The 144,179-nt window shown below is 42.4% G+C and overlaps 2 protein-coding genes across 2 annotated transcripts; both read right to left on the bottom strand.

Moving 5' to 3' along the window:
- Positions 1–522: 522 nt before the first annotated feature.
- atad3 (ATPase family AAA domain containing 3) lies at positions 523–62,289 on the bottom strand. Its single transcript, XM_060852188.1, has 16 exons — positions 62,046–62,289; positions 61,726–61,802; positions 58,446–58,547; positions 57,844–57,903; positions 53,558–53,627; positions 50,365–50,530; positions 47,047–47,116; positions 38,587–38,742; positions 36,636–36,692; positions 36,368–36,493; positions 29,656–29,780; positions 28,965–29,016; positions 24,732–24,802; positions 20,378–20,545; positions 14,669–14,777; positions 523–2,989 (listed from the first exon to the last, which is right to left on the bottom strand). Exons 1-16 carry the CDS (start codon positions 62,260–62,262, stop codon positions 2,813–2,815), a joined length of 1,803 nt encoding a protein of 600 aa, XP_060708171.1. The 5' UTR covers positions 62,263–62,289; the 3' UTR covers positions 523–2,812.
- A 16,582-nt stretch (positions 62,290–78,871) lies between these two features.
- vwa1 (von Willebrand factor A domain containing 1) lies at positions 78,872–123,598 on the bottom strand. The gene is made up of 6 exons (XM_060852248.1): positions 123,309–123,598; positions 107,330–107,893; positions 89,455–89,733; positions 86,157–86,429; positions 82,065–82,340; positions 78,872–79,550 (listed from the first exon to the last, which is right to left on the bottom strand). The coding sequence occupies exons 1-6, from the start codon at positions 123,412–123,414 to the stop codon at positions 79,486–79,488; spliced, it is 1,563 nt and encodes a 520-aa protein (XP_060708231.1). The 5' UTR covers positions 123,415–123,598; the 3' UTR covers positions 78,872–79,485.
- Positions 123,599–144,179: the final 20,581 nt, after the last annotated feature.

Consider the following 144,179-nt stretch of genomic DNA (forward strand, 5'->3'; position numbering starts at 1 on the left):
GGGAAAGGCTACTTCAACATAACCATGTTGTAACTATAACATATTTACGCAGTATAGAAACTGGGGCATAAGGGATTGGATACCCTAGGTTTTCACATTACTGGATGAAATGCCTTCTCCTTGGTACTAAGTGCTAAGGGCTTGGTACCAAGTCAGTACTGAGGGGAAGATGGTGGCCCACTGTATGAAATTAGCCATTAAAATCTGATCTAGGCAGAATTCTTGCTGAGGAAACTAATATAACCCACCAGCAGATGCCCCATCCAACAGAATGAATGTAGAGGGTTGGATACAACATTCAGAAAGATCCCATCCCTAATAACATTATGAATGGAGACAAGAATCTTGTCAGTGAGAACGAACTCATCTTTTCTCACAAAAGTAAACCATTTGCTGTGTGGGTGATTCTAATAGCTTATCTTTTGATTTATTACATAAAGCAGGATTTACATATTTAATCCAATAAAAAAGGATTTATCAAATTAAAATCATTCCATTTTTGGAATATAATTGTATGGTAGGTTTTAAATAATATTGTTCACTTTATAATCAATGTACAAGAGGAAATGCAAGACTGTAAAATCACTAGAATCATTTCAACAAATCAGGTTTTACTTGATGTACATACAACAGACCAGAAACCCTACTTGGCCTCCTTGTCCAAACATAATGTTAAGGTATTCTTGCTACTTTCATTTTGTTACTTCAATGAAGTTCACACACACTCTTCAACAGCAACTCTGCTTCCCCTGCTACTCTGGGGAGAGAGACAGGTGAAGGTAATTTACAAGATGGCTAAAGCGGGATTGGATTTTTCTTGGCAGTAATAGAAACTCAAAGCAGCCAATCCCCATTTGGACCATACATCTGTATAGGGTTGACTTTTGAGGGGAACCATGATCATAAACAATATTGAATATTTAACAAGCCAAATTCCAAAGCAGGCTTTTGGCCTACAGCTCAACATGCACAAATATAATGCAGTAGTCATCACTGAAAGCCAAAAGAGACATAGAGGTTGGAAGTATGGAAACTACTGCCTTTTTCACACTCCTACCCATCTGCTCCAGATAAATCCAACTCTGGCCATGGGCTATAACTATTGGCCCATGAGGACAGAGTTCTCTGATTTGAAATTAATACTCTTCCTTTATGTCAATAGTTTGGCACATACAAGGCATTTTTTTTTTAAAGTGTCTGGGAGGAATGTTTTGATGTTCTCTCCTTTTATGCTTTCCTTACTCTCATGTGGGTAGCACTAGTGTAAAGTTGGAGATCAATTACTGCAATAGCTGACTCAAAATGTTTCATCGTTCCTTGTTGGCAAGACCAAAATTTGTTATCCACCGTTAACAGCTCTTAAAAATGCCTACTTTCCTTTTAGGTTTGGCAAAGTACAAGTTCACTTTGTAAGGGAGGCTAAGACATGGCTTTCCTCATTCGACTTGGGCACCAGTGTTAGTAAACACAAAAGGTTTCTCTGCCTGAAGGGGACTAATAAGGTCTCTGTGCCATATTCAACACCCTGTATGAAATCGGTCAAGTTCAGAGACACATGAAAGAGGGTGGATGAGAATTTTTGGGCAAGGGATAGGTATAGGAATAACTAAGGAGACCTCTTGTTGTTAAGGGCCATGCTATTTCATATAAAAATCATTGAAAATTAGATGTAAGCCAATGCAATCAGTACTGCTTTTGGGTCAGCACAAGGCCACAGAATATTTTAACTTTGAGGCATGATTTTAATTTTTACTTTGAAGGAAAGCAACAGTTCTAGAAATAAATTTCTGCAAAATATATGTTTTTAAAATGATTTATCGTAGAAATTGGATACATTAGTGTTTCATTTATTCAAGTTTTAACATCAAAAATCTCAGATTCTAGCTCTGGTGTTTGTGCAGTCAGCTAAATAAGGCGGCCATCTCTCCACTAATCCCACTTACAGGAATTCCATAATCAGATATTTCGCAGAGTCATTGGTGAGGAGATGAAAAGGACAGCTATAAAGGACTCAGCCATGAGGCTAATTTAATTCTATACAGATGACATTAACATGCTACAACTGTATGGGATTATAACAATGGAGAAAGAGTTTCTAGTTAGTCCTCATTCTTCTTTATTTGAAAAAGTTTAGTGACTCTAATATGGCAGTTTTAATTTCTCACCGTAAAATTCAGCTCAGTGACCCTCTGCGCTGTGATCCAATAATTACTCACATCACAACTGTACCTGGCTGTGAATCTGTAGGAATCGCTATTGAAAGATGAGTGAAAATGTTCATTTTCAAAAGTACATTTGAGGTAGGTGGACAATAAGGGATTCGGTCTCAAACATGATGAATCCAATGAGATTATAAATCATGGCCAGTGCTGAGAGGAATCCAGAACCAAAACACACATCAACGCAAAACTGCTCCTCCACATTGATACTTAACTACACAGAGTTCACCATCACATACTCCTCCCAGGTCAGGCTAAACAATGAATACCCAGTGAATGACAGGACACACAGATGCTACAGCTGGTGTGACAGACAGAGACGCCAATTCACATCTCCTCTCACAAGCTGCTTTCGACCGGTTTCAAAACGTACAGACAATTTGCTGAGGGCAAGCTGGAGGTCCAACAGGGCATCAAATGACTGCTGTCTGGTTGAACTCATGTGCAAAGCTTTTCATTTCATTGGACAGTCATTGATGAATACCCCTTAAGAGTGCAGAGTGCTTATTCAAGCATGTTTTTACGTTGATGTAGTTCAGTTCAGTTCCAGGGTTCTTAGCTCAGCTGCAAGGTACAGTCATTCTGTTTGACACTTAGACCAGTGTGCCCTCTGGAAGGGGTGGCACAAGATGCTCTACATTTTTAGTCTTCTCCCTGCCCTCATTCTTCAGCCATTCCATTTTCTGCTTGTGTTGCCGAATTGCATCAGTCACCCTGGAATCGATCATTATCTCAGTCAGAACACCATCTTCAGAGGCATATGCTGCAGCCTGCACAGCAGAAAGAACACACATACATAGGTTACCAAGAATGTACGTAGTCTTATATTAGACCAGTCATTTAAGATTACTTATAGTGTGGAAACAGGCCCTTCAGCCCAACAAGTCCACACTGGCCCGCCGAAGCGCAATCCAACCAGACCCAATCCCCTACATTTATCCCTTCACCTAACACTACGGGCAATTTAGCATGGCCAATTCACTTAACCTGGACTGTGGGAGGAAACCGGAGCACCCGGAGGAAACCTACGCAGACACTAGGAGAATGTGCAAACTCCACACACAGTCGCTTGAAGTGGGAATTGAACCCGGCGCTGTGAGGCAACAGTGCTAACCACTGTGCCATCATGCCACCCACGTAGACAATAAAAGGTGAAACCCAACTAGTGTCAATTTAGAAAGAAGATTTTTAAAAAGAATTCCTGCTTGATTAGGACTTTCTCCTTAAAGTGCTTATCAAACGTGCTTCAAATGCAAGATTTATAGAAGGGAGCCTACTCTGCAGGCATTTTACAACCAGATTTTAATTCCTTGCTTTTGCTCATTTTGCTGCAGATTTTCTTTAATTAAGTTAATCATCCTCAGAGCAGAATAAAGGGTACAGCACACCAGTGATTACAACCAGGTAAAGCAGTGGAAACCAGTTTCTTGTTTTAATTCTTAGTTCTCCTTTTGGATGGTCACAAATAACATTTACTTTCTTGTTTGCACATGGCTATCACACTTTAACTGAAACTGTTTTCTTGAAAACAAAGGAGCTAATTCTCAAGGTTTTACTGAGTGAAAAAGAGCAATTTTATTACCTACTAACCAAACAAACCAAAATAAAACAAAACATAATTTCAGATAGTAAGTTTAAAATGCATTAAGTCTGGTACAGAAAGGGAGACCACAAGTTACTGTTATAAAGATGAGTCTTCAAGGTATCAGATTCTCAACCTGAGTCCACACTTGGTTAATTGTTGATGTGAATCCTCAACAGAAGCATAATTTGTAGACTGGAATTCTCTGTGAAAGTGCACTTTTCAAGAATTATTTTCCCTTTGTCTACCCCCAAAAATAGCTACCAAAATATAGCTAAGTGTGTGTATTCCTGAGTCTAACTTCATTGTCTTTCCATGTTAGTTAACTGGCATGTAAGTCATTCAATCCCCAATATGTAAAATCGTGACAATCGTGAATTAATACAGATAACAATTCTTGACATTGACTCAAGTGTTTAGTTTTGATATTTTTATATAAAAATGGTAATTCGAATGCAGACAGCTTTGTTTATTGCACATGGGTCTCTCAACACTTGCCTCAATTTGTGACCAGATGATCACTGTAGCCATTTTAGGCCCAATTTTCTTGTTTTTATAAAAACATTTAGTTAACAAAGGGTTGAAGTCTAAAACATGACAATTAGATGATGGATTGATAGGCCATATTTAGTACTCGTACTACACTGTTAGTGAAAGCAATAAGAACTTCAGGCAATTTCTTTCAAACAGACTGAAAACAACCAATGTACAAACTCTGAGGAGAGCTGTTTTACTTTCTTGGAATGAATGCAAGACACTGAATTTGGCTGACACCAGCATTCTGGAATACTTTCTCAAACCAAGCCAGCAGAGTCCATTGAGAGGTGGCATGTTCAACAGTGCGTAAATAGCCCGCAAACAACCTGAAATTGAGACATGGCAACTTCCGGGCAACACAGGCATAGATTAACAGAATCCCTACAGTGGGGAAAGAGGCCATTTGGTCCACAAAGTCTGCATCCACCATGCGAAGAATATCCCACCCAGACCCACTTTATCCCTACAATCCCACATTCACCATGGTTAATCCACCTAACCTGCACATCTTTGGACTGTGGAAGGAAACCCACACAGACATGGAGAACATGAAAACTCCATACAGTATCCCAAGGCTAGAATTGAACCAGAGTCCCTGGAGCTGGGAGGCATCAGTGCTAACCACCGAACTACTGTAATTAGAGAGTCAGAGTCACAGAAACAGACCCTTCGGTCCAACCCGTCCATGCTGACCAGATATCCCACCACAATCTAGTCCCACCTGCCAGCACCCGGCTCATATCCCTCCAAATCCTTCCTATTCACATACCCATCCAGATGCCTTTTAAATATTGCAGATGTGCCAGCCTCCACCACTTCCTCTGGCAGCTCATTCTATACATGTATCACCCTCTGTGTGAAAAAGCTGCCCCTTAGGTCTCTTTTATGTCTTTCCCCTCTCACCCTAAACCTATGTTCTCTAGTTCTGAACTGACCCACCCCAGGGTACAGACTTTGTCTATTTATCCTATCCATGTCCCTCATGATTTTATAAACTTCTATAAAGGTCACCACTCAGCCTCTGATACTCTAAGGAAAACAGCTCCAGCCTGTTCAGCCTCTTCCTATAGCTAAAATCCTCCAACTTTGGCAACATCCTTGTAAATCTTTTCTGCATCCTTTCAAGTTTCACAACATCCTTTCAATAGAAAGGAGACCAGAATTGCACGCAATATTCCAGTGTCCTAACCAACGTCCTGTACTCAATACTCTGACCAACAAAGGAAAGTTTACCAAACCACTTTCAAGGAGCCTATGAACCTGCCCTCCAAGGTCGCTTTGCTCAGCAACACTTCAGAGGACCTTACCATTAAGTGTATAAGTCCTGGGAAGATTTGCTTTTCCAAAATGCAGCACTTCGCATTTATCTGAATTAAACTCTACCTGCCACTTCTCAGCCCATTGGCCCATCTGATTAAGGTCGCGTTGTAATCTGAGGTAACCTTCTTTGCTGTCCACTACACCTCCAATTCTGGTGTCATCTGTAAACTTACTAACTATTCCTCTTACGCTCACATCCAAATCATTGATATAAAATGATAAAAAGTAGTGGACCCAGCACAGATCCTCACGGTACTCCACTGGTCACAGGCTTCCAGTCTGAAAAACAACCCTCCACCACAACCCTCAGTTCTGTATCCAAATGGCTAGTTCTCCCTGTATTCCATGAGATCTAATCTTGCTAATCAGTCTCCCATGGGGAACCCTGTCAAATGCCTTACTGAAGTCCATACAGATCATATCCATCACTCTGCCCTAATCAATCCTCTTTGTTACTTCTTCAAAAAACTCAATCAAGTTTGGGAGACATGATTTCCCACACACAAAGCCATGCTGTACTATCCATAATCAGTCCTTGCCTTTCCAAATGCATGTACATCCTGCCCCTCAGGATTCCCTCTAATAACTTGCCCACCACCAATGTCAGGCTTACTGGTCTACAGTTCCCTTGTCCTTACCATCCTTCTTAAACCGTGTCACCACATTAGCCAACCTCCAGTCTTCCAGCACCTCACCTGTGACTATCGATGATACAAGTATCTCAGCAAGGTACCCAGCAATCACTTCCCTAGCTTCACACAGAGTTCTAGGGTACACCTCATCAGGTCCTGGGGACTTACCCACTTTTGTGTGTTTCAAGACATCCAGCACTTCCTCCTCTGCATTATGGACACTTTTCAAGATGTCACCATCTATTTCCCTACATTCTATCAAAAAATTCGATATTTAGTATTTCTGCATCCAATACTCCTCACCCAGCTTTCACACTGCAATATCTCTACATAATTTCTGGAATAGTAAGGGCGGCATGGTGGCTCAGTGGTTGGCACTGCTGCCTCATAGCACCAGGGATCCAGGTTCGATTCCAGCCCCAGGCTGTGTAGATTTTGCACATTCTCCCTGTGTCTGCGTGGGTTTCCTCCGGGTGCTCCGGTTTCCTCCCATAGTCCGAAGATGTGCAAATCAGGTGAATTGGCCATGCTAAATTGCCAATAGTGTTATGGGTTTGGGTGGGTTATTCTTTGGAGGGTCAGTGTGGATTTGTTGGGCCAAAGGGCCTGTTTCCACACTGTAGGGAATCTAATCTAATCTATATCTTACCTGTCCTTTTCCACAGTAAACACTGATGCAAAGTACTCGTTCTCTTAAGTAATCGAGCAGCAAACACAAGCTCTGGAAAAGAGCTGCTTTGTTGGACTGGTGTTCACAAAGTTTCCTTGAATTCTACTCTTTGCTTTGTCTTCCTGTTTCCACAGGCAGTGATTAATGTTGGGGACCAGTTCCATAACTGCCTCAGACACATTGCCTGAATGACCTGGCCATGTTAAGTGGAATCAGAGAGAGAAAAAAATAAAATCAGGAACTTTGAGTTCACCATACAGTCCATTCACAGCTCCGTGCCACACACTGGGCAGTGTATTCACACTACCAGATGTCATTTGGAACAGTGTTTGGTTACATTGAGCAAAATAAGCAATCGGAAATCAGTTCAATGAAAATCTAGTTCATCCATCATGTTGGAACCTGGGTCTAAATGCTGCAGATTTACGGCTTTAATTACATTCAGACAATGCATCAATATGTGCAATCAAAACTGAATGGAGCCATTTCAGTTAGGAGTAGGTCTCAAATTATTCAGATGGATTTTTACAGTAATTGTAGTCATGAGCACCACAGTCACATCTCAGCCTCTTTAAATTCCCATCAATATAACCCCCTTTTTCTCAGATCACCAGTCCAACCATCTGCATTGTACTCATGTCCAGTATATTAAAAAAAACAGATATAGGGAATAAAATCAGAGTTAGGCAGAATAAGCCACTGTTTCTGTTCCCTCTGTCTCAAAAGGCAACACAAGTGGACTGAATTTAGATAAATAATATCAGGACAATAATGCTGAATAAGAAACTGTTCTGCAAGTCACATTATCCATTATTAAAACTATTCCCATTGTGATTTCTTTTCAAGCAGATCGGTGAACTTAATTCTTGCTCTTGCCCCATCTTGACAGTAAGAACACAGGTGTTGAGATGAACGAGTACTTTGATACTAAGCAATAATTCTAGTGCTGACATCAGAACAAGACTTCACTGTGTTTAGATGCAGATGTGTCATGCATGAGGATCATAGATTTTGGCTTGTGCACTATCCAATAAGCACAGTATTTGAGAATCTGCACAGACTGACATTATTTGGAAAATGCCAACACCTGCTAGTGGGAGTTGGAGCATTGATAATCTACTAAACGTTCCAATACTCTGAAGTGAGTGAATGCTTCTGTGCACAGGTGGCTGGCTCACAGATTATCCTGCTCCCTTTAGCAGTAATGTTCAACCAGTATGCAAAGGAGCCTATTCTTATATGTATTAAAATAAATAATTTTTGGAATAGAGTCAAACATTACCAATTATATAAATTCTGCAATTTAAAAAATATAGTTAATGGGACAAGAGTGCTGCTGGCAATGCCATCTTTACTATCCTTCCTTAATGTCACTTGAGAAGTGCTGGTGATCTGCCTATCACTGCAGTCCATTAGTTACAGATACATCCACAGTGCTAAGCGGAAGGGAGATTTACCCAATGGAGAAGCACTGGCAACTTAGTTCCAAATTAGAAAGATACGTTGCTAAAGAGTGGAATGAGCAGGTCTTGACATTCCCAGGTAGAAGCCATGGAAATGAAAGGTGCAATCAAAAAAGCCTTGATGGTAAGCTGCAGCATTTCGTATTGGAGTTACACTGGGAACCCCCACATTGCTTGTGGAGGCAGTGAATACTTAAAGATAATGGTTTGCTGTGGATGATGTTGAGCTGAGTGTTGTTGCAGTTATATTCATCCAGGGAAATGAGAAGTATTCCACCAAACGCCCAATGCATGCTTTATATATGATGGAAGAGGCTTTGGGCAATCAAAACATAATTTACCAATTGCAGAATTTTAACGGATCTGGTCTTCTAGTTAAATGTGGTTGGTTCAATTGTTTCAGGTAACAGTGACACCCAAGTTGTGGATAGTGGGGGAACATCAGTGATGGCAAATTGACTGAATGCAATGGAAGGTGGTTTAGACACTCTGGGTTGTTCTTACTGATCTATTATTGAGCATTCCTGACAATAATAGCACTTAGTTGTGGTTTTTGGAGGATAAGCTATGGCTATGGGTTCCTATTTTGATACTGTTGAAAACTAATTTCCAATTGTTCTGCAAACAGATATTCTCCCAGAACTAAAATCAAGCAATGTTCTTCATTGCAGAAACAAGCAGCATACTTGGACACACATTCTTAAAACCTGGCCCACTTTGATTTTGTCTCTTTTCTTTAAAATTCAATTTGTTTTTCAAATTAACCTGATCAGAGATGTTGTTGCAGAGTTGGGACTTGAAGCCAGGCTTCCAGCTCCAAGGGTAGGGGCACTACCACTGTCCTACAAGAGGGGCCCTGACTTTCTCTCTTCTAATTAATGAACAATTAAAATCACCCAACAATAATGACTAAAAAGTTATCAATTTTTTGCCAGTTGGAACTAGTGTAACAAGTAAACCAATTTAAATTAGATCCTAACAGAATAGCAAAATCAATTAATAATGCTTCGTGAAAGAAAAATTTGCAATTAATAAAACAAATGTGGAATACATTTCCCGAATGAATCTCTCATGGGTCAAACATTCTTTCAAGTCTCAAGATTACTCAAGAGCAAAGTACTATGGGACCTGTTTTAGGTATCAGATTACTCCAAAATACTGCAGTCAAAGATGCTGCTTATCTGAAGGAGGGAATTAAAAAAAACTAGCATTCATCTTCGTGAGCAGTTATTTGAACCGAGTCAAAAGACAAACAGAAGTACTAAACCTGGCTTTTCAGTTAATTGCACCTTTTCATTGATGAATTAGCTCAGGGATAGTGTACTCACTAGCTTGAGAAGGCTATGTTTTCTGCACCTCCAGATGACACTTCAGTGCAGTGCTGAGCAAATATTGCTATGTTGGAGGTTCTATTTTGCAGATGAGACATGAAATTGAATCCCTGTCTTCCTCCTCAGATGGAGGTGAAACATTCTATTTTATTCTGTTGGGGAATTCTTTAAATTTATTTATTTCTTCTCACAGCCTTTAAATGGGGAATCTCAAACACTTTTCAAGTGTCAAGTGTTTGGGAAGTGCTGAAGATCTGCCAGGGCACTACATAAATGCAAATTATTGCCTTTGTGATGCAAAAACATGAACGTATGTGTATGCACGCTTTTTCAACTATAAAAATACTTCACTGTCAAGCAACTAACCCGACTATGGATCTGACACCATCTGTTCAGATGAGCAGCCAATCTGTCTAATGTCTGCAGCACACTAAAACTGTCGCAGGTTCCCGCTTAATGAGGGAAATGGGTAACATTGCAAAATGCTGAAGTCACTGCACCTCGATCATCACTTTGGAAGGTAGTATCAAGTCAGTCATTTGCTAGTTTTGGCTTTGACGCAGTTCTGTACTCTTACTCCTCCCAAGCAAAACACAGCCACAGCACAATTTACAAGGATACCACATTAACACCGTCAAATACAACTACATCAGTTCAAGTGTTTCCCTCAAATTTTATTTTAAAGCATTTTTCATAATCTTTCCTATGGCTAAATTTACATTAACTAGGTTAGCCACAAGATATGATTGCTCAAGCCTAATTGTAAGCCACTTTGCACACTAGCTTTTTAAAAGATGGAGTTAACTTAACTTCACAGCCTGACTTACCCAATCTGTCTTGAAAGTTGTGTTACTCGCATTCCACAAGTTGTTTCAATTAGATCAACTTCTAATTCAGAGCAAAATCAACTGTAAATGTGACAGTGGCTATGTAAGGTAAACAGCCTAATACATTTGGAAAGCTGCAATTCTTCAAGTGGAAGTAACATGGCTCTCTCAGGATCAAAAGATATTTAATGTCCCCTGCTATTTTCAGATTTGCCAGTAGTTTCCATCAAATGCAGTAAACTTCAGCTATAAACATACAACTGGAACTGGGGTAATAATGTTGCAAAAGTGTTAATAATCCAATTTCTGTGTCAGTAAGGATTCAATTGGATACATTGTCTTGTTGAACTGAGAAGTAGCCAGAAACCTGTACGCACCTATAAGGGTGAAAGATCCACTGTATATTTACACCGGACATTCAATTTAACAGTGAGGAAAACCATTTCTTTTCCCCAAACCCAACATTCCACCCCGCCACCCAAAACACACATGGACAGGACAGAGAGTATACAATGACAGCCAATTTAGTGACAAAGCTGAAATAAAATCCCATCTGTTCAAATCACTCAACACCTAGGAAAAGCGAGTGCCTTTTGGAGATTAGGCATAGGAAGTGCAATTGGAAAAACAGAGCCCGTTTATAGTGCACATAAAGCCATTTAGCAGGCACATGATCAAAGAAAGGAGGCAAGCCTAAAGAATTAGAGCACTAGCCTGACTGGAAGCAGCATTTGCTGCAACCATAAAATATATAATGAAGAAAATAAACTTTCTTTAAAAACTAAAATTCCCAAGCAACATTCGTCTGACATCAATCCCCCACTTTACGAAACACTGTGAGGTAGACCAAAAGGTGTCTGCGGGCTTACTTACACATACAAGACATTACTGGACTCTATAGCAGCCCTGTACACATTGAGAGTGAACATGAGATTACTGGCTCAGGGACGAGTTGGAGATCATGTGTGCGTGCTAGCAGCAGGAAACAGGGCCAGAAATACTAGAATGGTTCAGATCTTCTGCAGCCTTGTCTACTCTCACGGCATCGGTCTAGGACATACAAGGGTGGTGAATAACTGACCACAGCCCCAGCCAAAGCAGTGCTCTAATCTCATCTGCTGCAGGTGGCAGCTTCATTTGAACTGGTAGCTCAGTAACGTCAGGGTGACCAGGTTAGAAAATACCACAGTGCCATGGGCCTTTAAAAATACAAGTCAAGTTAACATGCATTAGACAATGGATAGGAGAGCTAAAATGATCATTTTATCTAAAGGCAACAAAACCAGCCAGCAAACTACAAGGAGGTGGCATGAAAAAGCATCACCACTATTGTGGTTTCCAATAATGCAAGAGTACACCTTGCCTAAGCTTCTCGATGTCCACCTCTCATTGGTGTGGAGTGTGGCGGTGTTTAGGTGGGGGGAGCAGGGCAGCTCAGTAGGCTGGATGGCTAGTTTGTGATATACAGTCAGGCCAACGTGGGTTGAATTCCTGCACCAGCTGAGGTGACCATGAAGGAATTTCCTTCACAGCTTCTTCCCACATTTCAGCTTTGGTGACACTCAGGTTAAAACACCATCAGTCACTCTCTCTAATGAGAGAGCAGCCCTTTGACATGGAAAGACTATGGCGACTTTATCTTTTTACCTTTATCTTCTGAAGGCCAGAGAATACATTAAAGAACAATTACACATTCCAGAAATCAGCCATTCAGATCCCACGATTTTTCAAATTTAGTTACATTAAGTTCTCCAATACTACTTTTTAAACTGACATTTATTTCAGTTCACTATCCTTGAATCTCAAGCATTTCAGGAAGGCTCCATATATCTTTCTCTGTGAAGATACATATAAACTTTTGTAACATTCCTCGATTTCCCTTTATTAGTTCTCCTGTAACCAACCCAATTTGTCTTTGCTGATCTTTTCCTATTCACATACTTCCAGAATTGTTGCAATCCATTTTTGTTTCTCGCTAATCTATTCTCCCTTCATCACTTCTCTCCATCCTCAAAAACGTACACATCTTTTTACAACATTTTAAACTCCCTCCCACGAACTAATACTATTTTTCTCCCCATTAGCCGCAGCGTTTTATTTTTCCCGTGGAGCTTTTTTGCCTTAAAAGGTATGTAGGTGTTTTTGAAAACCAAGCATGAATTTTTTAAAAAATAACTAGCCATTGCCTATCATTAAACATTTTTACATTTTCAAACCACCACAACCAACGTCCTTCTCATAGCTTCATAACTTCTAGTTTTGAGACTTATATTTTTATAAGAATTTTCATATGATAGAGATGCAACTTCAACTAGCTCAGATATGGAACACAGCAACAAGCTGGAATCCGAAAGAGCCATTTTTGGCAGAGAAACAAGCAGCTAAGGATACAGCTTAGGTCAAGAACTCTGTCTCTTGAGATGAAAAAGTGCCCAATGATTGGAATGAAACATCAGAATGCTGAGAACACAGAAAATTGTAATATTCTATCCTGCTGAGGTTTCCAGAAATCAACTAAGCAACCATGGTGTCAGGTTATGCCTCAGGACACCACAAGTGTTTTAAATTGTACATTGTACTGGACACTAGATTCAGCATCAGACAGAAAGAAAGAGAGAGGCAGAGACAAGTGTAAGAGAGGGTGATGCATTTTAGTTGGAAAAATGGGAAGGTGGCCTATTATCTAAATGGGGAGAGGCTTCAGGGCGCTGCTGTACAGAGGGACCTGGGTCCTCATTCATGAGTTACAGAAAACTACCATGCAGCTACAACAGATAATAAAGAAAGCAAATGGAATGTTGGCTTTTATAACTAAAGGAATATATTATAGAAAGGTAAGGAGGTATTGTTGCAACTATACAAGGCATTGATGAGACTGCAACTAGAGTATTGTACGCAGTTTTGTGCCCCTTATTTGAGGAAAGATGTAGTGGCTTTGGAGGCAGTTCAGAGAAGGTTCACTAGATTGATCCCAGAGAAGAGGGGTTTGTCATATGAAGAGGGATTGAACAGGTTAGGCTACCCCAAAGTGCAGTGGATGCTGGGGCAGTGAGTAAATTCAAGAATGAGTTAGACAGATTTTTAATTGATAATGGGTTGAAGGGTTATGGGGAGAAGGCAGGAAAATGGGGATGAGGAGCATATCAGCCATGATCGAATGGCAGAACAGACTTGATGGGATGAATGACCTAATTCTGCTCTGATATCTCATCAGCTTCTGAATAAGTACGTAGGAGAATGTGTGTGAGAAAGAGAAAGCATTCATGAGATTTCATGTTCGTACACTTGACATTGCATCTTTGTAATATTTCTCAGGGTTGGAAAGTAACAAAAACTGCTCTTCCGTTCACTCAAGAAAACCCTGTGTTGGCTCCTTATTGTTTACGGTGAAAACAGTCAACTATACTATAATTAGAGAGGTACAGCCTTACATAAAAGAAGAAATTTTTGTTTTCGATAGGAGAGGTTGAAAGCTGGGGAACTGATCACCACTCTTCAACTAGTTCTAGTAACATTTATAAAAAATTAAATCCTGAAAGGAATCAAATCTTCCAGAGATGCAATTTCACAAAGTCTGATCAGAATTCTGCAACATTTCAAATCAATAAAAATGCAAAGTGAAAGTATACTCAAGCAGTCCACTAAACCACGTACACACAAACATTGAAACTGATCATCATTTAGAGATTGATACCTAAAGTAACTGGTTCCTGAAGACATTAGCTAAACGCAATGGGAATAACAAGCAGCAGCTGGGATACCCAGAAGCTCCAGCTAGTGAGGAAGTCAACAGTCTCAGTGTCAACAAGAGATTTCTCTATTTGTTTGCTCATCCCCAAACATCCACCACTTGAAAAACTGAAAATGTCACCAATTGGATCTGAGGAGTTGGCCAACAAAAGTGAAAGAGATTCACTGAAAATCTGTCCAAACTTTCTAGCCCTGAGGGAAGGAAAACGTTCACGCTATTTACAGAGAATAAACCACTTTTACATCTCTTTCTTGACCTTACTGCAGTTGGTTTGCAGGATTATTTTTGATGAGTTAACCACTCCAATGATATTGAGAATGAAAATAAATGCCTTACCTGCCAGGCTACTCCAAGTTTGGAAATCTCTCTGCCCGACATCCCTTCAGTAACTCTAGCAAGCTCCGAGCATTTCTTGCCATAGTCAAACTGTGCCACTTTCAGGCGCCTGTGAAACAGGACAAGATTATGATCACCAAATGCTGTAATTGACATGTCCATGTCCAATTAGTATCTCTAGGTTAAACTTTGACTTCCTGACGAGAACATTATGGCATTGCAATATTTAACATTACACAGATATTTCCTGGTGAATCCTATAAATTGTACAGGATATAGGTTTGCTCGCTGAGCTGGAAGGTTTGTTTTCAGACGTTTCATCACCTTACTAGGTAACATCATCAGTGAGCCTTCAGAGAAGCACTGGTGGTACAGCCTGCTTTTTATTTGTGTGTTTAGGCTTCTCTGGTTTGGTGATGCCATTTCCAGTTCATTTTCTCAGGGGGTGGCAAATGGGATCCAAGTCAATGTGCTTGTTGATTCTCACACACGTCTGTTTGGCTTGTCCTCGGATGGATGTGTTGCCCCAGTCAAAGTTGTGTCCTTCCTCATCTACTCATCCTAACCTAAACTGATGTTACCTAGTATGGTGACGAAACATCTGAAAACGAATCTTCCAGCTCAGTGAATAAACTTACATCCAGAACCTCAAGCTGAGCTATAAATCTGCTCAAAACTCGATAAACTCTATTGTTCTGGACTAGGGTTCAAGTTAATTAGTTTGAGGCATGTGTGTGTATAGACAGTGTCAATTCAAGGAATATGATTCTATTGATTCTGTGGGGCCTTGCCAGGATAGATGTTGAGAAGATGTTTTCGCTTATGGGGTAATCATTTAAAACGGAGATGTGCAGAATACTGCATGTATTAAAATAGGACAGAGACTGATTTTTGAGATTGAGAAGTCCTTAGCAGCTGGCATGGAACAGGAGTTGAGATTATCGGCTACAATGTTGTTGAATCGTGGGGCAGGTTTGAGCAACTGAGCAGTCTACTCCTGCTTTTACTTCTCACGGTTTGTGCGTCCTGTGATCTTCTAGGCTGGGTTTAAAATTAGATACTGGGACAGAATATCTCAAGCCAAAGGATACAGATTATGTGTCTGATCAAAACCTTTAATCCAGTTATTACACTCTACCTTAAGCAACTCATTTATCTGGTACTTATTATATAACATCAAGCCATCCTAAAATTCTTCAGGACAAGCATAATACTTTAAGAATAGCTGCAATGTGGGTCAACACATCAGGAAACTAGTGCACAAGGTGGTCCTGCAAATAGTAAGGAAATGAATAATCAGTTCATCTGTTTTATTTGTAATGATTAAGGGATGAAGGCTGGTCAGGGCACAAGGAGAAAAGCCATCTTCCTCTTCAAATAAGACAAAGCTGTTTAATCTGTCTACCTGAATGGGTGGACAGTCTCATTTTATCATCCATCTCTCATCATGTTATCTGCTGTCTTACAGTGCCATTTGTATAAGGAAACAAACAGAATGGACTAAATTCACTAATACTACACAGAAAGAGTTGATGTCTGCTAGAGAGTTTATAGAGTTAAACCAATAACTCAACGTCAAGCCTCTGCTGACATTTTTAACCTTCCTGTAAAAGGCATCTGACCCAGTGAGCTAATGTACTCATTTAAATTTACATTAAATTGATAAAATAGAAGACTCTTCATTTTTTTTTGATTGCCGTAGACTAGATCCTCTAAGAAGTGCAATTCTATAAAATTTGACAGGCCACATAAATGAAATTCTTTCCATTTTTAAAAATAATTGATTGCGGACTCTGTAAAATGATCTAGCTAAAATGCTGGGAAAGCACAGCAGACTAGGCAGCATCCAAGGAGCAGGAGAATCAACGTTTCGGGCATAAGCCCTTCATCAGAAATGAGGCTTGTGGGCCGGAGCTGACAGATAAATGGAAGGAGGTAGATGGGAAAGCGATAGGTGGATGAAGTTAAGGGAGAAGGTGATGGGTCGGGGGAGTGATGGACAGGTCCAGAGGATGGTGCTGAGTTGGAGGCTTGGGACTGGGATAATGCGAGTGGAGGAGAAATGAGGAAGTTGTTGAAATCCACATTTATTCTGTGTGATTGCAGGGTCGCTAGGCAGACTATGAGGCGTTCTTCCTCCAGGCGTTGGGTGGTAACAGCTTGGCAGGGGAGGCCCAGGACCTGCATGTCCTTGATGCAGTGGGAGGGGGAGTTGAAAGTGTTCAGCCATGGGGTGGTGGGTTTGGTGAGTGCGAGTGTCCCAGAGATGTTCTCTGAAACAATCTGCAAGACAGCATCCTGTCTCGCCGATGTAGAGGAGACTATACTGGGTGCAACGGATGAAGTAGATGACATTGGTACAGGTACAGGTAAATTTCTGATGGATGTGGAAGGATCCCTTGGGGCCTTGGACAGAGGTGAGGGGAGCGGGGTGGGTGCAGGTTTTGCACTTCCTGCGGCGGCAGGAAAAGGTGCCAGGAGGAATGCTGCCTTTGGAACGCTGATAGGGGTAGGAAGGGAAATATATCTACTACAAGCCCACCATCTCCCACAGCTACCTAGACTACAACTCCTCCCACCCTATCTCCTGTAAGTACGCCATTCTTTATTCCCAATTCCTCTGCTGCACCTGTTCCCAGGATGACCAAATCCACCTCAAAGTCCCAAATGGCCTCTTTCTTCCATGATCGCAACTTTCCTTCCCATGTGGTTGATGATGCCTTCCAGCACATCTCCTCCACTTCACGCACCACCATCCTTGAACCCCAACCTCACCTAACGCAACAAGGACAGAACCCCCCCCCCCCCCCCATTCTCACCTTCCGATGCACCAACCTTCACCACTTCCGAACAGACCTCACCACCAAAGACATATTTCCCTTCCTACCCAATCAGCATTCTGGAGACACCATTCCCTCCTTGACTCCCTCGTCAGGTCCATGTCCCCCAGCAGTATGCACCCCACTTCTGGCATCTTTCCCTGCCGCCGCAGGAAATGCAAAACCTGCGCTCACACCACTCCCCTCACCTCCGTCCAAGGCCCCAAGGGATCCTTCCGCATCCATCAGAAATTTACCAATGTCATCTACTGCATCCATTGCACCCGGTGTGGTCTCCTTCACATCAGGGAGATAGGATGCCTTCTTGCAGATTGTTTCAGAGAACATCTCTGGGACACCCACATCCACCAACCCCACCACCCCATGGCTGAACACTTCAACTCCCCCTCCCACTGCATCAAGGACATGCAGGTCCTGGGCCTCCTCCACCGCCAAGCTGTTACCACCCTACACCTGGAGGAAGAATGCCTCATATTCCACCTAGGGACCCTGCAACCACACAGGACAGACATGGATTTCAACAGCTTCCTCATTTCCCCTCCACTCACATCATCCCAGTCCCAAGCCTCCAAATCGGCACCACCTTCTGGACCTGATCATCACTCCCCCCTCTGACCTATCACCTTCTCCTTCATCTTCATCCACCTATAGCTTTCTCGCGCCCCCACCTCCTCTTCTATTTATCTCTCAGGCCCGGCCTACAAGCCTCATTTCTGATGAAGGCCTTATGCCCAAAACGTCTATTCACCTGCTCCTTGGATGCTGCCTAACCTGCTGTGCTTTCCCAGCAACACACTCTGGACTCTGATCTGTAGCGTTTGCAGTCCTCATTTTCTCCTAGCTAAAATCTGGGTCTGAGGTGAATATCTATTTTATTTGACTGCGCACATAATGGCTTGCTTCCCTCCATATGAAAATCGAAATTTAAAACACAATAACAGCCATTCAGACTCTGACATATTACAAGGAAGTAGGGATTTCACATGTATAGAATGCAAAATCTGTACTGGTCAACTGAGCAGCTGGATATTTGGTAACAGATATTCCAGTAAAAGCAAGATTTCCACTGGATCCTATGCTTCAGGTCAGAGCAGTGGTTTCAAAATCTAGATACAGAGACTCCCATTCTACAGTGCTTTTGGCCGTTTAAGCAAAGTTCATTCCTTCCGTATACCTTTAACAGTAACAGCCCATCTGAAAATGTGTTGCTGGTTAAAACACAGCAGGTTAGGCAGCATCCAAGGAATAGGAAATTCGACGTAGTAACAGCCCATAGCAGGCTTAATAGGAGCTATAGTAAGGAAACTGATTTCAGACAGAGGATCAGCAAATACACTATTACCAGTATCAGTCTAAGCTGCAAATCAGTTTATCTGATTCTACAAGACCAATATTTAGATAAAATGGTTTGTAGATAGAATTACTTATCTTCATAAATATGATTACTGTGGCTTTATAAAAAAGAATGCTTGTCCAATTGGATAAAACCCAAGGCACAATTTTAAAAAGGATGAAATTGGCTGAAATGTCTACTTAGTTCACGAGGACGTTTGCAATAGTTATTGATCACAACCAGCTCTGACCCTACACCTCCATTTAATGTGAAGCTCCCAGTGCCATCCTGATTTATAGAGTATTCTTTATCCAGACAGATTTCAAGGGGTGAATTTTACCAGAAATTGGTTAAGTGTTACTTCTGGTGAGTTTCATGGAGGATTGCTCTCCAAGAGCAAGTTTTCTGCTGATACCTTTCTAAACTCACAGGGACATACCATCACCACAGAAATGGCGATCATTGGATTCAGCATGTAGCCAATCCGCAACTGCCCAGTGTGGATCATGTTAATTGGGCAGAAGGAAAGTAGCTACTGATTGCTGCCCATTGTGTGTAACCAGAGACACTGGTGCCTGACAGAGGGCGGGAGAAACGAGCAGTGAGCTGCAGTCGCCAAGTGACTGCTCTAACTTGAATGGCAAACTATCAACTAGGAAAGATGAAATCATAACGATAATACTAATACATGTAAACAGGCTTATCACCACTCACTAGTGAGAATCTAGTCTCACCGTTCAACATTTGGTTGGAAACTAGGACTTGTTTGCTCCCAACACTAGGGGGGGGGGGGGGGGGGTTCCTCGCTGGCCGTTTCCCAATGTCGGCTCTTGCCCGTGTCATTCAGGACTTAAAGAGTAGTTCAACAGGATCTAAAAACAAAACATGCTTCAGGTAGAAAAGACACAAGCAGAAAACTTGTAACTTCTAGTGCTCTGAAGCTCCTGAATTCAGATCAAGTGGAGTCATGGTCTTTTGGGTAAATCATGAAACTGGAGACCCACCCCTAATATATGCAGGCCATAATAAATTTCACATCAGTTCTAAATTTAAACCTGACTTCTGGGGAGAACAAGAAACAGAAAATTCTAGCTGACCTGCACATCCCAATGCTACTCATTAGCAGCAATGTCAGTTGCCAGCCCAGTCTCAATATAAACACAATGCAGAGAATGCTGGAGAAACTCAGCAAGTCTGGCAGACAGAACAGAGTTAATGCTCAGAGTCTGGTATGACTTTCTCAGAACTGTCTATTCATACCAAATGTGAAAACATTAAGTCTATTTCACTCCAGAAACTCTGCCAGACCTGCTGAGTTGATCCAGCATTTTCTGTTTATTTCAGATTTCTGGCACCCACAGTGTTTTGTCTGCACTGATTAATATACAGGTCGGTTACTTGAAGGGAGCCAGGTAACAATGGGAACAAAAAAGGATAAAAAGGAATTTTTGCAAATGAGACAGTTAAAATTAGCAGAAGATGACAGCAAGATTTCCTAATAATTGCCAAACACTACCAGTAAATAGGAGCACGTACTGTTTTCCCTCTGTGGCCGGTTTCAGGACATATTTGTCAAAATATAGCCTGACCAATCGCTCCCTCTCTTCTAGTCCTGGCAGATCGAAGTTAACAATTTCATCAATACGATCATTGATGGCCCAGTCAAACTGCTCTGGTTGATTGCTAGCCAACACTAGCATAAACCTGTTAGGAAAAACAGATGAGCAGTAATGAGTCAAGTGGCCAGCATATCACCGAAGTGTATAATGAGCTGCACATTGCAATGTGATCTGTTGCAAAACATTAAAAAAAGAGGGTAAATCATTACTCATCTCAATTCATTACGTTCCTCATATTTGTTTCTGTAAAATGATGAGCCCAGAGTAGGGTTGAATGCATCCTTTACCTCAACCATTTCTACACCAAACAAATTTACAACAGATATGTGGATTTGTGCGAGAGATCCTACATGGGGATGGAAACAGCTGGTATGTGCTGCAAATGTTAAGATGCTAAAGGAGGGTGGAATGTAGAAGAGATATAAGGATGGACAGCAGACAGATGAATACCTCTTATCAAAGATGTTTGTTACTGATCATCAGTACGGTCAAACCAGCTTCCAGCAAGGTTTATTCTAAAGTCACTTTGTGTAGGAACATTTAAAAATAATTCAGTGCCTCTGGGAATTCAGAAAAGTGCAATGGTGCATGTGTGAAATTCATATTGTGCCTTCTTTATCTATGAAAATACTCAGGGCATAATTATAGATACTCTTTGACACTTGTGTTGTTTTTAAAGGCAGGACTTTGAGGTATTGGTGGAGCATTGGTCCAATCAAAGCTAATGTAAATTTGAAGGAAGAAATTACATAGCCTATAATGAAACATTAATGTTCTGATTTTAGGCATAAATATTTTCTACTGCAAACTGACAGAATGACAACTTGAAAGAGTGCTCCGGGTGCTCCGGTTTCCTCCCACAGTCCAAAGATGTGTGCGTCAGGTGAATTGGCCATGCTAAATTGCCCGTAGTGTTGGTAAGGGGTAAATGTAGGGGTATGGGTGGGTTGCGCTTCGGCGGGTTGGTGTGGACTTGGGCCGAAGGGCCTGTTTCCACACTGTAAGTAATCTAATCTAATCTAAACCTTGCCAGGATTCCATGTTAAGAAATAAATAATCTAATGAGAAACTTAACAATTGATTGCAATGTGAAGAATATCCATTGAAGGAAAACTTGAGGGCATAAACTTATAATACTTTGTGCTTAATAAAGAAATTTTCAGTTGTTAAATTCACATCAAGAGCTTTTACTGAAATAAGAATGCTCAATATAGATTATATTTGCTAGATGTGCATTGTTAGCAGTTTCTTTTTTCCTGAAAGTAGTGTTCACTGCTGGGGTGATGGTTACACAGACACCAATCACCTTCCAGTATGAATTCAGAAGGGCAATTTCCAACTGCAAGTCTAATCGATGTGACATTTCTCAGGATGAGGAGCATCACAGCAGAACTCAATCTAAATTCAAGCTTCAAGCAATTGTTATTAATTAATGATAGTCATGGGTCTGGATTCACCTGATAGCTGATGATACTGCCTCCATCCCTGCCCTAACAGAGAAGTCAGTGAAAGCAACGCATTGCCAGACACCAACTTGATCTGCTAGACACAGCTGCACACTAGATAAAGTTGCTGACTCACTGCAGGAACAGCTTTGTACATACTTAATAGATCAGATCTCAATCAAGGAGAAAATCTCCTCAGTAGAAAGTCAACACCCTCAGCCAATGATTCAGCAGAACACCTGCAACATGCGTAGGAGTTAAGATTCTGTGACATAGAACAAAATCCACTGTCCTGAAAAGCAAAGTCACTGTTAAGCAATTAATTACACTTGGGAAGAAGCTACTGAAATAGAGTTTAAATAATTAACTTGATAGACTGCAACAGTACAAACAGTTACTAGTTTCTGAGTGATCTCTCAGGCACAGAGCACTGGATAAAAAACCCACTGGTAAATCTGGATTGTGATGTTCCTGTGCTATCTGAAGTTTCAGTATTACCACTTTCTGGACTGATATTAGTAGCGTATATTTTTTCAAAACTCCAGGTACAAATGATGCTGTCAAGGACATATTTATTGCTCTTACTTTCCAACCATTGCACTATAGAAGAACTACCTGCATCTTTTTATGGACCGTATACAACTCCTTGGAGGGTCAGTGCTGACCCTGTCAAAATGTTGCAAGTGATATTGTTATTGCTGTGTTGGCAATGGGTGTACCCCAGTTTCTACTACTTAGAAGTCCACCGACTAACACCACTGTTCCCCCCATTGCTTTATGAATGGTTTTTAAACTGCACCACATTCTCTCACTTCTTTTAGGGCCACAATGTACCATAAGGTTGTGGGAGAAAACTCAGTATTTTGCAACCTATTTTCAACAAGGAAATGAGATACGTACTGTTTAATTATCATTTACAACCACAATTAATATACTGTTGAATGCATCGCCATGGCCTATCCTAGACAAACTGAACACCCATCATGCACTTCTCATTTCAAGATTCCATTTAATCAATTTAACAGTGGACAGCTCCGTTTCACTTCAAGTTGTGAGGTGAATTAAAGAAGGAATACTGTAAAATTTCAGTTTCTAACCCTTGTGTTTAGAACAGTATATAGATGTACACATATGCCTTGTAAACGAAATCCTGATCGTTTTATGTAAGTAGATGAAAAAATTGCAAAATTCTGCATTTTACTAATCTCACTTGCCCCACATCCCCACAGTTGGATTTCAAACTGTCCTTGCAAACCCTAACTTTTAGTTTCCAGTCAACAAACTGAATTTAAACTAAGAAAATTCTGCAAGCAGAAACCCATTTACCTTTCTGTGGATTTTAAAATATAAAACTTGGATGTTTAGTCAATAATTTTGCTTGAAACATAATTGCTGAATACCAACGAAAATAACTGGACCCTGGGGGGAGTTTCTCGAGTGTGACGACTTTAGTAAAATCAAAAGTAGTGGAAAAGTAGAGAACAGGGGTAAAAACACAGAATAAGATCGCACCCTCAGCTTCTTGAATTGGACTTAACTCACTTGAGTCAACCATCATTACCCATCTTTTACTAAATTTAAAAAAAAACTTAGGATGTCAAATTATAGCCAGAAACATTTTGCAACAAATGTAGGGTTTCAGATCCAAATCTGGCAAGGGAAAAATAATCATGCTTTCTTTTGGACAAAAAACTCTGCCATTATCTTCTCACATTTTGATTCAAAATCTTATAATAATCTCAATTCACCCCATGTGCAGAACCACAGGATTGCAGCTATTTTACAGAAATGAAATAAGATGATTCATAAAAGCAGATAAGGAATCGCAATAACTAAGAATTAAGCTTAAAATAGAATATATCTTTCAAAGTGAAATTATGAGCTGCTGCTTATCAATCACCTCATTCCTTTCAGTTGAACTGTAATTGTCTTCTCATTTCGTAGAACAATTTTTCCTTCAACCATTTAAAAAAAACAGGCTGGGAGGCTATCAATAAGCAGGAAGTATGACAGAGGTTAGCTGGAAAGTGCTGATAAGGGTTCCAACTGATAAGTGCATTAGCATTCAGACTTCAGTTAATAATTATGAAAGCACATGGTCAAAGCACAAATTTATTCAGCTCAGCTTTGCAATTATAGACATTGTAAATGACTGCACTAGGATGCCATACCAATAGATTTTTTTTAGAAGTATAGATAAAATTAAAAGTAGAACTGCAATGGTTAATCAACAAAATTTCTAACTAAAGACAGATGATGGACTCCGACTGCTACTGTCTGTATTCTTTACACAAGTAAAAAGTTGCCTTGGTAAAGTTGCACGTGTTAAAAATTATTACAGAGTCTAATTCTTCCGCAAAATTGAGATATAGTTGAACACAAATAAATTATTTTGATTGGGGATTAAGGTAGAAACTTACATCGATTTAGACTCTGACTGGAAATAGTGCTTTTAAAAATGAAAACCATCAGCTTGAGCTTGACTCACCAGTTAGGGGAGGCTGTATCTACATCTATATCCATGCAAAGATGACAAGGTTCAACATTACTTCCAATGCCCACCCAATTTGTATCCTTTGCCCGAGCTATTAGTGCAGCTCACGCTTGGGGGAAGCAAAAAAAAGTGGTCAATTTCAGGTAAAGTCCAATTATTATCAAGACTGGCTTGAAACTCAACTGTAGTCATCAAATGTCACACACAACAACTTATTTCATATTAATCTTTTTATGTTTTTATTCATGAAGGCACCTTGTGGCAAAGGGACCGACTCTGTCCTTTGGCTCCTAAATGACCTACGGTCTTCTGATTTTGAGGCTAATACCTACTTGTTACTCTGCTCCCCTGTCCGGTACAGGAATGCATTCAATGTCGCTCTCAGGTCTTCACTAATTTTTTCCTATAAAAGCACATCAGGGCAGAAAGAAAATATGAAAGAAAATATATTGCATTTCATAAAGCAACAATTAGCAGCTGTTGAAAACTAAATATTTCTCAGTTTGACACCGATAAAGTACAATGAAGCTTGCAGTGCATTCTCTGATCTAGATCACAAGGACATAACATGGCAAAGTTAGTTAGTTTTGGTGTGCAATTACATTAATTCATTTCTAGTGCCTTTGTTATTATTAATCTGTGTAATACTCAATTTCTTCCTCCAAGTGTTGAAATTAATTACGACTGGAAACCAATCAATTCTACAGTAACAAATGCAGGGGCTACATTGCTCTGAGCCCTGTTGAGAGCAGCAGAGGTTTTTTTAAAAAAAAGCAAAACGTTATTTCTTCAAAAACACTTCAAACTAAAGATGTGAAACAGAAAGAGCAGTAGCTCAGACATAAAAAAAACTACCATACTAAGCCAAACATTCCAAAGTCAATCTTAATAGGATCATATTTAGGAATGATATTTTGCCACTGTATTTCCCAATTATTAATGGAGAAGTAAAACCAGCTTGTGCATACTTATACTATAAGAAACAAAAACAGGAAGAGCCTGTTTTGCCATTTGTTAGGATCATGACTAATCAAATATTCCTCACAAGCACTCAGAGTCACACTGAAATAGATCCTTTGGTCCAACTCATACATGCCAACCAGGTGTCCCAAACTAAATTAGTCCCATTTCCCAGCATTTGGTGCATATCCCTTTAAACCTTTTCAGATCCAAGTACCTGTGCAAATATCTTTTAAATGTCATAACGGTACCTGCATCTACTAGTTCCTCTGGCCGTTCATTCCACATACAATTCACAGTGTGTGTGAAAAGGTTGTCCCTTAGGTCCCTTTTAAATCTTTCCCCTCACCTTAAAATTATGCCCTCTACTTTTGAACTCCCCTTCCCGAGGGAACAGAAGCGAGTCAAACAGTCAGGGTAGGCAGGGACAAGGTAGGACTAATAAATTAAACTGCACTAATTTCAATGCAAGGGGCCTAACGGGGAAGGCAGATGAACTCTGGGCATGGTTAGGAACATGGGACTGGGATATCATAGCAATTACAGAAACATGGCTCACGGATGGGCAGGACTGGCAGCTGAATGTTCCAGCATACAAATGCTACAGGAAGGATAGAAAGGGAGGCAAGAGAGGAGGGGAAATGGCATTTATGATAAGGGATAGCATTACAGCTGTGCTGAGGGAGGGTATTCCTGGAAATATATCCAGGGAGGTTATTTGGGTGGAACTGAGAAATAAGAAAGGGATGATCACCTTATTGGGATTGTATTATAAACCCCCTAATAGTCAGACGGAAGTTGAGAAACAAACTTGTAAGGAGATCTCAGCTATCTGTAAGAATAATTGGGTGGTTATGGTAGAGGATTTTAACTTTCTAAACATAGACTGGGATTGCCATAGTGTTAAGGGCTTAGATGGAGAGGAATTTGTTAAGTGTGTACAAGAAAATTTTCTGATTCAGTACCTACTAGAGAAGGTGCAAAACTTGACCTACTCTTGGGAAATAAGGCAAGGTAGGTGACTGAGAACTCAGTGGGGGAGTACTTTAGGGCCAGCGACCATTTTAAAATAGTGATGGGAAAGGATAGACCAGATCTAAAAGCTGAAGTTCTAAGTTGGAGATTGGCCAATTTTGACGGTATTAGGCAAGAACTTTTGAAAGCTGTTTGGGGGCAGATGTTCGCAGGTAAAGGAACAGCTGGAAAATGGGAAGCCTTCAGGAATGAGATAACAATAATCCAGAGAAAGTATATTACTGTTAGGGTGAGAGGAAAGGCTGGTAGATATAGGGAATGCTGGATGACTAAAGAAATTGAGGGTTTGGTTAAGAAAAAGAAGGAAGCATATGTCAAATAAAGATAGGATAGATTGAGTGAACCCTTAGCAGAGTATAAAGACAGTAGGAGTACACTTAAGAAGGAAATCAGGAGGGGAAAAAAGGGACATGAGATAGCTTTGGCAAATACAATTAAGGAGAATCCAAAAGGTTTTTACAAATACCTTAAGGGCAAAAGGGTAACGAGGGAGAGTATAGGGCCCCTCAAAGATAAGCAAGGCAGCCTTTGTGTGGAGCTACAGAAAATGCGGGAGATACTAAATGAGTATTTTTGCATCAGTATTTACTGTAGAAAAGGACATGGAAGATAAAGAGTGTAGGGAAATAGATGGTTACACCTTGCAAAATGTCCATATTACAGAGGTGGTGGTGCTGGATGGCTTGAAACGCATAAAAGGTAGATAAAACCCCAGGACCTGATCACGTGTACCCTGGACCTCTGTGAGAAGCTAGAGAAGTGATTGCTGGGCCTCTTGCTGAGATTTCCGAATCATCGATAGTCACAGATGAGGTGCCGAAAGACTGGAGGTTGGTAACGTGATGCCGCTGTTTAAAAAGGGTGGTAAGGACAAACCAGGGAACTAAAGACCAGTGAGCCTGATGTCGGTGGTGGGCAAATTTTTGGAGGGAATCCTGAGGGACAGGAGTACATGTACAGGAAAAGCAAGGCCTGATAGTTAACATGGCTTTGTGCGTAGGAAATCATGTCTCACAAACTTGATTGAGTACTTTGAAGAAGTAACAAAGAGGATTGTTGAGGGCAGAGCAGCAGATGTGATCTATATGGACTTCAGTAAGGCATACGTCAAGGTTCCCCATGGGAGACTGATTAGCAAGGCTAGATCTCATGGAATACAGGGAGAACTCACCATTTGGATACAGAACTGGCTCGAAGGTAGAAGATAGAGGGTGGTGGTGGAGGGTTGTTTTTCAGACTGGTGGCCTGTGACCAGTGGAGTGCCACAAGGATTGGTGCAGGGTCCTCTACTTTTTGTTATTTACATAAATGATTTGGATGTGAGCAAAAGAGGTACAGTTAATAAGTTTGCAGATGACACTAAAATTGGAGGTGTAGTGGACAGCAAAGAAGGTTACCTCAGATTACAACGCGACCTTGACCAGATGGGCCAATGGGATGAGAAGTGGCAGATGGAGTTTAATTCAGATAAATGTGAGGTGCTGCATTTTGGGAAAGCAAATCTTAACAGGACTTATACACTTACTGGTAAGGTCCTTGGGAGGGCTACTGAACATGGAGATCTTGGAGTGCAAGTTCATAGCTCCTTGAAAAGTGGAGTCGTAGGTAGATAGGATAGTGAAGGCGGCATTTGGTATGCTTTCCTTTATTGGTCAGAGTACTGAGTACAGGAGTTGGGAGGTCATGTTGCGGCTGTACAAGACATTGGTTAGGTCACTGTTGGAATATTGCGTGCAATTCTGGCCTCCTTCCTATAGGAAAAAGGTTGAGAAACCTGAAAAGATTTACAAGCATGCTGCCAGGGTTGGAGGATTTGAGCTATAGGCTGGGGCTGTTTTCCCTGGAACGTCGGAGGTTGAGGGGCGACCTTATAGAGGTTTACAAAATCATGAGGGGCATGGAGAGGGTAAATAGACGAAGTCTTTTCCCTGGGGTCAGGGAGTCCGAAACATAGGTTTAGGGTGAGAGGGGAAACATATAAAAGAGACCTTGGGGGCAACGTTTTCACACAGAGGGTGGTACGTGTATGGAATGAGCTGCCAGAGGAAGTGATGGAGGCTGGTACAATTGCAACATTTAAAAGGCATTGGGATGGGTATATGAATAGGAAGGGTTTGGAGGAATATGGGCCTGGTGCTGGCAGGTGGGACTAGATTGGGTTGGGATATCTGGTCGGCATGGACGGGTTGGACCGAAGGGTCTGCTTCCATGCTGTACATCTCTATGACTCTATGTCAGCCTAATTGGTCTACAGTTACCCACTTGTTGCCTCTCTCCCTTTGTGAATAAGGGTGTCACACTGGCATTTTTCCAATCCTCTGACACTGATCAACCAAGGTCACTCAACCTTACTGAGTCAACCCCACAGCAGAGTGGCACTGGGACAGGACTAAGAACAAATCGAAGAGAAAAAGAAGGTTGGAGTAAAATAAATTATGATGTTCGCCAAAAATATGCATTTGTTTTAAATGCTCACAATTAATTCGGACCATGGACAAGCAATACTTTGTGCCCTAGCAATTGTTTCTGTTTGCAAAGTTTTCAAAAGGACATGTGAGTAATACACTTACTGTTGCTCTCTTTCGAAGGAACGCATCCGCCTCATCCACAAACAGCAAAAGCCTGTGCACAGGAGGCAATTTATGATCATTCCTTTGACTTCAGATAAACACATCGAAATATTTAAACCAAAAGCCCAAAATAATTAATTCTCGTTATCCTGTGGTGCTGACACTAGGACCACTGATCTAGGAATGAGGCACTCCCAGGAAACAAACAGTAAGTGGCACCCACATTTTTAAGCACACTGGTGCAAGTGGATCAAGTGGCAAATTCTGTTTCAGGTGCAAGTCTCTGATGCATGAAAGTTGCAAGAGTGCTCCATTAAATGGGTTTTGGCAGCCTCAGCCAAAATGTTTAAAGACATGGGTACACAACCCCTAACACAGCAATATTATGGGAGGGGTTCACATGGTTAATTGTATTTTAGTTCTAACCTGGAAGCAAACACAAGATGGAACAAACAAAAGTATTGCAAATTCTCAGCAGCAACATCCATCTCCGAGCAAAATTAGATAAAAATTAAGTGGAAAGTAGCAGAGTCCTTAAGGTCACTGCTGTACAAAGCAAGAGCTAAACAGACATGACTGCATGGAGAGGTTTTCAGTCAGTATCCCCCTCCACCAAGAATTAACATGCAATTAACTCATCCCTTTGACATACTAACATTCTTACACTCCCAAATCAAAATGACAAACTCACCCTCTTCTGCTGGTAGCTGCCCAATCAAAAACTTTGTGCATGGCCGTGACACCCTCACGACCCATAGGAGCGACATCACCACCCGTCATAATAGCATAATCCATGCCAGAATGTGCAGCTAGTTTCTGAAGAAGGGGGAGAAAAAATCAAGTCACAAGAAGAATAAATTTGGAAGTAGATACGCGTTCCTGAACCGAGAGTTTCCTATTTTCAAAGTGAATAGAAGAGGCATTGATCTCAGCTGTAGGCTCTGAGTATTCTGATTCTTGCACCTCTTTCCCAAAGTACGTTTAAAGATGTGCACCTGAAATGCTTTATAGGTAATCAAAATTCCTTTGAGTCTTTGCCACTGTTGTAATGCAAGAGATGTGGCTCATCAATCAATGCACAGCAACGTCTCAACAAAAACCATGTCAGTGATTGTTTTTAAAGTGATGTTGAACTGAAGGAGGAATATTGGCTAGGAAATTCAAATAACTCCCTTGCTCCTCTTCTAAAAGTGTCATGTGATCATTTAAAGCCACCAATGGGGGCAGCAGGGTCTTGGTTTAAAATTTGATCCACCAGCCTGAGTGAAGACTGATACAAAGTTAAATTCTACATTGGTTTTGTCCTCACAATTTGCTTATTGGCATATTCAAAATTATTATATTAATATTCATGAATAGTTGCATTAACACTTACATATGGGGTTATATTAACACTGGTGCATATATGACCATTAATATTAGCATACAAGCACACAGGAAGATTCAATTAAACATATTTATTTGTTGATGTAGGAAATAATTATATCATGGTGCACAGATCTAAATCATGCATGTCAGAATTCATACATAAACTCTTATATTTCCTACTCCACGTTAGAACTAAAACCCTCAGAATAAACTTAGCATGCTACAATTTCAACAACCCACCAATGGAAGTGCTGCCACTGACAGAAGGGTATAACTACAGTGTAACAGGTTTGCCCAGTTTCCAAAATAAATGTGGTCATAAGAAATTATAGGCAAAAACAGACAGGTTTGCATGCATAAGAACTTATCAATCAATCAGAGAAATGTGGTTACAACAAGAATGTATACAATTAATAACCGTACATTCAATTGCATTAGGGTTTTGGCTGTGCTTCAGTGACCAGTATTTCTTAGTTCCAGCACAAACTGAATCATTGCAGTGTTATATAAAAAGAAGTATGCTCTCTAAATATAGTCCTACCACACACTATAATTTAAGACTAATTTTCCTTTATGCAATTACAAGTGTTGATGCAAATCTCCACGATTAGAGTGATTAAAGCAGCGAGGCTATTTACAATGGAGAGAAATCCTGTGAAATTGTGGAACTGCTGGAAGAGGTGTCAGTATAGTTATTAAACTCTCAAATGAGATATTCCTGTTGATGCTCACTTTACAGGCAATGCTGTTAAACATCTGCCCTTGGGAAGAAAATGACATCTCAGCACTGCACAAATCTGATAGGAAAGTGCCACACAGACCAGCCATTGCATGTAATCCATTGCACAGAATAAGCAACCGTGTCATGCAACCAGAAATCCTCTGTGCAAGCAGTTATCATTCCAGGGACAATGCAACTTGCTTAAATTAACTAAAATAATTCACTTGCACAGACAAGGATACGCTGTCAGCGGTTTAAGTAACCTTAAACAGCCACAGCACTAATATATTTAGTGACTGTTTCACATACATTACTTGGACAGTGTCACTGAAGCTATTTGGAAAAATCGATTATAGCCTGACCAAGCAGTCTGCTCTCCACATACTTTTTTTAAACCTTAAGATTTATGACTCTCCTCATCTATCAATTGTTTTATCTCCAACCCTCCTATCTTAATTAACACCAATTCACAATTCCCGACAGCAGGCTACATCCAGCCCCATGCAGAAGTGAAGAGTGTACTTGATGAAGTAAACGACACTACAAACAAACAGTCTTGAGACAAATAACCCTAAACCATATTCATTGTAGCCGGTGACTTCAATGAGAATGTGCTAGCGAAATTCCACCAACACATCTCCTGCCCCAGAGGTCTCAACATCGACCATTGTTACACAAACTTTAAAGACTGCAATTTTTGTCAAGATTTGGAGTTCAAGTTGTAGTTTTGCTCAATGAGCTGGAAGGTTTGTTCTCAGACGTTTCGTCACCATTGCTAGCTAACATCAAGAAGCGCTGGTGTTCTGTCCCACTTTCTATATGTGTGTCTTGATTTGTTGTGGTCTTCTGTCCCACTTTCTTTGTGTGTGTCTTGGTTTGTTGTGGTGGGTGATATCACTCCTGGTTTTTCAAGAGGTGCTAAATGGGGTCCAAATCAATGTGTTTGCTGTTGGAATTCCAGTTTGAATGTTAGGCCTCTAGGAATTCCTGTGTGTGTTTCAGTTTAACCTATCCCAGGATGGATATATTGTCCCAGTCGAACTGATGTCTCTCATTGTCTGTAAGGATACTAGTGATAGCTGATCATGTCTTTTGGTGGCTAGTTGAAGTTCTTGTCTCCTGGTGGCTAGTTTCCTGCCAGTCTGTCCCATGTAATGTTTGCTGCAGCTACCCACTTCACCTTCAACGACAAGACCTATAAACAAATCAATGGGATACCCATGGGATCACCAATATCAGGATTCTTGGCAGAAGCAACCATGCAGCCCTCTCCTACCCAAGCTTTGGGTCCACTATGTGGATGACACCTTTGTCATGAAATGGAACAAATTAGAAGAAACCCACAAATACAACGAACATCTTTACTGGTATGAAGTTCATCAAAAAGGAAAAGAACAGACTCCCCTCCCTAGATTTCACAGTAGGATGAAAAGTCAATGGAGATCTGCAGACCAGAGTCTATAGGAAAGTGACACATACAGCCCAGATACTCAACTATAGGAACAATCAGGTGAAAGTGATAACTGCAGATACTGGAGATTAGAGTCGAGATTAGAGTGGTACTGGAAATGCACAGGTCAGGCAGCATCTGAGGAACAGGAAAATCGACATTTCAGGCAGGAGTCCTTCATCAGGAATGATGATGGGCTCCTGCCCGAAATATCGATTTTCCTGTTCCTCGGATGCTGCCTCAGCTACAGGAGCAATCATGTCAACATCCACAAACGGTGCTGCATCTGGACACTATTTAAAAGAGCCAGAACTCACTGCAGCACCCAGGAACTATTGAGATGCCAAAGAAAAGCACCTATACAATGTATTCAAGAACAATGGGTACCTGATAAGCACAGTCCACCTATTCTTACACAACAAACCTAAAAAAGACACAACATGCCCAGAGACTCTAGCCACACCATCATTCATTAAAGACATCTCGATGACGACCAGAACTACTCCAGCCCCTTGGCATCATGGTACCCCACAAACCTACCAACATACTAAAACAGCTCTCAATGAATCTAAGGACCCTGTAGCAACAAGCAGAACGAACGTCATATACAAAATACCCTGCAAAGACTGCAAACTGCACATTTGACAGACAGGCAGGAAACTAGCCATCAGGATAGATGAGCACAAACTAGCCACCAAAAGACACGATCAACTATCACTAGTATCTGTACACAGATGACGGGGGACACCAATTTGACAGAGATAATACACCCATCCTGGGACAGGTTCAATTCTCCCTGTGTCTGTGTGGTTTTCCTCCGGGTGCTCCAGTTTCCTCCCACCAGTCTAAAAATGTGCGGGTTAGGTGAATTGGCCATGCTAAATTGCCCATTGTGTTAGGTGAAGGGGTAAATGTAGGGGAATGGGTCTGGGTGGGTTGCGCTTCGGCGTGGACTTGTTGGGCCGGAGGGCCCGTTTCCACACTGTAAGTAATCTTAAAAAAGATTGAGTGCTCAAAGGCATGGTGTAAAGACAGCAATCACTCCATCAATTTCAGGAAAACAAAGCAGCTGATCACTCACTTCAGGAAGCAGAGTGGCATCAATAGTGGCACTTCAGGCATCAATAGTGCCAAGGTGAAGATGGTTGAGAGCGTCAAGCTTCTGAGAGTGACAATCACCAACAATCTGTCCTGATCCACTCATGGCAAGAAAGCATAGCAATGCCTCTACTTCCTGAGGAGACTAAGGAAAGTCGGCATACCCATGAAGATTCTTACAAATTTGTATAGATGCAGCATAGAAACCATCTATCAGGGCTCGGTACAGCAACTGCTCTGCCCAGGACCAAAAGAGACTACAGAGTTGTGAACATAGCCTAGTCCATCATGCAAGTAAATCTTCCATCCATTGACTCAATCTATGCCTCTCACTGCCTTGGAAAGGCAGCCAACATCAAAGACCTCTCCCACCCCAGTTACAACCTCTCCCAACCTCTTTCCATCAGGCAGAAGATACAAAAGCTTAAACACACATGCCAACAGATTCAACAGCAGCCTCTTACCTGCTGTCAGTAGATTTCTAAATGGACCTCTCAAATTTCAAAAGCAATATTGACCAACATCTTTGTGCAAATTCTCTGCAGCTGTACCATTGCATTCTATTACCCTTATGCACTTTGTATGATACGTTCTGCCTGTTTGCATGCAAAACAAAGCTTTTCACTGTATCTAGGTACATGTGACAATAATAAATTAAATCAACTCCAGTTTTACCCTCTTCCACTCTCTTCTGTCGGGCAGAAGATATAGAAGTTTGTATATACGTACAAACAGATTCAAAAACAGCTTTTTCCTTCCTGTTGTCAGACCTTTGAATGGACCTTTTTAATATTAATGTTGATCTCTCTCAGCAGCCATAATGTTGTACCCTGCACTTTGTTCTGCTATCCTGAGGCACTTGTATAGTATGATCTACTCATAAAGCACATAAGATAACACTTTTCACTGCACCTTGGTAAATCAAATCAAATAATTTTATAAATTCGGAATGTTTCATACCTCAGTAACAGCTGGCGATATACTGATCATTATGCTACTCAATTATGGAATGAATTGCTTCATTTTATTTTTAATCCTTATTAGAGTAATGTACGAGTACAAACTGCCATGGAGCAAGTGTTGACTCACGAAAGCAATTGTTAAAAGTTTACACAATTACAGCAGCATTAATTAAAAGATTATTTCACACTGATTTTGTAAACACAGCATGGATCTGATCATAAAACAACCCTGCCTGACTGTAAATTCATCATCCATTTCACTTACTGCATTTCAGCCCTTTCATCTGCACATTATTCGGTCTTTCTGCAAACTGCACTCTATAACCAGTAGAATTTAAAGACCAATTAGGAAAGATGTCATTTTCTGGAACAAATATTGCTAAATCACTCTCTTATACATTGTAATTCCTCCTCCATCGTCATATGCACAAACTATCACCATCCAACTACAATTCTGCAGGAGCAGCACATCCTAATCCGTGAAGCAGTCTGTTATTATTAATCCCCTGCTGAGCATATCTGGTGACAAACATCACAAATGATCAACACCTCACATATGCCTGCATCCCAGGCCAAGTTGGAGTATTCCACATTGAACCAAAAAAAAAATGTGTTGGTGAATTGATGTCGAGGCAAAGTATTGAAAAATGCAAGTTTAAGGCAAAGTTAGAAAATTTCAGTAATTCGAATAATGGTGGAAATCCTTTCAGACACTGCACTCTTTTGGGTGAAAAGCTACTGCTGATCATTAATTTGTCATTTAGTTGGAATACCACCTGTGAGATATATCTCTGCAGAGACAGAGCAAAACTTTCACATCATCACCCTGGCAACATACCATTAATTTAATCACAAAAGGTGCACTATGACTTTTTTTTTGCAACTGTGATACAAACAATATGAATTGCTTTAGTGAAAGTCATGATAAAACACAAGGAGATTTGCTTCTGGAAACATGTGCCATGGTTAACAAAAGCCAAGAAAGCTAGAAACACTCTAGAAAGTTTGAAGAAATGAGACCAATGCACAGTGAGTTTTTAAAACGGATCATGTTTCATCTTTGTTTGCCTGGCTTGTTCTCATCTCTGCTCCAGCTATGGCACAAGTCAATCTTTATAGTACCCATCATCTAGAGAGAAGATTCTAAACACAGCCGATGCAGGTACACATGAAAGATCTGATGATATTATTTAAAGAGAAAGGCATGAGTGATCTCCTAGTCTCTTTGTAAAAGCTTTTGTTGCAAACCAGCACTGCTAAAAATAAATCACAAATTGAATATCTATATGATGGATCCTCACTGCAGAAATTGGTTACTGCATTACAACATTGACTATACACAGAGTAATTTTTGGATGTAAAATGCTTTGGGACAACCCAAGATAACAGACCACATACACAAGCAAGGTCTGCCTTATTATAACACTGACAGTGAACCAATAAAGCAGTATGTTACCGTAACTGCCTCAAGCTGCATGCCTATGATACTTCAGTATTTTATAGCCTTAAACAGTACATTTAATGTGACTACCAGGGCTACTGGCTCATTGATTATGCATGGCAATTACTGTTGCTCAAAGCAAATTTGCAGAGATTATCAATTACAGCAGAGAAGATAGAGGAAGGGTGATGGTGGAGGGGTGCAAGAAGAATTTTGTTGGGGTGTAATTTATTTACTGTTTATCTGAAATTTTCATAAAGGACTGAACATTATTAATCTATCTGCCCAAGAATCTATCTTTTTGCACTGCAATCTAAAATCACCATTTCCCCAATTTCTCTCTCACGCACTAAACAACAGTACCTTAGCAAAGAGGGTTTTCCCTGTTCCCGGGGGCCCATACATTAGGATATTTCGGTATAGTCCTTTGTTGCTTTTGGTGTTTCGGGTTGCAATGGCAATATCTCGGACACGTTCCTCCAATTTGGGCTGTGGATGGAAATAAGAATAGAGAACAAATGATATATGTAGAGAATCAAATTATAAATCAATTCAGTTCTCCAGACAGAGAACTGAATGTATTAAATATTACATATATTTTTAAAAATCGAAAAGGCATGGAGCAACTCACACTTAACACCACTCCCTCCAGTGCATCTTGTGGCTTGCTCATCAAACGCTTACCAACCTGAGGAAAAACACATCCAGTTTAAATTGCACAACTAATATTATCGTTCATACAGAGCAAATAAGCAAAACCCATTACATCACTTCTTATACCTAAAGGCAAGGAAATACAAAAGCAAAATACCACAGACTAAGCAGAAGATACTGGAAATTTTCAGCATGTCAGGGAGCAGCTGTAAAGACAGAAGCAGCTAACTCTTAAGGTCAATGACCATCAACATTTGAAACATTTCTTCTACTTCCTTCCATAATTACTGCCTGGCCTGAGAAATTCCAGCATGTGTTTTATTTTAGTTGCAGTGCTGGGATATTCTGTTTATTATTTAAACTCAGTGTTAACTCAATGTTAAATTACATTATACACGACAAAATTTGGTTGAAAACCAGACATCTCACACCGATTAAACAAACAGGGATTAAAATACCCTCTTTGCCTGATGAAAGTAATGAAAACAAGAGCTTTTAAAATACACATTGGAACACTTGTCAATGCATCATTTGACATTCTATTGCTATTCTTTCTTCACCCCAGGAGGCATAAAGCTAGAAGTATATTGATGCATAAACTGTGGAACAGTCTGGAGTTGATATAAAAATTGCAAAAATACAAAAATCTAGTTATTAAAAATAAGGTGAGAACAGAAAGTAATTCAAATTTGTCACAACTGACCAAAACAGAGGCAAAAGCATACATGCACACATCTGCACCATCCAACTTCCAGGAGAAGATTGCCCTTTCAAAACTCTGGGAGTACATCAGTCAACTATTACTTCACTAAAAACTTAACTGAACCTGCAGAATTTCACTAATTATTTTTGCCATTTACTAGATTATTTGTTATAGCAGACAAAGTTATTAACAAAAGTCATAAATCTGCTTCATGGCCGATATGACTTCGTGAATGACTGTGCAGAAGGATATGTAGCAAGAATATAAACCCTGAACCATGCAGGATTTCATAATGCCACTGATTCTCATGATTGAGGTACAGCAATAACATTCTTATGGGATCAGTCTAGGCCTGAACTTTGTTCAGTAACAATTACTGAAGCTTACTGGACTTTGCAATAAGCCAAGATTAGAGTGGTGCTGGAATAGCACAGCAGGTCAGGCAGCATCCAAGGAGCAGGAAAATCGATGTTTTGGGCAAAAGCCCTTCATCAGGAATGAGACAGGGAGCCTCCGGGGTGAAGAGATAAATGGGAGGGGTTGGGGCTGGGGAGAAGGTAGCTAAGAGTGCACTAGGTGGATGGAGGTGGGGATAAAGGTGATTGGTCAGAGAGGGAGGTGGAGTGGATAGGAAGGAAGAGTGGTAGGCAGGCTGAGCTGGCAGGTTGGAACTGGGGTAAGGTTGAGAGAATGAGGAAACTGGTGAAGTCCACATTGATCTTCTGGGGTTGAAGTGTTCCGAGGCGGAAGATGAGGTGTTTGTCCTCCAGGCGTCGGGCAGTGAGGGAATGGCGGTGGAGGAGGCCCAGGACCTGCATGTCCTCGGCAGAGTGGGAGGGGGAGTTGAAATGTTTGGCCATGGGGTGGTGGGGTTGATCGGTGCGGGTGTCCCTGAGATGTTCCCTAAAACACTCTGCGAGAAGGCGTCCAGTCACCTCACTGTAAAGGAGACAGTATCGGGATAACGGATACAATAAATTACATTGGTGGATGTGTGGGTGAAACTTTGATGGAAGGCTCCTTTGGGGCCTTGGATGGAGGTGGAGGGGGGAGGTGGAAGAAGGTGTGAGTGCAGATTTCGCAATTCCTGCGGTAACAGGGGAAGGTGCAGGAAGGGATGGTGGGTTGTTAGGGGGCGTGGACCTGACCAGGTAGTCACAGGGGGAATGGTCTTTGCGGAAAGCAGATAGGGTGGGGAGGGAAATATATCAATAAGCCACCTTACTTTGATCGGGTGCTTCAATGCTTCCACTAATGTGATACGGGAGGTGTCGCGAACCAGCGATGGTTTTCCCAGACGGGCCTCAATGTATCTCCCAGCGACTCCTGTAGCATTCTTGGCAGAGTAAACACCAACAGCCAGTAGTGTGAGCCCAGCCACCTGGAAAGATGAAACAATAGTAGGAAAAAAAAAAATTGGACCACATAATGAGTTACAGCCACTTCTTGGAGGAAGGCACAACAACTAAAAAGTTTGAATTTAGAAAGCACCAGTTCTCACTCAGAAACTTTACTCTCCTCTATTGGAAAGAGCAAGGGCTCAAGTCACACAATGCTACGTTAGCAAAATAATAAAAGAAAATGATACTAATCAGAAAACAATGGTGACACAATACCAAACTTGCTCTTCAAAGTCAGAAATTGCTGGAGAAACTCAGTGTCTAGCAGAAAAAGCAGAGTTAAAATTTCCGCTCCAGTAACCGTTCTTCAGAACCAACCTTCTGAATACTGATTCTGACATTGCAGAATCACAGCTCCTTAGATGATTTTGCTCTTCAAAGTCTTGCGAAGAGAATGTGAACAAGGAAAGTCAACTGATATCAGGGAAAGGATAAATTAAAAACTGCAAAAGCATGCACAACATGCATTAGTTTTTTAACCAATGAGAATACAGGGATGATGAAGGGCAGGTATAGCAGAGTTTATTTGGAACTTCGAAGGAACAGGAGAGCTAAAATGGAATGTTATTATTAATGCCCAGAACAACAAAATGATCTTATATTAGGTATTCATGTAATTTTCACCAGCTTTGCACCAACTGGTTTTATACTGTATAATTCTGAAACGTTCACCATTTTAAAAATCTGCACCGTTTCCATTTCAATGAAGTATTAGTAACAACATTACTGCTCCAAGAGCAAATAATTAAGCAAACTCCAACAACAAAACAAAACCTGCCCTTTTACTTAGCCGTAAATATAAAGGTTGGGGGGCTCAGGGACAGGCAGGGTGGCATTGGACCGGATTGGGGGGCGGTGTTGGATGGAGGCAGTGGGCTGTATTGGGGGCAGGGTCTCGCGCACTGCGTGCTGCTGCTGCTAGTCTCCTGAACGGGGAGCCGACTTTAAAAACTCCAAGTCCCAGAAGAAAGGCATTTCATCATTAACCGAATAATCGATTATCTCAACAAAATAGTGCCCACCCATCACATTTGGATAATTGAGGTTCCCCTGTAGTAAAAGAGCATGCTCAACATTCATGGCAATCACTACACTTGTACTGAGAGGTTTATAGCCCAATCGCTCAATTACACCCAGGACGACTATTGGACACAATATAATTTACAGCACAAGCTGTCATAAATAAATATTAACAAATACTATGTAAATGTCAAACTTTCTGCAGATTCATATGTACACATACCAATAATTCAAGATGGAACTTCCATACACCACAAGTCAAAACAAGGTTAATATTTAGCATTCAATAAGAGAAGGCATTCATGTTGAACACAGAATTTTTAGAAAAATTAAAGCCTTAACACACCTTTAAGTCACCAATTATATTGCCAATTTTCAGTAATGCTATCTGTCATCCATGACGGGAAAATTAATCAACACTTTTTTCTATATTTAATGTTGTATCAGCCATTGTTAGAGCTCATTGCAGCCTGGAGGGCAAATTCTGGTCCTAAAGATCCATGGCACAGAAAATCCAGTGTTCAAAAACTAAGATGAACTAAGATGAGCCAATATCCTGTAAATTAAACTCCACCTGCCACTCCTCAGCCCTTAGGCTCATCTAATCGAGGTCCAACTGCAATCTAAAGGTAACCTTCTTTACTGTCCACTACACTGCCAATTCTGGTGCCATCTGCAAACTTACTTTGTTCACACCTAAATCATTTATATAAATGACGAAAAGCAGTGGATCGTGCACTGATCCTTGTGGCATACCACTGGTCACAGGCCTCCAGACTAAAAGGTAACACTTCATCACCACGCCATCTTCTACATTCAAGCCACTTCTGTATCTAAATGGCTAGTTCTCCCTGTATTTCACGTGATCTAACCTTGCTAACTGGTTTACTTTGAGGAACCTTGTTGAACGCCCTATTGAAGTCCGCATAGATCACGCCCACTGCTGCACCCTCATTAATCTTCTTCGTTACTTGTTCAAAAAACTCAATCAAGTAAGCAAGCCATGATTGCCCATGTACAAAACTACATTGACTATCCATAATCAGTTTGTGCCTTTCCAAATACATGTAAATTCTGTCCGTCAGGGTTTCCTTCAACAACTTTCCCATCATCAATGTGAGACTCGCCAGTCTTTAGTTCCCTGGCTTTTCCTTACCACCTTGTAAGCCAACCTCCAGTCTTCCTGCACCTCACCTGTGGGTATTGATGATACAAATACAGAGGAAACTCGATTGTTCGAATACCAATTATCCGAAAATCAGTTTATCTGAAGGAGATCTTGAGGTCCCGATAGAAACATTACATCAAAGGCATGTTTCGAGCAGGGATTGAGTCTTTTGTTTACAGTGATTAAACAGGCACTGTCTCCAAATGACTGACCTCCCACCCTCTCACTCTCCCCACACTTTCCCTGGAGTTCGACAGAGGGGTGTATTCTAACATCTCCCCCCCCCCCCCCCTCAAACCCGCTGCCCAGGAATAGTCTCTCCAACATTGCCCTGTGCAAGGCAAACATGGAACCTGTCAAAAAGTTGCAGTAAAAAGGGTGTGTGACTGTGTGGTGTGTGCGCACGCGCGCTATTTGGAGACTTAACCCACAAAGGCAGCAGCAGTCTTGTTGGTGTGCAATCTGGATGCCCCAGAGATGGGGCTCGCTCGCTTTGTGCTGGGGGGGGGGGGGTGGGGGTGGTGTTGGACTGGGTTGCACGAGATTGGCAGACGGGACTGGACTGAGTTGGGAGCGGGGGCGGTGCTGGACCAGGTTTGAGGAGAGGCAGAGGCGGGGCCACATGCGTTGGGTGCTGCTGCACTCTCCTGAACGGGGAGGAGACTTTAAAACTCCGAGCCCCAGAGGAAAGGCATTCAATCGATTTTCCTAATAATCGACTATCCAAACGATATAGTGCCCGCCTATCATGTTCGGATAATCGAGTTTCCAATGTAGCTCAGTAAGGAATCCAGCAATTACTTCCCTAGCTTCCCACACAGTTCTAGGGTACACTTGATCAAGTCCCGGGGATGTATCCACCTTTGTACGTTTTAAGACATCCAGCACCTGGACATTTTTCAAGATGTCACTTTTTATAACCCCTTGTTCGCTATCTTGCATATCCTTTGCCACATTAAACACTGATGCAAAACACTCCTTTCGTATCACTCCCATTTCCTGCAGTTCCCCACTTGCGCAGCCTTGCTGTTCTTGAAAGGATCCTATCCTCTCTCTAGTTACTCTTTTGTCCTTGGTCTATTTATAGAATTTCTTCTAATTCTCCTTAAGACTGGTTTGCCAAAGCTATCAGATTTGCCCTTTTTGCCCTCCTAATTTCCCTCTTATGTACACTCCTACTGCCTTTATACTCTATTGATTCACTCTACCTCTACTGTTGAGACCTGACATATTCCTTCGTATCCTTGACCAAAACCTCAATTTCTCTAGATGTCCAAGAAACAGACTATCGCTGAACTCTCGTTAGCTCAATTCTGAAGTTTTCCCATTTTCTAGGTGCCCCTTTACTTGCAAACACCCACTCCCGATCAACTGTTGATATCTCTTAGGAGAAAGTGAGGACTGCAGATGCTGGAGATCAGAGCTGAAAAATGTGTTGCTGGAAAGGCGCAGTAGGTCAGGCAGCATCCAAGGAGGAAAATCGACGTTTCGGGCATAAGCCCTTCTTCAGGACTGCCTAAAGCCGTTAAAATGGTCTTTTTGGTCAATCCACCATGAAAAACTTGCTAAGATTTAAATAGGTGTTTGCAGCTGTTAATACTTGGTTGGAAGCCCATCACAGCCATCACTGTTCTGAGCTTGTGATCCCAGGATCTTGTTTGCACCTCTCAGCCAATTTTGAGATGGTTAATAAAAGAAGCAATCTTTCTTTGTCACCTCATCCAAACACTTGGAGTCATAGAGAAATACAACACAGAAACAGACCCTTCGGTCCAACCAGATACGCTGACTAGATATCCTAATCCAATCTAGTCCCAGCAGCTGGCCCATATCCCTCCAAACCCTTCCTATTCATATAACCATCCAGATGCCTTTTCAATGTTGCAATTGTATCAGCCTCCACCACTTCCTCTGGCAGCTCATTCCATACACATACCACCCTCTGCATGAAAAAGTTGCCCCTTAGGTCTCTTTTACATTTTTTTCCCTCTCAGCCTAAACCTATGCCTTCTAGTTCTGGACTCCCCGACCCCAGGGAAAAGACTTTGTCTGTTTATCCTATCCATGCTCCTCATGACTTAATAAAGCTCTATAAGGTCACCCCTCAGCCTCCACCGCTCCAGGGAAAACAACCCCAGCCTGTTCAGCATCTCCCTATAGCTCAAATCCTCCAAACCTGGCAACATCTTTGTAAATCTTTTCTGAACCCAGAAACAAGTTTCACAACATCTTTCTGTTTGGAAGGAGACCAGAATTGCATGCAATATTCCAACAGTGGCCTAACCAATGTCCTCCCAACTCCTGTACTCAATACTCTGACAAATAAAGGAAAGCATACCAAATGCCTTCTTCTACCTACCCTAGGACCTTATCCTATCTACCTGTAACTCCACTTTCAAGGAGCTATGAATCTGCATTCCAAGGTCTCCATTTGCAGTAGCACTCCCTAGGACCTTACCATTAACTGTTTTTGTCCTGCTAAGATTTGCTTTCCCAAAATGCAGCACTTCCCATTTATTTAAATTAAACTCCATCTGCCACTTCTCAGCCCATTGGCCCATCTGATCAAGATCCCGTTGTAATCTGAGATAACCGTCTTCGCTGCCCACTACACCTCCAATTTTGGTGTCATCTGCAAATTTAGTAACTATACCTCTTATGCTCACATCCAAATCATTGATATAAATGATGAAAAGTAGAAGAGCTAGCACCAATCCCTGTGGCACTCCACTGGTCACAGGCCTCCAGTCTGAAAAGCAACCCTCCACCACCACCCTATGTCTTCCACCTTTGAGCCAGTTCTGTATCCAAAAGGCTAGTTCTCCCTGTATTCCATGAGATCTATTCTTGCTAACCAGTCTCCCATGAGGAACCTTGTTGAATACTTTACTGAAGTCTATATAGGTCTCAAGAGAGAAAATGCTGGAAAACCTCAGCAGGTCTGGCAGCATCTGTAAGGAGAGAAAAGAGCTGACGTTTTGAGTCTAACTGACCTTTGTCAAAGCTACAAAAACGGAGAAATATATTTATACTAGGCTGAGAAGGTGAGTAAAAAGTGAGGTCTGCAGATGCTGGAGATCAGAGCTGAAAATGTGTTGCTGGTTAAAGCACAGCAGGTCAGGCAGCTTCCAAGGAACAGGAAATTCGACGTTTCGGGCATAAGCCCTTCATCAGTTTCCTGATGAAGGGCTTATGCCCGAAACGTCGAATTTCCTGTTCCTTGGATGCTGCCTGACCTGCTGTGCTTTAACCAGCAACACATTTTCAGCTGAGAGAAGGTGAGTCATGTCTCCAGAAGCAAAGGTAGCAATAAAAGAGGTGATAATGACAGTGCATAGAGAGATTATAGGGAGATTAGGAGCTGTGAATGACCAAGGCTGAAGCTAGTGCTATGTGATAAAATATGGGGGGGAATGGGTGAAGCAGAGGCAAAAGGGAAAACAGAGGAAATGGGTGGCAAAGGGGCGGGGGGGGGAGAGAGGAAAAAGGTGATGAGAGAGTGGGGAGCGAGAGAAAGAGAGACAATCAAGAACTAAGAGGTACAGAACAGTGAAAAAAAAGATAAATAAAATACATGAAACAGAATGAAAATAGAGGGGTCAAGATGGGATAATTATCTGAAGTTGTTAAATTCAATGTTGAGACCGGCGTCTGTAACGTGCCTAATCGGAAGATGAGATGCTGTTCCTCCAGTTTGCGTTGAGCTTCACTGGAACACTGCAGCAGGCCAAGGACAGACATGTGGGCACGGGAATTGGAACATTGGAATTTGCTTTTATCCACATAGACCTCATCTGCCGTCATCAATCTTCTTTGTTACTTCTTCAAAAAGCTAAATCAAGTTTATGAGACTTGATTTCCCATGCACAAAGCCATGTTGACGATCTCTAAACAGTCCATGCCTTTCCAAATGCATGTACATCATGTCCCCCAGGATTCTCTCCAACAACCTGCTCACCACTGACATCAGGTCTATAGTTTCCTGGCTTGTCCTTACCACCTTTTCTAAACAGTCTTCTGGAACCTCACCTGTGACTATCGATTATACAAATATCTCAGCAAGAGGCCCAGCAATCACTTCTCTAACTTCTCGCAGAGTTCTAGGGTACACCTGATCAGGTCCTGGGGATTTATCCACCTTTTATGTGTTTCAAGACATCCAACACTTCCTCCTTGGTAATGTGGACATTTTGCAAAGTGTCACCCCATCTATTTCCGCACATTCTATATCTTCCATGTCCTTTTCCACAGTAAATACTGATGCAAAATACTTGTTTAATATTCCCCATCTTCTGCGGCTCTACATGTAGGCTGACTTGCTCAGCTTTGAGGATCCCTATTCTCTCCCTAGTCACCCTTTTATCCTTAATGTATTTGTAAAAACCCTTGGGATTCTCCATAGCTCTATTTGCCAAAGATGTCTCACATTCCTTTTTACCCTCCTGATTTCCTTCTTAGGTATACTTTATACTCTAAGGATTCACTCGATCTATCCTGTCTATACCTGACATATGCTTCCTTCTTTTCCTTAACCAAACCCTCAATTTCTTTAGGCATCCAGCATTCCCTACACCTACCAGTCTTTCCTTTCACCTTAACAGGAATATACTGCCTCTGGACTTTCGTCATCTCATTTCTGTAGGCTTCCCATTTTCTAGCCGTCCCTTTACTTGTGAACATCTGCGCCCAATCAGCTTTTGAAAGTTCTTTCCTCATACCGTCAACATTTGCCAGCCTCCAATTTAGAAATTCAACTTTCTGGTCTATGCTTTTCCATCACTACTTCAAAACTAATAGAATTATGGCCGCTCGCCCCAAAGTGCTCCCCCACTGACACCTCAGTCACCTGCTCTACCTTATTTCCCAAGAGTAGGTCAAGTTTTGCACCTTTTCCAGTAGGTGTATTCACATACTGAGTCAGAAAATTGTCTTGTACACACTTAACAAATTCCTCTCCATCTAAACCTTTAACACTATGGCAGTCCCAGTCTATATTTGGAAAGTTAAAATCCCCTACCATAACCACCCTATTTTCTTACAGATAGCTGAGATCTCCTTACAAGTTTGTTTCTCAATTTCACTCTAACTATTAGGGGGTCAATAATACAATCCCAATAAGGTGATCATGCCTTTCTTATTTCTCAGTTCTACCAAATAACTTCCCTGGATATATTTCCAGGAATACCCTCCCTCAGCACAGCTGTAATGCTATCCCTGATCAAAAACGCCACTCCCCCTCCTCTCTTGCCTCCCTTTCTATCCTTCCTGTAGCATTTGTATCCTGGAACATTAAGCTGCCAGTCCTGCCCATCCCTGAGCCATGTTTCTGTAATTGCTATGATATCCCAGTCCCATGTTCCTAACCATGCCCTGAGTTCATCTGCCTTCCCTGTTAGGCCCCTTGCATTGAAATAATTTCTTCAGTCATTCTGAATATTTTGCCTTTCTGACCTTAACAGGAAAATGTACTTTTCTTTAGTTTTAACATATATTCATGTGTTCTAGCACAGAGCATAAACTGATAGAATGTTGCAGATTGTTTGCATCAACTCAATGCATTTTGTTTCCTTTTATAAACTTCACTCAAACATTTCTTTTCAACACTCTTGTAACAATTTCTCCAAAAGCTTAATCCTACGGTGCCAGCTTCAGTCTCAAGACTTATCTCGACACAATATCTGGGTATTTACTACTTAGCTTTGCCTGGATGGTGAAAAGTACATCAAGGATACAAGATGATCCAAAATCTTACTTACACTTAACTGACCCAGCAGTACAACTCATTCTTTGTGAACACACTTCAGCAAGAAGTATGGAAAAGGCACCGGAGAAAGGAATGCTAATGATCTCAAGGCCAAGGACCGCTTCCACCTCCTGGAAACACCTGGCAAAAGTGTAGGTGGAGATGTGGCTCTAGGAAAGACCTCATCAGCCATACAGAACCCATGACCAGTGGCACAGAATCTCCTAAGTGGAGAATCATACTTTGATTCCGGACAACGACAATACATTAAGCATTTGTTTTCATTTATTGGCACCCTAGAGAGTCCACACGTGTCCAGGAAATATTACAACTTCCAACCGCACTCTCACTTACTGTAGCTGTCACTTTGTCCCAGTCGGAAACAAATGCACGGAATCCTTCTCCAAACACTGCACCAGCTGTCCTAAGTGAAAGAACAAAATAGAACAATCACCACATCTCAAAACATCACGAACATCTGCAAAGAAATGGAAACAGTCACAGTCTCTTGGGAAATAAAACAGACTGCAGGAAATAAATTAAAGCTTTTGGGACAGTGATCACATTACATCTCACTGACTTAGAAATAGGCAAGCAAAGATTTTCTCAGTCATGCTGTTTCAAAGTGAACAAATCAAAACTTGTATCAGATTATACATTATGAAACCAGTCCTGTTATACATGCCTTGCTGCTAAAGTCATGACTTACAGTTTCAGTCAAGACATTATTATTTTTATGAATGGAACAAATCTGAGCCTAAATCTCTAAATACCTTACAACCAGTGGAAAAAGTCAATGCATGAAACTTAAAGCAATCTTTGCCTACATTTTTAAGATTAAACAGCTTCTAATTTTATGGGTATAATCACTATGTATCCAAGGTAGATGTACTTTCCGGAATTTCTGGTCTCAATACTGAACATGTGCAACACAGCTACTTATGCCTGCAAATGATTGTTAACAATATAGTACGGGTGAGATAAATAAAGCTGGAAGAAGCACATATCAGGCTGAAACACCAGCACAGACCTGTTGGGCCGAACTGCAAATTTTATGCTGTAAAATTCTATGTATAAAGAATTCAAGCGAAAGCAGCAATAGGTTACAGAGGACTCACCTCTGCAGGTAACAGGACAACAAACTGGGAATGTCATGTTGCTCATATTTATACACTCAGAATGTGAATCCAAATGTTTGAGAGACCAAACTTCACAATGTTGCTTCCACATTCACATTACAGTTTGATGCTATTTAGTGTCTCCAGAGCTACACTTAATGTTTTGGACACAAAACTGAACAGATAAAACAATTAACATAGGGTGTTGAAGGAGGCATTTGGCATGCTTGCTGTCATTGGTCAGTGCATGGAGCTTAGGAGTTGGGATGTCATTTTTCAGCCAAACAGGACATTGGTAAGGCCACTTTTAAAAGACGATATTCAATTCTGATCTCCATGCTATAGGAAAGATGTTGTTAAAAGGGTTCAGAATAGATTTACAAGGATGTTGTCGAGCTTGGACTCTAGGGAGGGGCTGAGTAGACCCGGGCTATTTTTCCACGGTGCATCAGAGGCTGAGGGGTGACCTTATAGAGGTTCATAAAATGATGAGGGGCATAGATTGGATGGATAAACAAGGTCTTTTCCTAGGATGGGGGAGCCCAAAACTAGAAGGGATCGGTTTAAAGTGAGAGGGGTAAGATTTAAAAGGGACCTGAGGACAACTCTTTCATGCAGAGGCTGGTGCATGTATTGAATGAACTGCCAGTGGAAGTGGCAGAGGTGGATGTAACATTTAAAAGCATCTGGATGGATACATGAATAGGAAAAGTTTAGAGGGATATGGGTTCATTGCTGGCACATGGGACTAGGTCAGATTAGGATAGCTGGTCGGCGTGGATGAGTTGGATCAAAGAGTCCATTTCTGTACATCTCTATGACTCTATACAGATGTTGCGCTGACCTGTGAAACCAATCTGATGCCCATCCAACCTACACTATTCCATTTTCATCCAATGACCATTTAAATGCCCATAAGTTGGCGAGTCTACTACTGTAAGAAAGCGAGGACTACAGATACTGGCGATCAGAGCTTAAAAATGTGTTGCTGGAAAAGCACAGCAGGTCAAGCAGCATGAAGAAGGGCTTATGCCCGAAATGTCGATTCTCCTGCTCCTTTGATGCTGCCTGAGTCTACTACTGTTGCTGGCAGGGCATTCCACGCCTCTACTTCTCTGAGTAAAGAAACTACCTCTGATATCTGTCCTATATCTATCACAAATCGAAGGACTGGTTGAATTGAAGGGTCTGTTTCTGAGTTGCACAACTCCTCGAGTCCGTGACAGCTGAAATCCACTTTCCTGCCTGCCAGTCTGTATGTAAAACAACACATTTTGCAATTTCAGTCCAGTAAATTAATACATCACTACGACATGATTCCACAAACCATGAGTAGAAAAGCATCAATCTCCCCACAACTGAAATCGATGCACTTAGCTTACTCTCAGTCAGTTAGGAACCTGCGACGATGAGAAGGAGGTCATTTAGAGAGCAAGTGTGCTCTAACCACTACTACACCAGAGGGTTTAGATACTTACCGAGCAACCCATGAGTCTTCTGTGGCATTGCATACAAAACATAAAGACTGAACGGAATGTTCAAGTGTAAGGAACAAAGGACAAATAACGTAGACACGCAGACATAATTCAGTCTTCAGTAAAATAACCCTCGCGCCTGCTCTATCATTCAATGGATCATAGCTGATTTCCACTATTTTCCTGCACTACCCCATAGCACTTTATCCTTAACATCCAGGCATCTATCAATCGATGTACAGCGAGGCAGGTTTACAAAAGCAGTTTCCATGATAACTGGGGACAGAGATTTGTAATGCCAGTGCACACAACCAATAAGGTTACTTCTGTGTTTTTGTGGCCCAATCTAGAACATTGTTTTAAATCTGCCATCCTTATCTGCAAACTATGAGGAGAAATTACTTCTCTTAAAGGCTTGTGATACTGTGGAATTTACTGCCCAACCAGAGGTGTATGGTGGGACATTGAGTAAATTTAGGGAGGAGATAACACAGGTTTTTCTTTGCTAACGGACTGAAGGTTATGGAGAGTGGTATGAGGTTCAGGCGAGATCAACCACGATCATATCAAAAAGCAGATGCAGGCTCCAGGAGCTGAATGTCTATATATTGATTCCAACCCATTTCTCATTATCCATGCATGAAATAGTTGGTAGTTCTTAACACGGGACCTTACTCAATACACCTCCAGTAACTACAGTGAGGTAAATTCTGGTCTATTATGAGAGGGGGTTATGGTCGTAAAAGTAGCAGCTGTTTTTTCTTAATGAGAGGAGAATCGCAAGATTACAGTCAGATTTTAATGCTCAAACGTTAGGTGGCCAGGAAGTGTTAATTTCTTCAGCAAACAATGAGTCACTCAGATCTAGAATAGGCAGTTCAATGTCAGGCGTTTTAATTACTATCATTAATCATCCATTTGAGGGCATCTCTATTAATCTGCAAAATGTCACTGCACCTCAACAGGCAGTATATACCAAAGGCAGCAGATAAAAGCAGACCCTGATATTGATGGTAAGGAAAGAAATGCAATGATTTGATGAGGGAAAGAGATAACGGATCTGTCTACCTAACACTTACTTAATGGAATCAAGGACAGTCTGACGATGCTCTGCAGCTTTCAACCGGATCTGTTCTCTGATCAGATCAGCATTCTCTCGCTCAACCTTCGCACGGGCTTTAGCTTCAGCCTCAATTCGAAGCATCTCATTCTTGTGTCGGAGCTCCATCTCGTGTTCAACGGTGGCTACAGTGGGGAAAGATAGATCAAAACAATACCATTCACCATGGCTGGGGAACTGAATATTCAAGTTTACAAAGAGAAACTCCTTAATGCTGGACATAATTATTAGTATCATAGGGAAAAAAAACCTTCATTCAGTCCACTGTGTTTCTATTATCCCTAAAGGAACTATTCAGCTGAATTCCACATTCCAGCTCTTTTGTTTAATCTGTAGGCTTGAAGGTTATGGTGATTCATACATGTATTCAGACAGTTTTAAATGTGAAGAGGGTCTTCTCTATCTCTACCACCCTTTCAGATAGTGAAAGCCAGAACTCTATCATTCATTGGATTAAGTAACTTCCATCAACACTCCCCAATCCTTACAGCAAATAGTTTTAAAGCTTTGTTCCCCTGGATATTGAACTCAGCAACAAAAATGGGTCTTGCACATTCATTTGTCCAGGCATTTCGAGTTCTACAGATTTCAATTCAATCACCTCTTAGCCGACAGCTGTCCAAAGGAATCTACCCCAACCTATCTCATCTTTCTTCAATTAAAGATTCTCTACTCCTGGTGGCATTCGCTATGCTGTCGCCAATATGATCACATTCTTTCTGTAAAATGGTAACAGGAATTTTATTCCAGTTATCTGCCTTTCCACTCACTCCCCTGTTTTATAAACCTATCCTGCCTGTTCCTGATTGATGACAATTAACACTAGCCCTCAGAACATTTTCAATAATTTGCACCCACCAACATTAGGGTAGTTGACCTATTACTGCTGTATCCCTTTACAAACAACAGCCCATTGCTAGCTGTCCATTAGCTCCACATTAACAGCCTGAAAAATGATGGCTAGAGCCTTCACTCCACTATCTCGTTTCTCTTAACAGCCTGGGATTCAGCTCATTTGGGCCAACTTGATTCATATTTAAAGATTCTGGATCAGTGATGCTGGAAGAGCACAGCAGTTCAGGCAGCATCCGAGGAGCAGCAAAATCGATGTTTCGGGCAAAAGCCCTTCATCAGGAATAAAGGCAGAGAGCCTGAAGCGTCGAGAGATAAGCTAGAGGAGGGTGGGGATGGGGAGAGAGTAGCATAGAGTACAATAGGTGAGTGGGGGAGGGGACGAAGGTGATAGGTCGGGGGGGGGTGGAGTAGATAGCTGGAAAAGAAGATAGGCAGGTAGAACAAGTCATGGGGACAGTGCTGAGCTGGAAGTTTGGAACTAGGTTGAGGTGGGGGAAGGGAAATGAGGAAACTGTTGAAGTCCACATTGATGCCCTGGGGTTGAAGTGTTCCGAGGCGGAAGATGAGGCGTTCTTCCTCCAGGCGTCTGGTGGTGAGGGAGCAGCGGTGAAGGAGGCCCAGGACGTCCATGTCCTCGGCAGAGTGGGAGGGGGAGTTGAAATGTTGGGCCACAGGGCGGTGTGGCTGATTGGTGCGAATGTCCCAGAGATGTTCCCTAAAGCGTTCTGCTAGGAGGCGTCCAGTCTCCCCAATGTAGAGGAGATCGCATCGGGAGCAACGGATGCAATAAATGATATTAGTGGATGTGCAGGTAAAACTTTGATGGATGTGGAAAGCTCCTTTATGGCCTTGGATGGAGGTGAGAGAGATGGTGTGGGTGCAGGTTTTGCAGTTCCTGCAGTGGCAGGGGAAGGTGCCAGGATGGGAGGGTGGATTGTAGGGGGGCGTGGACCTGACCAGGTAGTCACGGAGGGAACGGTCTTTGCGGAAGGCGGAAAGGGGTGGTGAGGGAAATATATCCCTGGTGGTGGGGTCTTTTTGGAGGTGGCGGAAATGTCGGCAGATGATTTGGTTTATGCGAAGGTTGGTAGGGTGGAAGGCTGGTCGGGTGGAAGGTAAGCACCAGGGGTATTCTGTCCTTGTTACGGTTGGAGGGGTGGGGTCTGAGGGCGGAGGTGCAGGATGTGGACAAGATGCATTGGAGGATATCTTTAACCACGTGGGAAGGGAAATTGCGGTCTCTAAAGGAGGCGGCGATCTGGTGTGTTCTGTGGTCGAACTGGTCTTCCTGGGAGCAGATACAGCGGAGCCGGAGGAATTGGGAATACGGACGGGAAGGCATTTTGCAAGAAGTAGGGTGGGAAGAGGTGGTAATCCAGGTAGCTATGGGAGTCGGTGGGTTTGTAAAAAATGTCAGTGTCAAGTCGGTCGTCATTAATGGAGATGGAGAGGTCCAGGAAGGGGAGGGAGGCGTCAGAGATGGTCCAGGTAAATTTAAAGGTCAGGGTGGAATGTGTTGGTGAAGTTGATGAATTGCTCAACCTCCTCGCGGGAGCACGAGGTGGCGCCAATGCAGTCATCAATGTAGCAGAGGACGAGGTGGGGAGTGGTGCCGGTGTAATTACGGAAGGTCGACTGTTCTATGTAGCCAACAAAGAGACAGGCATAGCTGGGGCCCATACATGTGCCCATGGCTACCCCTTTGGTCTGGGGGAAGTGGGAGGATTCGAAGGAGAAATTGTTAAGGGTGAGGACCAGCTCGGCCAAACATTGGGGAGACTGGATGCCACCTAACAGAGCGTGTTAGGGAACATCTCCAGGACACCCACACTGCCCTGTGGCCCAACATTTCAACTCCCCCTCCCACTCTGCCGAGGACATGGAGGTCCTGGGCCTCCTTCACCACCGCTCCCTCAACACCAGATGCTTGGAGGAAGAACGCCTCATCTTCCGCAGATAGGTGGGAAGGAAGATGGACAGATGGGACAGATCATGAGGACGGTGCTGATCTGGAAGGCTGGAACTGGGATAAGACGGGGGGAGGCGATGAGGAAACTGGTAAAATTCAGCAGCTAGCTGGGAGTAGGTTCCTCTCAGATTGTCTTAACATCAAAAGTGAACAGTGTTCAATTCATTACTCTCCAATCCTGCACAGCTCTCATATTGGATCAGATTAATATTGAATCATTTTTCATTCAATTTAAAAAGGAGCAACCAATTCAAGATTAAAAGTTAATCTGAATTTTAACAAAATTAATCTGGATAAATTGAACAAGAGTATAACTGTAATACCTTACCTCTTCGCATAGATTCCTGTTTCTGAACAGATTCCTCCTGTTTCCTCAAATTCTCCTCATTCAATAATTGCTAATAAAAACACAGAATAATTGGTTTGAAATGACAATGCTTATTGCCTTGTCCATTAATCATTTATCTGGTGAAGCACTGCAACATTTCAGCTCAACAGCCATACTGGCACAGGTATAGTAACTATTCGTGATAGTTAACCCTCCACAGCAGATGGTGGAATTTGAATTCAGTAAAATCAAAATCTGGAATTAAGAGTTTAACGATGACCACAAATCCATTTGACAATTGTTGGAAAATCCCATCTGGTTCACGAATGTCATTTAGGGAAGGAATCTGTCATCCTTGCTTGATCTAGTCTACACGTGATTCCAGACCCACAGCACTGTTAACTGTCCTCTAGACAATCAGGGATAGGCAATAAATGCCGGCCTAGCCAGTGACACCCTCAAGCCTTGAATGAATTTTTAAAAATACCAAATGATCTTCCTCATGCATAACGATATGATATCTTTTTCTAAAAAAAAAGGACTTATTGCTGGGACTGTCAGCATCAACTAACAGTATCAGACGGCCCTGATTTCAGTAGGTTGCCTTCAGAGGGCAATTCAAGTTTTAAACAGTGTCAACTGGATGCTCCAATCTCATGGATCTACCATTATACGATCTGCCATCTCCCTCAAACAAACTTAAACTGCTTATAAATCATGCAGCTATTTGGGACTTCAGTGACTATACGCTATGCAGCTGCCCCACACAAGACTGAGTATGCGTACTTCATGCTGAAGAGATTCATGGTGACAAGCATTAGAGCCTCCTCTGGTGCCAGATGTAGGTATTGTAATACATAACATGCCAGCTGTGATTCATCCACAGCATTACTCATCTTTAGAGTCAGGTTAAGAATTAAGATTCAGACAGACATGCCTTTTCTCAGACAAAATATTAAAATCAAAGCGCTGAGTTCTTATTTGGATGGATGGAAAACATCCCACTGCGCCATTTTGAAAAGCAATATTATCCCCAGAGTTTGAGCCAATATTTATCATTCAACCAACAAATGTAAAACACATCAGATTCATTACAACTTCACTATTTCTGGGATCTTGCTGTGCATGATGTTCTGCACATTTTCTACATTACAACAGTGACTACACCACAAATAGCAGCTAATTTGCTGTAAGTGACACTGTTAAAGCTATTATACAGATAGTGGCTTCTTTTCATATAGAATTTACAGTGAGACCCTACAAGTTGACTTGCTGCTTCAGCATGCTTTTGCTGGCTTAGCAGGTATATTTATTGCCCAGCATACCACTGCATCACACTGAGGTAGCTGTATCCTTAGCTATGCTCAATCACACAAAGACCAAAACTATACCAAGCAATGCAACACTAAATCACAGAAGCTAGGATGATGCCACCCTTGGCCTGTGTTCAGTTACCTGCACTCAGCATCCCATAGGGATACATGATGAGCGAAAGCACACAACAGAAAAAGCCAACCAGGTTTTCCACCCCAATCATTAACCAACACACGTGTATGCTTGAAATGATATCAGCAAAAATAAAGTCCATCAGTTTCTGGATTTCCAGAATGAGGAGAGAACGTGAATTGCATAATGGGACAGCACAGGATGTCATTTGCTCTTTGATAACTGTGATACAATTAGACCAATTCCTGTACTTGTTCCCTGTAGCCTTGCACATTTTCCCTTCAATCATTCATGAAATTCTCCTTTGCATGCTAGTTCCACTGCCACCCTAATAACTTGGTGCGTAATAAATTTGTGCGTTGCATTTGGTTCCTTTGTTAACCATCTTAAACGGATGCATTCTTGTTACTATCCTATTGCAATGTTAAAAGATTAAATTGTACTATCTCTCTGGATATTACTTTACTGCCTTTCTCCAGAAGCTGAATATTCCGTAAGTGGGTGAGGACAACATTCATGCATGAACGTGAATGACTCACACTTCATTTAGCCAGTCATTTACTAATACTCTTCTGCTATTATCATTCAGTACCTTGCATTCAGAAATGCTTTCATAGTCATTCCCTGATACTGAAGCATATGACACCAAACCGGGGAAGCAGCAGATCCAGAATTCGTTTGCAGGTGACGCCTTGAAGCTAGGACACAGCACATCTTCATTGATTCCCCAAGACAATGATACAGGAAATCATTTGCATAACGACTCCCCAGGATTAGATATTTACATTATCTCCAAGGACTGCCTCATCCTACTGGCATACCTGGGGTAACGTGGTTATTTGGAGGGGGAGGGGGTGTGGCGGTGGCCAGAGTACCTGTAAGCATTACCAACTAACCTGTATAAAGTGGATGTGTTTTCCTTTGCTCAGAGCCTTTTTGACTTGACTTCACATACCTGCGAAGAGTGTCAAAAGGGGTCACCTAGCTTGTACAGGCTTTAATAAACTTTGACTGTTTGCAGAAGCTGGTGTGTGCAAATTGCATTTCATGTGTGAAACCTTGGGAACCTAACACTGCAAATTTACTTCTCACATACCCTTTAAAACTCAGTCATTATTTTGAATAGCTCTACTGAATCCGTTCTTAACCATTATATAAAGGAGACCAATCTTCTCCAGTCCTTGGACACTGACACTATATTAGTAAATTTCTCCAACAGCCCAGCTGAGGGGTTTAAACCAGTGCTACACAAAGATTTAGCATAACATCCCCATTTTTGTATTTTATGCTTTCATTATTAAATCTATTGGCCCAATTCACTTTCCTTAAAAAAACGCCCTCTCAGCTTATCCTGTCTTTTCAAAGATTTATGAATACCCGCTCCAAAGTCTCATTGTTCGTGCACCTGCTTTTAAATTGTACTATTCATATTGTCTTTCCTCAATCTTCCCCATAAAACAAACAAACAGTTTTACCCTTCACAGCATTAAATCTCAATAACCACATGTTTACTTGTTTCACCAGTCTGTTTTCCTTGAGTTTTCTGTATGATACTCTTTATCGTTTACCATATTTTCATGCCACCTGCAAACTTTGATATGATAATCTTTCTACTAAAGTGCTCCAGTTTCCTCCCATAATCCAAAGATGTAAAGGCAAGGTGAATTGGCCACGCTAAATTGACTATGGTGTTCAGGGATGTGTAGGTCAGGTGCATTAATCAGGGGGAAATACAGCGTAGGGGAATAGGTCTATGTGGGTTACTCTTCCGAGGATTGGTGTGTACTTGTTGGGCCAAAGGGCCTGTTTCCACACTGTAGGGATTCTAATTCTAATCTAATACTATGTAGTACCATGAAAAACAACTGCACACTACTATTCCTGAGATGCTGCCTGACCTGCTGTGCTTTGACCAGCAACACATTTGCAGCTGCACACTACTATTCTTTGCTTTCTGTCTTTTAGTCAAGTTTGGATCCCATGTTTCCATCAATTTGACAGAGATTAATTTTATTAACAAGTCTATCACATTGTATTTCAAAATATTCTTTGCACGTCTACATACACATGAAACACCATCTTCAAAAAAAAACCCTCCATTAGTCTGAAGAACTCTCAATTGCGTTAGTCAAAATAGCAGCTGGCTTCAAACAAAATTTTACTGACGTGGAAAATGTCAACTGCTTCCTGACATTTATCAGGATGTCAGCTGCCCAATCACCAACATCATGCAAATTGCTCATTTGCTGGATTCACTCTTTCACTGTTTGTTATACAGGAGTGCAACACTTGTAGTTCTCCAGTCTGAGATAGCTTCAGAGAACAGGACCGACTGGAAAACTTCTGAGGTTTTGGCCACAGCTTCCAACCATACATCCTTCAGTAAACTAGAATGCATCCTATCCATTGCGTGACTTTTCTATTTTAAGGACTGCTAACATTTGAAGCACATGCTCTTTATCTATGTTTTCCATCCAAAATCATTATTGCTTTCACCTTTAAATTCTACTTTGCCAGCATCTTCTGCTCTGGTACAAAAAGTACTCACTTAAATCACTCATTTATGCTCTTTGCCTCCTTGTCAGTCTCTAATTGGTTCCATTTTCTCTTCAACCATCCTTTCACTATTTGCGCATTTATAAAAGACCTTTGCATTCTATTTGATATTAGTTATTACTTATGCAATTTGCTATGGCACTCTTCTGCCTGGTTTTAGAACTCGGTTCTTTTTATATTTAGAAAGAAGGAAAGATTTTAAAAGATTGATTACATTTCCAGACCTTCAATCACTCAGCCCTCCATCTCCATACAAAATTACCCAGGACTTCACACCCGCTTACCTGCTGGCGGAGTTGGTCATCATATCGTTGTCTTGCTAGTTTGTCCTGATACTGAGCTCGCTGTAAAACAAGGTGCCAAATTTAATCTGTGCGCTTAAAACAAATGACAATCTCAGTGTACTTCATCTATTTCTGACAAATAGAAGAAAAGCCAGTCACACTACCTCTTATCAAAAGAAATGTTAGATCAATATCAATTAAATCCTGATCTAGTTGAAGTTGTTACACCATTTGCGAAGGAATTCAAATAATAATAAAACATTTGGCCTGAATTCTTAAGTTTAAAACTTGACATTTATATCATGCGTAGTGTGTGTGCAGAAATTTACTATGATCAAACATCCTTCTTCTGTACACTCTAGTAAACCACAGCTCATGCTCGCAAGCATTTCCCTCAGCTCAGGGAAGCATGGGAATGCCCTCAGGCAGTGATATAATCCACTGCCAGGTATCTGTAAATTCTGTTTCTACCAATTTCTAGGAGCCTAGCACAAATGACTCAGGACACTTGCCTCTTAATGAACTTGTAGACATTAACTTCATTCAGTTTAGACATCCATTCCTTGCCACCCAGAAAAACTACTTTAATTGCAAATACTTACTGCCTGGTGTTGCCTTGTTTCTTCAGCCAGTGTTTTCCGCTTCTCTTCTCCCTGAACTTTGATTTGATCACTTTTCAGTTGTTCCACAGCAGCTTCATATTCCTGCAAGCAGAATCACAAAAAATGTGGCAGCAGAACAAGTCAGGAATAAATTTAGAGGCATCAACATTCAACATTTCCACCAAAATTTAGAAACATGTATCTAAGATTAGATAGAGACCGGGATCAACTGGTTCAATGGGCTGAAGCGTGGCAAATAGGAGTTTAATTTGGATAAAAGAGAGGTATTGCATTTTGGTAAAACAAAGACACAATTAAAAATGGAGACTTGGGCAGTTCTGTAGAACAAAGAATCTCAGGGCTCAGATACATATTCCTTAAAGTTTACATCACATGTAGATAGGGTGGTTAAGAAGGCATTTAGCATGCTTGCTTTCACTGCTCAGAACTTTTGAGTATAGGAGTTGGGATATTATGCTTAGATTGCACAGGATAATGGTGAGGCCTCTTCTGGAGTACTGTGTCCAGTTCTGGTCTCCCTGTTATTGGAAATATATTATTAAGCTGGACAGTGTTCAGAAGAGATTTACCAGGAATGGACATTTTTCACGAGAGAATTAGAAGGTCAAGACGTGACCTTATAGAGGTTTAAAAAATAATGATGGATTTAGATAAGGTGAATATCAGGCACCTTTCACCCTAGGATTGGGGATTTCGAGACAAGGGGGCTTTTTTAATGTAAAAGAAAAAAGATTTAAAGACATATGGGGCAATTCTTTCATACAGAGTGGTTCACGTGTGGGTTGAACTTCCAGAGGAAGTGGCGGACGTGGGTACAGTTAACTTTTAAAAGACAGTTCAGAGAAGTACATGAATAAGAAATGTTTGGAGAGATATGGGTCAAGCAGAGGCAGGTGGCACTAGTTTAGTTTGGGATTACGGTCAGCATGGACTAGTTGGATTGAAGGGTCTGTTTCGGGGCTGCATGATTTTGAGAAAATTATACATTCTGTAAATCAGAGTTGTAGGAAGGCTAATGGACAAAACTGCATTTGAGACTTACTTTTATGCTTGAGTGACTAGCAAACAAATGGAAACAAAGTTGTTCTAAACATTAAGAACCCTACTCATGTCCCAAACCAGTGGTGCTTTTAAAATGTGAAACATTGCACATGAACAACTCCATTCTCTCCTTAACATATTCAAGGTAAACAACATCCAACTAGTTAAATCAAACTTTAAAGCCCATGTTATAGACCAAAATACAGTTCACAGAGTCAAGTGAATGTTGTACCATCTCTCCAAAGGGTGGATCTGCTGAGTAAACTGTAAAAGGAATTAAGTCTCCACCTACTGATAGACCCTGCAGAAGGGTCACTCCTCTGCTCAACCTCAACTCTGAAATTCTCCTTCCCCGGCTGAACCATCGCCTCCCACGCAACCTCCTCACCTCAGGAGATCTCCCACTCACAGCTTTCAACCTCAGTTAGGGAGCCCTGACTTGCCCTGTTTTACCTCCTATCCAAGATCCACAAGCCTGATTACCCTGGCTGACCTGTCGTCTCAGCCTGTTCCCGCCCCACCGAATTCATCTCCACATATCTCAATACTGTCCTATCCACCTGGTCCAGAAACTCCCCTCATACATTCGGAACACCACACTCTCCACCTCCTCCAAGACTTCCGTTTCCCTGGCCACCAATGCCTCATCTTCACCATGGACATCCAATCCCTCGACACCTCCATCCGCCATGCCTAGGGCCTCTAAGCTCTCCATTTCTTCCTCTTCTGACGTCCCCACCAGTACCCTTCCACTGACATACTTATTTGTTTGGCTGAACTAGTCCTCACCCTTAACAATTCCTCCTTTGAATCCTCCCACTTCCTCCAGACGAAAGGGGTAGCCACGGGCACTCGCATGGGCCCCAGCTATGTCTATCTCTTTGTTGGCTATATGGTACACTCTATCTGCCGCAGTTACACTGGCGCCACTCCTCACCTCTTCCTCTGGTACATTGATGTCTGCGCTGGTGCCACCTCGTGCTCCCACGAGGAGGTTGAACAGTTCATCAATTTCAACACATTTCACCCCAACCTTAAATTCACCTAGACCATCTCTGACACCTCTCTTCCCTTCCTGGACCGCTCCATCTCCATCAACGGTGACCGAGTCAACACTGATATTTTCTACAAACCCACTGACTCCCACAGCTACCTGGATTAGACATCTTCCCACCCTGCCTCCTGAAACAATGCTATCCCTTATTCCCAATACCACCGTTGCATCTGCTCCCAGGAGGACCAGTTCCACCACGCAACACACCAGATAGCCTCCTTCTTTAAAGACTGCAAATTCCCCTCCCATGTGGCTGGTGATGCCTTCCAGCACATCTCATCCACTTGCTGCACCTCCACCCTCAAATCCCACCCATCTAACCACAGCAAATACAGAATCCCACAGTCCTCACCTTCCACCCCACCAACCTCCAAATATATTGCATCATCCTCTGCCATTTCCGTTACCTACAAATTGACCCCACCACCAGAGATATATTTCCCTCCCCACCCCTATCTGCTTTCTGTAAAGTCTGTTCCCTCCGCGACTACTGCGTCAGGCCCATGCTTCAAAAAACATCTCCGGGACACCCGCACCAACCAGCACCACTGCCACGTGGCTGAACACTTCAACTCCCCCTCCCACTCTTCTGAGGACATGCAGGTTCTGCGCCTCCTCCATCGCCACTCCTTTACCACCCAATGCCTGGAGGAAGAATACCTCATCTTCCACCTTGGGACCCGCCAACTCCATGACATCAATATGGATTTCACCAGTTTCCTCATTCCCCTCCCCCCACCTTACCCCATTCCAACCTTCCAGATCACCACCACCCTCATGACCTGTTTCATCGGTCCATCTTCCTTCCCACCTATCTGCACCACCCTCCCCTCCGACCTATCGCCCTTACCCCCACCTCCATCCACCTACTGCACTCTCAGCTACCTTTTCCCCACCCCATCCCCTCCCATTTATCTCTCCAACCGTCTCGGCTCTCTGCTTCATTCCTAATGAAGGGCTTTTGCCGAAACGTCAACTTTCCTGCTCCTCGGATGTTGCCTGACCTGCTGTGCTTACGGACTTTCGCTTGTCCTACAACTGCCCGATCGCAGCAAGATTCCCTCCCGCCGACCCTGTCTCCACTCCGGAGGCCCTTTAGAGCTGGCTCTTTGCATCGCACCACTCCCTCCCTACTCCCAAACTTCGATCCGTGTGTTCCAGTACCTTGATGCGGCTTTGATGCTCCATTTGGAGGGTTTGCTCCTGGAGACGAGAGAGATCCAGGGCATCCTTGGCGTGACCTGAAAGAATGAAAGAAAGAAAGAGCGGACAAGTGAGTGGAATTTGGAGAAGATCGCCAGCCGGGCTCCAGTCAGACTGAGCCCACCGCCCACAAGCAGGCTGAAGGTCATAGGCCGACCCACCGTCCGAATAACTCAAGGGGAATCCGTTTCAGGACACGGTGCTTTTGGAGGCTGCCTACGCCCTCAGATCTATCATCGAGGCCTCACTAAGCCCGGGTCCCCGGCTTTCGGGTCACTCACGGGATGAGTCCAGGTCCCGGGCCGCCTTGGCCGCGCGTTCCAGGCCGGTCGGGTCGAAGTTGGTCCATTTGTCTTTATGCCGGTCGCGGTCAGAGCCATCGCTACCCCCTCCGGTTCCGGCAGGGGGTAAGGCTGGGGGCACGGGCGGTACAGGGGATCCCGTGTCACCGGAGCCGGGCTGCTGGCTCCCCTTGTTCAAACCAAAGATCCAAGACATGGCGACTCCCGCACGCGGCTCGGTGCGGTGACCTCTACAGCTAATGCGCCTGCGCGAGACCGTTCCTTGACCCCGCTCTCGATTGGCCAATCCCAACCACAACATTCGATACACCGATTGGTCAGGGCGCGCATTCTCCCTGCCATTGGCCAGGATCACGGGCAGGGCTCAACGTCGATTGGTCCAGCGGCTACAGAGGAGAGCGTGTCGTGATTGGTCCCTCGGTGGGGGTCAGAGGTTGGCTGCGCTAGTTTGAATGGAGGTTCGGTTGTGGTGGCCATGGCTCTCGGCGCCGATCGTGGGTTCGTCCTGCACGGGGTCAGGAGCCCTTTGAGGTAGGCGTTGGAGTCCTGGCTTCACCGTGTCATGGTAACCCGGCTGAGGATGGCGACGGCCCCTGTCCTGGGTAGCTTTGGCCAGTCCCCACGGGCCGTTGCTAGGGCGGTTGCTATGGACGCCGCGACAGCAGCGGCCCTGTTTATTCCTGTTTACTTGTGGATACTCCGCCGTTAACTTTTATCTGAAGTGATGGATAGAGAATTTCACCAACTCAATCGTAAAATAAAATTCAGAGCGTTTAATTTTTTCTCTCTGCTGACTGTGGCAGTTGTGGTTTTGGTTTTGAGCCCGGGTTCGCTTCAGTCTCCACTTTTGCCACCTCTGCACTGCAGCAACTCGCCAATTCCATCCGGAAATAGAGAAGCAGCAATGCTGTGAGCAGACTTCTCACCCAAGTTTCCTTCCAAGATAAACTCCATCGTGAATTGAACTACATTTAATTCAGTTGTTGGATCACATTCTGGAATATCTTACAAGTTATCTTTTGTACCACCACAAGGACGACAGTTTAAGGAGGAGACGCTTTCTTTGACAGCAAGGGAAAGAAATTAAATATGGGAATGCTATAATTATCTACGTATTAAATTTGTTGTTAAGAAAGAAGTCACGAATTACAGTATAATCTCTCTAGTAGCAGTTGTATTTAGCTGTTACACCCAGTTTCAGGCTTTTTTTTTATTGTATCTTCCATTTCCATGGCCTTTAAATAGAAGGTTCACCTGGGAATGTCAAGACCTGCTCATTCCACTCTTTAGCAACACATCTTCCTAACTTAGAAGTAAATTGTCAGTGCTTCTCTATTGGGTAAATCTCCCTTCCGATCAGCACTGTGGGTGTATCTGTAACTAAAGGACTGCAGTGATAGGCAGATCACCAGCACTTCTCAAGTGACACTAAGGAAGGACAGTAGAGATGGTGTTGCGAGCAGCACTCTTGTCCCATTAACTTTCTTTTAAATTGCAGAATTGATATGATTGGTAATGTTTGACTCAATTCCAAAAAAATCTATGTATTAAATTTGTTGTTTAGAAAGCAGTCACAAACTACAGTATAATCTCTCCAGTAGCAGCTGTTTTTAGCTTTCAAAGAATAGAATTTGCTTATTCAATCATCAAAAATTAACAAATTTCATTCTAAATGATGATATAGCTCAATTCCTCAACACTGGCTTGTACCAAACCAAGTGTTAATTGTATGAATTTTAATTCACTGATTACATTTCTAAGGACTTGTTCTACATTGGCAATTTAATGACAAGATGTGCCCATTTTTGGATGAGATGTTAACTTCTTGCCCCATTCTCTCCTGTCATCTTGATACAGAGGATTTAATTGTACCATTTGAAGAACAGCAAGAAAATTCTCCCAATGTTCTGACTGAAATTAATCTCTCTCTAAGGATCATGCATGTTGCTACACAATTTTATTTGTTTTGTTTAGTTACTATGAAACTATGTAGTGTAAATGCTGATACAATGAGGAAAATTTCATGACCAGTAAACCTGATTGTGGTTAGAGTGCCATTTGGCTCACCAGTCCTTCTAGAACCTCTGTAGAAACTATATTTTTTTAATGACATGGTTCCATCCACTTGAGACGAGTGAGCTGCAACTTCATGGAAGTGGAAAATAGAATAGAGTGATATTTGCCTGTTGTAATTCATATTTGGTCGCGCCTATGGAGTCCAATCCTGCACAAATAAATTGGTTTATCAGCCCAGAACCACAAGACTTAAGAGATTTCATGTATGTGCAACAAGGTTGTAATGGATATATTTGTTTCCTTTTCAGGAAGAAACTAAATGGATATCTTACAAATTCTCAAAGAACATTCACCACACATCAGCAAAGGGACATATCAGCAGACACAGCAAAAGCTCTCATGGATGATAAACTGAAGGGTATGATATTATAGTATTAAAAATTAGACATTAATATTTTACATGAAATTAGTTGAATCAAGTCTCAAGAATGCTGGCAATCTGAACAGTGATTGTTATGGATTGATAAATAACATTTGTGCTGCCAATGGAGAAGGACCATAAGAAATATGTCCAGGAGGATGCCTTTGCTCCTGGAGCCATCTCCAGGAATAAACACAATTATGACTGATCTTGTTCCATAATTTAACTATCTTGCTTTATTTCTCTTTCCATTAATTACCGTAGGCTTCTTAAATCTATCAAACTCTGTCTTGACCTTATCTAATGACAACATCTCCAACCTTATGGATAAAGAATGCCAAACAGGGAAAAAGAGAAATGTAAGTAGAACGAGAACATGAAAGCTTCACTGAAGGGAACTTAGGTACCTACGATCTTCTGGTTAAATTTAAATTTATAATGCAAATTATTTTGCACTACATTCCTGACAGCAACCTCACTAGCTCAGTAGCAGGTCCTAAAATATCAACAGCATCTCATCACAAGTGAAAAAATAGTCACTCTTTCTATGACCTCCATTTAGGCTACTCTTTGGCTATGTTTGTGAAAGGATCATCTTCTGTTCAGAAAATTTAGCAAATCTGTAATGAGGAAGGGTTCCTTTCTTCATACTAGTCTTACCGCTGGTACTAGTCACTTCCATTTCTCTGTATCACTTTAGTTTTTAAATATCAAATATTCCTTTAACAGTTACAAAAACAGAAATTGGTTGAGAAAGTTAGCAGGTCTGGTGCATCTATAGAGAGGAAGCAGAGTTTTGGGTCCATTGACCCTTCTTCAAAACTGGCAATTGTACCTTTTTAAGTGGATGGAAAATAGTACAGCACTGGATCATGCCTTTTGCCAGCCACACCCCCAACCAAACCCCTGCACATCTATGCTGACTATGATGCCATTCTAAACTAATTCCATTTACTTGCACACAGTCTGAATCTGTCTTGTCCCTACTTGTTCATGTGTAATGCCTCTTAAACGTTGCTAGCATATCTGCTTCTACCATTCACCTGGCAGTGTATTCCAGGCAACTGCTACCCTTTGAGTAAAATACTTACCTTGCACATCTCCTTTAAACTTTTTCCCACTCACTTTAAACTTATACTCCTTAGTATTTGACAGTTCCATCTTCTGACAAAGTCTCCGATGATAAGTATTCCCTTTAAAGTTAATAGCACCAAGTGTGACAATACTATGCTTTAGGAGGTGTATTTTGTCCTTTTTTTTTAATCAAAAAGGTTGAGTCAGAGGTACAGAGCAGTCTGCACCAAAGACAATAAAGTAAACAGTTGGTGAGGCCTTGTTTTTTTTTTAAGTAGAAACAATAGAAGCAACATGAATGGGTGGGGTGAAGCTCCCACAGAACCAGTTTTGATTTTTCAGAAGCAGTTGTTGCTGAGGTCTTGAAGCTAGATATGGAAGCTGTTTTTCCTTTCTTTATTACAGCTAAAAGCTGGGGGTTCTCTTCCTGCTGCTGGAATTGCATGTGAGACCATTTATTTTACTGACTTTGCCTTTGCCTTTGTCTTTATGTGATGTTACTGTTTTGGAACAGTTACTGATTAGTAGTTGAATAATCTGTTATTTTGTTAAGTTTTCCAATAGAATTAAGTTATTCCAATTCTTTCTTTTATTGTACTTTAACTATAGTGTATAAATAAAGTGTATTTTGCTTCAAGACTGATAGTTTGACCAATCAAGTTGCATCCAGAATTCAATGCCTGGCATTTGCCTTTAAAATAAGAAAAAGTTAGGGTTTAGACTATCATTATAATATTTTAAGGGGATTTGGTCTCGTCCATAACACTGAGTAATGTACGATTTGCTTCATGCACTGTTTAATAGTATTGCTGTGGTCCTGTAGCAAAGAGGTGGTTGTTATTGCATGTAGTCAACTTAAAATGCTATAAGTGCACACAATACCTAAGTAGCAGCACCAATGTTCATCATAATCACTGAAATTGCAATTATCAGCTGCTTATTGTTAATACTGGAGGTTTGTGATAATTATTTAAAATAAATCAGAATAAAGCTGGTTTAAAGAGTGAGCTCAATTGTACAAGTATAATCTCTTAATATTAATGTTGCAAATCACTACATGTGATACAAATGAGGAAGCTGTCATGTCCTGTATTGCAATTATAGAAATTTCAGTTGAAGGTAAAGCTATTTATTCTTTTTATTAGAGGTAACTTCTACCCCTCAATTTCTCCAACTTTTCCCTACAACCTTCTTTGAAGTGTTTACATAATTCCTTGTTAAATTTCATATGTTGTGCTTCTGTTTGCCGAGCTGGGAATTTGTGTTGCAGACGTTTTATCCCCTGTCTAGGTGACATCCTCAGTGCTTGGGAGCCTCCTGTGAAGCGCTTCTGTGATTTTCCTCCGGCATTTGTAGTGATTTGTATCTGCCACTTCCGATTGTCAGTTCCAGCTGTCCGCTGCAGTGGCCGGTATATTGGGTCCAGGTCGATGTGTTTATTGATTGAATCTGTAGATCAATGCCATGCCTCTAGGAATTCCCTGGCTGTTCTCTGTTTAGCTTGTCCTATGATAGTAGTGTTGTCCCAGTCAAACTCATGTTTCTTGTCATCTGAGTGTGTGGCTACTAAGGATAGCTGGTCATGTCGTTTCGTGGCTGCTTGGTGTTCATGAACTACGACAGCTGGAACTGACAACCGGAAGCGGCAGATACAAATCACTATAAATGCCGGAGGAAACATCACAGAAGCGCTCCACAGGAGGCTCCCAAGCACTGAGGATGTCACCTAGACAGGGGACGAAACGTCTGCAACACAAATTCCCAGCTCGGCGAACAGAACCACAACAACGAGCACCCGAGCTACAAATCTTCTCACAAATTTCATATGTGTTAGAACCTTCAATTTTGAATGTGAGCAAGATCATTTTCATCTTGATTAAACCAATGTTGATTTTGTGTAATTTACCAATTCTTATCTACTTTTTAAAATTAGAAATGCCTGTGTCAGCCAGCAGCAAGGAATGTCTCAGCATTGATGAATTGGAACAAAGTTTAAGTGAACTGAAGGTGCAGGTAAAAGGCTTGACTGACAGTCTGAGCCCTGAATTATTGACAGAGTACATGAAGATAGGAGAATCGGACAGCATCTTTAGGTCCAGTGGCAAAAACGGTGACTTGCTCGGCTCAACTGGTGGGACATTTCCTGAGGAGGATGTAGTTGGACAAGCAACAAATTCTGATGCGTCAGAATGGTTTATGAGGCCAAGGCATTTAGTGCAGTCACTTGATAGATATCCAGCACTTGAAGACTTTAGTGTTCCCGTTCATGCTATCTCACCAGTTGATCGAGTGGTGGGTCTCACAGGGAGTGAACACTCCAGCAAAAACAACATAACATCTCCCATCTCGCCTGTAGACATTACCTTCAGAAAGAAATTTCCGCTTAAGATTGGTGCGCCACATGTAATTGGAGTCAGGGCTCTTCTTCCTCCTCAGATTCCTGTCCGGCCTCAATCACCTGAACGAACCAGATCATCATTCCTCAGAGATCGAGCTCAGACTCTCAGGCGCCCTAGGAACATCCGATCACGATCTCTGTCCCCAGCTTGTAAAAGAAGTCGTTGGCTGGAGTCCCATTCGGAATCTCCCAAACCTGTTTGGAGACCAAATTCTACGAAAGTAAATGCATGTGGACAGCCCCCTCCCCCCATTAACAAGCAGAGGCCAAGGAGCAGCAAGATAAGTTCCAACAGACTGACACAATCATATTCCTACAGACCAGAGAAATTCAATTCAAGCTCCCAACTTGTGTCGAGTCAGAGCCTGGATGACAGCTCAAGCTTCTTGTGGACTCCATACAGTTTAGCAGCCCCAGCTGTGTCATCTGTTTCTGCTCAGGAAATCAGTAAAAGGTAGTATTCTTCAGTCTGTACCACTCTGCTGCAAACAAAGTTGTAGAAATCATACATAATATCTGTTTTTTAAAAAAATACAGGACTCAGTACCAAATATGAATCCCTCTCAATTGACAAAAACCTCAAATTACTGTCTAATTCTTCTTACCATTTCTTATTCTGTTTGCTTCCATTGCCTTCCTAGGTAGTTCGATCCACACATTCACTTTGTACAATGGCATTAAAACTGCATTTTCCTTCTTATAAGTTTCAAACTGTATTCATGTTTCTAGACAACTTCATTGGGTTTATAGCCTTGCCTATAAATATTAATTAATATCTATTTTGAACCTTCCCATATCCGTAAGATATCTGGGTTCTTCAACCTCTTCCCAAAACTTAAGTATCAGTTTCGTTGTCTTCAATGTTTAAATATCTTCTTTTTGGTATTAAGACCAAAATTATCAATATTGCTCTGTGAGTGCTGTACCAGTGTTTTTCACAGGTTCCTTTTTTGCAATCTGTGCTCTAATTTCTTTGGCAATTTTTTATGTATACTATTGTTGTTTCTTTTCATGAACTATCCATCAGTACACTTTTTCTTCTATTTTATTATCTCCTTGCCCATATGTTGATATTATCAAAAACTTAAAGAAAATTTTCTTTCTGTCTTTGACCCCCAAACATTTTATACTGTCTGTACACAGCAGCAGCTCCAAGAACTCATCACTTTGGCACACACAACTTCTGTCCCTTCGGTTGCTTAGTTTTTTTAGTGTTTCCATTTGCTCAGTGCCCCCATAAAGCCTAAGGACACTGAAGCCTATTGTACCTAAGCCTTCAACCTGACATCAGCTAATTTAATACAAGTTGTATAATAAAATCACAACCTTTTGTAGTTTGTGTGTTAGTTCAATGCTGACTGGCTTTAACCTATTGAGCATCAGAGAGCCACCTAATTTGTTCTTATAGACTTTATGCAAAAAAAGAAATCCACTTGTAACTTCTAACCCAATACTTAGTGTCCTAACATAGAAACAAAGAGCAGGAGTAGGCCAATTAGTCCCTCAAGCTTGCTCTGTCGTTTAATAGATTCAGGACTGATCTGATTGTCACCTCAAATCCACATTCCCATCTACTCCTGATAGCCTTTAACCTCTTCTGCTTGTGTAATTTTCCCTTCTCTTGCCTTTGCAATTTAATTTAGTTTAAACCTAAAATCTCAAAATTGTGCAATCTGCATTAAATAAACATTTAAATTATAATATTAAAAACTAAAAATGGCTGATCATCCATACTGAATAGTTTACTAAGCTATAGAAATCACTAGACTTGGCTGTTGTGAGAAAGTTTAACAAGAACAGCCAAACATAAGTGAACAAGCAGACACATTTTGCAGGGAGAAACTTTTTTTTAAGAGACAAGTTGCATTTCAGGACATTATGTTCAGAAAGATAAAATCTAGGAGCAAAATTAATAATATACAATGATTCCAGAACATGCTATTTGATGAAGAAAGAAACATTTTGTAATGGAAACTGTTGCACCTCAGCTTCCTTAATCTTCCTCCTGCAGATTCCTGCAGTCGTTGGCAGAGGGCGATGTCAGACAATCATTGGTGGAAATGTCACCATACCAACAAGAACTCTCCCATCTGAGGTTGCAACGTCTCCGAGTTGAGGAAGAGTTTCTCCTGGAGCTGAAACGACAACAAGAACTGGAGAGAATCCGGGGTCCACAGCCAAAGTGGTAAGTGAGGAATGAGAGAGATATAAATTGAATTTTTGAATTAGTTACAGGAGATATCAAAAAGCCAAGTGCTCCCTACTGTTCATTATTGAGTATATATTCTGTGCAAGTATCCTCGCTTTAAAGTATTGAATATATACCTAAACAGCAACATCACATTTCAGGAAGGATGTTAAGACACAATAGGGAAGTTGGAAGAGATTATCATACCAGGAATAGGAAACTTGTATGGAGATATTAGACAGGCTGGAGCTGTTCCCTTTAAAATAGAAAAAGTTAAGGTGAGATTTGTCAAAGGTGTTCAGGATTATGAATACTTTGGATAGCATAAACAAAGAGAACCAGATTGTAGTGGGAAAATGGTTGGTACCAGGACAAGAAGAGTGAAGATGTTACTCTAAGAAACCTAAGATGACATAAGAAAACTTTTCTTGACAGTAGTCATGATTTGGAGATGGGGTGTACAAAGTTAAAAATCACACAACACCAGGTTATAGTCCAACAGATTTAATTGGAAGCACACTAGCTTTCGGAGCATCGCTCCTTCATCAGGTGGTAGTGGAGGGTTCGATCCTAACACAGAATTTATAGCAAAAATTTACAGTGTGATGTAACTGAAATTATACATTGAAAAATTGATTGTCTGTTAAGCCTTTCATCTGTGAGAATACAGTGATAGTTTCACTTCTTTCATGTGTAAATCACAAAACCTTTTTTTAAAATTAAAAAGTTACATTCTCGGGTTAGCTGTTAACAATGGTGATAGCTAGACAATATGTTGAAGGTGTTGGCCCCTGAGTTCTCTGTCTATGCCATGATGTTTAGATTGATTCTAATCTAAAAACTGAGATAACGGAGTTTTACATAAATTCATGCAGGGTTACATTGTACTTTGCTCAAAAACTGCATGCATTCATGTAGAACTCTGAGCTCAAAACTGCATGAATTTATGTAAAACTCTGTTATCTCACTTTTTAGATTAGAATCAATCTAAACATCATGGCATAGACAGAAAACACAGGGGGTCAACACCTTCAACATATTGTCTAGCTATCACCATTGTTAACAGCTAACCCGAGAATGCAACTTTTTAATTTTAAAAAAGGTTTTGTGATTTACACATGAAAGAAGTGAAACTATCACTGTATTCTCACAGATGAAAGGCTTAACAGACAATCAGTTTTTCAATGTATAATTTCAGTTACATCACGCTGTAAATTTTTGCTATAAATTCTGTGTTAGGATCAAGCCCTCCACTACCACCTGATGAAGGAGCGTCGCTCCGAAAGCTAGTGTGCTTCCAATTAAACCTGTTGGACTATAACCTGATATCGTGTGATTTTTAACTTTCTTGACAGAGTTCTAATCTGTAATACCCTGCCTGAAAGGCTGATGGCAGCAAATTCAATAATAATGTTCAAAAAGGAATTGGATAAATACTTGGAGATCAGAAAATCTCAAGACTATAGAGAAAGAGCAGGTGAATTGGATTAATGGTTCAGACAGTGTCAAAGGCACAGGGAGTTAAGATTTATCTAATGAAATCATTTAACATACAGGACTCAAAAATTCAAATGAAAAACGTATAAAACACCCAAAAGGACAACATGGAATTGTATAACCCAAGGTGATGCTAAGTTAACCAAGCAATACTACCCTATAGCAACACTTACTGTAAAAAGAACATGCTTGACTGCTGGCACTAATCTTCCTGAGGAGTTCTGGTAAGCCAGAAGGACATGGCATGATTCATTTGCTGCTGTCGCCACAAGCGAGGATGTGTGAACATAGAATATGCATATTATTTATAGACTGCGCCATTAATCACAAGTACCTGTGACTGGCTACAGTCTGTTATAAATCATCAGTGTCTGGCCTGATTGTGGTCTGTTATAAATCATAGATTTCCAAAATTGATTACAGTATAAAACGGACATTAGCAGGGTCTTGTTGCAGTTAGATAATTTCTGTCATGCCTGGCAACAAAATGATGTAGTGTTAAGTTGAATGCAGCAAAACCTGATTCAGCCACCATTTTCTTTAAAGGTCATCAAATTCTACAAACAAATTATTCAGCAAAATGGAGACAATTTAACATGCCTATTTTTATCTGATGGTCAGATAGTTGTAAAAAATTGCTGCACCCTTGCTGTCATGATTTATGACATTTGAAGCTCATATTTAGATTCCTGAATTGTATTTTCTTGAGCATCCAGTGTTCATTTTATTTTTGTGGTAGGTTAAGGTGATTCATTGTATCCAAAATCTCTGGTATTTTGGGATCATTATTCTGAGACCAATTTGTTTTTGATGAGTTGAGAAGATTGATTTTTCATCTTTCTAGGTATGAAATGAAAGGATCTCGCTTCCATTATGAAGCTCACAAGAACAATGAATTGATACGAAGCAGCAAGGACTACCAGTCTATTTTTAAATATGGGGAAGATCTGCTCTCTGCATCCAAGGACTTTGTTCCAACCAACTGTCACAGAAACCCAGATTCTATGTGATATTCAACAGTAACTATTCTGGTTTGCTAACATTCAATCATCCAGGCATTCAGAAAAATGATTCTCACATGTGTCTATTTGAAAGTAGGACTATTATCCTCTGTGGTCAAGTCTCAATGACACATTACAGTATGATCAAATGTCAATGTGAGACCTCCACCAGGAGTAAGCGTTTCATTCTGACTGGAATGAAGCAGGATGAAGTTGAATTTAAGAATTACTAAGGTGGCTTGAATACTGGGCATGTTTATGAATTCTCTGCTTTCCAATAATATTAAATGATAATGAAATGGAACTATGTGCATAGATATTAGCAATCAGCAGGCAGGCAGAATGTGAATCATAACTGTATGTGACTCTGTGTTGCTTATATTGTCAGATTGGTGGTATAGTAACTTCATCATGAAATGATATAAATTTGATGTAAAGAGTATGAATGATTTTCTTGAAACTTTTCTCCTGGAAAGCAGAAGTTTGCTGTCTAATCCTGATTTCATTTTGATGAAGCTGTTTGTTTCAAAAATGCAAGAAAGAAAAGTGCTTGTGTCCTGCAAGCATGGTGACTATCTGTAAAGATGCAACATTATAAAAATAGATTTGCAGCAAACATTCCAATTCTTTGCCAAGAAATGAATGAGTTTTTAATACTTGTGCTTCATAGTTCCTTAGATGCTGTATTTGCAGTTGTAGCATATGCAGATCATGAAGGTCATTTGGCCCATCTTAACATCTGTAGATATAAGTTCTACATCCTCACCCTTCAACCCCTGTCACAGTATCTAATTGTATCATTCCATGGTATTTGTTTCCAATTGTCTACCCAACTGATGTCAGTTCTAATGTGCCTTCCATTAATTTAAACCAGCAGTTCATACGTTGCTGATTTAACTTTTTCTTTAATGCTTATTCATTATATAATGCTTTAAGGTTCTCACTCAGTCACTTCCTTTCAAGGCTGAAAGACTCAAGTTTCTCCAGTTTTTCCTCATAACTTAGTTTGTTTGATGCACAAAACCAGCCTAGTGTCTTCACATCACATCCTCAATGCTTGAATATTTTCCAAAAGCCTTGTTGGCCAGATGTGGTCTGCTTGCACTGCTGGCTCATTATAATTTCCTGAAATATGTATTTTCTTGTACACAATCCATTCAGCATTTCTTTTGCTTTATTGATTCCAGTAACGTTGTGATTACATACGTCAAGCAGCAAATCTGCTTATTCAGTTTTGTCTTCTTTAACTTCACCCTTCAACAATTCTGGCAGGGTACATCTGCTGCTCTTTGTAGAGCTTTCTATAATCCACTTGGTATGTCATGTTTTAAAGGAAGTAAAATAGCTTAGTTAGGCAAAGTCATCCCTTTTAGTATCTGCTGGCTGAAGTAATTGAACGATTTAATTAAATTCAAGATAGGTTCATTGAAAATAACTGATCAAACAATGGCAACTCAGACGTTTCTTGTTTTAAAATTAGTTCTGATCTGTGACTGTGATATTAATTTTGCATGTCACCATTTAGGTGAGTAGTAAATATAAGTGATAGACATAAAAGTGTCAAAATTGTGAAGAGGTTGGTGCATTTACTGTTGTCAGTAGGGATCAATGCATTTATTGTTGCATTTGTCATCAGTGGAGGTTGGTGCATTTGTTGTCTGTGTGCTTGTTTTTGATGGGGTCATTGTGTTTATCGTCAATTGGGGGAATGGGGAGCCCTTCTGATGATGAGGGACAGAGGATTTTTTTTGTTGGAAGGAGAAGGAAGACCTATCATTACTGGGAGGGAAGAAAGGCTTATTGTCGGTTGGAGGGGGGATAAAGAGTCTATTGTTGACTGGAATCAGACTGTTTATAATTTATGGAAGGCGCTTTTGGTTGCTTATTTTATTAAGAGGACAATGCATTTATCATTGATAGTGTGATGTTAGTATTAATTGGGTTGTTTGTTTTAATTATGTTTTGCACTGTTTCCAAGGTTTAAGCATTACACTAATGTCTCTGTGAGTAAATATGATATGGCCAGAGCAATGTATCAGCATTACTTCCTCCAACTTGCTCTCTCTTGCTTTTTCAACAATTCAGCATTCTATTACCTTTGCTTATTTACTGTTGCATAATGATGCAATATGTTGAATCCAGGCTAAGCTGTACTATTAGGAAGGACTGTGTCAGTATCATAGGTGTGAAGGCATTATATGGTCATCATTTATTGGGGATTGGACAGTGACCAGACAGTGTTGAATACTGATGATGCAGATAGTTGGTATCAAGTGTGTGCATAATATGTTGTTGGGGACAGAATGTTGCTATAAAATGGTCTGGGGTGGGGCACAATTCTGAAAGCATTGTTATATTTGGCTGTGTGGATTTCATCGGAGAGAAATGTATGTTGATATCATTAATGGCACTGTATTTACATCATTAAATGGTTTGTGATTTCATTGATATGGGGCAGTATGTGGACACAAAGTGTAATATATTTTGAAGGTTGAGTATGATTTAATTGATAGATAAATGAGAAACTGAGTGATTTTTCTGAGGAAAAGAAATGAGCTATTTTGTGATTGGTACATGGTGTTACTGAGGGTATTTGCCTTGCTATAGATTTTGTGTCATACTTACTGAAATAACAGGAAAGGAAACATGTGAATGCTGATGCATGCAAAGCATGGCCACTCACTCAGCAGTGCCCTATCATTCTCCAAGAAAAGACAAAATCAATCTTGCCTTCAGGTTAGTTATGCAAAAATGAGAAAAATGCCTCCTGCCCATTCTTTATCAACAAAAATTAATTACATTTTGATTCATGATCAAACTTCATTACAAATAGAAGCTTTAATGCTACAGTAATTAAGTCTTCAATGATATTAATTTGTAAAGCAACTGAGCTATTGCTTTGATGTTACAGTATGGGGTTGTCATGATGTACTGTCATGAGAACGCTGAGCTGCTCAGATTGTATTTGAGTCAGAGTTCTGATTTTCAATAATGGCACTGAAACTTTTGAGCTGTTAACACTCCATTCTTAACATTTTTACCAGAAGTCAAATTTTACAGCAGCAGTTCAGAGGGAAGTTTGTGTGTATATATAAAGTTAAAAATCACCTGATGAAGGAGCAGTGCTCTGAAAACTAGTGCTTCCAAATAAACCTGTTGGACTATAACCTGGCAACCTAGTGTTGTGTGATGTTTAACTTCGCACACCCCAGTCCAACACCAGCTCCTCCAAATCATGTGTATATAGAGAGCAGAGCTTCATGGTGCTGCTGATTGAGGGGATAGGATCTATGTGTTTACCTGTCTGAGATGGCGGAGGGAGGGAGAGAAAGAGGGGTCTGAAACTAGGGAGCAAACAATTTCAAGATTAAAAAATGCCCTGCGAAAAGAAAAAATGGTGATAATTTTCAAATGGCCATTAAGACCAGAAGATAAAAGGGGTGACACTGAATAGAAGGAGAAAATGTAAAAGGATATAAGAGGCTGGAGGATCTGTACAGGACACGAGGCAGGGGTAGGAAGGCAAGTAGTTGGTTAATTTGATTTGGCTGGTGATGGCACATTATCAAATTTAAAGGTTGTATGTTTTGAGGTAAAATACCTCTATAATGTTAGAATGCAGGGATTGCAATTAAAATCAACCTTGAAAGAAAGAAAGAAAATGGTGTATTGAAAGTAATTGAAGTGTATGTTACTGTGACAGAATTAGATTCAGTAGATTGGAGGAATGCCAACACTGCTAATTTGAGATTTTGGTGTAAAAAATTATATACCAGAACTTCATCTGTCAATGTGTGTCTACATTAGTGATTGGGTATTCAGTGAACTTCACAATGGAACATTGATAAATTACAGTATGTGGTGTTTCAGTAAACATCGTGGCTTGAATTAATGTTCAAGACCTTTCACTGTGACATTGCTGAATTTTTAATATGTAATTTTGTAGATTTGCAGCACCATTTGGTGACATTATGCTGTAGGGGGTCAGCTTTGTCTCAGTAATGTATTATTCAGTGAGTAATTCAGCCAGTGTCCAAAAAGTCCAAGGTTTAGTTCTGTACTGACTTAACTGATCTCAATCCACACCAAGTAGAAATCCTCCAACTGACCTCATGTCTTTAGACAGGTTATGGTCTTAGCATGATTCTCTTCCATTTTTAGCAGCCTGAAATAATTTGCTTAGGAGATAGCATGCAAATCAAAATTTTAGTTTCTAAATGGAGTCAGCACCAAAAATGACTTCAACCTTCACTCAACTGTCAGAGGCTACTAAAAATTTTCACAAGGGTTGGATTTACTGAAATGGGCAAAGAGTTATGTTTCAGAGATTATTTTTCCCTGCAAAGTATATATTGAATGAGGGAACTTGCACAGTATACATTCATTGAACCTATGCTTACAAACCGAATTAGCTGTTACCTTCCAAAGTTATGAGAAGAAAATCACTAAGGGATGTAAGTTCTTTTAACTGAGCCATAGGCCTACACTTTGTTTAGATTGCATTCCCAATATCCAAGATTATTGTGTCTGATTGCTGTCAGCATTTTCAATGCAATTACTGGTTTGTATGCCTTCGATTATTATAAATGTTGATTTGTCTACAGTTTCAAATTATTTTAAATTGAATCCTTTAATCAAATATGAGCTATTTATTAATATGACTTTTTTTTAATCAGTGCCTAAAATTTTCTATTGTATCCTAATGATGGGAAATAAAATCTTTTTACCAGTTGTTCAAAGCAAATTATTCTTAAGCAAAAGGCATTCACAGGATGCTAAACTATATTCAATCACATTCTACATGGTTTTGCATTAATGTGCAATTGTGTTGTTCATTCTTGGATTGATTTTGTAATGATTCACTTTTCTGGTATTTTGGTTAATGTGTACTGATCTATTAAAAGGTGGATTTAAAGGAATGCAAATTTACTGCAAGTGATACATAACCACCAGTAACAAGATATCAAGCCTGGAGTAGAGACGGTCTAAAAATCCATAAACTCCATATAACTATTCACTGATATTAGGACTGTTGAATAACAGACAGTATAAACTGATAGCAGTGAAATTGAAAGGATCAGTTCATCCTACACACAATAATCTTTTCAATGTGATTCTTTGGTTTTACAGTTGATTTTAAAAACACATCTCAATAAAAGTATTTATTTAAAAAACCCTACAATAACAGCATTATTGTAATAGATGTCATTTGCTAAAAATATATTTTGCAAATAATGAATCAGTACTCCTTCTGAAAGAACATTCAGTTTGTAAATTAGTCACTGTTAATAGAATGATAAAATGATGAAATTTTAAACCATAAATAGAAGGAAGAAAATAACTTACTGGGACACGATAGTCATGTTGTCACATTGCATTCAAAGAGTCTTAAGACTAAACATTCAACTCGGGGGTCTCGATCTGACAATTTTCACTATGTGTAGAACATACATTTATAGTTTGTCCATGTTGTCTCTTTAACATGACAACTACAATGTGCTTCTAATGAATCACATTGTTGAGTGCGGTCATCACTAACTTGCCTAATGTACTTTCTATTTTAGCAGAGACGCAGAATCACCAGGGCACAGAAGGAGGCCAACCATCCCATTTAGGGAAAGCTTCAAGTTATTAGAAGAGAATACGTCACTTTCAAAGCATGAGTTATAGTGTAATTACTTGTGGAATCATTTTATCTGCACTACAAATGAATTCACATTTTACTTGATACAGGAATGGTTACTACACATTTAATGACTGTGTATAGAAACCAAACATATAGACTGCTAAATTTACAGAGTTGTACAGAGATTAGGTAGTTACTGAACTATCATGTTAGCATTTCAGATCTGATAAACAAAATCATGTAATTTGCACTTTCTTAAAGAAGTGTCAAAGTAAAATCCAGCCCCATTTCTGGCACAATCTAAGATCTTACATTTTGTCTGTTTCTCAGATTTTGTTATTGATTCTTAACCACACATTCACATAAGCACTGAGATGGTAATCAAAAGGAGGAATCCTGGTTAACATTTTAGTTGCTTTGCAGCTTGTTTGAGATGAGCTAACTCGCTGCAGAATAGGATTCAAACCTGTGACATTCTGGAAGGATCAGAATCTACCCTGGATACCTTATTTTGCCCATTGACCTAGCAAGCAAAATCATTCATTTTCAAACAGCAAACATTTTTTGTGGTTGAGGAGGCCAACTTCTTTTCAAACATGTTTATTAAAAATAAGTAAAAGTGCTTTGGACTGGTATGGCTGTGACACTGCCTCTTGAGATGTTTCTCAGAATAAATCCTGCAATAACAGAACTATATTACACCTTTGGCATTAGTACTGAAAACATCATAGAAACAGCTCAACCACACTTGTGCCAAAGGTGTGTTACAGGATTGCCTGTGAACCAGATTTTTGCAATTTGATGTATCAAAGTGGAATAGTATCTTAAGAGTGTCATATCAGCATGGATCTCAGCTGTATCCAACAAGAATGGGAAGCAGAAAATGATCCAACACTCTTATTATCAACCAAATTCTCATCAAACTCCAACACCAAGAATGTGAAGGATCACCGGACTTAAAATGGGGAGGGTTGAGTGTTTTGAGAAGTTGGATTCTCAGCACAATGAATTACTGGGAGTCTACACAGTTCAGCTGCTTGTGCAATACTGATGCAGAGTGACCATCCCCTGATTGAGTGTTATTCAACACTACAAGTAAATTGCAGAAAGTTTATTATTAATCCCAGCTAATGTCTGGTTGTGGTGAGTCCTCCTGTTGTTTTATGGCTTCTATTGTCTTAAAGATTTATTCATCATTTTACCAGCAAGGGTCCTCTTGAGTGCAGAATGATTTGGCAGATTCTGTCCCGAGAGATAAGGAATCTGAAAGAGGAAAGCAGACAATAGTTACAATAGATGGTTAAAATCTTACTGAAAAAGCACAGCAGGTCAGGCAGCATCCAAGGAGCAGGAGAAGCGATGTTTCGGGAATGAGCCCTTCTTCAGGACTCATGCCCGAAATGTCGATTCTCCTCCTTGGATGCTGCCTGACCTGCTGCGCTTTTCCAGCAACACATTTTCAGCTCTGATCTCCAGCATCTGAGGTCCTCACTTGCTCCTAGAAGATTTTAACCTACTGCGAATCCTCTTGCAAGGATGCCTTCCTTGAAGAAGCTCTATTCCTGAAGAAGGGCTCATGCTCGAAACGTCAATTCTCCTGCTCTTTGGATGCTGCCTGACCTGCTGCACTTTTCCAGCAACACATTTTCAGCGGTTAAAATCTTACATTTTGCAAGAAAATCTAACTTAAGGATCAACAAAAGCTATTCAAATTCAAATACCACCCTCTTACATTAAACTTAACCATTGCTGCTTTTCCCTGTACTACTCTAACTTATTCATTTGTATTCATTCCTTTAGTATCTATAACAGAATGTCCCAGTGGTGTCCTCTCACCTATCAATGCTTGTGTTTAGTTTTTATAATTTACTGATCACAGTGTAGCGCCCGGTACACCAAGTCACTTATCTGTTTCCAGTACCCAACTCATTGCCACTTGTTCCTCATTTATGCAAGCTTATCAATCATAGTCTGTCCCTCTGGTACCTGATAGCCCATCGATGCATGTCTCCTTCAAGTACTATAACACACCCAAAGTCGGTTAATATATTCCGCTAATTCTTCCATTAAAACCCATCCTTCCATTATGTTTCAAGTATCCCAAGTTTAATTTTGATGGCAGCTCCCCTAGAACCCAAACTAACCTAATAATGTCAGTCTTTGAAATCAATCCATCAATACTCTTGATTCCAATACCCAATCTCTCATAGGAAGATAAATCCCTGTATAATCCCAACTTGTCCATTAGCAATCCTGAGTCTCTGTAATACTGCCCCATCAATAACCATCCCCCAGTGCTCTGACTGACAATACAATATTCAGCTACAGATCAAATGCCCCTGGAATGTATGCTGTTGCTCTGCTTAGAGTTCTAATGCAGTCTTACTATAAGTATTCAGTACATTGAAACAATGGACAAGCTGACATTAGCTGCTTGTGAACTTAACTATCAGGCAAATCTTGAATCAGTCTGGTTATCTGATATGGAATATACTCTTAAAAATGTTCAGGCATTCCTGTGGGAAATCCTTTTACCTGAGTGCTATTATTAGGCTGCAATTAAACTGACATCCAAATCATGACAAAGCATTGAGGGCAACGGTACTGTTTGGCAGGGGTTCATTCATAATTTGGAGCTATTTTAATTATTTTATGGTTTAATTTCACAGCCAGTACTCTTGTCCATTCTTACTCACCTTTGAACTGAGTGGCTTGCTTGGCCATATCAGAGTGCAATTATTGGTCAACCATATTTCTGAGGGTTCAGGTAAGAACGGAAGATTTCCTTTCCAAAAACAGCATTGATGACCATATGGGTCATTTATTGTAATCAGTGATGGTTCTCTTGGTAACCATCACTGAGACTAGCTTTATGTTGCTGTAGTGGGATGTGAATAGCGTTTGCATTAAAAGCAGGGGACCAGATTTTATGGTTAGGCTTTGTTGCATTTAGGAGGTGTTTAATTAGAGAAGGACAAGTTGCTGTTCATTCCCTACACTTTTTCTTTCCTTTACCTTCCACCACTAAATCGCCTATGTTTCTGAATCAATTACTTTACAAGCAAAGTCTGTCAGGGCAATACAATTACACTAAAAGTGAGGAAAAGGTAAAGGAAAGAGAGAGGGAACAAAATCAAAATGGAGTTATAAAGTCATACAGACTTTTTGGTCCTATCAGTACATGCTGACCATAATCCCAAACTAAACTAGTCCCATCTGCCTGCACTCGGTCCATACGCCTCCAAACGTTCTCATTCATGTACTTACCTAAATGTCTTTTTTTACATTGTAACTGTAACTGCATCCACCAATTCATGTGGAAGTTCATTCCACACACGAATCACTCTGTGTAAAAAATTGCCATTGCTGGAGAGTGAAATAAGGCAATCCACCCTGTATTGCCCACCTCTCTTTAAAGGCACTGAGAGTGTTGGTGGACACCACGTGTTTTGTCTCAAGGATGACTGGACACAAATGTAGCCATAGAAGAGGAGCAGTCAGCTTGGAATTATAGCCTCCTCCATAGCTTGCTGCCTGAATGTTGACATTCATTCTCTATATGCAGCAATCTCCAATTAATCTAAAGTTATGATGAGATGTGCAAATTATCTAATGACTAGCAACTCTAAGTGATAAAAAGGACAATCTTAATGCACTAAATATAATTATTATTGGATGCTATTGCAACATAATTTATTTGCATGTATGCACTCATAAATACAATTCACCTGGCTAAATGGCCAGGCGTGGTAGCCCTTGCTTGATTCAGTTACCTACCTTGTTGCTGAGGTGTGTGTACCGTCCTGCACAAGCCTTGCCCTGTACCATTTTTGTAGACTGCTTTCACACAAATCCGGTTGTCAGTGCCAGGAATAAGATCTGTTAAGAGCACACTTTGAACCTGTGCCGGGATGTTTCTCACAGAGGGGCTTCTTCGATGACGAGTGCAGCGCACTCTGTAGTTGAGCACTCTTCCTTTGGCAGGGTCCCATGAGGCTATGACACTGGTGGGGCTAATGTCAGTTAGCTTCAGGTGGTTGACTTGGAAATTCACTGTTCAGATTAAAAACAGAGGACAAAAATTACCTTCAATTAGGGAAAATACCTCAGATTAGTGATTCACACCCAGTGGTAAATAATTGTTCTGCTCTTGTTTGTTATGTTGGTGTGCGGACAAGAGAGTGGCCAGATTATGGTACAGATTGTTCCACTAAAAGTATTTTGCTTTCAGTAAGGTATTTCACTTGATGTGGCAATTCTTATAATCCTTTGTAACATAGATTATACTAGATGAATCCAACAGATATATATTACTGCTAGTTATTTTAGATAAACATTACATTTTTAAAGGCATTGAAGTGTCTGAACTAATATTAAGTTAATAGGTTACATGGAGTAGCATGTGAGAAAAAAACTATCATTTTATTTTCTGTATTTTTGGTTGGGAATTGAAATGGAAAAATTACTTTTAAAATGAAGAATTATGGAAGGAATTACTGCACAATTAAAAACAATTAGTGGGTGGCACGGTGGCACAGTGGTTAGCACTGCTGCCTCACAGCGCCTGAGACCTGGGTTCAATTCCCGCCTCAGGCGACTGACTGTGTGGAGTTTGCACGTTCTCCCCGTGTCTGCGTGGGTTTCCTCCGGGTGCTCCAGTTTCCTCTCACAGTCCAAAGATGTGCAGGTCAGGTGAATTGGCCATACTAAATTGCCCGTAGTGTTAGGTAAGGGGTAAATTTGGGGGAATGGGTGGGTTGCGCTTCGGCGGGTCGGTGTGGACTTGTTGGGCCGAAGGGCCTGTTTCCACACTGTAATGTAATCTAATCTAATCAAAACTACTGAAACTCGTTATGTGTGGTGTTTATACTGCTGCCTTGTTCAAACAATTGGGCAATCTATTTATAAATGGCTTTGCACTAGGGTATGTAAGCAAGTGAGATTTGACCAGCAAAAAAATAGCTGATTGGTTTGTACAACTGTGACAAGTCGTGGGTGTCAAAGGTCATCAGTCCGATGATAACTGCAATTGGTTCCTGAGTAGCTTGCAGGTGTGAACAAAACAGTGAGATGCCTTCAGACTTCTGGAAGAACAAGCTGTGTATCTCCCATTCTGCAGCACTGGTTGCTGTAAACTGAGTCTCCTTCAAAGAAATTAAAAGAACTGGAAAAAAGAGAATGAAGAACAGAAATTCTCTGCAACCACAAAGATAAGCTCAGCAAATCTTGTGGACTCGTGCTATTGATCTAGTTCAAGATGCTTCCACTCATAAAATTAGGTTTTTTTTGTTTCTCCATGTCAGTATGCATGTCATAGAGTCATAAAGTCATAGAGATGTACAGCATGGAAACAGACCCTTTGGTCCAACCCGTCCATGCCGATCAGATATCCCAACCCAATCTAGTCCCACCTGCCAGCACCTGGCCCATATCCCTCCAAACCCTCCCTATTCAAATACCCATCCAAATGCCTTTTAAATGTTGTAATTGTACCAGCCTCCACCACTTCGTCTAACAGCTCATTCCATACACGTACCACAGGTCTCTTTCACCATAAGCTTATGCCCTCTAGTTCTGGACTCCCCCACCCCAGGGAAAAGACTTTGTCTATTTATCCTATCCATGCTCCTCATAATTTTGTAAATCTCTATAAGGTCACCCCTCAGCCTCCGACGCTTCAGGGAAAACAGCCCCAGCCTCTTCCTATAGCTCAAATCCTTCAACCCTGGCAACATCTTTGTAAATCTTTTCTGAATCCTTTCAAGTTTCACAACATTCTTCCAATAGGAAGGAGACCAGAATTGCATGCAATATTCCAACAGTGACTGAACCAATGTCCTGTACAGCCACAATATGACCTCCCAACTCCTGTACTCAATACTCTGACCAATAAAGGAAAGCATACCAAACACCTTCTTCATTATCCTATCTACCGCGACTCCACTTTCAAGGAGCTATGAACCTGCACTCCAAGGTCTCTTTTTTCAGCAACACTCCCTTGGACTTTACCATTAAATGTGCAAGACCTGCTAAGATGTGCTTTCCCAAAATGCAGCACCTCACATTTATCTGAATTAAACTCCCTCTGCCATTTCTTAACTCATTGGCCCATCTGATCAAGATCCTGTTGTAATCTGAGGTAATCTTCTTCGCTGTCCACTACACCTCCAATTTTGGTGTCAGCTGCAAACTTACTAATTATACCTCTCATGCTCACAACCAAATCATGATGAAGAGTTTTAAACAAAGAAAGGTCAAGTTTCAACTACTAGAGTCATGTCTTGATGGTTCACAGGCTGTTACGTGTAATTCAAATTAACTTTGTAATTAAATAAGAATTTTTGTTAAGTACAAGGACCAGCTCAGTGTATCCTGTTAAGTTGATTCCAATAGACAAGTAAATACAGGACATTAAGTACTTTGATTAAATCATTAACTTTTGTTGCTACTCCAGGAATAGAATCAGTGCAATTTCCCAATTGGGAGTATAACATGTCAAACTTTAAGTGATCTGAGTTAGGATGGAGTTTGAGATCTTTAGATTACTGACCCAGCTGAGATCACCATAAAAGGTCCCACCTTCTCATCCTTGCCCCTCATCTGAGACATGGTGACCCCCAAGTTAAACTATCACTAGTCGTTTCTCTCTAATGAGAGTACAACCCTTTGGTACTCTAGGACTATGGCAACTTGATCTTTGCAATTGGCCATCAAACAGGTTGATGTGGGAGAAACAGTGGATACATTGAGTCACACCTTCCTGGAATGATCTGTGTAACTACCAGGTAGAGTCAATCAAGGGACAAATGGGCAGTTGTGATAAGTTCACAGCCTCTGACACTTCCTAGAAATACCTTAAACCTTGATTCAAACATTCTGAAAATGAATGTGAGATGATAGAACAGAGTTTGTGTTTGGCTGAGTGACCTACATAGTTGAGATATGAGTGACCTGAAATAGAATTTTCATTGTAGGATCAGAACCCAATGTTGAGTGAAATTTTTGATGCCAACCCATGTCACGTCTGGTGAGTTTTTTAAAAAAGTTAGCTGGCTAATTAGTGGCTATTGGTACTTGCTAGTATCTGGTTAATGCTGAGGACTATATGCAGGAATGCTGTTGGAAGCCCCTCCAGCAAAAACACAATGGCAGTCCTCACAGAAATGGGAGTTGCTGATGCAAGGAGTATGGAGAAAGGGTGCCTCAGGTTGGAGGAGATGGCAGAAGCGCATCCAATAGGACCCTGCTACCTGGTGACATCATAAAGCGGTAACTCCTCCCATGAACGGCCAGTTTCCTTGTGGGCTATGGTGGGTCAGAGTGGGGAACCTCCCAAAAGAATGGAGCATTGCCATTTCTATCCCCAACAAACACCACAATCTCCACCACACACTTATCTTTTCCTTGCCACCAAGAGGCATCTTCCATGACTAGACTATGTTATAACAGAGTGCTAGGATACCAACTGAAACACTCCAATTGGGCTCTCTAAAATGGTCTTAGTAGACCTTTCAATAGACTCATCGCTTATAGGTACAGTCAGTCCCCTTCGCCAGAACAGGCCTCACCGAAAAATGCCTGGAAGACTGGCATGTCTTCAGATTCCTGAAGAAAGGCTCATGCCCGAAACGTCGACTCTCCTGCTCCTTGGATGCTGCCTGACCTGCTGCGTTTTTCCAGCAACACATTTTCAGACTGGCATGTCAGCCAGGTTCAGGAAACTATAGGCCTTACCTTCTGGTTTCCTCTTGTGAATGAAAATTCTGCCCAGGCCATGGGTCAAATAGAGCCAGAGAGCTGTAGAATGTAAACAATATTATCACACACAGCCTCACAAATTGTCTGGGCTGCCGTGGCTGAACTTCTTACCGTCCTGAGTGCAGGCTTTGGCTGATAATGCTTTCTTCCTGCCGGAATGGTATACGGCTGAGACAGTCACCAAGTAGGTGGTGTTGGGCTCCAAGTTGTTGACAATGGTGGTATTCTGGCTACTGTCGATGTTGAGTAACCTGGGTTCACCCCCTGGCAGGATCCCATACAGAACCTCATAGGCAGCAACACCAGGTGGAGTTGGAGCCCAACTGACCTGAAAACTCCTCGGTCGTGACTCAGAGATTACAATTCTCTGTGGACTGCTCTCATCTGGAGTCACAAGAAACAAAATAATTCCTGAGTTCATTTTGTACAATTAAACAGCTGCAGGCATGCTCATAACTTTATGACATCTAGCACAATTATTCATAATAATAAATTAGTTCTTTCAAAGTGCTCATTTATGTATCCAGATTCACAGTAGTAAGTGGTTTGACTTCATTGAAATGTAAGTGGTTACCTGCTTTGAAACTCCTGATAAATATAATTACGAGTAAACGCTCATTGATATGTTTAATCAACCTGTATGAATATATTTTGATACCTGGTTTGGTCATGTGGGACCTGAATCCAGATATAGGGACACTACCACTGTGCAAGCTCTCCTGAGCTGTTTACAATGGATTACAGTTACAAGGAACAAGTTAGCTAATTGCCCATATATCCAACTGACTGATCAGTCCATCAGATGTCTGATGCCTGTTGTTAAATTAATTATTTATGTTAATTATATGGTCTTAGATGTGCATTTTTGCTCTTTTGGTTCCTAAACTGGTACTGTGCTACTGGTTAGCCTCTTGGTACTGATAAAATCAAACACAGTACAAAATGAACTCTAATACAGATCTTTTAAAATAAGCTCTGAACAAGAGAGATATTGGACTTTAACTCTGTTTTTCTCTTTCCATAAACACTACTGATTTTGTTATGTATCCCGATAGAGGTCTTCAAATTTATGAAGGCATTTTATAAATTGGACATGAAGAGGAGGGGTTTTAACAAATCCTAAACTAAGTGCTCTAAGGTAAATATATAAAACACTTATAAACCTATTAGGGAATTAAGGATAAACACACACATTTACTGAAGAGCCAGTGAGAATGTGGAACTTGTGACCACATAAAATGATTGGTGGGAATAGCAAAGATACATCAATAGGAAACTGGATAATACATGAAGGCAATTTGATAAGGTGAGATGAAGCCATGTAGGAAGCAGCTCATTGGCCCAGATAGCTGTTCAAATGACCTGCTTCTATGCTGTCAATCTTGATACAAAGGTTGCACTAATGGATCTGCAACAATAGTCCATTGCAATAGAAGCAGATGGTACTTTGTGTACAAAACCAATATAAAAGTAGCTTTGACAAATGGTCAGTTAGACTCAAAACGTCAGCTCTTTTCTCTCTTTACAGATTCTGCCAGACCTGCTGAGATTTTCCAGCATTTTCTCTTTTGGTTTCAGATTCCAGCATCTGCAGTAATTTGCTTTTAAAAGTAGCTATTGACTTGGCCTCAGGTTCTTGACAGCCTGTGTTAATTCTATTACCTGGATTAAAACTGTTACAATTGAACTAATTGTCTTTCATTTATACAGAGCAGCTACTGAATAGCTGAATTGTACTGACCACTAGAAACATACATTGTGATTTGGAAGAAAGGATTTGTATTATCGTAAGCAAATGGGAAAAACAAAATGGACTATAACAGGATGATCAAATGTATCCTGTTGGTCCTTTTCAGGCCGGATTGTGACAAACAGTGACCAAAATAAACAGGTACCATCTGCTTTCAGTTATTGGAAATTATATTGTCTTTGTACAGCAAAGTACCACTGTATTTACAATAGTAGATACCTGTCTACTGCAAAATAGTGTGTAAATAAACTCAGAATATTTGGTTCCCTTCATTTGAATCTGCATACAGCTCTTTCAGTGTTCATGTACAGAGATAGATCTAACACTTTATTTGTCTAATCCCAGGCTTGTCACAGTGACATCTCATTGCTAGAAGCCTTGGGCATTCGGGTCACAACCTTGCCCAAACTGAGCTGCCTTCAAAAACTTCACGGTTCCAGTTCTCAAGGCTATTTTGGCCCTGAACACACTTTTCAAATGCAGTAAACAGCTTCTGTCAAATACTCAGCTGATTCCTACTGACAAAGACAGGAAGCTCACAGGAGTTTCTGGAGGGAGGGTCTTAAGGGGCTTATTGAGAAGCAATATCCCCCATCAATTTTATTTTGATATGCCTTGGCCTGTTCATTTAAATCTGTGTACCTTTAACTGTTTTGGCATGCTTTCTTGAAGGAAAAATGTGTGTGTGTGGCCAACCTGGTACCATCCAGGCTGCTGCATAGCCATCCATGTGCTTTTACAGGGAACAATAGTGAGGAAGTGGGTTGATCTATTAGAGAGAGCCCAGTTTCTTGTACTTTACAGTCATTTGTGAATACCCTGTCCCAATTTTGCAGAAGACTAAGCATCTAGAGGTAGGGATACAGATATCCCTAGAAGGAGTGACATACGTCAATAAGACCATTTAAAAATAGAAGCACATTAAGCAAAGGGGCTTCCAGCAAGAGGAATTGAATGGAAATGCAGACAAGTCAGATTAAACATATATTACATAGGTTAGATTGCACTTGATGTTCCATATGCACTATTCTTGTCACATTTTTTATAGAAAGTATTGGAGAAGGTGCAAGAAAAAATGTACAAGGTTAATACCAGACCTTGAAGTAATGACTATCAGGAAAGACTGAATAGGCCAGGGTTGCATTCTCTGGGAGAGAGAGACTTGATTGACTTCATAACTGTTGAAGGTGTTCAGAAAGGTAGATGGAGAAGATGTTTTACTTGGAGGGGATTCAGAAATTAGGGATCGCAAGGGTAACAAAGTTATGAATAAATCCAAAATTAAACTTAGGAGAAATTTCTTTACGTGGAAATGTGCTCCAGTAAGGTGTAGGTGAGGCAAATAAAACAGATGTATTTAAATGGGAATTGGATAATTACAAGAGGAAGAATAGAAGTTAGGGTTAATAAACAAAGGTGGGTGGAGGGTCAAGTGGACCACAAACCATTAGCTTGGGTCAAATGAACTGTTTGCCACTATAAACTTGTATAATTTGGCATTGCTACTGCAGAAACCATTGCTAACCTTTCTGCTAGGGGGACAGGAGAATGAAGAAATGAGAGAGGAATAAAGGAATGGAACCAAAGGTAATGTACTGGAAATTACAACTCTCTGATTTTCAGATGTGTCAGGTTACACCAAGCACAATCAGAACTCACCTTCTAGTGTAGTTACCTTTGTCATGAGTGGTTTGTTATAGTTGTTGTTGTTTATGGGAGTAAGTTTCACTTCGTATGTGGTCTCTGGAAGTAGCTGTCTCAGAACAACACTTGTTTCATCTCCAGTGACAGTTTTCCAGGATTTCCTTTGAGGCTCAGTGAGCGAAGAGTACTCAATCAAATAATAATCGGAGTCACTGCTCAGCAGCTTAGGCCACAACAAGCGAAAGCTGTTTGCTGTGATGTCCATTGCCCGCAGTTTTTTAGCCCGGATAATCTCTGCAAGGGAACAAATCCAGGAGAAGCAGCTATCAGTAAACTTGAAGCAATAACGTGTATATACATGTGTGTGAGGCAAGGTATGTGATGTAGAAGTGCATACAGGAAGGACCTTGGTAAAGGAGATGTGTGAGAGATAATTGTATCTGTATGTGTATGATATAATCACGAAATACTGGAATTCAGTCTGAAACTAAAGCTGCAAGTCCATATCATGGACTTTGGTTAGGTTTTACAAAAGTCAGGGAGTGAAGCAGGTCTGCTTTGTGCTCAATTTATTTTTCACACTTCACAAACTGATTATAGGTTTAGACCATGGATTGTCAAAATTTGAGACCTCAATTATTTTGACTGGTTTGTAGAGGGTAAATTTATTATGTTACTGCACAGAAGATACCCTTGGGGTCCCATTGTGAAGGGTTGGTGCAAAACAAATCAATCTTTTCCTGGGTGAACAAACAAACTGTGTATATTTAATGCTTTTCACCTACTTATGATGGTTCAAAGTGCTTTCCAGCTGAAGTGCTTATGAAGTGTTGTTACTGTTTTGTCAGCAATAATGAGGGAAGACTGTGGTTTAGTGGTAATGAGACTGAGCTTGTAATCCAAAGGACCAAGCTAATGCCCTGGTGGCATGGATTCAAATCCAGCTATGGCAGCTGGTGGAATTTGAATTAAATACTATCTGGAATTGAAAGCGACTGTCTTCCTGGGAACCGTTCCATGCATAAAACTACCATTGATGGTCATAAAAATCCATTTGGTTTATTCACTTCCTTTCGGAAAAGAAATGTGCCATTTTTACCAGTCTAGTTTCCACATGATGTCAGACCATATGAATGCACTTGATTCAAATGCCCTGAGTTCACCCAACTCAGGCAATTAGGAATTACAAACATTGCTCATCATCCCATCAAAAACACCTAAAGTATGCAATATTTCACCTCAGTGATACCTCCCAGGCAGAAAGAGCTAAAACAGGTGGTGCGGAGTACCTGACATTTGGTTCCTCAAGCCCCCCATGGAAGAGGGTCCTGACCCTGACTGTCCTGAGCAGTCAAATGACCATACTCAAGCTCTCAACTGATATTGGAGGCTGCCTTTGGCTTACTCTGCCTGGACCCAGGAACTGAAGGGTGGCTCCCATGACGTGATTGGTCTTCTCCCCTTTTACTTCAGACATTTGGTCAAAGCAGAGGCAATGTGTTTGCTGCCTAGACTTCTGGCACTTGGTGCAGATTTGAGAGTGATGTAGCATGGTGTTATCTAACTGCTTGACTGATCATTCTGACAAGTTGTTTCACTTTGTGACTATGCCAGAAGGCAAGGTAGGGATGCTGTCAGCATCCAGGTAGGCTCAAAGTGAGCAAGCACTAAGACAGTGAGCATGCAGCCCTGAGATGCAGCCTGGGACAATCTGTGAGCTGGGTGCCTGTGTGCAAAGTGTCCCAGCAGCAACATCCCACTGAGAAGGAGGTTGCCAAAGTGTTCCCCGACTAACACTGCAGTCACTTGCCCTGCCTTATTTCCCAAAGAAGATCAAGTTTGCTCCTCTAGTAGATACATTTACATATTGATAAAAAAACTTTTCTTAAACACATTTAACAAATTCGACATCACCTACGCCTTTAACACTATAGCAATCTCTGTCTATGTTTGGAAAATTAAAATCCTACCATTCTTACATAGATCTCTCTACATATGGAGTGGCACGATGGCCCACAGCACCAGGGACCCAAGTTCAATTCCAGCCTTGGGCGACTGTCTGTGTGGAGTTTGCACATTCTCCCCGTGTCTGCGTGGGTTTCCTCCGGGTGCTCTGGTTTCCTCCCGCAATCCAAAGACGTGCAGATTAGGTGAATTGGCCATGTTAAATTGTCCCATAGTGTTCAGGGTCTGTAGGTTAGGTGCATTAGTCAGGGGTAAATATAGGGTAGGGGCAATAGGTCTGGGTGGGTTACTCTCTGGAGGGTCGGTGTGGACTTGTTGGGCCAAAGACCCTGTTTCCACACTGTAGGGATTCTATGATTCTATATTTTCTCCTCAACTTCCTTCTGACTATTGGGGGAGCCTATAGTACAATCCTTTCTTATTTCTAATTTCTTATTTCTTATTTCTAATTTCTTATTTCTTATTTCTAATTTCTACCCATATAGTTTCACTGGATGATCCCTCAGATATATCTTCTCTAATTACAGTACTAATGTTTTCCTTAATCAAAAATGCCAACCTCCCTCCTTGCTTGCCTGCCTTTCCATCTTTTCTATAGTATTTAAAACCTGGAACATTGAGCTGCCAGTCCTCTCCTTCCCTCAGCCAATTTTCTGTAAAAGCAATGACATCCCAGTTCCACGTTCCCAAACATGCTTTGAGTTAATCCGCCTGCATTGAAATAAATAGTTTAATTCTTCAGTTACCTCATTTTCTGACTTGCTCTTGTCTGCCTTTTCTAATTAAGTTGCTCTTCTCTGATTCAGACTCAACTTCATCTGTCTTTCTAACTTTACTGCTACTTAGGACTCCACTGCCCATTACTTTAAAGACTCCTGAAACAGAACTAACGAATCTTCCCATCAGGATATTGGTCCCTTTCCAATTCAGGTGAAACCCATCCTTTTTGAACAGATCTTTACTACCCCAGAAGAAATCCCAATGATCCAAAAATCTGAATCCTTGTACATTGTACCATTCTTTCAGCCATTGATTTATCTGCCCTATCTTATTCCTACTCTCACTAGAACATGGCATCAGGAGTAAAGCAGAGATTACTACCTTTGAGTTCTGCTTTTTAACCTTCTACCGAATCTCTTATATTTACTCTGCAAAGCCTTAACCCTTTCCCTGACTATGTTGTTCCTACTAACATGGACTGCAACTTCTGGCTTTTCACTCTTCTCTTTGACAATATGCTTCAACTATTTTGAGACATCCCTAACCCTGGCACCAAGAAGGCAACATATTATCCTAGATTTACACTCACTCCTGCAGAATCTCTTATCTGTGCCCCTGGCAGGAGAATCCCCTATAACAATTATTCTACTAAATCGTAAGAATCCCACTCAATTTAAGATTCATTCTTAATGCCCAAGATCTGTCACTTCTATTTTCTTCTCAGTCACTATACCCTTTCAACAGTACCTGAAATGGAATATCTGAGAGAGGAATATACACAGGAGGCTTCCGAACTGTCTTTGTACCTTTCCTGACAGTCATCCATCCATTTGACTGATCCTGCTGTGTGACCACTTCTCTAAATCTACCAGCTGTCACACACTGTCTCTTGAATGCCCTAAGTGACATTAAGCCTAAAAAGCTCTTAAAGGCACCTTATATATTAAGAATTATTACTCTTCCTCATCCACAGATTTTTATCTTAAGCATGCGCAAGATAGAAAGAATTAAATATTTCAAATTTTTAAAAAAACAAACACTTAGCCGAAACTCTATCAAAGCCTTCTCAAGTCCACTGTCCAGCTTTCAAATTTCCAGATAGCTTGAAATTGAGGGGTGATAAATATAGGACAGATGTCAGAGGTAGTTTCTTTACTCAGAGAGTAGTAAGGGTGTGGAATGTACTGCTTGCAATAGTAGTAGACTCACGAAGGGCATTTAAATGCTCATTAGATAGGCATATGGACGAGAATGGAATATTTAGATGGTCTTCAGATTGGTTTCACAGGTCGAGGGCTGAAGGGCCTGTACTGCACTGTAATGTTCCAAATTCTATATATAAACAGCAAACAATTGCTCTCCGGAATCTTCAAACAAACACATGGACAGGCCTTTCCCACAAGATTCTTCAGATCAAAACATGACAAACACGTGGAGGCCTCTCCCACAAACCGAGTGTGGAAAGAAATCTTTTCTTTACGTTTTTGTTTCTTTGTGTATTTTTGTTTTGGACTGTAAAAATTTTAAAAAATGATTCAAAATAAAAATTTTTGCTTCTGCTATATATTAACTATAAAAAAATCCACAAAAAAGCCTGAAGCTCAGGATCAGCTGCAAGAGCCATTGCTGCTTTCATTTCACCAGTATTTTTTTCTTTGTTGAGAGGTCATTGAGTTTGTTGTGTGTGTGTACATTATTACGTTGTAAGATTTTGGAAGTGTCAAAATCTCATCCATTAATACTGTTTCTCTCCCCACAAAGCTGCCACCCTGGTTGATTGCTTCCAGCATTATATGTTCAACATTTGAAAAAATGTACATACCACTCAAATTTATTCCGAATTCTGACAGGTTTTTTTCCTAGTGGAACCACCTAACAGGATCAGCTTTCACTATGCCCAGACCTCTCAACCTCAAACTATAAAATCAGTGAAACATGCCCAAAGAAATCAGATATTTGAGTTTGCATAGAATCATTTAAATCAATGTCTCAATTTTCAGTTCTGCTTTGAATTAATTTAAAAATGAACCAGTTAGGAAAGTTTGGTTCCATCGCGACTAATCTGTTTTTCCAGCAACCCCTCGCAATGGGACCCCTGGGGGTTATGTGTAGTGTGACATGATAAATACAGCTTCCCTCTGCACAGTGGGCCAAAGGAATTTAGATCTCAAATTTCAATGATCCATGATCCACACCCACAATCAGTTTGATAGTGAAGTGTGGAAAAACAAATTGAACACCCAGGTGGAGCAGCTCACTCCCGAGCTTTTGTGAAACTAAATCTACTGACCTATAGTTTTAGATTTGGCCTGCATTCTGATATTTCAGACACAAGGCCTTGTGTGCTATGTCAGATTCAGAATCACAGAATTATTATGGTAGGAGAGGCCATTTAGCCCATCATTCCTGCACCGGCTTGTTAAATGAGCATTATCAGCCATGATTCGATTGAATGGCAGAGCAGGCTTGTTGGGCTGAATGGTCCATTACTGTTGCTATTTCTCATTGGCACTAGGCAGCAAGACAATCTCCTACTCTTTCCTCATATCCCTACACACTATTTCAATCAAATCAATCATTGAATGCTCTCTTGAATGCCTCAGTTGAACCTGCCTCCAACATACTTCCAGGCCATGTGTTCCATACCCAAATTACTCACTCAATGAAAACACATTGTTTTTCCAATCACCCTTACATTTTTGCATGTCACTTTAAATCTCAGCCCTTAAATCTTGGTATGTTCGTTTTATAAATGGGAAGAACTTCTCCCTGTCTACACAATCCAGCCTGTTCGTGATTTTGAAAACCTCATTAAAACTTCCTTTTAGCTCTCTTCTCTCCTAGAAGAACTATCCCAACTTAATCTATCCTCATTACTGAAGTTTCTAATTCCTTGAACCATTCTCCTTTAAATTGTTTCTGCTCTCTCCAATGTGTTCACACCTTTCATATGATGTGGAACCCACCACTATATATACTTGATATGAAAGATTCCATGACACTTACTTGAAGAAGAACAGGGAAGTTTTGCCAGAAGTGCTGGTCAATATTTATCCATCAACCAACATCACAATGAACTAATTAACTGGTGTGAATAGTACTTTATAAATGCCAATTTTTTTTTCTTTGAATATTCGGGAATGCTGTCCTGACATTGGGATGGGATCAAAGCTCATTGTATTTGGATTGGTTGAGAGAAATGTATAATGGGAGAGCTGACAGTTTCTAAATATTATCATTATGCTAAGAACATGGAAAAGAAATGACCCATTTATCCCCACAAGGCTATTCAATCAGATCATGGTTGAACTATCTATTTACCCTCAAATTCCCTCTGAACAAAACTCTAGCTATCTCCATTTTGAATATTTTGGTTGACCCAGTATTCACAGGTTTTTGAGAGAGAAGGGACAAGCTTTCCACAACCTCTTCAATGAAAAATATTTTCTCTCCTAAATGACAAGCTCTAAATTTAAGATGTCCTTTTATCCTGCAATTTCCCTACTACAGAAAGTTGTCTTTCTGTATGTATCCCATCAGATCTTTAGTATTTTAAACGTATCAGTTAGACCATCCCACAATCTCAAGGGAACACCAGCCTTCACAATTCAACCTTTTGAGTTCCAGTATTTTCAAGTCAATCTGTGCTGTACTCCCTCCAAGACCAATGTATTTTCCCTAATATGTAATGCCGAAAATGGAATAGAGTGTTCCGAGTGGAGTCTGACCAGGATTCCGGATGAGCACAGCATCACTTCCAGACGTCCTTGTAATCCAAACCCTAACTGCCAACATTTCATTAGCCGTTTTGGTTACTTTTTATATTTGTTCACCAACATTTAGTGACTTGTATAAATGAACAACCTTTGCCCCTCCACAAATCTGAGTCTCCTACTATTGATGAAGTATTTAGCCTCTCATGTTTAAAAATAAAGTGGATAAATAACTATTTTTGTTTTAAGCTATTCAAGTTAAAAAGGTCACCAAACTTTGCTGAGAATGACAATCTTCACAGAGATCACAATCAAGATATTAAACAACACATAGATTACGTTGCATCTAAAATTTAGTATAACTCGTTTGTTCATGTTACTTATCAGTAGTGTAGCCATAATAGTGCACATTCCATGTCTTGTTAAGTCTAAACACTAGCATTTTCAGCTAACTTCCTAGACCACCAGCATCAGATATGTTGATAAAACAGTAAAGTTTATGGAACATGCATGGACTAACACAATGAGTCAAGTTATAAAATAACTCTGGCAATAGTCAGAAGTTGGAAAATAAATCAGAAGGAAGACATATAAAAAGTTGACCTCAGTGTCTGTTGGTCTGTCATTTTCTACAGTTAACCATTGCCTTCTGATGTTTGTGTGTCCATGGAACATCTAATAACTTGGGAGACTTTGGCTTCTGCATCAATGACCTTCATTTCTGCTACATATACAAGGACGGTCTAGGTTTACCCACAATACAAAATGGATGACCTCACCATTGGACCATTGGATACCTTGGACTCCATGTCTGAAATTTGACCTATTGACTTAATCAGTGTCCTTTTGCAATTTTCTGTTCCCATCTGCGCAACATACCAGTACAACCTGTATCAATTTGATGATGTGACCTGATATAGAAGTGAGACTCTCAGAAATTTTAGTATAGTGAGAGAGGGGGCAACTTAATCTTTATTTTGCTTTCAGCATCATGCCTGGGTTACCCTGGATGGAGACAGACACAGTAACTAACTGTTTACTCTCTGTCTGTGATGGCATAATCCCATTAAACATTTGGCCCAATATCTGGGAAAATGTCAAATTCTTCAGTTAGCTCATTCTTTGCCTAGGTAACTTAGATTTATCAAAAAAAAGCAGCAAAACACTTGGAAAATCTGCAGACAAGACACCTGGTACCAATAATAAATAGAACTGGTTGTGAGGTCCATAATCTACCAACATGGCCTGAAAGCAGGAGCTGGCTGTTGAATTCAATACCATGGAAGAATTATTTTTGCACGGATTCATAAAAGTAAGTGTTTTTCAGGATCCTGTAAAATTTTGAACCTAAACCCCAAGAATCACATTTAATTCAAGTTTTCCATTAATACCTGACAAGCCTACCACAGCTTTAGATTAGATTACTTACAGTGTGGAAACAGGCCCTTTGGCCCAACAAGTCCATACCGACCCACCGAAGCGCACCCACCTAGACCCATTCCCCTACATTTACCCCTTCACCTAACACTATGGACAATTTAGCATGGCCAATTTACCTAACCTGCACATTATTGGACTGTGGGAGGGAACCAGAGCACCCGGAGGAAACCCACACAGACACAGGGAGAATGTGCAAACTCCACACAGTCAGTCGCCTGAAACGGGAATTGAACCCAGGTCTCTGGTGCTGTGAGGCAGCAGCGCTAACCACTGTGCTACCGTGCAGCCCATACAAAGCTACTGTCTCGGCCTTAGATTAAAACAGATTCTTCAGCTAAATTTTGTCTAAAGATTGAAACAGGCAAAGGGAGAGACACAGCAACAGAGATAGGCAGAGGAAGAGTGCAAGAGCAGATATGCAGGCAGATTACATATCTGGAAAGGAGAGAGACACACACCTTGGAGGAAGTCTGAGTGATGTTCGTGTTACAGCTTCAAAATTATAAAAGGGAAATGAAGCTCCAAGTGGAACGAGCCAGAATTCATGGCTGAGACAACACAACAGATGATCAGACAGATGTTGCGTTTTTTAACCAGTCCCCAATCCTGAAGCAGCTAAAAAATGCTAGCTGGGAGTGGGAAGCAGCAAGTCACAGTTCACTGCAATTAAGACTGAGGGTTCCAGCTGCTACAATGCGTGGTCTGTACTTACATAGTACTTACACATCAAGTCAAGAATGTTTTGTACAGTGTAACAACATGCCCTGGAAACATGTCCCTCTATGGCACTGGCCCTCACATGCCTCAACAATGCAGTCTTCGACTTGGGGGAGGGCAGTAGATGCTTATATGAACCCTATGTCTTTCTGTATAAATAATTCACGTAATCATTACAGATGAGGACAGTTGCTCAGCTCATCTTAATGTGTGTACCTATCCTGACCACCCTTTGGTCATTACAATGTCCAGTTGTCTCTTAATTGCTTCCAAGAGCTTCTTTTCAATTCCACTCTGTGTGAAGTAGCACTTGTTGATATTCGTCCCAAAAATAAACCTTAGTTGATCATATTTACGTTATGCTTGCAATTTAAAGTAGCATCCTAGATTTACTTCATGGTCCCATGCAATGGGAGGAGAAGTTGGAGGGAAAGGGTGGTGACAAGTTATACCAATGGTCACAGACAGTTAGTGAAGGATGAGGACAGATAGTTTACATTGGATGTCAGTTGACAACTTAATTTCAGTACTATGTCAAGGATAGGAAACATGCAGTCACAGGAAACACGGGCCTGGATTCCTAAAATTTGCATAGGATTACTATTGTTTATTCCACTGCCTTACAGACTTTTTATATATTTAAACCAGGTCTGCTTTATTCAACATCTTCCAACTCCAAAGAGCCTCCCTCCTACTGAGTAAAGCAGTGTCGCATCAGATTGTGAAAAATGATTTGCGAACTCATGATGGCCAGCAGCTGCGGTTCAGAATTATTCCTGGAACAAATTCTAAAGCCATCAATTCTCCATGCAATTTAAAAACCAGTAACTGCTTCAGAAGCACTTAAAATTGGAACTTGGGGAATGGGACGATTGAGGGAGTGTGTACCAAACAACAGTGTATGGAGTCTTTTCATTCTTTGTATTCTTTACACATTATATATCGTTTCATCACAGTTCCCCACATTAAGTCAAGCCATTGGATTTCACTTTGGCTTTGCTACTGCCAATGTTCAGTATGATTAAATCATTGGAAACTTCACATGTTGCTTGAGCCAAATGAGTCAATCACTGCCAAGTAGGGGCTAGCTAGTTGAAGGTGTGATGTCCCAGCAGTAGTGAATAAAGGCCTTGAAGGGGTGGTTCTTTAGAGTACTGAGACCTATAAAATAGGAACAGGAGTTTCAGACACCTCTTACTCTATTAATCTTGTTAACGAGAGGCTGCATTGTGGTGTCTTTGCCAGAACAGCAACCAACAACTGGCAGCATACATTTTAGACAACACAGTACTATTCTGCCATACAAAGCAACAACTATTGTAAGACAATGTTTAGCCAAAGTTTTTGAATCTTGAAATCAATAGGACTATACAGCCCTGTAGCTAAACTCCCTTGTTCTTCCTTTTCTTCATTTACATGCTCCTCCTTGGCCTAATTGTCTAAAACCAAATCCCCAATGTTATGGGGAGGCAGAGAAGATATGAAACCTGAAAACATTGGAAGGATGGAAGATGTACTAAATTTAATGGCAGAATTTCATTCGAATTCTGGAACTACATTTCATGCAAGGCAGATTAAGAAGTACTGAATGAGGAGGCAAGCAGTACAAAGTCAAAGCTGTGGATTGGAGAGGAAAGAGGGAGAGAGATCATGGACATGGGGAAGAGAGGTAGTGGACTGGTATGGAGATCTGAGAGAAGGAGGTGAGAGCATGACAGAAAGACTTGAACAGTGACATTGGGGGAGGGGAACTGGTGAGGGAAGGGAAGCGGTGTTGGAAAGAGGCTTTGGAAAAGGATGTGTGTTTGTCTCCGTCAATTGTAATGCCCCCTGGATGCCAGCTTCCCAAGCCCTAGGAACCCTAGCCTGCATCATTTAGAATTGTTGCTGAAAAGTTAAGAAACACAGACTCATACATGTAATGGTCCCTCATGAAGCTGATTACTTGTCCAATACCCAACCTAAACAAGTTAAAGAACAAATAGTGACCACAATTCTGTAAATTTATGAATACTCGTAGACAAAGATGAGAATGGTCCTAAGGGACGAGTACTAAAGTGGGCCAAGGCTAATTATGTCAAAATTAGGCAGGAGCTGGGAAATGTGATTGCACACAGCTATTTGAAGGAAAGTCCACATTTGATATGTAGGAGGCTTTCAAAGATAGATTAAAGATAGTGCAGGATAGGAATGTCCCTTTGAAAACAAGGGATAGGAAAGGCAAAATTCGTGAACCATGGATGACAGGAGAAATCAGGCGACTAGCCAAGGGGAAAAGCGAAGCATGCATAAGGTTCAGCCAGCTAAGAACCGAATGGGCCTTGGAGGAATATTGCGAGCGTAGGACCATTCTTAAATGAGGAATCAAGCGGGCTAAAAGGGGTTATGAAATAGTTTTGGCAAGCAGAATTAGGGAAAATCCCAAGGCCTTTTATTCTTATATACGAAGCAAGAGGGTAACCAGAGAAACAGTTGGTCCACTAAAGGATAAAGAACATTGGTTATGCTTCAATCCTGAGAAAATGGGTGAGATTCTCAATGATTACTTTGCATCAGTGTTCACTGAAGAATGGGAGGTGATGAATGCTGAGATTAGAGATAGAAGTTTGTTTACTCTGGATCAGGTTGACATAAGGAGGGAAGATGTATTGGTTAGGCTAAAGGATGTTAAGGTTGACAAATCCCGAGGACTAGATGGGATCTATCCCAGGTTGCTGAGGGAGGCAAGAAAGGAAATAGTTGGGGCCCTGACAGATATCTTTGTAGTATCCTTAAACACAGGTGAGGTGCTGGACGACTGGAGAGTTGCTCATGTTGTCCCCCTGTACAAGAAGGGTAGTAGGGATATTCCAGATAACTATAGACCAGTGAGCCTGATGTCAGTGGTGGTAAAGTTGCTGGAGAAGGTACTGACGGTTAAAATCTATTTATATTTGGAAAAGAATGGGCTTATCAATGATGGACAACATGGTTTTGTGAGGGGCAGATCATGCCTTACCAACTTAATAGATTTCTTTGAGAAAGTGACCAAGTTGATAGATGAAGGAAGGGTTGTAGATGTCATATACATGGACTTTAGTAAGACGTTTGAAAAAGTTTCCCGTGGTAAACTAATGGAGTCACAGGGTGTTCTAGCTAGGTGGATAAAGATCTGGTTGAGCAACAGGAGACAGAGAGTAGTAGTTGAAGGGAGTCTCTTGAAATGGAGAAAGGTGACCAGTGGTGTTCCACAGGGGTCAGTGTTGGGGCCACTGTTGTTTGTGATCTGGAAGAGGGCACTATTGGTCTGATCAGTAAGTTTGCAGATGACCTGAAGGTTGGTGGAGTAGCAGAAAGCATAAGGGACTGTCAAAGTACATAGGAGAATATAGATAGACTGGAGAGTTGGGTGGAGAAGTGGCAGATGGAGTTCAATCCAGGCAAATGTGAGGTGATGCATTTTGGGAAGTCTAATTCTAGACCAAACTATACTGTAAACGGAAGAGCCTTGGGAAAAGTCGATGAGCAGAGAGATCTGGGAGTTCAGGTCCATTGTATCCTGAAGCTGGCAGCACAGGTGGATAGAGTGGTCAAGAAGACATCTGGTACATTTGCCTTTGTTGGATGGGGTATTGAATATAAGAGCTGGCAGGTCATGTTAAAATTGGACAAGACTTTGGTTTGGCTGCATTTAGAATACTGTGTTCTGGTCGCCACATTACCAAAAAGATGTGGACGCTTTGGAGAGGGTGCAGAGAAGGTTTACGAAGATGTTGCCTCGTTTGGAAGATGCTAGCTATGACGAGAGGTTGAGTAGGTTAGGATTGTTGCCATTAGAAAAAAGAATATTGAGAGGGGACCTGATTGAGGTCTACAAAATCATGAAGGATATAGACAGGGTAAATAGAGATAAGCTTTTTCCCAGGGTGAGGGATTCAATAACAAGAGGTCATGCATTCAGGGTGAGAGGTGAAAAGTTTAAGGGGGATATATATCAGCTGAGCCTTCATGTGTCTGGGTTCAACAAGTTGCAATTCCCTCCCTAACCCTTTCCATTTCTCTCTCCTCCTTTAAGACCTTCCATCAAACACACCTCTTTGACCAAGATTTCTGTCAGTTGTCCATATGCCTCTTTTGGGTACAGTGTCAGTTTCTTTCTGATGATTATCCCAAGATTGTATTGAGACATGTTTCCAAATTATGATTTTTTTTTATTCACAGGATGCGGATGTTGTTGTCGGGAGCAGCAACTAATGCTTATTTCTAATTACTTCTGGGCAGATGATGGTGAGCTGCCTTTTTGAACCTGCTATAGTCCTACGATTATTATTTACTGTTGTGTTCTGTTCTCAGTGCCCAATAATTAAAATGAGAATATGTGGGCTTCACCCATGCCCGGGGGGGCCAATATCTTTGTGCTATGAATTCCTTCTGTGTTGCATTTACATGTTCACCATCTTAGAAAGGTCCTTTTGTTTCGCATACTCAAACATTGGCATAAAACCTGGTCAGCTGAGTAAAAGAATTTCATTATCAGGTTTTTTTTGCTCTGTATACAGGGTCACCAATGGGGAGAATGGTGGGGGAGGAGTTATGTATCAAGTGTCTTAACTTAGCTGAAAGCTGAGTAATTAAGCCACTAAAAGGATTCTAAAGGTTATTTGTAAATTTTAATTTACAGTTGGAGTAACTGCATTTTCTGTATCAATTTCTTTTTGTGCAATTCAGGAAAATTGGGGTCAGACACAATGAACCACAGTCAAACATCATTAACAGTTAAAGGGAAAGGATACAACCTTAAACTTATAGGTATCTCAAAGGAGACAAATCTTCTGATGTGAAGTGTTCATAAAACCTAAAGACATTCCAACCTTACTGTTTCATTAGGCAAGAGAGTGAAACAGAAGGACAATTTTTTGAAGTCTTGCCCCATTTTTCCAGATTCAGTTTTTGTTGATGGTGAAAGAGGACTTTAAGTGACTCACACATAAGGTAGACCCAGCAGGATCATGTGAATTCAAGTGCTAAATTCAAACAAACCCCCTTTTGTTGAAAGGGTCTTGTCCCCAAATCAGACAAACAGGGGGCTGGAAGAACACATCAAGCCAGGCAGCATCAGGAGGTGGAGAAGTCAACATTTCAGGTGTAACCCTTCTTCAGGGCTGGGGGTGGGTGTAAGCGGAGATGCAGATAAAGGGGATGGGGGGTGCAGGTTGGTGAGGTGGGGATAGGTGAAGCCAGGCAGAGGGTAAAACCTGGTTGGTCGATGGAAGGGAGGTGGATGAGAGTTGGATGATGGGAAGAAAGGTTATTTGAATTTGGAGAACTCAAAGTTGAGTCCTCTTGTCTGTAGGCTGCCCAGGTGGAAGATGAGGTGGTGTTCTTCCAATTTGCAGTTTGATTTGTTATGGCAATGGAGGAGGCCAAGAATGGTCATGTTGGAAGGGAGTGGGAAGGCGAATTAAAATGGGCCGGGACTGGGAGGTCAGGTCAGACCCTCCAACCCAGCTGAGGTACTTGGCGAACCATGCCCTGACATTTGGTCTTCCCGATGTCAAGAAGACCACACTGGGAGCACCTGATACAGAAAACTAGGTTGGAAGAGAGGCAGGTGAACTTCTGTCTCACCTGGAAGGACGGTTTAGAACCCTGATTGGAGGTGAGGGGGCTGGTGTGCCAGCAGGTTTTGCATCTTTTCTGGTTGCAGGAGTACATACCTGGGGATGTTGGTGGGGAGACTGGCGCAAACCAAGAATTTGCGAAGGAGACGGTCCTTGTGGAAGGCAGAGTGAGGGGGAAGGGAAGATGTTCTTGGTGGTGGGGTTTAATTGGAGTTGATAGAAAGTGTTTAAGGATGATACATTGAATGCCGAGACTGGTGGGGTGGTAGATGAGGACAAGGGGTGTCTATTTTATTGTGTTTGGAAGGGGGGAAGATTAGGCAATGGGTTTGGAAAGGGAGGAGGTGTGATGGAGGGCTGTCTGGATGACAGAGCAGGGAAAAGAAATCACAAATTTGTGGAATAGACATAAATAGGCTTGATGGGCAAATATGGATGATCTAACTTTCATTCGTTGATTATTTCTTAAATCCTCTGATCTTCAGACTATAAAATAAATTTTCAATAATCAGTGAAACTTCTGAACTGACAGTCAGCTGTATTGCTTTAGTTAACAAACCAGGTGGTGTAGCATAGGTTCTTGAAATTTTAATAGTTGATTGTTGACAATTCCCCAAGTGCATTTTATGAATGTTTGACTAAGTTCCTAAAACACAGTTACATCAGCAAAGTTTGATTGACAGGTTGAAAAGTCTAATAAAAGATTTTGAAAATGGTTGTTGTAGAATATTATTGTAGTTATTAGTGACAAAGCACTTGAGATTTAAAAGTTTTGAATGGGCTTTCATGAATGGAGAGTTTGTTTTACTACCAAGTCTGTTTAATGAGAGCTATATTAGATTTTTTTGAACTTTATTCTATTTTATCTCCTCATGGCTTTTGAGGTCTATGTATAATGGATACTGAGTGAGTTGGCATTTGGGTAAAGGAGGCCTGGAGTTGGGTGGGGAATAGAAGTGTCAAGATTGAAGTGGTGCTGGAAAAGCACAGCAGGTCAGGCAGCATCCGAGGAGCAGGAAAATCAATGTTTTTCCTGCTCCTCGGATGCTGCCTGACCTGCTGTGCTTTTCCAGCACCACTCTAATCTTGACTCTAATCTCCAGCATCTGCAGTATCCACCTCCGCCCGGGGAATATATGTGAGAATCGGAATGGCATAGGAGGCATAAGGGCCCATGGGAGGCCTGTGGAATATAAGAGGGTGTGACAGGTGAAGGTGAGAGGGCTTCAAATCACCTATCACATCTCGGACAAAGTCCCAGAGACTAGAGGTGCGTCTTCTGAAAGGCCTACATTCACGTGCTGCAGGGTCTATATCTGCCAGTGTTCTGCTTCAAGGATCAGTAGGTCAGGCTCCATCCCACATCTGAAATCCCAAATCAAACACATAGTGTGTCACAGCACCTTTTAGCAAGGTAGATCTGGTTAATCAGAATATTTCTTGACTTGATTTACTTGTCATAGAAGCCAAAATCCAACCCAGAGCCTCTTGAACTCTATGCCTCTCTCTTCAATTACATTGTGAGCTGCTGCAACTTGTCCTATAAGTCTAAGTGAATACAACAGCCTATTTTCCTGTACTATTGCAGACCAACAGCAAAGAAAATGTGAGAAATAAGATCATTGTGTTGAAGGTGAATTAAAATGCCAGTTATATGTCTCTAGGCAGTTCAACTACGTGTAAGTTATGAGTCTGTAATTCAGGAATGTAGCTGGCAGTTCAAGAACTACTCTCATACAAAGGACCCTTTAATATAAGGACTGTAATGGTTAAAAGAGGTAGCTCATCACCAACTTCTGAAGAGCAATGTATGTTGGACTTGTCAGCAATGTCGTATCCCACAACAATCTTTTAAAAAATTAAGCCGTCACTTGGAGCCAACCCTGTCTCATTTAGTGGCTCAGAACAGGCAATGCTTAATCCAATAGCAGATCATACAACCCTCTAAACTCTGGCTTTGAGAATTATTATGCTCATTAATTTAAATGGCACTTTAATCATTCTCCATACAACTCACCAAGATACCTGCGTGAATCAGTCTTTGATATATAGAGTCATAGAGATGTACAGCATGGAAACAGACACTTCGGTCCAACCCGTCCATGCCGACCAGATATCCCAACCCAATCTAGTCCCATCTGCCAGCACCTGGCCCATATCCCTCCAAACCCTTCCTATTCATATACCCATCCAAATGCTTTTTAAATGTTGCAGTTATACTAGCCTCCACCACTTCCTCTGGCAGCTCATTTCATACACGTACCATCTTCTGTGTGAAAAAGTTGCCCCTTAGGTCTCTTTTATATCTTTCCCCTCTCACCCTAAACCTATGCCCTATAATCTTGACTCCCCCCACCCCAGGGAAAAGATTTTGTCTATTTATCCTCTCCCTGCCCCTCAATAATTTTGTAAACCTCTATAAGGTCACCCCTCAGCCTCTGATGCTCTTGAGAAAACAGCCCCAGCCTGTTCAGTCTCTCCCTACAGCTCAAAACCTCCAACCCTGGCAACATCCGTCTGCTTCCACGTGGCAGGTTCTGTGCTGGATATTTGCTCAGCTCCTGTTTATGCTTCAAAGATATTCCTATGATTTTTCGGTATTATTTGGAACACTGACAATACCTAGGTTAGTAATAAATAGAGTTCTTGTCCACATTTTTACCCTTTGCTCCTCAAGCTAATCTGCTCCTATTCCTCACCTTTTCTTTTTAACCAATTTATTTTCTCTCCAAAGAAACCTTCCTAGTGACCATAATTCAAGGATGTGATATCATTTTGTGCGAGGGAGATAATGTTTAAATTAATTGATACTGTGACATATCAAATTGTGCTACAATGGTATTCAACTCATATTACCTTATCTGAAACAGCACAAATTACAAAACTTTCTTCCTCCCTAATTCAGATGCTGGCAAACTGTTTCATTAGAATAGTCCTGCAACTTTAGACAGAAATATTTCTCGATATGGTTGGCTTTAATACATTTGTTTCCTTGAATACTTCAGTGGGCTGTGTTATCCTAAAATGATGTCACAAGGAATTAAAGGCTACGGAGAGAATGCTGGTAAGTGGAGTTGAAATGCCCATCAGCCATGATTGAATGGCGGAGTGGACTCGATGGGCCGAATGGCCTTACTTCCACTCCTATGTCTTATGGTCTTATGGATCAACTCATGCCCTTTTACCATGGGCTCCAATCACATTATAAAGGAACTAGATGCCTGCATGATTCAGCAGTAAATAAACATCTTCAATTAATGTTTCTAAACAAGTAAAAGCTCCTCATTAATGCACCATAAGAGATTCAGTATTTACTGAAGCTTGGATAATCTCCATCCCCAGTTTCAGCAGCTGTTCCAGTTACAGACTTGTACAAAAACTGCCTGCAAGTGCATCAATAGCCTACTGAAGAAATCAAGAAGTCTTGCCTTATACATGATGAAAAGTATTTCTAACTTTCAGTACAAAACTCAAGACAACTAGGTCATCTCCAACCAATATACAACCTCTGGTACTGAATACCTGGGAATTTGCCTCCTTTTTATTGCAGAAAAACTGAACATGGACTGTCCTTGGAGCTGCTTAGTCTCTCAAGGCAGTTGCTGAATTGCACACATAAGGGACTGAGGAGATTCTGGACCCTTCAGTGACAAAAAATGATGATATCAGAATTGGAGAGAACATATCACAGATGCAAATGATTGTATTGAAATAGTGACCAAAGCAGTGATGTACCTAGAATTTCATTACGCAGCTCCTCAGTAATAACGTACATATCATCCGGATCCACGTAATACAGGCGCCTTTCTGATGGGTCACTAGCTGCTGCTTTCAGTTCCATATAATTGCCCCTGCCCGTGCTAACAATGAAAATTGTTGCTCCAAGGTCCTTGAGAAGCTGGATGGGCTCTAATATATCGTCTGATGATGCCCCATCTGTTAGCCATACAAGGACTTTTGGAACATCTGGTCTGGCACCAGCTTTCTGTGTGAACATGGTGTCCTTGGCACGAGTCATTGCTTTGCCAGTATTGGTGTCGCCCAATTTCTGCTCCATATTCAGAAGACCCCATTGGAGAGCAGTGTTTGACATGTATTTGTCGAAAGGAAACTCCAACACTGGGTCATCACTAATGTGCATGAAGCTGACTTGCACATCGCTGGGGCCTATGGTGAATGGCTTCAATAAATCAACAACAAACTCTTTCAATTCAGTGAACTCATAGGGCAAGATACTCCCAGAACTGTCCATCAAGAAGAGCAGATCTCCTTCTGCATCCTCTACAGAATATTCAGCTCCTGTGCAAAAAGGAAAAAAGACAATAGATTAAATTAGAATAAAGGCACAGCTATCAACTGAGCTGAAACATTAACTCGTTTCTCTCACCGATATTGCTCAATCTGCTGGATACTTTCAGTGTTTTCTTGTGGATTTTATTGTGAATCAATATTTGCATTGGCACAGAATTAAATTCTATTTACAAATGTTATGAATGATTCCTGCACTGAGGTGTCGAGATGTGAGAAAGATCCTGAGAATCTTTAGGTTGCAAGTCAGAATATATTATCTGACTCCAGCAATCAATAGTGAGTACGGTTCTGGGGTAGGAAAGGCAATTTTGATAACCCTCCTGCCAAAAGGATATTGATGCATTTCTAATGGGGTTGATTAGACAATTAAAGCATTTCTGGCTGCTTCCAACTTCAAACTTGAGTCAAATGCCTTTATTTTAATTTGACTTCCTGTGTCTGCGTGAGTTTCCTCTGGGTGCTCCAGTTTCCTCCCACAACCCAAAGGTGTGCAGGTTAGGTGGAATAGCCATGCTAAATTGCCCATAGTGTTCAGGGATATGTAGATTAGGGGTAAATGTAGAGTAATGGGGGGATGGGTTTGGGTGGAATACTCTTTGGAGGGTCGGTGTGGACTTGTAGGGCCGAAGGGCCTGTTTCCACGCTGTAGGGATTTGATGAAATTCTGTGACTGCTGACCTGTCTCCACTGTATTGGGTATTGGCAGGATGAGCTGTCAATCAAATCTTCTCACTCTAATCATCCACCCTATTTAAATAGTCTGCTTAAATGCAATCAATCCTGAGTTGTGCTCAGTGGGAGAGAATCATTCACACATCCAGCATCCTCTCTGAAATGTATGAATGAATGCACTTGTCTCAAACTGACGTGGTCTTTAAGAAACACAATTCTGTTTGTCCTGTCTATTAGGTTTTATTATATGCGGTTATTACAGTAAATAGGGAGGCACTGTGGCACAGTGGTTAGCACTGCTGCCTCACAGCGCCAGAGACCCGAGTTCAATTCCCGACTCAGGCGACTGACTGTGTGGAGTTTGCACATTCTCCCTGTGTCTGCGTGGGTTTCCTCCGGGTGCTCCGGTTTCCTCCCACAGTCCAAAGATGTGCAGGCCAGGTGAATTGGCCATGCTAAATTGCCTGTAGTGTTTGGTGTAGGGGGATGGGTGAGTTGCGCTTTAGCGGGTCGGTGTGGACTTGTTGGGCCGAAGGGCCTGTTTCCACACTGTAATCTAATCTAATTTAAATAACCTGAAATGCCTCCAAAACTGAAAATTCAATGATTTCAAAATGGAAACTGCTGGTTGCCTAGCTTTACCTATGAGTTTTTCAGTGTTTTTATGGCATAAGTTGAGGTTTTGCACACGATTGCTTTCTGTTAATTATCCCACAACTGCTATTAATTCCTATCAAAGGAAAAAATGGAAAGGAATACTATACAATCAATTTTTTCGGTAAAATGGTCTGCTCATCAACTACTAGGACAAGGAAATGGGGTAAGTCAACATTTGACAGCATCAGTGAAAGTTTACACACCTGAAACCTTAACTCTCGTACTCTGTCCACAGATGCTGCCAAGACCTATTGAACATTTCTGGCATTTTCTGCTTTGGGTTCTGCTGGTGCCCTCGACAAATTAATCCCTCATCCATCATTGGTAACAGCTGCAAATGTGTTGCTGGTCAAAGCACAGCAGGCCAGGCAGCATCTCAGGAATAGAGAATTCGACGTTTCGAGCATAAGCCCTTCATGCTCGAAACGTCGAATTCTCTATTCCTGAGATGCTGCCTGGCCTGCTGTGCTTTGACCAGCAACACATTTGCAGCTGTGATCTCCAGCATCTGCAGACCTCATTTTCTACATCATTGGTAACAAACAACTGTCCAGCCACTTATTTCACTGTTGTTTGTAGGAGTCTACTCAGAAATTGTTTATGTTTAATACAAAATTCACTGCAGTTCAAAGATATTTCATTGGCTCTGGGGCACTTTGAGGTTGTGAAGAGCAGCTCTACAAATCAATCCACATCATTACAAAGCCTTAGAAGCATAAAGGAATACCTACTCCTGGATCAAGAGACATGGGTTCAAGTCCCATCTACTCCAGAAGTGTGTCACAACAGCTCTGAACAGGTAGATTAGAAAGATAGGCTTTTAATAAAACATTTAAAATTAAAAAAAAGAATCAGAAGGAAAATGTGACAAGGTGGATTTCAGTAGTTTGAAGATTTAAATATGGATGATGGTTGCACCATTCTTCTTCCAGTGGTACCCTTTCCCTCAAACCAGTTCACTGTCGTACCACACTGCCATGTTCATTGGCTATACTTTGGTTCATTCCCCTCAATTCCTGTCTGACATTTGTAACTAGCAGTGTATTAGGCAGGTATTACACGGCAGAACTTCACAGTGAGGTTCAAAGTTTCCAAAGTGGCCCTTAAAAGAAATATGAAACTTGCAGCTGCGAGTTAATGAAATAAAAATTAAATCTGAACAGTAAGTAAATGTGGTAGGCAGCGATTCAAGAGAGGACACACAAACCAGAATTGATGGTAATACAAGCTGCTGGTAAGGCTGACTAACAGCCATACAAAAGATTTATGTTTGGCCCCAAGCAGTGTGTAAATGCATAAGAAGTGACTCTATTGTGCTTGAAGCACAATAATATATGATTCATTCAACTTGAGACAATCATACTCCATACACAGCAGATCAAAGACAGGCACTCCCAGGGCACATAAACCACTTAGCCTTCTTTGTCATGTACCCTTGTCACCCTATTATCAATGGGTTTCTGTCACTTCCAGTAAAAGTTGGTGCATAAAATAATTGCTTTTGCAGTATTTGTCCAAAATGGAGTCATAGAGCTGTGCATCATGGAAACAGACCCTTCAGTCCAAATTGTCCATACCAACCAGATATCCTAAATTCATCTAGTCCAATTTACCAGTCTTTGGCCTACATCACTCTAAACCCTTCCTGTTCTTAAATAAAATAGACTTTTACACAACTAGTAACAGTTGCTATTTTTTATAAAATCATTCCATTAAGACATGTTATAACATATCTCTGTAGCAGGCAGGACTTGAGCTCAGAACTCCTCTCCCAGAGGCAGGGACATTATCACTACATCACAAGAGTCCTTCTGTGAACAGTGCTCACGACCCCCGCTCAGCGAGACAATCGCTGCATGTAAATTGCAGCTGTTGTTAATTCTTTATAAAGCCTAAACACGTTCATGCACTTAAGGATGTGCTGGGTTGGGAATACACTTTACAGGAAGTTATGAACTTTTTTTCTCATGAAGGTGAACTTTGTTTGAATATTCATAAAAAACTTTGCATTTCAGACATGCAACGTAAACACCAAACATGGCCTCGGCTGGTACAGCACCAGCAGGGGGCAGAGTAAAGCTCCGTCTATACTGCCCAATACACACTCAGGTGTAGCATTAGTTAATTACAGAGTAACAGTGAGGAACACACAAATCAAGACCAAGAGTAGGCTTTTCATTTCCTCCAGTCAGTTGTTCTATTCAATAACATCATGCTGATCTGATTGTAACCTCAAAGCCATATTCCTGCCAACCCCCAATAACATTTCACCCCTTGTTTAACAAGAATCTCTCCACCTCTGTCTGAAAAATATTCAAGGACTCTGCTTCCACCACCCAAACGTGAAGGGAGTTCCAAATACTCTCAACTTTCAAAGAAAAATATTCGCCTAATCTCAGTTTGAAATGGGCAAACCCTGATTTTTAAAAAGTGACCCCCAATTCGAGAATTTTCCATTAGCAGAAACATCATGTCCAGATCTACCCCGTCAAAACCCTTTAGGATTTTGGTTATTTCAATCAATTTATCTTTTAGTCTTCTAACCTCTGGCAGATATGAGCCTAGCCTGTCCAATCATTCCTCCAAAGGCAACTCTCCCATGCCAGCAAACCTTCTCGGAACTGCAATTTGCTTCCCTCTGTAAAGAAGATGGCCACTATTATGGAGAGAAGTCCAGATGTGGTCTCAGCTTTGCCCTGAATAACTAAAGCATAGCTTCCCTACGTTTATATTCAGTTTCCTTTATGATGAATGCTAACTTTCTATGAGCTTTGCTAATTAGTTCTGTATGGAGGAAGTGAGGACTGCTAGAGATCAGGAATGAGGATTGCTCATTTTTGATGAAGGGCTTATGCCCGAAACATCGACTCTCCTGCTCCTTGGATGTTGCTTGACCAGCTGTGGTTTTCCAGCACCACACTCTTTGACTAACTATTTCTGTACCTGCATTCTAACCTTTTGCAATTCATGTAGACAGACACCCAGAAACACTGCATCTCGGAGCTCTGACATTGTTTAGATAATATGGTTCTTTTTCATTCTTCCTGTCAAAGGAACAATTTCACATGTTCCCACATTATACTCCATTTGCCACATCTTATTGCACTCACATTATACTCCATTTGCACATCATTGACAACTCGCTCAACCCATCAATGTATTTTTGTAATCACACATCTCCTACCTATCTTTGGGTCATCAGCAAATTTTGGAACCATAACCTCCTGTGCTTTTATTAATATAAATTATCAGTAGCTAAGGTCCAAGTACCAATCCCTGTGACACACCATTTATTACATATTGCCAATCTGAAAAGGACGCATTTACAGTTACTGTCTGCTTTCTGTTAGCCAGCTAATCTTTCATCCATGTTGATGTTTGATTCTCCTAACCATTGCTCTCCCATGTCAAGTATAGTAGAGGGTAAGCATAGAATGAAGTTCTTAATAATGTGCTTCAGGTCAATACTGTACCTGCGTGACGTTGCTAACGTGTGGATTGCTGTAATTTTATATTTAAATCACGTTTAAAAATATATTGCCAGTACATTTTTGACAGATGTTAGAAAATCATTCAGCTCACCTTAACTCAGTCAAAAAGATGCTAAACTCTTTTCATTGCAGAATTCTATGCATTCTGAAAAAAATTGTAAGTTTGTTTTCCCTATTAATTTTTTTCAAAGTCTGTTACACATGGTAAACAATCTTTGTATAAAGAAGTATTTATTATCCTTTTGCCAAAATGTATGTTTTACTAGGTGGAATCTTTGTTGGCTGGATCTTAAGAGTTAACAGAAAAGGCACACTCGCTGTTGACTCACTGTTTGGGTGGTTATATGTTGAGTTGGTGATCCACTCTATACACTTTTCAATTTTTTCTTCTCCTGACTTAGCTGGGAAATTAAAGCATTGGAGGCATATAGCAAGTGATTAATTCAATCTCACCCACTTAATACCATCACACAAAGTCAAAATACCCCCTAACAAGTGTCAAGTCTATTAAGGATCCTAAATCTCTTTCAGCTCCATTGATAATTACTGCAATACCGTCATGGACTAAATCTGCCAAATAGTTTTTTACGTGTGTGATCAAAATTTAATTTACTTCCCTTGAATTGCAACTGTCATCCTGTTCCATGATGATATCCAACTCATTCTGTAATTTCAGGGCAGTTTTCTCCCAATTCACTGCATCTCTTACTTTGGTACAATCTGAGGATTGATCACTTTGCATTTAGTTTCTGAATTCAGGTCATTTATGTAAATTAAAAATAGCTATAGTTTCTACACCAATCTGTCCAGACCAATGTAATTCCTTCTGCAAGCACTCATTTTTCCCAACTATTTGATCAATGATTTATCTAATCTGAGGGTTTACTCTGGATCACTGACATACTGAGTTTAATTAGCAGCCTCGTTGCAGAATTACATCAAATATCTTTTAGAAGTCAATATAGGACTTTCCACAGTTGACTGGAGTTGTCACTTCATTGATGACATTGAAGGTGTATGTCAGGCAGTGTCCTTCTGAATCTATGATGATTTGTTTACTAAATTATTGTACTGATTGTCCTCAATTTCAATCTGACATCAATTAGTTATTTTATTTTGAATTAAATGAATCTTTAGTTGTACCTCTGCTTTCCAATACAGGCACTAGTTTACCCTGTATTCAATTTTCTGCTGCCTAATTCCTACCTTGTGTCTCCCTCATATTCGTTGTTTGTGTAACTCAAATCTCCTTTTGGGTCTCTCACAGCCCTCTGAGATAAACAACCATCCATCTCTGAGGACATATTTGCTTTGTGCTCTTTTAAGCTGTCTAAAAAGCACAATTTTATTTATTTGAAGTGATGGATTTTGCTTAGGCTATTCCTGTTTTGGAAGCACACATTGTCCTATCTGAATTGTTGAAAGGATGTTTATGACTTGTGTTCATGTTCGGTTTCAAACTTGTTTACAGTTGTTGAAGTTATCAAGAACAAATCACATTAAAATAACATCTCTAACACAGCAAACACTTCAAAGCACTTCCCTGTCCTAATACATTTTAATACTGGAAAAGACATTTAATTTCACTAATGTGCCAAGCCACGGCCTCTATAATTTTTATCTAGCTTGTTCTTTGTACCTCTGACTACTATTTTTGGATTGCTTAATTATTAATTCCAGTTTATTTTTTTTCAAGATTATTTATTATTCTTGTTCTTTAATTTGTTTATTAATCTATTCAAGATCACATTTGTTTAGCTTGTTGATAACCAGGAATGTAACTAACTTTCATGCTCAGCGTTATGTCTTTAAAAGGAGTTTCACTTGACCTCTGCTGAATCACTGTTACATGACCTCCCCAAAACTGGTGTGTTAGTTGTTCCCCCATTTCTTCGAATTGAGCCTTTTGATGGTCATTTACAATTTCCTGACTTATGTATTTGACTTCATATTGAACTTGAACATTTTGTACTCATTATTCTACAGGGGGTCCGTTAATAACAGCAATGCCTGATACACAATCAGGATGCTGGAAATCTCACAAATATAATCCAAAAATGCTGGAAGCACACAGCATTACTGCTGGGCAGTTAACTTTGGAGAGAAAAACAGACTTGACATCTTAGGTTGCAATCTTTGAATGGTCACAAATACGAAAGTCTATTGTTTTTTAACTTTCCAGACACCTGACTAGAGTGTTATCTCCTGTCAGAGTGAGATAAACACTGCGTCTTTAGGTTTCCAGTAATACAGTAGAACATGAAGCAGATATACAGTACAAAACTTGAAGCCACAGATTGCTTTCATAAATCAAACCTTTCTATTAAAATAAAACTTCCCTATTCTCACATACTCTTGCCATCTCTTCACAGTACAAACTACCCTCCCTTCTGGAGGGGTGTAACAAACTGCTCTTGACAGCTTTAATGAATTTCACTTTCGGGATGTTCAACCTGAATAACGTCATTAAGATGCTTTCTCCCTATTTCTGAAATGATAGCAGCCTATATTCCAGGTGTGAGGACTGTGTAGATGCACAGGAAAGCCCCAGTGCTCTTTGATGAGGGATTATTGCTATCTGCGATACAGTTCAAATCCAAGTTTATCGCTGGCTTGGTCCACAAACAGGAAATGGCCATTTATTGCTTGCAAGGGGACCAGCTAAAATCACACTAATCTGTTATCAGTAATAACTTGGATTCACGAGCCTTTGTTGTTCTGCTCATGGAGTTGGGGTGGGGTGATCACTAGGGAGTGTGTAAACATTCCAATATAACGGCTTTGTGATTCAGGAGTGGCTAGACGCTAAAACCCAGTGCAAAGTCAATACATGCTAAACTGGAGAAAAATTCAGACCTGGTAGGTCAGAGCTGGTGTCTGAGTGTTTGAAATTATACTGGCAACAACTAAATGTGGTTTAGCACTTTGACCAGGTTTTTATTGTAAGGCACATAGAATCATACAGCTGGATAGCACAGAAACAGACCCTTTGGTCCAACTCGTCCATGCCAACCAGATATTCTAAATTCATCTAGTCACATTTGCCAGCATCCCAGTCCTGTGCACTAGGAATCGGTTTGACAGGAAACTCAAGACATTTCTGTGTCTGTGTGAGACAAACATGCCCCATCTGGAGAGAGATCTATCTTCCTCTGTCCCCCTCCTGTAAAGCCAACCAGTGGCAGAAATAGTAAGGAGTAAGGTTCTACCAGGCACATGAGTGAACCAGCCCAGAAAAGGGAGGGGGACAGAGGATGTCAGTGAAATAATATGGGACAGAAAACCATTAGGTTCAGTGGGTTGAGATACTACATGGCTCCAGGGTCTCTGTTGTCCACCAGGTTCTCTCAGTTTAGAGGTGCTGGCAAAAGGTGCTCTCCCCTTTCCCTCACCATGTCCCCCTTCTCCCCTTGTCTCCCCTCACCCCATCCCACGCCCCTTCCCCTCACCCTCCCCATGTCCCTCTCCATGTCTCCCCTCTCCCCTTCCCCTCCGCAGGTCTACCCCCTTCCCATGTCTCCCCTCTCCCATCCATCTCCCCATGTCCCCTCTTCCCTTCCTTTTCCCCTCCCCATGTCTCCCCTCTCCCATCCCCCTCCCCATGTCCCCCTCTCCCCTTCCTTTTCCCCTCCCCGTGTCTCCCCTCTCCATCCCCCTCCCCATGTCCCCCTCTCCCTTTACCCCCCCCCTTGTCTCCCCCTCCCCTCCCCATGTACCCCCTCTCCCCTTCCCCTCTCCCTCCCCTTGTCTCCCCTCTCCCCTTCCCCTCCCCTTGTCTCCCCTCTCCCCTTCCCCTCCACTCCCCTCCCCATGTCTCCCCTCTTCACTCCCCATGTCTCCCCTCTCCCCTCCCCTCCCCTCCCCATGTCTCCCCTCTCCCCTTTCCCCTCCCCTCCCAATGTCTCCCCTCTCCCTACCCTTCCCCATGTCCTCCTCTACACTTGTCCCCCCTCTCCCATTCCCCTCTTCGCTTGTCTCCCCTCTCCCCTTCCCCTCCCCATGTACCCCTTCTCATGTTCCCCTCCCCATGTACCCCCCTCCCCTTCCCCTCCCCCTCTCCTTGTCTCCCCTCTCCCCCTTGCCCTCCCCAAGTACCTCCTCTCCTGTTCCCTGCCCCATGTCCACCCTCTCCCATCTCCCTCCACATGTCTCCCTCTCCCCTTCGCCTTCCCCTCCCCTTGTCCCCCCTCTCCCCTTCCCCTCTTCGCTTGTCTCCCCTCTCCCCGTCCCCTCCCCTCACCCTCCCCATGTCTCCCCTCTCCCCATCCCCTCTCCATGTACGCCCTCTCCCCTTCCCCTCCCCTCTCCCATCCCCCTCCACATGTCCCTGTCTCCCCTTCCCCTCCCCTTGTCCCCCCTCTCCCATCCCCCTCCGCCCTCTCACCTTCCCCTGCCCTTATCCAGCCTCTCCCTTCCCCATGTACCCCCGATCTCCTTCCCCGCCCCATGTACCCCCTTTCCTCTTCCCATTCCCGTCCCCTTGCCTCCCCTCACCCATCCCCCTCTCCACCTCCCCTTCACCTTGCCTCATCTCCCCCCTCCCCTACCCCTCACAACGTCTCCCCACTCCCCTTCCTCACGCCATGTCTCCCCCTCCCCTTCCCCTCGCCACGTCTCCCCCTCCCCTTCCCCTCGCCACGCCTCCCCTCTCCCCTTCCCCACGCCACGTCTCCCCCTCCCCTTCCCCACGCCACGTCTCCCCCTCCCCTTCCCCACGCCACGTCTCCCTATCCCCTTCCCCACGTCTCCCCCCCCATCCCCTTCCCCACGTCTCCCCCCCCTATCCCCTTCCCCACGTCTCCCCCTCCCTATCCCCTTCCCCACGTCTCCCCCTCCCCATCCCCTTCCCCACATCTCCCCCTCCCCTTTCCCCTTCCTCACGTCTCCCCCTCCCCTTTCCCCTTTCCCACGTCTACCCCTCCCCTTCCCCTTCCTCTCCCCACGTCTCCCGCTCCCATTCCTCTCCCCACATCTCCCCCCTCCCCTTCCCCACATCTCCCCCCTCCCCTTCCCCACGTCTCCCCCCTCCCTTTCCCCACGTCTCCCTCTCCCCTTCCCCTCCCCATGTACCCCCTTTCCCATCCCCCTCCACATGTCCCCATCTCCTCTTCATCTCCCCTTGTCTCCCCTTCCCCTCCCCTTGTCCCCCCTCTCCACTTCCCCTCCCCTTGTCCCCCCCTTCTCCTCCCCTTGTCTCCCCTTCCTCTCTCCCCATGTCCCCCACCCCCTCTCCCAATGTCTCTCCTCTCCCATTCCCCTCTCCCCATGTCTCCCCTCTCCCCTTCCCTCCCCTTTCCCCTTCCCCTCTCCCAATGTCTCCCCTCTCCCCTTCCTCTCTCCCCTTGTCTCTCCTCTCCCCTTCCCTCCCCTTTCCCCTTCCCCTCTCCACATGTCTCCCCTCTCCCCTTCCCATGTCTCCCCTTTCCCCTTCCCCCATGTCTCCCCTCTCCCCTTCCCATGTCTCCCCTTTCCCCTTCCCCCATGTCTCCCCTCTCCCCTTCCTCTCTCCCATGTCCCGCACTCCCCTTTCCCCATGTCTCTCCTCTCCCATTACCCCCTCCCCATGTCTCCCCTCGCCCCTTCCCCTCCCCTTTCCCCTTCCCCTCTCCCCTTGTCTCTCCTCTCCCCTTCCCTCCCCTTTCCCCTTCCCCTCTCCCCATGTCTCTCCTCTCCCCTTCCCATGTCTCCCCTCCCCTCCCCTTTCCCTCTCCCCATGTCTCCCCTCTCCCCATGTCTCCCTTCTCTCCTTCCTCTCTCCCCATGTCTCCCCTCTCCCCATGTCTCCCCTCTCTCCTTCCTCTCTCCCCATGTCTCCCCTCTCCCCTTCCCCTCTCCCCATGTCTCCCCTCCCCCCATGTCTCCCTCCTCTCCCCATGTCTCCCCTTCCCCTCTCCCCATATCTCCCCTCTCCCCTCCCTCCTGTCTCCCCTCACCCCATCCCATGCCTCCCCTCCCCTCTCCTCACCCCTTCCCATGCCTCCCTTCCCCTCCCCTCCCCTCACCCCTTCCCATGCCTCCCCTCCCCTCACCCCTTCCCATGCCTCCCTTCCCCTCCCCTCCCCTCACCCCTTCCCATGCCTCCCCTCCCCTCCCCTCCCCTCACTCCTTCCCATGTCTCCCCTCTCCCCTTCCCTCCCCCAACCCCTTCCCATGTCTCCCCTCTCCCCTTCCCTCCCCCAACCCCTTCTCATGTCTCCCCTCACCCCTTCCCATGTCTCCTCACTCCCCTTCCCTCCCCTCACCCCTTCCCATGTCTCCCCTCTCCCCTTCCCTCCCCTCACCCCTTCCCATGTCTCCCCTTCCCTCCCCATGGACCCCCTCCCCTTCCCCACACCATATCTCCCTTCTCCCCTTCCCCTCCCCCCTTGTCTCCCTTCTCCCCTTCCCCTCCCCCATCTCCCCTTCCCCATCTCCCCTCTCCCCTTCCCCTCCCCCATCTCCCCTTCCCCTCCCCCATCTCCCCTTCCCCTTCCCCATCTCCCCTTCCCCATCCCCTCCCCCATCTCCCCTCCCCCTTCTCCCCTTCCCCTTCCCCTCCCCCATCTCCCCTCTCCCCTTCCCATCTCCTCTCTCCCCTTCCCCTCCCCCATCTCCCCTTCCCCTCCCCCCCGTCTCCCCTCTCCCCTTCCCCTCCCCCCCTGTCTCCCCTCTCCCCTTCCCCTCCCCCCCTGTCTCCCCTCTCCCCTTCCCCTCCCCCCCTGTCTCCCCTCTCCCCTTCCCCTCCCCCCATCTCCCCTCTCCCCTTCCCCTCCCCCCCATTTCTCCCCTCTCCCCTCCCCCTCCCCCCATGTCTCCCCTCTCCCCTTCCCCTCCCCCATGTCTCCCCTCTCCCCTTCCCCTCCCCCCATGTCTCCCCTCTCCCCTCCCCCTCCCCTCTCCCCTTCCCCTCACCCCTTCCCCTCCCCATCTCCCCCTCCCCTTCCCCATCTCCCCTCTCCCCTTCCCCTCCATCTCCCCTTCCCCTCCCCCATCTCCCCTTCCCCTCCCCCATCTCCCCTTCCCCATCTCCCCTTCCCCTTCCCCTCCCCCATCTCTCCTCTCCCCTTCCCCATCTCCCCTTCCCCTTCTCCCCTTCCCCTTCCCCTTCCCCTCCCCATCTCCTCTCTCCCCTTCCCCTCCCCCATCTCCCCTTCCCCTCCCCCCCGTCTCCCCTCTCCCCTTCCCCTCCCCCCCATCTCCCCTCTCCCCTTCCCCTCCCCCCCATTTCTCCCCTCTCCCCTCCCCCTCCCCCCATGTCTCCCCTCTCCCCTTCCCCTCCCCCATCTCCCCTCTCCCCTCTCCCCTCTCCCCTCCCCCTCCCCTCTCCCCTTCCCCTCTCCCCATCTCCCCCTCCCCTCTCCCCTTCCCCTCTCCCCATCTCCCCCTCCCCTTCCCCTCTCCCCTTCCCCTCTCCCCATCTCCCCCTCTCCCCATCTCCCCCTCCCCTTCCCCTCTCCCCATCTCCCCATCTCCCCCTCCCCTTCCCCTCTCCCCATCTCCTTCCCCTCTCCCCATCTCCCCATCTCCCCCTCTCCTTCCCCTCTCCCCATCTCCCCCTCCCCTTCCCCTCTCCCCATCTCCCCATCTCCCCCTCCCCTTCCCCTCTCCCCATCTCCCCCTCCCCTTCCCCTCTCCCCATCTCCCCTCCCCTTCCCCTCTCCCCATCTCCCCCTCTCCTTCCCCTCTCCCCATCTCCCCATCTCCCCCTCCCCTTCCCCTCTCCCCATCTCCCCCTCTCCTTCCCCTCTCCCCATCTCCCCATCTCCCCCTCCCCTTCCCCTCTCCCCATCTCCCCCGCCCCTTCCCCTCTCCCCATCTCCCCCTCCCCTTCCCCTCTCCCCATCTCCCCCTCTCCTTCCCCTCTCCCCATCTCCCCATCTCCCCCTCCCCTTCCCCTCTCCCCATCTCCCCCTCTCCTTCCCCTCTCCCCATCTCCCCCTCCCCTTCCCCTCTCCCCATCTCCCCCTCTCCTTCCCCTCTCCCCATCTCCCCCTCTCCTTCCCCTCTCCCCATCTCCCCCTCTCCTTCCCCTCTCCCCATCTCCCCCTCTCCTTCCCCTCTCCCCATCTCCCCCTCTCCTTCCCCTCTCCCCATCTCCCCCTCTCCCCATCTCCCCCTCCCCTTCCCCTCTCCCCATCTCCCCCTCCCCTTCCCCTCTCCCCATCTCCCCATCCCCTTCCCCTCTCCCCATGTTTCCCCTCTCCCCATGTTTCCCCTCTCCCCATGTCTCCCCTCTCCCCATGTCTCCCCTCTCCCCATGTCTCCCCTCTCCCCTTCCCCTCCCCCATGTCTCCCCTCTCCCCTTCCCCTTCCCCCATGTCTCCCCCTCCCCTCCCCTCCCCCTCCCCTCTCCCCTTCCCCTCTCCCCATCTCCCCCTCCCCTTCCCCTCTCCCCATCTCCCCCTCCCCTTCCCCTCTCCCCATCTCCCCCTCTCCCCATCTCCCCCTCCCCTTCCCCTCTCCCCCTCTCCCCATCTCCCCCTCCCCTTCCCCTCTCCCCATCTCCCCCTCTCCTTCCCCTCTCCCCATCTCCCCATCTCCCCCTCCCCTTCCCCTCTCCCCATCTCCCCATCTCCCCCTCCCCTTCCCCTCTCCCCCATCTCCCCCTCTCCTTCCCCTCTCCCCATCTCCCCCTCCCCTTCCCCTCTCCCCATCTCCCCCTCTCCTTCCCCTCTCCCCATCTCCCCCTCCCCTTCCCCTCTCCCCATCTCCCCCTCTCCTTCCCCTCTCCCCATCTCCCCCTCTCCTTCCCCTCTCCCCATCTCCCCCTCTCCTTCCCCTCTCCCCATCTCCCCCTCTCCTTCCCCTCTCCCCATCTCCCCCTCTCCCCATCTCCCCCTCCCCTTCCCCTCTCCCCATCCCCTTCCCCCATGTCTCCCCTTCCCCTCCCCCATGTCTCCCCTCTCCTCTTTCCCTTCCCCTATGTCTCCCCTCTCCCCTTCCCCTCCCCATGTCTCCCCTCTCTCATCCCCCTCCCCATGTCCTCCTCTCTCCTCCCCATGTCTCCCCTCTCCCTTTCTCATGTCTCCCCTCTCCATTTCCCCCTCTCATTCCCCTCCCTCCCCATGTCTCCCTCCTCCCTTTCCCATGTCTCCCCCTCCCATTCCCCTCCCAATGTCTCCCCTCTTCCATCCCCCCTCCCCATCCCCATGTCTCCCCTCTCCAATCCCCCTCCCCATGTCCCCCTCACCCCTCTCCCCTCCCCATGTCCCCTCCCCCTCTCCCCTCCCCCTCCCCATGTCCACCGTCCCCTCCCCTCCCCCTCCCCATGTCCCCCGTCCCCTCCCCTCCCCCTCCCCATGTCCCCCCGTCCCCTCCCCATGTCTCCCCTCTCCCTTTCCCCTCCCCATTTCCCTTCCCACGTTTCCCCTCTCTCCTTCCCCCTCCCCTCCCCTCCACACGTCTCCCCTCACCCGTCCCCCTCCCCTCCCCACGTCTCCCATCACCCATCACCCGTCCCCCTCCCCTCCCCTCCCCACGTCTCCTCTCTTCTGTCCCCCTCCCCACGTCTCCCATCACCCGTCCCCCCCCTCCCCACGTCTCCCCTCACCCGTCCCCCTCCCCTCCCCTCCCCAAGTCTCCCATCACCCGTCCCCCTTCCCTCCCCACGTCTCCCCTCACCCGTCCCCCTCCCCTCCCCAAGTCTCCCATCACCCGTCCCCCTCCCCTCCCCAAGTCTCCCATCACTCGTCCCTCTCCCCTCCCCACGTCTCCTCTCTTCTGTCCCCCTCCCCACGTCTCCCCTCTCCCGTCCCACATCACCCCTCTCCCCATCCTCTCCCCGCTTGTCCTCACTCTCCCATCCCCCTGCCGCTTGTCCCCCTCTCCCCTTCCCCTCCCCATCTTCGCTCCCCTCATCCAACCTTCCCTCCCATGTCACCCTCCCTCCTGTGCCCCTTCCCCATGACCCTCCCATCCTCCCCAGGTCCCTCTCTCCCCTCAGTGCCCTCTCCGGGCCCGGGTCTCGCTCTCATCCCCCCGTCCCCTTTAGGCGGAGGACAGAGAAACAGCTGGAACTTGGTTCCCTGACGGTTCTGTCTCCTTTAACCCGGAAAGCCATTGAGATGCCTCAGTCCAGACAGAGCGGTGTCTGTTTCCGATCCGTCCCGGCCAGGGGCTGTGGATCTGAGCGGAATTAGAACCCAGACAGAGAGAGAGAGAGAGAGAGCCCTCACCAGGTGATGAGAAACTCTGTACCATCCACACTTTACAAAACAATCAAACCATCTTGCACAATCCGTCTCTTCTGAGTTAGAGCAAGATCTGTCTCTGGGTCAGAAGGAGTGAAATTGGCAAGAATGAGATTTCAGGTGTAGATTTCAACCACCCCAGACCTGGAGGAAGAATGGGGTTCACTCTCGATGCGAGGATTCTCCTGCCCAGCCCTAGGGAGAGAACAATTCCCCCCAAACTGGGTCTGAGGTGCTGCCCAGAAATAACACCAGCTCCACACACAAACCCTGCAGTTTTTGGAAACTGAGAATCCTGACATCTGACTGAGATTTGTCTTCAGCTTCTGAAATGTAACTTCTTCCTCAAGTGACAGATTTGAACCACCCTCCCCTCCCCAGGGTCCTGCCGCCCCCACCTGCATTCTGGCTCACCTGTGCACAGGAATATCCAGGCGGCCAGCAGGAGGGATTGCAGACTGCTGGCCCGGACCGGGAGCATGGCGGCTCGCAGCTCCGGGCTCTGTGGGTCTCTGCTCATTTTCCAGCCAGCGGCACCTCGGCGCTGGACTCTCCGAGGGACCGTGCGGGGCACATCTCAAAGTGGAGCCGGCTTCCCGTGCCGCTGTGCCCGCGGATGGAGCTGCTCCCCGCCCCGTGCACCGCGGTTGGAGCGAAGGCAGAGGGAGAGAGCTCTGCGGTGGACTCTCCCCCTGTACATCTATTTCACGTTTTGAACCCGAGGCACAGCGTCACCGCGATCCTGGCACCGTGCCTGCAAAATAGAGAAACAAACCCAAAGTTTAACCATCTTATCACCCGCAGAAATGAAAACTAAGGTCTCCCATAGCCCAACGCCTTCACTTCCTTACATCTTCAACAACTTTTAGAACTCCCAGTTGTTGCAAACACAAAATCGGAATAGGAGTAGGCCATTCGGCCCTTCCATACAACTCCATCATTGGATAGTCAATCCTTATTGTGGCTTCCATTGTCTCACACTTCCTCCTGTCTAGCCCTGGACTCCATTGCTGGTTAAGATTCTGCCTTAGAAATATTTAATGACCCCACCTCTACCTTTGAGGAGAAAGTGAGGTCTGCAGATGCTGGAGATCAGAGCTGAAAATGTGTTGCTGGAAAAGCGCAGCAGGTCAGGATGAAGGGCTTATGCCCGAAACGTCGAATTTCCTGTTCCTTGGATGCAGCCTGACCTGCTGCACTTTTCCAGCAACACATTTTCACCACCTCTACCTTTCTCAGGAGAAGAAAGAAATACCAAAGACTCTCAGAGAGAGAGAGAGAGAAAGACGAATTTTTCTCATCTCTATCTTAAACCAGGTGCTTCCTATTGTTAGACAGTGTCCCTATGAGGGGAAATAGCCTTTCAGCATCTACTCTGTCAAGTTCCCTCATGGTCTTACAGGCTTCACTTAGGTTGCTTTATATTCTTTGAAACTCCAATGGATTGAGGTCCCACCTGTCCTAGCCTTTCCTCATAAGATAACAACAACTGTCTCCTCACCCATTCCAGGAATTAGAGGAGTGAATCTTTCAGTCCAATTGCTGTATGATACAGGTTCCTACACATTTTAAACAGATCAATATGGCCTCAGTATGGAGTGTGCAACAACTCTCGAATTAAGTGTAACATAACAGCAATGGAAAAATGTTTGAGCGAGGGGAAGGTGTGCAAAGGGAGATCTGAAGATTTTATCGGACGTTAAATGCAACAGTTAGAAGTTTGCTGTTCTGGAGAGTCTCAAAGGTTCATTTATTGGCACAACATCTGCAAGTCCACATTGTCCAATAAGGTGGGCGCAGTGCACTTACATCATGATAGAACACACTGCCTGTTACATTGACAATGCCAGAAAAAGAGGTGTCAAGGACAACGATTGAAATTGACATTAGATCTTTGGACCATGCAAATAAAGGCTCTACTGCCAATGGTAATCTCCTGTTACAAAGTTGCTGTGGCCCAGGTGCAGCCAGCTGTATGGTTCCTGTGTTGTCACACTAAAGGACAGTGGGAGGCCAGCACTAAACAGGTCAAAGTTCTTCCACTTCCTTTGTAGTGCTGAAGACTTTTGATCACTTTCTATTCTCCATCTCCCTGAGCAGTTCATTCCTCTTGATCACTATCCCTGACTCCTAGTCACCATCTCTCCCACAGCCTCATACTTGAGAGCAGCTACTAATGAGGAATTGCCCTGAAATCCAACACTAAATCACTGGTTAAGCCCCTGCAGATGACCAGCATTTCTGTCCTGCTTGGTGTTCTCAATTCAATGAGATCTGAGGCCCATGCTCAGTGTAATTTGTCCCCACTTCAGTGCAAACAGGAATCACTCCTTGGGACATGGCTTGAGCTTATTTCTAGACATGTCGATGGGTATTGTGTGAGAGGTGGAAGACTGAGGTAGCATGATGTTCCTGACAGAGAGAACATTATTTGCGGAAGCCAACAGTAAGGTAATGTGCTTACTACATGTGGGAGTTTGTCTTGTACAATTTTTTCCCACAAAAGGAATTAGAAAAGGAGTTGTATGTACTTGGGTTATGTTTTAAAGACAAGATAAAGCGTGGGTTTCCTCCGGGTGCTCCGGTTTCCTCCCACAGTCCAAAGATGTGCGGGTCAGGTGAATTGGCCATGCTAAATTGCCCATAGTGTTAGGTAAGGGGTAAATGTAGGGGTTTGGGTGGCTTGCGCTTCGGCGGGTCGGTGTGGACTTGTTGGGCCGAAGGGCCTGTTTCCACACTGTAAGTAATCTAATCTAATCTAATCTAATCTAATCTAATATGTTCGCACAAATTGGTAAAAAGGCCACTGACATGAAATAAAGGTGATTAAAATGCTATTAAGAAAGTCCAGATACATGCAAATGATAAAACCCATTACCTTGTTTAGTAATCTGTGAACCCGCTACAACTAATGTGGAGATTTTTGTTTAAAAATATGAGTGACCTTGTGTATCTTTGTCTCTTTCTTACCTACTTGTATTGGAAGAGAGGACTTCCCATTTGAGCATTTAGAACGTTGATCTGGGAAGTGATTTTGGGATTGCAGTGTGTGCTGGCTGGAACTGTGGATCAGAGATTGAGTGAATGTATTTTATCAATCCACTAACAGGTTGCTTGAATCCAGTTTAAAAAAAATACTAGGTTCCATTAAAGGAAGGGCAGAATACATATTTAAAGAGATTGCATAATTACTGTAGTGAATACTGGCAAAACTTGAGGCTGAAGTTATGGATGCAGTCAGGATATTACTGCCACTGTAAAGATACAGAAGGGAACAGCAAAGTTTTTTTTCTGAAGGGAAAAAAGACAGGAAATGTTAAGGAAGTTATTTCTGTTGGGAAAGAGGAATCTTCAAGGATTTCACTGTATTAATAATTGACAATAGCTTAAAAGTTTATTCCACAAATAAACAATCAGGATGGAAACTGAGCCAAAAAAGTTAGATTTTAGAAGGGCTATATAAACTTATGAGTAATGAATCACAGGTAAACACCCAATGGTCCATATAATTGTGTTACCTTGTGTATATATTAGTTATATAATATCTCATACAAAACCATATAGAGAGGCAGGCAAAAAGCAGAGAAAGGCAGGGCTAATTTGGGGAAACAAAACCAAGTAAATTCCTCTCAAGTTCTTTGAGACGATTGAAGCCAATCCAGGAGACCACTGTGACCCTGGACATCCTGCAGTGTCTGCATTTTTCATGAGAACAAGGTCAAGATCCTACTTGAAGGAATTAAATGAGTTGTAGCCTGCTGCCTAATTTAGCAGCTCATTCTGGAGAGTCACTATTCTCTGGGAAAAGAACCTCCCCCTGACAGTTAACTTCGATTTGACCTTTTACTTAAAATTCTGATTCAACCTTGTACAATAAACTCTGACTCCTGGTCCTCCCTCATCTATTTCACTAGAAGCTGTTATTAGAATATAATCAATTCGCTTCATTATTTGATAAACTTCAAGCAGATCACCTGTAACTCTACACCTCCAAAGTATGGAGTTTTCCAAAATGTAGAGTTCTAACCCATCTTGATCACTAAGATGTTTTATACTGGGAATTTATCCTGTGACTCTCCTCTACACACTTTCCAAAGTATCAATATCACCTACTGCTCAAAACTAGATATGACATTCCAAAACCATCTTGGCGAAAGTAATGTACAAGGACAAAATATCATGTCTTCTCATTTATAATCAATTCTCCAAGGAATGCATTTCAACACCTTACTCAAAGCAGCTAACAGTTCTTGGCATTATTCATATATCTTTGCATTTGAAAGCAAAGAACTCTTTCTTTCTTGCTCATCCTTAATGCTTTTCCCCAAAGGCTAAATGTGTGCTCAGTGTTTGCTCTGCTCTCATGTGAAATAAGCCACTTTCCAAAATAAATGTTTCTTGCCAGATCAATCTCCCAAAATGTTGAGATATGCCTGAAGACATTAAGAATTGTCTACAGTCTGAATTCACATAAAGATCAGCATTATTTGCAAATTCAGAGATAATGTCACCTACATTAGGATTACTAGTAAAAATAGTACAGAGCAATAGTCTTAACACTGATCCCTGCAGAATCCCACTAATGATGGGTCTGTAACAGATCCAAATTTATTGAAACTATTTTCTGCTTCTGGCCTGTCTGCCAACTCTCAATCCAGCTCAATGTATTATCTTTAATACCAGAGGAGTTAATCTTGTAGACAAAACTCTTGTACAATGCCTCAAAATTTTTTTGGATGTCTAGGGAGACTACCAACCAATCTTCTCTCAAGTGCCATCTTTGTACTTGTTTAGAGAACACAATAAGGTTTGTAAGATATCAATTGAATGTTCCTCTAATCCAAATTATCCAACATGTGCTAGAATAATGCTGGAAAAAGAGACATGTGTTGTTTGTTGTTTACAAGAGATAGAATACTGACTGTACTCAACCAGCCTGTGTTTGTAAAACTCAGAAGCTAGTGTCTAATATTAGATGTGATTTCATATTGGACAACACATGCTAAACAATCCCAATTGTTCAAATAATGCATTAATAATTTAAGATTATCATTCAGGCTTGCAATGTGACTATTATTTGCTAGAAGATACACCATGGGCTCATTCATCGAATCATACAACGTGAAAACAGACTCTTCATCCAACTTGTCCACGCTGATCAAATATCCTAAATTGATCTGGTCCTATTTGCTAACACTTGGCCCATATCCCACTAGACCCTACCTATTCATGTATGCATTCAGATGCATTTCTAATGTAACTGTATCAGCCTCTATCACTTCTTCTGGGAGCTCATTCCATACACACACCAGTCTCTGCATAAAAACATTGCCCTGCGGGTACCTTTAAATCTTTCCCCTCCCATTTTAAACCTTTGTTCTCTAGTTTTGGCCTTCCCTTCCCTGGGAAAAGACCTTGGCTATTCACCTTATCCATGCCCCTCATGATTATATAAACCTCTGTAAGGTCACCCCTCAACTTCTGACACTCCAGAGAAAATGACCCTAGCCTATTCAGCCTCTCACTATAGCTCAAACCCTCCAATCCAGGCAACATCCTTGTAAATGTTTTCTGCACCTTCTCAAGTTTAACCACATCTTTCTTACAGCAGGGCGACCAGAATTGAATGCAGAATTCCAAAAGGGGCCTCGTCAGTTATCTGTACAGACCTAGCATAACATTCCAATGCCTACACTCAATGTATTGACCAATGAGGGCAAGGGGCCAAATGTCTTCTTCACCACCCTGTCTACCTGTGACTCCCCTTTCAAGGAACTATGCACTTGCACCCCGAAGTCTCTTTGTGGAGGTATTGCTCTCCCCGACCCTACCATTAATTGTATACTGTTGCAAACAGAAAGAATGTGTCCACACATTGTGCCTTTTTAATTAGACAAAACCTGGGGGACAAGCATTGCCTGGTACATTCTCCATTGCAATGGATCAGATTCCACTTAACACCCCTCTGATGTAGCATAAGTTGTTACTTTTGAGATTTTGCTATTCTTGCAATTCTGTCCAGATGAGTGCATGAGAAAAAGCTTTAATCACATGTCTCTTCTTTTCAGCAACACACAAGTTCTGGATTAGTGATTTCCTCAAGCACCTTTCTTGTTATTGGTGTCAAAGTCATGATGCTATCATATCTGAATTAATCTTGTCACCTTTTAAAGAGGATTTGCATTAATTTCCTTTTATTCTACAGCAACCGTTCCAGAATGCAATGAGCATATAATAGTTTGCTGGGGGCAGTTATTGTATTGACAGAAGCTAATGTGTATCTAAATGGGGATGTGTGTGGGGGTGAGCGTATGTTGAGATAGGTGAGGGTATGTGCTAGAGCTGGAAAATCTCTTTACATTGGCAAAAGTTTAATGCAATTCAGTCTCAATCAGGGCATACCCTTTACACAACCTTTAGGCTACCAAAGCATTTCAAAATAAGCTCTATTAATGTCAAGAATTAATCAGTTGTCATCTGAATAACTGACACAGGTGCGTTTGTTAACTTGCTTTTTTTCCACATACCCTGTTTTATATGAAAGGAACTGTTTTATATGAAAGGAACTTGACAGAGTCTTGTCAAGTAGGAGGATACACTATTGACGAATGTAATGATGGTGAAGGAACAAGGCTTGCTCTAACTCAAGCACTTTCATCCACCTCTCCTCCTTTCTGTCAATTGTTTTTTGCTTCAGTGAACATTCAGAGCTAACTGACTGAAGAGTTTAATGAAAAGACTCCTTTATTTAAATTCAAAACGTGAATTCTCTTTAGCACAAGTTAGAGTATTTTGTACCCTGTGATTATGTGAACACTTTGCGGTTCGTTTCCTGAACGCTGTGCATTATGAGAACTCAATTCACTGGGCAAAGAATACAATGAGCATTAGGCATGTCTTTGTCATCAGTATATGAACTATGAGATGTCCTAATGGCATCAGTATAATACAGCCCACCATGAACTGTGAATGATTCCATAGAACAATTGCTACAGTTTAGTTCAAACCTCCATTCCCCACATTTTGCGATATTTGTGATGATATAAATCCACACATCCTTGCTCATCATTCACCTTTTACTGTGGTATAATTTCCAAGTGGCTTTGAGACTGTGAATGTCCTAGTCTATGCCAAGTGCAAGTGGACTATTTCCCCACAGTAACCATGAGGCAAAGTCAATTCTCAAACTGAGGCCACTATGTTTGCTATGATATTTAATAGGATACTCATGAAAAAGTATTCAAAGACTTCTCTTGAATGAAATCTGCTTCCTCTGTCCCACATTCATGGATAGACATTTCAGGCTGTACTATTATTAATTGCACAGTGGAGGAGCAGGAAGCCATGTCTAAATATGATGTATTTATAGCTCAATCTGTCACATCCGCCCTACTTTGTTCAGAAGTCAAACACCTGCACTACAAATTAAATATACGAGTTAAAGTTCAGCAAAAATAAACCTTTGAACTTTATTTATTTGCAGCTTCTACCATTCTTGCCCTGTTTGGCGTGTTTAAAAATGTCATGGACTTGGGGCTATTTTAGTCTCAATCAAACAATCACAGCAAAAATTCCAACAGGGACGTAAAAAGCTTCAACAATTCCAAAGTGCAATGAGCATATAATAGTTTACTGGGGGCAGTTATTGTATTGACGGAAACAAATGTGTATCTAAATGAGGATGTGTGTGGGGGTGAGTGTATGTTGAGAAATGCATGGGTGAAGGAATGTGCTAGAGTTGATGTTCACTGAGGGTCTAGAACTGGCTATAAATCCAATCAAGAATCAAGGCCTTGAGCCACCCTCACATGGTCACAGTGTCATTATACCTCTGAAGGAGGCCAGTCAGCCCATCAAATCCAATCAGTCCCACTCCCCTCACTCGCCAACCCATTTTTCAAAAGCTCATCCAATTTCCTTTTGAAATCATGCACCACTTCATTTTCCATCTCCCTGCTGCTGTATGATGTGGTGGGCCTCAGGATTGAGGGAAGTTCCTTGCCATATTTTTCAATGCTTCAGAATACTGTAGTAGAAATATTACTGTAGTAGTACTGTTTTAGTGGCTGGTCTGATTTCATGCTGCTGCAAGCAGGTTAGAATCTTTAGTGGTTGACCAAGCAACAGGAATTCCCCATTCCATACACAGTCCCATGAAGCCTTTAGCACGCTCCTGAATGTCTGAAACACAAATTTCAATGCAATATCTAAATAACATGATGGCACCCTAAGTAAACAGGAGAAAGTGAGGACTGCAGATGCTGGAGATCAGAGCTGAAAATGTGTTGCTGGAAAAGCGCAGCAGGTCAGGCAGCATCCAAGGAACAGGAGAATTGACGTTTCAGGCATGAGCCCTTCTTCAGGAATATCAGGTCCAACAAAACCATCCGAACCTACTTATACTGTCTGCTTCAATATCCCTTTACTGGTAACTCTTTCCTGAAGAAGGGCTCATGCCCGAAATGTCGGTTCTCCTGCTCCTTGGATGCTGTCTGACCTGCTGCGCTTTTCCAGCAACATATTTTCAACCCTGAGTAAACAATCCAGTTTATGAGGATAAATCCCCTCGCCTTGGCTTGAACCAACAACCTTTTTTGTCCTGGCTGAACCAAAACAACAACTAAAGCAACGATGGTGAAAAATGAATCACACAGAGATCCATGTACATGAGGTTTGTGTTTTTAGAGTGGGGAAGGTGATTCACTCAAATTGAGAAACTATTTCCAAGTATGTCTTTCAGATAATTCCATTAATGTGGGCTGCACAATGCATGTGCTGTTGTAACATCTTTTTAGGTCATTTCTTCTCTGAGTATATGTTCATGCTCACACTCTCAAAAGCTCTTTGACCCGAATTGACAACCTCACTCCACAGATGCTTCTCTTCACTGACGCTACTGAGTGTTTTCATCCTAATCTGTTTTTATTTCAGATTTCCAGTATCTGCAGTATGTTGCTCTTTCCATTTGCATCTTGTAAAATGTTGTACCCGTGTGGGTTAATAATCTTTCGCCTCTGGCCAGAGCTCAGCAGCAATGAACTTCATTCACTTGATTGGTGAAACATTTTTGTGGGGATGACATTTTACAATTATGAATCTTATGGGTGTGAATGGAAGGCCACCTTGTCTAGTTCTGTTGCACATACCATAATCATCGTACTTACTACAATCAATCTTGCAAATTGAGAATGGGGTGATAGACAAACGCTTTCCTGAGAAACATTAATTCTCTGTATTTGTGCCCAATGCGGCTTCTGTCTTTTCCAACTCCTGACATTAATGATTCTATATTTCTGGCCATTTTTAGACTTTGGCTTCAAATCCACTGAGAATAGGGGTGAAAGAATCAAACTCTTTTCCATTAGGGAAAGGAAACTTTCCACTTCAGACTCTTTGGCTGGAGTTCAAAGCAAGTAACACAATTGAACTAGTGCTCTAGTTGGCTGCCCCACCTAATCCCTGGTATGTTACCACCACAACTAAAAGATAGTGCTTTATCTGTATTGCAAAAAAATGAGAGAATGCATTAGCAATGACTAATTGCAGAAAGAGTTTGTTGTTCTATACAATCCCGTCCCTACAATCACAAGCATGTAGTTGAAGTGCCTGTATGCACATGTATCTGTTTGTCAATGTTTGTTTATTTGTCTAATTGTGTAAGTCTATGCGTGTCTGAAAGAGAGAGCAAGAGACAGAGAGACAATGCATTCTTGACTACTCCACTCCTGATTCGTCCATCGTGTACCTATGCTTGCATCCTGGTTACGACACTTGTTTGGATCTGAACTTTCGATCCTGGGTCCCTATCCTACCATAAGGATGAAATACAGATTGCAATAGGAGGTAGCCAATTAAAGATGGCTTCTAACTCTAGACGACTAATAGAAGCATGAACAGCCTGGTAGCTCCATTGTCAGAGGTGGGAGCTGCTGAAGTTGAGAAGGAAGTTTTGGGGGGTGACTCCATTCCTGGTTAGCAGCCACAGATTGGTTCAGAGGGTCAGAAGGACTAGGGTAAGCATTCCCAAAATGGCGGTTGGGATGCCAAGTGGGAGTCATGAGCTTTACGGAAGCAATACAGAATAATAGCAGTTGTAGCTGCAACCCTCACTCTACTTTGTCCCATCTCTCTCAGATTACACTGAGGGGTGTGTGATAATTTTCAAGTCTTGGAATGAGAAATAATTTGGGGAACTGGATTAATGTCTTTGGAAAGCAAAGGGGAAATACCCCCAATCCCGGCCACTCTAACAGGCATTGCCAAGCTGTAGGCAATTTTCAAAATAAAGTCCAGGTAAATGCCTCCTGTAGTTCCAATGCCTATCTATTCATGGTCAGCCTCCTGCTGTGACAGCTACAACATGCTCCAGATTCAAAATGAATCAGGGTCAGGAGTGTGCCTTTATCAAAGCCATTAAGGAGCTGAGGTGTTCCTTCTTCCAAAGTCTCAGGGACTTGGTGTGTGTGTGTGTGTGTGTGTGTTTTATATAGATTGAACATTGTCTCCACAGAGTTGCCTGTACTTGTAACTATCTCCCTGTGTTTAGAGAAAATGAGTTTTGTGATGTTTATCTGCTGGAAGTTAGTTATTCTGTCAATGTCTGGGCTACCCGTACTATGTTCTCAGGTGCAATGCTACAAGTTAGAAGATTCTAGTTCATTACTATCCTGAGTTATTATTATCCAGCCAAACAGTTAAAAGTTTGCTGGATGAACAGCTTGTGGCAGAAGAAGTACAAATGATGAACAAATTTAAAATAAGGAACTTGTAAGAACTTGAAAAAGCTGTCAGGTCCAACAAAACCATCTGAACCTATTTATACTGTCTGCTCCAATATCCCTTTACTGGTAACTCAGCAAATCACTTATACTGTCTGCTTCAATCTTCTTCCTTTGTAATTACCACATCATTTATTCTGTCTGCTTCAATGTCGGTAATATCTCCACCATCTGATTACTCTTTGGGTCACTGGCGTCTAATTAAAAACTGCAGACTAGCCTTGGGTGTGGCTACTAGGATGCAGTTTTAACCAAGTCTGCATATTTTAGCCAAATGCATAGACTTTTAAGAAGGTACCTTACATACGCTTATAAATTATGGTTACAGTTACTGCATGTGTGTACACTTGGATAACAAATGCTGTGATTTTGTAATATGTCAGTTAGCAAGGAGAATGTAAGGGTTGTTCACAATTTTTTGTCTATCTTCATAGGATCTGGACATTGATGGTTGGGATTTAAGATCCAACCCTAAAAACCCTGGAGAAGCTGGCAGTGAGATGCTTTCTTCAGCCATTGCAGTCCATAGGGACATGGCCGTGCTGAATGGAAGGATTTCCAGGATTTTGACCTGATAACGGTGAGGGTTTAGTAATGTATCTCTAAGGCAGGATGGTGAGTGGTTTGAAAATGAACTTGCAGGTGACAATGTTGCTATGCACTTGCTACTCTTGTCCTCTTGTGATTTGTGGATTTGGAAAGTTATCAAAGGAGCCTCGGTGGTGGGTTTCTGAGAGCTACAATGCCTCAGTGCCAAAAGCAGTGACTGGAGTGCCAATCAAGTGGACTGTGTTATCCGGGATGGTATCAAACTCATTCAGGCAGATGGAAAGTTTCCCATCATACATCTGTTTGTATCTTGTAGATGGTGACAGGTACTGAGAGGGCAAGAGTGACTTATTCACCACTGATTTCTGAACCTCTGACCTGATCTTATGGCAACAATATTCTCTGGTAATTCCAATTCAGTTTCTGGTCAGTGGTATCCACCCAGAATGTTGATCGTTGGATCAATGGTAATGCCATTGAAAGTCAAGGGCAATAGTTTGATTCTGTTTTGTTTGGAAATGTTCGTTATCTGGTAGGTGTGAGATGTGAACATTACTTGTCACTTATCAGGTCAAGCCTGGATATTGTCCAAGTCTTGCTACATTCAACACTGACATTTCACTATCAGAGGTGTCACGAATAGTGCTGAATGATGTGTAATCATCAGTGACTATCCCCACTTCTGATCTTATGATGACGGGAAGATCATAGAGTCAGAGAGATGTGCAGCATGGAAACAGACCCTTTGGTCCAACTCGTCCATGCGACCAGATATCCCAATCCAATCTAGTCCCATCTGCCAGCACCTGGCCCATATCCCTCCATACTCTTCCTATTCATATATCAATCCAGATGCCTTTTAAATGTTGCAATTGTACCAGCCTCCATCACTTCCTCTGGCAGCTCATTCCATACACATACCACTCTCTGTGTGAAAAAGTTGCCCCTTAGATCTCTTTTATATCTTTCCCCTCTCACCCTAAACCTATGCCCTCTAATTCTGGACTCCCTGACCCTAGGGAAAAGACTTTGCCTATTTACCCAATCCATGCCCCTCATGATTTTTTAAACCTCTATAAGGTCACTCCTCAGCCTCCGATGCTCCAGGGAAAACAGCCCCAGCCTGTTCAGCCTCTCCCTGTAGCTCAAATCCTCCAACCCTGGCAACATCCTTGTAAATCTTTTCTGAACCCTTTCAATTTTCATCACATCTTTCCAATAGGAAGGGGACCAGAATTGCATGCAATATTCCAACAGTGGCCTGACCAATGTCCTGTACAGCCGCAACATGACCTCTCAACACCTGCACTCAATACTCTGACCAATAAAAGAAAGTATACCAAACGCCTTCTTCACTATCCTGTCTACCTGCGACTCCATTTTCAAGGAGATATGAACCTGCACTCCAAGGTCTCTTTGTTCAGCAACACTCCCTAGGACCTTATCATTAAGTGTAAAAGTCCTGCTAATAAGTTTTGCTTTCCCAAAATGCAGCACCTCACATTTATTATCTAAATTAAACTCCATCTGCCACTTGTCAGCCCATTGGCCTATCTGGTCCAGATCCTGTTGTAATCTGAGGTAACCCTCTTCGCTGTCCACTACACCTCCAATTTTGGTGTCATCTGCAAACAATTCACCTTACCTCTTATGCTCACATCCAAATCATTTATATAAATGATGAAAAGTAATGGACCCAGCACCGATCGTTGTGGCACTCCACTGGTCACAGGCCTCCAGTCTGAAAAACAACCCTCCTACACCACCCTCTGTCTTCTACCTTTGAGCCAGTTCTGTATCCAAATGGAAAGTTCTTCCTGTATTCCATGAGATCTATCCTTGCTTACCAGTTTCCCATGGGGAACCTTGTTGAACACCTTACTGAAGTCTACATAGATCACATCTACCGCTCTGCCCTCATCAATCCTCTTTGTTACTTCTTCAAAAAACTCAGTCAAGTTTGTGAGACATGATTTCCCATGCATAAAGCCATGTTGATTATTCCTAATCACTCCTTGCCTTTCCAAATACATGTACATCCTCCCTCTCAGGATTCTCTCCAATAATTTGCCCACCACAGACGTCAGGCTCCCTGGTCTATAGTTCCCTGGCTTGTCCTTATTACCTTTCTTAAACAGTGGCACCACGTTAGCCAACCTCCAGTCTTTTGGCACCTTACCTGTGCATTGATGAAGTAACTGAAAATGGGTGGAGCAAAGACTCCAGATCTGAGGAACTCTTGTAGTGATGTCCTAGAGCTAGGATGATTGACTTCCAACAACCATAACAGTCTTGCTTTTTACCAGTTATGACTTTAACTGGCCATTGACTCCAGTTTTGCTTGGATTCCTTGATGCCATACACAGTACAATACTGCCTTGATGTCAAGGGCAGTCACCCTTATTTCACCTCTGGAGTTTAGCCCTCTTGTCCATGTTTGGATCAAGGCTGTAATAAGATCAGGAGCTGAGTGATCCTGGTAGAGACCAAAGTGAGTGTCAGTGAGCAAGTTATTCCTTTAAGTGCCACTTGATGGTATTGTTGACCACCCTTTCCATCACTTTAATGGTTGAGAATAGAGTAACAGAGTGGTAATTATACATGTTGGATTTGTCCTGTCTTTCAATACAGGACACACCTTTGAAATGTTTTACATTTTTGGGGCTCACTGCTAATATTATTCTAATACTGCACTGGAACAGCTTGGCTAGGGCCATGGCTAGTTCTGGAATACAAGTCTTCAGTACAATCACCAGGATGTTATCAGGGCCCAATGGCCTTTGCAGTATCCAGTGCTTTTAGTTGTTTCTTGATACCTTGTGGAACAAAATGAATTGATTGATGACTGGCATCTGTGATGATGGCAACCTCAAAAGGAACCTGAGTTGGATTATCCACTTGGCAGTTCTCCCTGAAGATAGAGACAAATGTTTTAGCCTTGTCTTTTACACTGATGTGTTGGGCTGACCACCATGCAGATTGGGATACTTGTGAAGCCTCTACTTTCTGTGAGTTGTAGCATTCTCTAGATGTGGCAGGACTGAAATGCTTAGATTTGTTGTGGAATCAGTTAGCCCCATCGATCATATGTTGATTCCACTGTTGAGTATGGAAGTAGGCTTGTTTGGTAGCTTCACCAGGGTAATACTTCATTTTTAGATATGCCTGGTGCTGCTCTTTGATGCCCCCCTGCACACTTCATTGAACCATGGTTGCTGTCCTGGCTTGCTTGGGGGACACGCTAGATCATGAGGTTACAGATTGGGATTGAATACAGTTCTGCCATTGGAAAGATTAAAAGATAATGCAATACGGTCTCCGAGCATGTGCAGTCACAGTCAGTGACATCACCTCTCTGTGACAGGGCACACCTCATGTGTATGGCTGATGTCACCACATCCATGTGTCGTAACACCATCATCAGCGCAGACACTGCTAGTGAGGAGATGGGAGGCGAGGTGGAATCTGCAACTCAAGCTGTGGTGGACAAAGGTCTGGAGAAAAAGGAGGGTGGGGAAGGCCTATATTAGAAATGGGGGTTGGGGGGGCCTGCGCCAGGATTAGGACTGAGAGAAGGCCAATGTAATGACTCCACAGAGGCCGGTATCCCATCACCAAGGCACCTTTTATTAACACATGCGTTGTACTTGATATTGATTCAGCTTCCTCAGAGCCACCTCTCAGAGTGAACAGAACTTCTGACATTCCTGTTTACCTTTTTATTGCAATTGAAAAATCAGTCCTCAATAAAAAGGAATATCAGTTAACAAACTGGCTATATAGTTCAGCCTGTTCAGGAATCAGATTTCCTCCAAAAACAAACAGTAACTGACAGCATCAGTACACATTTGATGTGGGCAACCAGCTCAGAATCAGTCCCCTCCCTGATACAAAAAGGAGAGTCCTTCACACACTGATCCAGTTCTCTCAGAGCCAGCTCTCAGAGTGAACAAAACCTCGGACATTCTTGTTTATATGTGTTAGCCAGGGTTCCCTGATTGGACCAGATTAACAGTCCCAATAAGGGAGCACATTCTATGAGGTCCATCTGGCTGACCTCATTACGATCACGACAGCCAGCATCAAGAGTGGGAGTGGGAGTGGGAGTGGGAGTGAGAGGAGTCTGGCGTTAGGAGCAGGAAGAAGTCTGAATAGGTGTCGGCCTCGTTTTTATTTATGAGTATGGAAAGGGCTGGGAGGAGATTGGGACGCCACAGGGGAAGTGAGAGAGAGTGAAGGAGAGACTGCCAGGAGAAAATAAAATAGCTTGTTTTATTAAGATGGGCTGTTTTATTTTGGATGAAGGGGTCCAGCCCAAAATGTCGATTTTCCTGCTCCTCAGATGCTGCCTGACCTGTTGTGCTTTTCCAGCAACACACTCTCAACTCTGATCTCCAGCATTTGCAGACCTCATTGTCTCCCTGTTTTAGTTTACATCCTACCAATCTTGGACTGGTAGCTGCTTCCTGTCACTTGAGAATGACTTTCTGCTCATTGTGCCACCTAGAGGTGGCATTCGTTGGAAATTCAGCCTTCTGAAGCTGGCGATGGTCCCTAGGGCCTCTTAGGTGCCCAGTTTTGAGTTGCTCAATCTGTCTGAAGTCCGGCCCATTTAGCACAATGGCAATGCCACACAACATGATGCAGGCTATACTCAACATAAAGACACAACTTCATCTCCACGAATTCTCTGTTGTAGTCACACACTTGCCAGTATTGTCTGCAGTAGGTACATAGCTGACAGGTGAGGTCAAAGGACAACTTTTTGGTTGGTTCTCTCATTACCTGCTGCCGACCCAATCTGGCAGCTATTTCCTTTAGGACTTAGCCTCCTCAGTCAGTAGTATCTGGAGTCACTGTTGAGGACTCCCATTGCAACTGCCATAACAACTCTTTCCTGACTGTACGCCATAGTGCCGCCATCTCTGGTCAGTAGGTCCTGCTGGTGAGGCAGGACATATCCTGGGATGGTGATAGTGTTGTCAATTTTGTTTTTTTTTTGGAGTTGTGTCATTTTCATCAAGTTGCATGAAGGGTTTCTGCTTGTGAGCCCTGTTGAAATCTCTAGCTGGATCTCACTGAAGCCAAATTTTTAGCTACATCCCCATTCTTTTACTTATAGTCAGCAGAACTGAACTCAAGCAAAACAAAGAGAGGCTGCAGTTCGCCCCCACATCACAAACTGAATGCTGGCATGATGCGTAATGCCTGTTTTACAGTGCACAATTGTCTATGCACCCAATTCCCATCGACTGGAACCATGTGTCAGTCAGATCCGGTCTGGCGTCTAGTATTCAGTGAAGCTGAACTCTGTCAGGAACACCGAGAATTTCTTTCTCTGCCCCCACTTCCCCAGCGTGCTTGTCTCTTTCTTGGAAGACTGCTTCCGTTCTCCCAGTTCCTCAGTACATCGCTTCATCGCCTGCTCTAATTGGACAGAACACAGCACACCAGGATGATGCAGCACATCGTGTACCGGACAGTCATCCCCCCGCCACCCCCCCCCCCCCCCCCCCCCCCCCCCACCCCGTGCACCTTTTAAGTCATTGCCACTAACATGCTTTATTGAGATGCCAAGATTCATCTTGCAAGGACCAATTGCATGGTGAAAATCACCTTCAACAAGCATTTGAACCCTAAGCATGTTCACCCTGTGCACATTGAAATGATTGCAAATTAAAAGCAGTTTGCATTTTCAGTGTCACAGTACCCAGCAGACATGGAGTTCTCCCTTTCACCCATCAAACTGACATTGATGTCTCCCACCCAGGGCATTGTCCCAGCCACTTTCCAGTTACTCAACTATAGCAAGTAATGGCAGGGAAGGTAACTTGCAGTTGACACCATTAACAATGAGCTCTGCCTGGTCTCTATCCCAGAGTCTTCATGTCCCCTTTACCCCGCCAGTCCATTTCCACCATCCCCCATGACCTCCCTGAACTTCACCTCCAACTTTCTTCCTTGACCCTAGCACTATACCTTACTGCCATCCACCATGGCCCTGTACATTCCCCCCTTGGAGACCATAGTGGTGGTCACTGTCAATAACCAAACCCTCCTGCTCTAACCTACCGTACTTTCCGATGCGGTACCATCTAACCACATCCCTCTGCCCTTATACCTTGACTCCTCCTCACTCTGTCTCCATCCTTGCCTCCAACATGATACATGCCTCTGATTTCTCCGCCCGCCTGGACTGCTCCATCCCTTTTTTGGCAATGAGCCAACACAGCCCGCACTTGCACCCTCCTCGGACTGCATTCGCCCCAAACCTTCAATGAGGAGCTCCTAAACGTGACTAACCAGACCCCAGACTCTTTGCAGATCCCTGTCTGCCAATGTGCAAATCCCCTGAGTGCTGTTGCTGGTCCTACAGCAATGATTAGTGCCCATTCCCTGGACTGTAGTCAGACATATCACCCGACCGTAAGCTGACTAAGTGGGTGACTAACCATGGCCAAACCCCTGGACTGTGTGTAGATTGTACTTGTGACTGACATTACTGGGACTCCCCACACCAATAGCAGCCCAGCCAGCCTTGGCAGGGGACTATCTAACACATACTTCTCAACATGGTGACTTAGTTAAATAAATATGTGTTTGCCATGTAGTTAGCTGTCACATACTGTCGATGTTAGGTTGGTGCTGGACCACATTTCTTGCCAAAGCCCACATCATTCCAGCCCTGATAAGATCATGCTATTTAAAAAGAACACTTTGCAAAGCCAATGATACTACTCATAACAGCAAAAAAAGTTTTACTCACAAAGAACACGAGTTGCTTTTATTTTCAAATTGTCCCCACTGTGACCCCATTTGTGATGGAAAACATATTGGTTTTTGAAGTAAGGCAGGCAGGGGGAGGTTGCTGCAGGGGAAATAGCCTTTGCCCTTTCTCTGAAACCACTGTCTTCATTGTGAATTGAAAATCCCACTGGAGGCCTCATCACTACAGTGGATGATTCTTTTCGGACATATTTGCATCTACACCACTGTCTCCAGGAAAAGAGAATTCAACATTCCATAACTGATCCAAGAAGCAGTCCTGCAGTGCCAAAGGTGCTCTTTCCATGCTGTGTAAAGACATGAAGAGGTATGGATAGGGTGAATAGCCAAGCTCTTTTTTCCAGGGTAAGGGAGTCCAAAACTAGAGGGCATAGGTTTACGGTGAGAGGGGAAAGACTTAAAAGGACCTGAGGGGCAGCTTATTCATGCAGAGGGTGATGCGTGTGTGGAATGAGCTGCCAAGAGGTGCAGGCAAAAACAGTTTCAAAATTTAAAAGGCTTCTGAATGGCTATATGAATAGGAAGGGTTTAGAGGGATATGGACCAAGTGCTGGCAAATGGGACTAGGTCAGATTGAGATGTCTGCCCGGCACAGAAACTTGGATCTTTGGCTTGGTTTCTGTGCTAAATAACTCTATGACTCTATTCCTCAATTAAACATACAAACAAAAGAGAAGCAGGATCACTATCATATTGTTGTTTGAAGGATCTCACTGATTAGTTGTTGGGCTTCCTGCATTGCAAAGTGACTACACCTCACAGCTACTTTGTCAGCTGTAAAGCTTTGGGAAGTCCTGTGGTTGCGAAAAGTGTTATAGCAATTCAAATCTTCACTGGCAAACAGCCAAATGCCAGGGGTTACAGAAAGATGAGAGTGTGTGCAGAGCTTCTGTCTAGTCCCAGACACTGAGAACTGTGTAGAGTAGCCACTGCACTGAAGTGGTGACACCTGGCTTTGGAGAGAGAACTCACATGAAGGCAACTGAACAGACATTGGGGCTTGAACCGTGAGGAGAGATCAAGGAAGCTGGGAACATCTATACTGGAAAGAGAAGAGTTTCAGGGAGGCCTGTATTGATATTTCAGTGGAAAAAAGTATCCTTCCAAATATAAGGATCTAACATTTATGAATATAATTATTACATGCCACTAATGATAAGAACTTTCTGCACAGACCAACAACCCAGTGTGTGCAAAATAATGAGAATGAATTGGGAAATTGAAAGTGGAATACCACACTGACCCAGCCAACTTAATTAGTTAAATTGTAATCTGAGGTATTTTTAACCAACAGTGCAGTAAATAGATTCCTGGCTCTAATATCTGACCTATCATCTCTTTAAAATACCCTCATTAAAATTCTTCTATTTCTCTACCCACAGTTCGTCAAGGGCCTAGATATTCAGTAAGAGGCGTGGAAGATACCCAGCAATGTCGGAGACATGAAGATTCTGCCAGATTTAGTAGCAGGACGTCATTATGATTTTTCTCCTTCTGTTTCCTGCCCAGCATAAGCCAGAATGACACTCTGCTTGGCTCAGGGACCGGGACTGATAGCTGATGACTGTCCATGGGAGATCTTTGGGGATGACCTTTGACAGTTAGGCTGGGGCTTGAGTGGTGGGGCTGATGGAGGTCAACCATGATCTCAATTGGATAGATAGTGGCTTGGGTTGAAGGGAAGAAGAGAGGCCATCACAATAACCTGGTCAGTGAAGCTGTATTGAAGAAATGGATGGGGAGGAAAGAGAGGCAACTAGGGTATAGGAGATGGAGGTGAGCGACTGTAATTAACTGGAAGGAGAGAATCCATTGGGCCATGGCACAGTGGAGGTTGACAATCATGGTATGGAGTATAGAGAGATTGTGTCTGGAGTGGGAATGCCAAAGGCTTCCTGAAGGGGTGAAGTTGGAGAACACTTGTTTCTTTTAACCCACACAGGGTGCCATAAAAGGCACTTATATTGAGGATTTGCCAGCTCCTGCTTCCTTTCCATTTGCAGGGTTCCCGTCCTCTTACAAAAGGCTTGGCATTTGTAAAATTTAAACTGGGTTCCAAACGCATTGTCAGAACTCAATCGGAAGATGTTAATGAAAATTTAATTCGTGTTGAAAGCTATCCATATTAATGAGGCCAGACCCTTTCAGATAATGCAGGACTGACTAAATCCCAGAATTGAAGAAAAATGCTTAACTTGTAAAGTTAGACATTAAATCAACTTTCACTATTATTATGAATAGAGGCTGCCTAATAAAAAAGAACTCACATTGATATAACTTTCTTCAGGACCTCAGAACATTGCAAACTCATTGTGAGGCAGTGAAATGTTACTGAAGTGTAGTTTTCTTTAATAGAGGTCATTTTGCTATAATGTGCATTTTGTCAACACTAATTCGCTGTAACGTGATTGATGATTGAGGATGCTAAAGTGTGAACTTTTAAAACGTATTATGGCTGTAACACGATTACATCGCCAACACGTTACGCGCTGTTGTGAAAGCATAATTTTTCTCTAATGCGGAGTTGCACAAAAACGCAAACATCGCGTTATAGAGGAACTGACGATATAGGAAATGTGGCAGTCAATTTGCATGTAGCAAGGTCTAAATGAAGAGCAATGAATGACCAGATAATCATTTTAGTGCTGTGTTTGAGGGATAAATGTTGGCTCAAACACTCAGACATGAAGTTCAATAACTCGTACCAGCCTGATTTAATCAACTATCAACATCTTATGCGGAGAGTTCTAAAATTACTGTGCATTGGCTCCAGTGATACTCTTTGGAATTAATCCAATGTAAACACTTAACTATTAAACTCACGTTTAATCTAAATCTCAGTTGAAAAGGTGCCAGAGCCTAGTCCGCAAATTTAATTGCAAAACAGCAAACTCTTCATTTCATTGGCCTTCATGTCACGAGAAGCTTTGAATTTGAAATTGGAATTCTTGTAGTACATGCCAACCTACAAAACACAGAAGCTTATACACAGCCTCAAAGAGTTGGCACCAGCCCTAAAAAGCTGACAACTCGAAAGAGTAATTGAAAAACAGCTCTGGATAGAGGCTGATAACCAAGGCTGTTTCTAGAAAGTAATGGAATGGGTTACATTCCTTCTCAGAACTTGTGTTACAGGATTACTGTGAGTGTTGAGAGTTTCTGCCTTCAGTTA

The sequence above is a fragment of the Hemiscyllium ocellatum genome, chromosome 37 (genome assembly GCF_020745735.1).
Source record: "Hemiscyllium ocellatum isolate sHemOce1 chromosome 37, sHemOce1.pat.X.cur, whole genome shotgun sequence".
NCBI classification, from domain to species: Eukaryota; Metazoa; Chordata; class Chondrichthyes; order Orectolobiformes; family Hemiscylliidae; genus Hemiscyllium; species Hemiscyllium ocellatum.

What these genes read in the sequence shown, in the direction of transcription:
- vwa1 (XM_060852248.1), bottom strand. Translation starts at nt 123,414, where the DNA reads ATGAGCAGAGACCCACAGAGCCCGGAGCTGCGAGCCGCCATGCTCCCG. An exon ending in GCTGCGTAATGAAATTCTAG is followed by an intron (nt 89,734 to 107,329) that starts GTACATCACTGC and finishes GTTCCCTTGCAG; the next exon opens with AGATTATCCGGGCTAAAAAA. An exon ending in CAAAGCCTGCACTCAGGACG is followed by an intron (nt 82,341 to 86,156) that starts GTAAGAAGTTCA and finishes TAATCTGAACAG; the next exon opens with TGAATTTCCAAGTCAACCAC.
- atad3 (XM_060852188.1), bottom strand. Translation starts at nt 62,262, where the DNA reads ATGTCTTGGATCTTTGGTTTGAACAAGGGGAGCCAGCAGCCCGGCTCC. An exon ending in ACAGGGGAGCAGAGTAACAA is followed by an intron (nt 20,546 to 24,731) that starts GTAGGTATTAGC and finishes TTTTCCTAACAG; the next exon opens with GTTTATGCTAGTGTTGGCTA. An exon ending in AACTTGGAGTAGCCTGGCAG is followed by an intron (nt 2,990 to 14,668) that starts GTAAGGCATTTA and finishes TCTGCTGTGCAG; the next exon opens with GCTGCAGCATATGCCTCTGA.